Here is a 144,179-nt window from a genome sequence, read left to right on the forward strand (position 1 = left end):
TTGTAAAATATATATATATATATAATACAAGTTTGGAAAGCTTCATTTATCCTGTGATTAATTATTTAAAGTAGGGAGAAGATATTGTCACTGACACCAATGATCATCAAAGTTAAATAGGTGAGTAAGTGTTTAAGTTGGATGCTATCCTTTTATTCTTAGACCAATTAAATGTAAAGCAGAGCATAGGAAATATAAAAGTTTGCACAAACCATCTATAATAAAACCTTTTAACTTCCATTAAATCAGACCTTAAGAAAGGCAAAATGATTACAAGAGATGAAGGTCTCAGAAAAAAGAAAAAGAAAAAAAAAAGACTAGTGCTCTAAGAATTACTTAAGTTTAATTACAAGTTTATCTTTTACTGTGGTTTGTAAGGGCTGGTCAGAAGCTGTCATAGAAGAAGTAGGGCCTTTACCCTTGAGGTCCTCCTTGGTGGGCATAGGTAGGGTAGCAAGGACGAGTTCCATAGTCTGGGAGGCCTCTTTCTCCTTGGTAGGGTCCTTGGGGGTAGTTGGAGGCTGAGTGACGTCATGGGCCACCTTCTTAATTGTGATAGTTACTTTTCCAGTGGCCTTAAGCTGTTCGGCTTCCTTGGACGGACTGCCAGAAGAAGGGGGGACCTTGGCTGGGCTATCCTTACGAGCATCTGCTTCCTTGGAGGCAGTATCAGCTTTGGGGACAGATGAGCTAGAAGCTAAGATGGCAGGAGGGTAGTAAACACTCTCTACTCTTCTAAGGGCAGAGGAGGCCTTAACCCTAGCTTGGTTAAGGGTCTCATTTCACACCTGGAGGCAGTAGTGTCTACATACCTCTGAGACCTCAACCCTAAGGGCATCCTCGATCTCTGCCACCCCTACTTCATACCCATCTTGCTCTGCCTGGTCCTTAGCCTTCTCGGCCTCCTCCTTGGTCTTCTCAACCTCCTCTAATCTCTTTGTTAAGGCCTTTATTTAATCTTTGGCCGCTACAAGGTCATCCTTGGCCTGGTGGAGCTGCTTACGCTGAACCTCCGCCTGCCTCTCTACTCCTTCTAGAGCAGCCTTAACGCTCTTCTTATCTCTCTCAGCCTCGGTTAGCTTGGCATTAAGCTCTCGCAACCTTTTCTCTGCTACCTCAAAGGCCTTCACGGCAGCAATGCGCCTGAACTCCTCCTCTTTCATTGTTCTATGAAAGCTAATGACTATCTCCTTAGGTCTGTGGGCAGCTTGTACAACCTTTTTTAAGAAGAAGAAGAAGAAAAAAAAACAACACCCAGGTTGGCGAAGTCAAGTATAAAATATATAATAATAAATAAAATATAACAAGTACATATAATGTTAATAAAATGAAGATAGTAGTTAGTGGTCTTACCAGGGCAAGGTCCTTCTTTAGAGTGAGAAAGACCTTATGCTTCCTCATTTGCCTCAGATCGGCCATGTCCCTGGGCAGTAATAAAGCTTGCTCCACTGCATCGGCCACATAACCAGCTTTTACTTATTGGAAATCTCTGATGGAGGCGTCAACAGTTAGAGCAGCTCCATCCAACACCATGGCCGGAGACCACGCCGGAGTAGCTACTTGAGCCTTGGCCCTCTTCTCCACTGCTGTTTAGGTTGTCCTGGCCTGTTTGGCTCCCTTTTGGGGCTTGGCCTCTTTGGAGGAGTGCTTTTTTCCCCCCTCCACCACCTCCTTACCCTTGGGCTAATCCCTCTTCCTTTTGTGATTAACAGGGTCAGGATGTTGGGCTTGGGTGGATGGAAGGGAGGGACGTTTAGGTTGGATGGCCCTCTCGGACTCTTGGCCTCTTACCTAGGCTTCTATCAAGTCAGGAGACTTGATCTAGTCTTACGCTGGATTGGTACCACTTTCAGGATGGTAGGGTCTTCTTGTGTGTGGCTTACTTGGGCTGGGGGTAGGAGGCTAAGATCACCGGTCGGGCTCTTTGAGGGTGAGGGTAGGTTGAAAACCTCAAAATTGTCTTCGGAATCCGAGACATTGACTACTTCTTCTTCTTCTTTGATAATAGGTTGAGAAGAGGTGGCTTCCCCAATCATGTATTGGGATGGCAAGGTCACTTCGAACACGCCTTCTAGGATGGGACCAATGGTGAGAAAGCTCGGGGCAACAACACTTATTAGGAGCAAGCGAGGGTCTTTCGCTTTGATCACGTTCTTCGGTGATTGAAAGTTTGACGAAAGGGGTTTGTAGCCGAGGACGAGGTAGGCTGCCCTCAGTTGACCATCGCTGTGAACGAAGACCTCGTCTTTGAGTTCCTTGTCTAGGTTTAATTGGTTGACGAGATTTAGGTTGGGAATTGCGGCGTGCTTATCTACAAAGCCATTAAAAAAGAAGCTATCAAAAAAATGACATGATTCAAAAGATAAGTTCGAATTGCACACACAAGTAAAAAGAAACAAATGCAGAGAGTATCAAAGAGAAAGGGGGTGACATTAGAGTAATTAACTTAGACCTAAGAACCCCACCTGATATCCCATCTCTTGTCGGGCAGTGGAGGCCATCGTTCCACTCCCTTGAGATGATTAAAAAATCTTTGTTCATGCCTTTGTTAGAATCAGGGAGGCATGAGATTAACCTAACCTCAGAAACCCTAGTCTTTAAATAAAACCCCTGCCCTTTCAAGAGGTGGAGATTGTAAATCTAGTTGACGCTGTGGTGTGTGAGGTTCAAGCCCATCTTCTCATTGAGAGCATCTAACCTACCCAGGATCCTAAACATGTTTGAAGCGCACTAGGTGGGGGAGAGACGGTGAGCTATTAGGTAATTCCTAGTGACTCTACCCATGGGGATTCTCATCCCTCCCTCTATAAAGGCAATCATAGGGATTACCACTTCTCCCTCCTGCCTCATAGCGTGCCACTCCCCTTATTTACAGTACCTAATGGAAACTCCGGAGGGAATTTGGTATTGGGTTTTAAAATCTTCTATGCCTTCAGGGGTGTCCACTAGACAAGTGAATCTTCCCATTTATATAAAAGAATTAAGGGAATTAAGTGGGTGAGGTGAAATTATAAGGGCCGAGGAAAAGAACAAAGTTTAGCTATGAAGAATGACAGAAGGGGCTGGAAAAAGAAAGAAAGAAAAAAATTGCTAAAAACTACTTACAGAAACAAATAAAGGCTCCTTGGACTAGCTCTTGAGTTCGGAAGGTGCAAAAGTGAAGTGTGTGAAATTTCATAATGGTATATATATGAGAGAGAATAGCAGGCGGGAGAATTCCTGCCCAAGTTCCAATAAAATCCTTACCCGTTGGATCTTCATCTCGTCGTAGAACGTGGGGGACATGAAGCCACATAAACTTAATGCAGGCGCAACACGATTATCGAAGTGTCAGGGACATGTGTTGGACACTGGAAAAGGCGTTTGTGCCAGTAGAGGGTGACGTATGGCAAGAAGAGGATAATGATGGTAATATCAAAATCCCTTTCTTTTTCGAGGAGCAAAAGAAAGAAATTTTGAGGGGTTATTGTAGGGATAAAAGGCCCCTAAAAGTATAGTGGGCCATGCGCCTTTTTTGAGGACGTCTTGTAGTCCGAGGACAAGGATAAGATGGGGAAGACATGTGAATCTAAGCGTCGAGGACAAACCACGACTGAGAAAGTTTGGGAAGGTAGTTTGAGGAGATTGTCCGAGGACTATCTCCTCGGCTAAGTAAGACAGAGGTCAGAGGGTACAAACTGCCGTTGGAAGCAACTTTCCGGAAGATTCTACTAATAAGAATGATTATCATAGGAGCGTAGGACAAATGAGAGTTGGGAAATATCAAAGGAAAAGCTGCTTCCTCTGCATTGAATACTTTGCAGCTAACCCTCTGGCTGCATTAATGTGGAGGTGATGCCTGAATAGTAACCAGCAGCCTTACAGCTACACCCAACGACTTTAAGAAGGTGATGAGGGGATAAGAATAAAGGCCATCAGCTTGCCTTACACGTGGATGATGGAGATGAAGAAAGCAGGGTATATAATAAAGAAAGAAGTCCCTTATTTAGGGGAGGGGAGGAGAAATTAGAGAGAGAAAATCACTGTAGCTCCAAGAACTGGATTTGTAACCAAAATCTAAAGAAGCATATATATATATATATAAGATTTAGTCTCCTCGGACTGTGCCGAGGACGATTTACTTCGTGTAAAACAATTGTATTCTTGCTTTCTTTTCACTTGGCTCACTATAGTTATCTTCTGATCCATTAAAGCCTAGTTTTCTAACTCACTCTCTACAAATTCATTGTATTGGGTTCTTTAGGCCTAAATACTTTTCCCTTTAGGGCTGGGAATTAAATCCAGTCCTTACAATTATAATTAAATTAAATTTATTTTTAATCTCTAATTAAATTTGGATAGGTGGAGTGACCAGTTAATCATTTAAGTAAAACTTAAAGTTATTAAAAAAGTTTATGTCGGTCCTCAACTCACGACAATCACCCTCATTTGTCTTGATATAAATTATAGAACCAGTTGTATACTGTGTGCAAATATGATATATATATATATATATATATATATATATATATATATATATATATTGGTTGAAAGAAAAAATATGGAATCTTGGGAGTAAGTCACTTTCCACCCTTGCGCTGGATGGCTCTTCCAACCTCATTACTAATGCGTTCTGCATGAACCCAAACACTAAAGGCAAGATGAACGAGGTTCTTAACCACTAAAGTTCCACCTTGAGGTCAATACAAATATTAGACTTGCAATGACATGAACAAAAATGATTAAAATAAAAGAGTCCATAATGTTAATTTAAAATTCCTACCAACACATGTTGGATGGTAGAAATCCTATTTTAAGAAGTGATGTGATAATTTATTAGAAATTAATGGCTTGATCTAAGTATCTATGATAAATTCTGTTCTCTCCCTTCATTTGGTATAAAAAAAAAAATGGCTTAATCTAAGAAAGGTGATCAGTGGACTATTTTATAAACAATTTTTTTTTTTTTTACGCTCCGTTTATTTCAATGGAAAACCTTATGTAAAAATAGTTTTTCTTATTTTCCAATATTTGGTAGCATAAAAAAATATGAGTCAAAGAAAAACTATCTTTGGTCAATATAAAAAGTATGGCTTATTTTTAGAAATTGTTTTCCATTAAATTTTTTTGAAAAACAACTCTATCTCACAGCAAGCTAAATAAAGGAAGTTAAGAGGTTGTTTTTCAACTTATTTAAAGTTGCTACCAAATATTAAAAAATGAGATAGTTTTATAGAAAATACTTTTTAGAAAATGACTCATTTTTAAAAAAACATCATTATTAAAACAAATAGAGCGTTAATGTCCTTGGCTCTTGGCAATATTGCAGTACTTTGTTGGCGTATGTTGAAAGCATACATTTGAAGTAAGTTCAAAATATGTGCAGATTCTAGAGCATGACTCTGCTATATGATGCAAATGCTAACACCAAGTGTTGTTTTATAGCCATTCAATAATGCAATGCTGTCTTTGAAATATAAAATAAAAGACAAAATGACTTTGGTAACAAATCTGATTCATTTTTCTTTTGGGCCCAAATATATAGCTTTTATTCTTAAAGGACTACATTGGCCCCTTCAAATTAAATCCCGTATGTGTAGCTAATAGCCACAAATCAGGGTGGCAATGGTTTGTCTTAAAAAGGCTACGAGCCAAATTCTAGATATTTACCCCCTTCTGCACCGAGTGTACGAAATTGTTTCTTTTATTAATATGTTTTAAAAGTAAAAATAAATTTAAAACTATTTAAGAAAGCAAAATTAGCCATTCATTTTGTGGGTTCCGGTTTGATAAAGTCTTTTATTTTTTACTAAGAAATTTGACTAAATTACAGTTAAATATATATTATTTGAATTAATTAGAAAAAATAAAATTTCTTTATTAATTTATAAAATTAGATTTACCAACCTTATATTGTTAAATATTATATATAATTTTTTAATTCAAAGTTAAAATTATATATTTTTTTAGTTGGGGTGAATTGTCAATTTTTGTTCACAGCCCTTAAATTGTCAACATTTCTATCAACTTAGTTATTTTGTCAATTACTTTAGGTCCAATAAAACTATGTCATGTCACAGCACATCACATATGTAATAATGTATATGCTATCAATTTTATAAACAACAATGAAGTCCATTAAAAAAGTTTGATTTTCTAAACATACCTAACAAATCAGTTCTCCAATAATGAATTTTAGTCAACTTAACTGGTAAAATCTCTTATCGTTTACGAATAAATCACCAATAAACTAAAGTGCAGCGAAAAATAAATTGACACGGTGATTTGTTTACGAATGGGGAAAACCTCCAAAGCAAAAAATTCCACCGGGTGATTTTAAGGTCACCACTCTCGAGAATCCACTATTATCACAACAAACGGTTACAGGTAAAGGAATCACAGTACCTTATACCAACCTACAGTTGAACCCTTACCCCAATACCCAATTGGACTTGTTTTGTAGTGACAATCTCTCATTTTCAATGCACAGCTCCCAGTACGTGACTAACCAATTGCGTGGATCCCAGTACGCGACTTTAATCACCAACTTGAGAAAGATGTTGGCTGCAAAGTTCTTCAATTCATCCTCACAATGAAGAACAAGAAGATGCTTGGTTACAAAACCCTATGGTGCAAAGACACAACAGCTTCTTCACAAAGAGATGAACTAGGGCAAACTTTGTCTTCGTTCACATATTGCTTGAACAGACTTTGCTCAATACTTGTGCAACTTGTGCTTACTTTGACGGCCCTTAAAATAATCATTTTATATATCTAGGGTTGTGAGAAAAGAAGGCTCAAAGACATATCCACCGATTAAAATCAAAACAGTACTAAAAAATTGTTTTTCTTAAATCTCGATAGTTAGAGGTGTCGAGATGCTGTCGAGCAGCTGTCGGGCCACGGGCTAGAACAGCTTCTTAAAGCTTGATAGATGCAGCTATCGAGCCAACTGTCGAGCTTTAATGAAGAGCACTTCTTAGCTTGTTTCTTGGACAGACTTGCATGACTTTAACACTTGAGCTTGAAACCTTATTTCTTGAAGTATCAAAAACATCTTAGATCTACTCAATTACAAGTAAAGTGCGTTTTGTCAAAGGATTTACCAATTACATAAAATAATGACATATGTTCTTATCAAGTGAACGACATATGTCCTAACAACCACTTCTCCCTCCTGCCTCATAGCGTGCTACTCCCCTTGTTTACAGTACCTAATGGAAACTTCGGAGGAAATTTGGTTTGGGTTTTAAAGTCTTTTATGCCTTCAGGGGTGTCCACTAGACAAACGAATCTCCCTATTTATATAAAATAATTGAGGGAATTAGGTGGCCGAGGTGAAATTATAAGGGCCAAGGAAAAGAATAGGGTTTAACTATGAACAATGACAGAAGGGACTGGAAAAAGAAAGAAAGAAAAAAATTGCTAGAAACTACTTACGGAAACAAATAAAGGCTTCTTGGACTAGCTCTTGAGTTCGAAAGGTGCAAAAGTGAAGTGTGTGAAATTGCAAAATGGTATATATATGGGAGAGAATAGCAGGTGGTAGAATTCTCGCCCAAGTTCCAATGAAATCCTTAACCGTTGGATCTTCATCCCGTTGTAGAACGTGGGGGACATGAAGCCGCAAAAACTTAATGCGGGCACGCCTCGGATGTCGAAGCATCAGGGACATGTGTTGGACACTGGAAAAGGCGTTTGCTCTAGCAGATGGTGACATATGGCAAGAAGAGGATAATGATGGTAATATCAAAATCTCTTTCTTTTTCGAGGAGCAAAAGAAAGAAATTTTGAAGGGCTATTGTAGGAATAAAAGGCCCCTAAAAGTATAGTGGGCCGTGGGCCTTATTCGAGGACGTCTAGTAGTCCGAGGACAAGGATAAGATAGGGAAGACATGCGAATCCAAATGCCGAAGACAAACCACAACTAGGAAAGTTTGGGAAGGTAGTCCGAGGAGGATTATCTCCTCGGCTAAGAAAGGCAGAGATCAAAGGGTACGAACTGCCATTGGAAGCAACTTTCCGGAAGATTCTACTGATAAGGATGATTATCATAGGAGCATAGGACAAATGAGAGTTGGGAAATATTAAAGGAAAAGCTGGTTCCACCACATTGAATGCTTTGCAGCTAACCCTTTGGCCGCATTAATGTAGAGATGATGCTTGAGTAGTAACTAGCAGCCTTGCAGCTACACCCAAGGACTTCAAGAAGGTGCTGAGGGGATAAGAATAAAGGCCATCAGCTTGCCCTAAACGTGGAGGGTGGAGATGAAGAAAAACAGGATATATAATAGAGAAAGAAGTCCCTTATTTAGGGGAGGGGAGGGGAGGAGAAATTAGAGAGAGAAAACTACTGTAGCTCCAAGAATTGGATTTGTAACCAAAATCTACAGAAACATATATATATATATATATATATATATATATATATATATATATATATATAAGATTTAGTCTCCTCAGATTGTGTCAAGGACGATTTACTTCATGTAAAACAATTGTATTCTTGCTTTCTTTTCACTTGGGCTCACTATAGTTATCTTTTGATCCACTAAAGCCTAGTTTTCTAGTACACTCTACAAATTCATTGTATTGGGCTTTTGGGCCTAAATTCTTTTCCCTTTAGGTCTGCGAATCAAATCCAGTCATTACAATTATAATTAAATTAAATTTATTTTTAATCTCTAATTAAATTTGGATAGGCGCAGTGACCAGTTAATCATTTAAGTAAATAATCAAAACTTAAAGTTATTAAAAAAGTTTATGTTGGTCCTCAACTCATGACAATCACCCTCATTTGTCTTGATATAAATTATAGAACCAGTTGTGTATTGTGTGCAAATATTATATATATATTGGTTGAAAGAAAAAATATGGAATCTTGGGAGTAAGTCACTATCCACCCCTTGCGCTAGATGGCTCTTCCAACCTCATTACTAATGCGTTCTGCATGAACCCAAATGCAAAAGGCAAGATGAACGAGGTTCTTAACCACTAAAGTTCCACCTTGAGGTCAATACAGATATTAGACTTGCAATGACATGAACAAAAATGATTAAAATAAAAGAGTCCATAATGTTAATTTAAAATTCCTACCAACACATGTTGGATGGTAAAAATCCTATTTTAAGAAGTGATGTGATAATTTATTAGAAATTAATGGCTTAATCTAAGTATCTATGATAAATTCTGTTCTCTCCCTTCATTTGGTATAAAAAAAAAAGGCTTAATCTAAGAAAGGTGATCAGTGGACTATTTTATAAACAACTTTTTTTTTTTATAACGTCCTTGGCTCTTTGCACTATCGCAGTACTTTGTTGGCGTATGTTGAAAGCATACATTTGAAGTAAGTTCAAAATATGTGCAGATTCTAGAGCATGACTCTGCTATATAATGCAAATGCTAACACCAAGTGTTGTTTTATAAACCCAGTGGGGTTGGCCAAGTGGTTGAGCACTTGCTCAAAGTTTGCTTTGTGGCCAGCTTTAAGTCCGCAAGACTTTGAAAACAAACTCCCGCCGATTTACCGTTATGGCTCACCCGTCGCGAGCATGATTACTCATTGAAAACTTTGAGGATCACTGCGCAACCAAAAAAAAAAAAAAGTGTTGTTTTATAGCCATTCAATAATGCAATGCTGTCTTTGAAATATAAAATAAAAGACAAAATGACTTTGGTAACAAATCTGATTCATTTTTCTTTTGGGCCCAAATATATAGCTTTTATTCTTAAAGGACTACATTGGCCCCTTCAAATTAAATCCCGTATGTGTAGAGCTAATAGCCACAAATCAGGGAGGCAATGGTTTTTCCTAAAAAGGCTAAGAGCCAAATTCTAGATATTTCCCTCCGCCCCCCTCCCCTCTGCACCGAGTGTACGAAATTGTTTCTTTTAATAATATGTTTTAAAAGTAAAAATAAATTTAAAACTATTTAAGAAAGCAAAATTAGCCATTCATTTTGTGGGTTCCGGTTTGATAAAGTCTTTTATTTTTTACTAAGAAATTTGACTAAATTACAGTTAAATTTATATTATTTGAATTAATTAGATAAAACAAAATTTCTTTATTAATTTATAAAATTAGATTTACCAACCTTATATTGTTAAAAATTACATATAATTTTTTAATTCAAAGTTAAAATTATATATATTTTTAGTTGGGGGTGAATTGTCAATTTTTGTTCACAGCCCTTAAATTGTCAACATTTCTATCAACTTAGTTATTTTGTCAATTACATTAGGTCCAATAAAACTATGTCATATCACATCACATCACATATGTAATAATGTAAATGCTATCAATTTTATAAACAAAAATGAAGTCCATTAAAAAAATTAGATTTTCTAAACATACCTAACAAATCAGTTCTCCAATAATGAATTTTAGTTAACTTAACTAATAAAATCTCTTATCATTTAAATAAGAGATTTAAATTTCAACCTTTAACTAAAAAAAAAAAAATCAATTGGTATCTTGGCCCGCAGAAAAAAAAAATCAATCTCCTAATCCCTAATTCTTATTTTTAAAGCCACATCTCTTAATCTCTTATAGTTGAATAAGAAATCTAAAACACAATTTCTAATTATACCAAAAAAAATAATTAATATTTTAATTTAATGATAAAAAATAATTATTAAAAACTGAGCAGGAAAAAAAAAAATAGTCCCATAATCCCCTAATTCATAATTTTTTTAGCCACATCTCCACTAGTCAGATAATGGGCTTTGGACCCAGCCCACGAAAAGAAATAATTTCGTGCCATCGCCTTCCCAGTTCCCTCCCTCTCACTTTCTCGGGAAAGAAACAGCAAGAAAATTTGTAGTATTTTTTTTTGTTGTTGTTGAAATACTACTCAAATATTAAAGAAAGAAAAAACAAAGAAGCCCCAAAATTAATTAGTAACTAAAAACCTTGCCTGCAGTTAAATAAAAAAAAAAAAAAAATCCCTCGCAGTAAAATACAATATTGTATCCCGCGCAATCTCTCAAACCCAATTTTTCCTTTTCATTCTTAGTTTGTAGTATCTAGGGCTCAAAAACCCTTTTGTGCCCTATTACCTATTGCCTATTGCCATGTTCTCCAACCTTCGATCCCAATAATCTTCTACAATTCACTCGGCCATGGAGGAAGAGAAGAAGGCTTCTGCTTCTGTTGGTGGCGGCGATTCATCGGCGTCGAGGGCTTCGTCGTCGTTCGTGAAGGCCGGTGACCGGCAAATGTTCACGGTGGAGCTCCGACCCGGCGAGACCACCATAGTCTCCTGGAAGAAGCTCTTGAAAGACGCTAACAAGGTCAATGGATCCGCCTCCACCTCCGCTCCTGAACCTCCCGCCAACGCTCACCCTGCCCTCGAGTCCCGCCTCGCTCCGGTCAGTCTCTCTCTCCCTCTGTGAAAACATTGTGTGATACATAGCGTTGATTGTAAATTTTATCAATTTGATTGCTTTTTGTGTATGAGAATTGGGGGAGCTTTGTGTACTGGCTTACATCTTTTATGTAATTGTTTCGAAGAAATTTGTGGGCTTTTTTTTTTTTTGGAATTTAAATTGGGTTTGTGGTTGTTTGTGGATAGAGTGAGTTAGGGGATAAAATGAAAATGCTTGATTAGGAAAGGTGAGAGTTGACCATTGTGTTTTTCTTTTCATTCATTCGACTGAACTCAACTCGGGTTAACTCAACTAAACCTTAATCCGAACTTTGATTGGGTTGGTGTCGTGTCCTTCTTCGAGTAATGAATGCCAGTTAAATGGTTTCTATTGAGGAACTAGTATCGGCAATTTTATGGTATTGTTTGCACTGCTGTATATGGTTATTGGAAGAATTTACGCTTGTGTATTATTATGTCTCACAGAAAGTTCAATTCTTGATGATATTGTGTGGTCATGTGAGCTTTTGCATGTTTGGATTCTTGTTCTTAACCCTTACGTATTGCACGTGAATCGTGCTAACAGTATTCTCGGCTCTATGGTTTGTGAGAGGATTGGATATTTCTAGGATACTATTGTAGTTTTAACATATAGCTCAAATGGTGTATGCACTTGGAATGAATAATTCTATATGTATTTTTATATAATATCATAAAAGCTCTCTTATGATAATTAATTTTCATACGGCTAATTTGTATATGGTATGTTGTCATAGTTATGTTTTGCTTGGAAATACTTGGATTTATGTCAAGATGGCTGTATGCATATGTAGGACGATAAAGTCTTGTATCTAGGTCTTTGCACTATGTGTTAGTGTTAAGAGTGTGACCTTATCTCCATTTACATCAGTAGATAACATATAGGATCTTGGTTATGACAAGCATTTTTGTTCTAGTGATATATATTTTTTGTTAAATTTCAGTCATCTGCTTTTCTGCTCAATTTCCATGTGCCATTCGTTGCGCATGGAGTTGTGGTTTCTTTTTGCACTATTAATTCTTTCTTGCACTTCATCTTTAGGGACAACCGACTGAAAATGAAGTGACTGATGAACCTGGTCCGCATCGTTTTAGTGCCGTTATTGAGAAGATCGAACGTCTCTACATGGTATGTATTCCCCCCCCCCCCCCCAATTTTTTGGTTTTGTTTAGTGAGAATCTGTTGCAGAATCATTGATTCTGAGATACATTTCTTTTATTTAATATGCAAGAGAGTATGAGAATATTTGGAATGCATTATGCTAATATGACAATGAATAATTCTTAGGGTAAGGATAGTAGTGATGATGAAGATCTACGTGATCTTCCTGATGATGATCAGTATGATACGGAAGACTCTTTCATAGATGATGCTGAGCTGGTAAGTACTATTGTCATTTTCCATACCCACATTGAACTTTGTGGAGCTCTAAGTGGTAGTGTTCTTCTCATACTATGGGTGTCTTAAGGTGTATGCTGCTTTTGTAATGTTCCTCTTTACCTTTACTGCAGGATGAATATTTCGAAGTTGATAACTCAGCAATAAAACATGATGGTTTTTTTGTTAATAGGGGGAAGTTAGAACGCATGTGAGTTTTTTTTTGAACCTCTACTTGATTCTATTCCTGTCATTTGAATTGCATTTGTTAGCTGTATACTATTCTTTTTCCTGCCTCTTCATGTTAGTCTGGTCAAAGAGGTGACATTGCCAGAACCTAATTTTCTTTTTGATGGCCATTGGTATTTAGCCTTAAGTTTAAAATTTATTCCCTGAAAATTCTGGCTTTAGTCATATTTGAGTTCTGCCCTCTATTAATGGAATGAATCATTTATAAAAAAAATTGGAAATATTAATATATTACAAAACATTTGGATTTGACCACTCCTTTTCGATGGTTTCAAAATAGTGAAATGGTAGCAAGCAAGGAATTTCACAATTTTTGTTTTATTTTTTTATAAATTTTTTTAACAAGTTTATTTTTTTAATGTTAATTTTACATGCCTGCAGTTATTTGTAACGCATATAAAAGGTCGAGGTGTACTAGATTTGATGTAGTTTCGTGATTACTATTTCTAATATTTCAAGTTGACCTTTGGGGATTTACTCTTTCAAGTTGTTTTCATTGTCATAAAAATCATGTTTGTTATGATCATGACAAAACTGTTGTTAGTGGTTTGTTTTTTTCCATTGATTTGAAATATCTTAACACTTGAACATGAGAAAGTTTCTCTTCAGGTTCATTTCTTATCATGAGTTTACTTATGTGTTAGTATGTTAGTGGTAGAAGAGTGTTGCCTTGCCTAAGCCTTAGAATGTTACAGTTTTTAGCCATGAAGGCGCTCTCAGTTGGGGATGCTTTTCATAATGAACATAACTACCAATATGGAGAGAGTATTGGACCTAGTGGTTCGTTGAGACTTACAGGAAGTCTTTATTGGTCATCTCTATCTCCTTTTTCTTGAGTGTGTGTATATGTGCATGCTTTTGTGTATACACTTAGACTCATATGTTAATCTACAAATGTGTGTATCTGTATCTTATCTTTGGTTTTGTCTCTTCAGCAAGGCTTTGTCACTGATATCAAAACAAGGATATGGTTTAATTGTGCCCTTTTGTCTTCCTTACGCTTAGTTTGTTACCTGACTATAAATCTGCTTAGAAAAGGTTTTCCTTCACACAATACATATAAACACAGGAGTGGGGGTTTAGCTCTCAGGTACAGAAAGAGGTTGAGTGCAAGGATGAGGCAGACCAGATTCACCACTGAATTATTAGTTTTATTCTGATTTGTTGGTAGCTTTTTGTATGGTCAATTGTGGTCAACTGTCAATGTCTGTTTGAGCTGAACGCTGATATTTTTAAGATGCTCAAGATCCTAGCTGTGTGGTAGTAATGGTATAGAGATGGCTTGCTACTTGACCCCCCTCCAAATAAGTGACAATGGATGTCAATAAATCACCATTATGGGAACATATTAAAGGAATACATGCCAGGTGCAATAAATCAAAAGCCTTAACCATGGGGGTTCTGGAAAGTCGAAAGGCTTGATTTAATCTTTATGCACCCTGCACAACTCTACACTTGAAGCTTTCTCTAAAAACCACAACCAACACCTTGCCAAGAGCCTTGTAGTTCAGGTGGCACCTCTTGGCGTTTTCAACTGGGACATCCAAAGTTCAAATTCTCCCTCTCCTAATTATTGAATTATCAATAAATAAATAAAACAGCCAATGCCTTATTCATCAAACATTCTCCTATATCTCCTTCCAAACCCATCAAATGAGAGCCTGTGGAACTCCTTATCAGACATCAGTATTTCAACTTGCAGAAAACCTTTATGTCACCTACTATGTTATCATCATTCATCTTTTATGGTTCTTTTAATAGTAAGTGTTGGTGAACTCATTATTCTTAATTACTTTGATCTATCCCCTGGAGTTATTTGCTACTTACGTTAAGAATGTTATTATCTTAATGTTTTTTCTAGAACAATCTATGCCAAGATTCTAGTTGAAAATTTAGTGCATCAGATCTCTGAATAAGTTAAATTAAAGTATGTTTTGATCTGTTGAGTTTGGCATTTTTAAAAAAAAATCTTTTCGCTGATATTTCCCCCTTTTACTAGAAATGAACCTGCTGTATTACCTAATCAGCAACCAAAGAAAAGGCGCAGAAGAGATTTGGAAAAGGGTCATGTTGAACATGATGATCATCATGCACCATCTAAACACGTAAAGAAGGGCAAGACAGCAGCCACAAAGATAGCAGCAATGTTTATGAAGGACTCTACTAGTCCCTCACAAACTTTGGCTGTAACAAGTGAACAGTTTCAAGATGTGAAATTTCAGAATCAACTAAGTGCTCCTGGAATTCCTTCCAAAAAGAAATCTGTTGATACTAAAACAGCATTTGATCCATCCCCATCTTTAAAAGCATCTAATGGCGATGCTTCTGTATCCCTAGCAGAAGTCAGGGATATTGATAAGCAGAAGACTGGAGCAGTTCATTCTAAGAACCTTGGTGACAAATTGAAAGATGCAAGTGGACCCTTTGACACTTCACACCAAAAATACGTGGACAAAAGTGCTTATGCACAATTGAAATCTCTATCTGGAAAACCCTTGAACAATGTTGATCAGTTGGAATCATCAATTAGGCCAAAAGAAAAGAATGGCATTCGTGAACTGTCTGATAATAATTTCTCTGAGGACAAGTATGCAACCACGCAAACAACAGTAAGTTATTCATTTATTTATTTACTTACACTTATCAAAAAAAATTTACTTCATCAAAAAATTTAATTATTTACTTATCTATTCAAATTAAATAACCACTCTATTTCTTCATTCATGAGTTGATCATTTGTCTGCCGTGAATTACTTGATGTGGACACCTGGTGCCAAAGCCAAATTAGCCAATTCCTAAAAATTTACATATAAGGAAACATTTATACACCATGTATGTGTGTGTGTTAATATTAAACACATTAATATTTGATCCCGCTTGAGCTATATCCATTTCAAGATACAAGGTAGAGGAAGCAATAACTATCTAATTAGGGCAAATGAGTAAAAGCATATTTCAGTGTTTGCTTTTATAAAATTCTGGACTTGATGAAGGCTTTATGTTGACATAAGTGTAGTAGTGTTTGATAGTGAGGCCTTTGAGATTTATATATCTTTTTGAATGAGATGCAATAACTTTATCTTAATCCTGATGTGGACATGTACTTATCCCAAAAAAAAAAATCCTGATGTTTACATGTGCAAATTCTCACATTATCAATCTACTTGATATCTTTGCTGATTTGTGTTCTTTCTCAAAATCTGACATTTGTATTTTATTTTTTGGTACTATAATTCTGTTTTTAAGTCAGGTCAGTTAATTTAGTTTGGAAGCAATTTATTTTTAATTAAATCTGAAGCATTATGAAGACAGGTTTTCCAGACTAGTGCAGCCATTTGTCTAAAGAAAAAAATGATCTATGTTATTTATATCAACCTCTTTAATTTTCTGTGAGCTGTATTTATTTGTCAAAAAATTATTTCACTAGGTTTTGGAGAGATTTACCACGTCTGAAGAAATTTGACACAAAATGTATAATAATGCCTTAATTTTTGTAAAAGTTCAGAATTTGTGCCTGACAATGTAAAGACACTGCTAGATGCAGCTGTAAAAGTTACCCTTCTACCCCGTGTATTTCCTTTGTGCATTCTTAAAATTTTAGTTTGTTGCAGCCGTTGTTTTTTATTTAGTTGAGTTTGAGGAAAAATGGAAGATGCTACTAGCTGATGAGCTATAGCCTAACTAGCACTTCCTTCTCCAATAATAATGTGATGGAGGGTGAGGTTGTGGGTCCAAGACCCTTTGGATGTGTGTGTAGCTTATTAATAATAATAAAAGAAGCAGATGCTACTACCATGTTTTGGCTAAAGGGGACCTTTCTCACTAAGTGCCTCATCTCTCTCTCTCTCTCTCTCTCTCTCTCTCTCTCTCTCTTTTTATTTCTTGAGATAGCTGCATTATCTTCTTATTACAGAAGTGATGGTAATTGTTTTTCCTTGTATATCATGTCTGTTTTAGTTTTGATGTTGTTTCATAAATTCATGCAGAAGGTAACACACAGAAAGGATGGTTCTAATGTTAGGCCAAAAAGCTCACTCGAAAAGGCCATTAGGGAGTTAGAGAAGATGGTTGCTGAATGTAAGGCTATAAATTTCTTGTGACAATTCTATTTTTTATACATGGTAATTTGCAGAGTTTCTTGCAAATAATCAATTGCTTTTTGTGTAACATATTACAGCAAGGCCACCAGCTGTGGATAATCAAGAGGCAGATAATTCATCCCAGGGAGTCAAAAGGAGATTACCTAGAGAAATAAAGCTGAAGCTTGCTAAAGTTGCTAGATTAGCGGTATTAGAGAAGAGCTAACGTCACTTTGTGCTGTTTTGAAATTATATCATGACCTAAATGTATATGCATTTGTTTATATTACACAGCCTTTGAGGAAGTTCTATATAAGCCTTTTGTTTATTTTTTGGATGCAGCAGGCAAGCCAAGGGAGAATATCAAAGGAGTTACTTAACCGTCTAATGAGTATTCTTGGTCATCTAATTCAGCTCAGAACATTGAAGGTATCACCTTCTGTTTATTGTTACGTTATTATTATTGTTTGCCAGGTAAAAACTTGCACCCGAGGGGATACGAACCTCCACCGTCATTTACCACTCCATAATTATGGGGAGTGGAAGTGCCATTTGGCCCAAAGGCCATTGGCAGGGTCATCATCTTCTATGAAAACAATGTGACTTTCTGGTACTTGTTTCTCCATTTTCCAGTTGCTGCCTCAATTTTCCTTTAATTTACTTAGGGCAGGGGTGGATGAATATTGTGCTTATTAATGCCGTGGTCAGAGCTACAAGCTTTTGAATTTTGATATATAGTTGAGGCCTTCGATACCTTCTTGGCAGCTACTGGAATTTTGAATTTTACTTCGTGGAAATTTACTAGCTCTTTACGTTAGCATGATAAGAATGTGATAAACTTCATGGAATATTTATCAATGTGGTTAATAATAAAGTTTCTTTTTGTCTCTGTTGTTTCTGTGATGGATAAATAAAATTGGGTAATAGTTGTACATTCTTGTGAAAACTTAGTCAAGATATTGTTTTTAACTAGTGTTCTCTTTTACAATGTGACTTTCTGGTACTTGTTTCTCCATTTTCCAGTTGCTGCCTTAATTTTCCTTTAATTTACTTAGGGCAGGGGTGGATGAATATTGTACTTATTAATGCCGTGGTCAGAGCTACAAGCTTTTGAATTTTGATATATAGTTGAGGCCTTTGATACCTTCTTGGCAGCTACTGGAATTTTGAATTTTACTTCGTGGAAATTTACTAGCTCTTTACGTTAGCATGATAAGAATGTGATAAACTTCATGAAATTTTTATCAACGTGGTTAATAATAAAGTTTGTTTTTGTCACTGTTGTTTCTGTGATGGATAAATAAAATTGGGTAATAGCTGTACATTCTTGTGAAAACTTAGTCATCATATTGTTTTTAACTAGTGTTCTCTTTTTCATTTATTTCATTTTTGGTGTTAATTAATTTGAGGTTAATTAATTAATTTATATTAAACTTAATATACAACGATTAAATGATGGCAAGAACTTATCCATTGTATTTTGCTACAGAGAAACTTGAAAGTCATGATTAGTATGGGTCTTTCAGCAAAACAGGAGAAAGATGACAGGTTTCAACTGATAAAGAAGGAAGTAGTTGAGATGATTAAGACACAGCCACCCTCTTTGGAGTTGAAGGTATTTTTTTGTGTGTGTGTGTGTGTGTGTGGTAATGTTACTCTCTCTGTATCTCTCTCTCTCTCTCTCTCTCTCTCTCTCTCTCTCTGTGAATTTACCTATGAGTCTTGACCTGTGTTGTGTTTCAGTGCTATTTTTTTCATTCTCTTTTAGCTGGATAAAAGTGAAACTTAATAAATGATAGTGGACTGAGCTTCTTTGATGGGACACAACCAGATGGTTTGGTAAGATTTAGAAGAGACGGGAATCTGAATTCCAAAGCACGAATTTTAATATGGGACTACGATGATTCTACAAGCCCTACCTGGGATTTGTCTAGTTAGTGTGATTTCTGGTTGATAATTGCTTTGGGCTTTTCAGGTTGACTTCAAGTGGTTAACCGTCTTGAAAAAATCTATCTTCCTTTTTCTTTGTAGCCAATGAAATTTATTGTTTTTGAGTCTTAAGTTAAATCTTTAAGTGTTTTATTTGATTTAAAACTTGGGTATTTTTTTTTGATAGGTAAAAAAATAAAATAAAATAAAATAAATAAAAAAGAAAGTTTTTGGAATTTTTCTATGGCTGTTGTCTGAGTGCTTGAAGCATTCAAACCTTAGCTGTGAATCTAGTTCTTTTTCCCTCTTGTTCCCCTTCTTCCTTTTCTATTTTCTGATTAGAATCAGTCAAATAACCTAATACTTTCAACCTTCAGGCCCTTCACCAACCCCCCCCCCCCCATTTAGTTTCTTAGCCCTAACCCTAGTTCAAGATACAACCCTATCAGCGTATTTGTTCTACATCATTCTTATTTATTTTTAAATTTCACTTGATTCGCAATGCTTCTTCTATTACTACCATAGTCAGTCTTGTGATCCCCTTTTTCTTTTTGCTCTATGTAGGATCATTTCTTCCAGTAAATTAAAGCTATTTGTGTCTTTGACCTTCAGAATGTTATGTTCTGGCCTTAATCTTGTCTTAGAGGAGTGCCAAGCACTGTTTAACCGTGTGGCTGTGGTCAAACTCTTTGTTTCTCCTGACCAAGCCATCTTAAAATAGAAAAATACTTATGTTCATTTATCACTATTGAAATCAGATTTATTTTATTTTTCATAGAAAAGTGATTGTCTATTATAACAGCAATGCTTAATAGCTTTTTTTTCTTTTCTTGTGATACTTGGTACTGTGTCTCAGTCGCAATAGTTTCTAGTGAATTTACTGGAATTAATGTGAAATGCATGATATGTTTCCCAGGCATTTGGGCAGCAAGCAGGAGCATCGGATGATTTTCAAGAACTTTGTTCTGAAGAAAAAGGAGTCCTTAAAAAAAAATTTATTATGGATGTTGCTATGGAGGACAAGATTTGTGATCTTTATGACCTTTTTGTTGATGTATAGATTCTTGCTTTCTCTGAAAATTTTGTTTCTTCATGGTGGAGGATAATTTTCTTATTTTATCTTGTTCTCAATGGGTCTAGGGGCTGGATGAAGATGCGGGTCCACAAATTAGAAAGTTATATGCTGAGGTAATTCAAGTTTTATGAATTTGTTTAGGGTCCGTTTGGTTAGGCGTTATGGGAGCTAAAAGTGCTTTTAAAAAACCCAAAACTCTGTTTCGCAACAACAATTTCCTATAGTTTTTTTACAAACGCTCATTTTAAACACACCATTAGTTTCATTGTCAGCATTTCCAGAGCCATCATGCTGCTTCTGCCATTTTAGATATTAAAGATTTAAAGAAGCTGCATGAGATGGCCATAAAAGCATTGAAATCGGCTTCTCTAGTAGTTTCTCATGAGTTTGTTTAGGTTTTGTGTTTCAGTTTTGGTTGATTTTCTCAAAATATGTTTATTGCATGAGACGGGGCAAGTGCCTTCTATTTCTCTTCTCGTACATGTTGAGTCTGGTATTCTGAGGTTTATGTTGACTGACAATTTTTTTGACATGCTTTCTGATTATTCTCTCTGGGTTTATTTCTTTAAAGAGCCTTTCTATCACCAATTTTTTTTTAAGCTCTCTTGCTGGTTATGGTTTCTGTTCATTTAAACATGATATATTTATTATTATTATCATTATGATTGTCCAAACATTCCTCAGTAATTTCCTTGCTTTTCTGACGCAAAATTCCTGTCTGTGGTTCAGCTTGCGCAATTGTGGCCAAATGGTTTCATGGACAACCATGGGATAAAACGAGCAATTTGTAGGGCAAAGGATAGGAGGAGGGCATTGTACAACAAACATAAGGTATGTGTCAGGCATTTTGTCTTGGGTGTTGGTAAGGCTTCTTGTGCTTCTAAGCTTTTAATTCCTGTCTATACCATTCAATCTGTTGACTGGAAGATATTTCTTGTGTAGGCTGAATATATAGTTGTATACGTAAGGGTTATGTGGTGTTGAATTGAGTTTGTTCTTTTAAGTACATGGCATTATTAAAAACCTGGAAAATTGAACCTGTTCTATAATTTTAATCAATAAACAAGATATCCTACCCTTTGTGGTATGCTCATTGGCTTTGGACTGTGACCTCACAGTATATACTTTGACATATCTCTATACATGTATGCATGAAAATCATAGCGCTGTTTCTTCATGGTAAAAATGTGCCGTACCGATTCTGTATGAGATCTCTTATACCTACCCCCCAGTAGTTGTGGGACTGTTTTGAAGTTAATATAGTTTGGCTTAATGTAACTTGAGTATGAAGTCATCATAAGTTTGTATGATTTGAAATATTGAAAAAACAAGTGAGATTTTTTTCTTAGTTACCCCTGCCCTCCTCTTCATTCTCTTAGGAGAGTAGAGTAGAGTAGAGTTAGTTGAAAATAGGCTAATTTTAGGCCAACTCTGCCCTACTCTCCCTGACTTCCTCCTCAATCTGAACGGACCATTAGTGGCAATGTTGGCTACAATATCTATACTTTTTAAGGAGACTTTAACTGGTGAGTGGTGAAAACATTTGTCATAAACTGATGGTAATAATATGGTGCTCGTTACTTTGAAGGTGTTTTTCAAGTTGATTCATATCTGTTTTTATTTTTATTTTTATTTTTTATATATATTTAATGTTTGTGTAGGAACAGGAGAAAATCAAGAGGAAGAAGATGTTGGCACCTAAAATAGAGGAGACTGTTCGAGTTGAGACTAATTCAATAGCACAGCCGCAGCCTATGCGTGAGCGCTTATCTACTGAAACTGGCAGTCATGGGTTAACATCAGCAAACAGGCCTCTCTCTAGTACAATTGCAGCAGTCAGGGCTCACAGTCCCTCTACAAATGGTCCTCTTAACCTGGACAAGATAAAACAAGAAAAGTTGAAGGGGACATCAAACAGTTCGATGGATGATGCAAGGGTGTCTGATGGTGGAGTGACAAAGAAGAAGGTAAAGAGGAAGCCGGAAATCGAGTTGCACGAAACTAATTTCCGTCCAGATAAGTTACCTTCCCAACAGGGAGAAGAAAAACACAAGCCCCTCAAGCAGGCTGCGGCTCTTCCCCAAAAATCAAACATTCAGTCAACTGCGCTTCCAAGTGTTGAACAGTCCAGCTGACATGATATAGCTCAATTAGGAAGTTTACCCCGATAAATCTTTTGCATAACACAAGTATTTGTATTTCAATCTTCTTTTCTTTTTGGTGGGCTTCATTCATTCTGACCAACTGATTGTTACCATTTTTGTAATTATATGTTCTTTAATGGTGCCTCGTGGATTAAAGATTTATCTTCAATAGAGATTACAGCAGCAAGCTATGCTTTTCTTGTGCAAAGGTGTTCTTTATTGTTTTTTTACTCTCTTTTTTTCAAATCTTGGTTGTATGGATTATTCCACATGCGACCTAGTGCTCTAATAGAAACCAAATGTTTGAACTCAAAATGAGTACAAGAGGAGATGGATGAAATATGCACTTGGTGGGAAAATAAGAATAATTGGAAATGCATGTTACAAATAAAAGTTACAAATCAAGCAACAAAGGAAGCCATATAGTAAAAAAAACAAAGTAAAAATGCCCTGTTGGCTACTTGTCTTGTGAGGAGGAACATTTCATCTGTCCACGGGGAAAATTGTCAAGAAATACATCATGGAAATCTATCAGCCTGAGAGGTAGTAGGGTGACCCTGTGAGGCTGGGGCAGAGCAGTGCATTTCACAAGCTTGTTTATTAGGTTGCTGGGAAATTTCCTCTAATTGCTACACTGAATTTAATACACCAGCCTTCCCTAAACTCTAAAATTGGGTCTTGGTTCATGATTTTCTCTCATTCTTTGTCAACCCTCATTAAGTAAAAACAAAACTTGAGAATAACATGGTAAAAATACATTTCTAAAGCATTGCCTATAAAATAGAACTACTCTTTTATTGTTTTTGAAATTGAGTATTAAAAGTTTTTTATTTTAAGAAGACCGTAACTCCACGTTTACACTTTTCTCTTTCTTTTTCTTTTTTAAATTTTTAATTTTTTTCTAAACAATTATCTATTTCATTTAAAAATAAATAAATAAACCCACAGTAAAAGTGAAAGCGATGGGATCTAACCATTTTTTTGGGCAGCTACCTCAAATTTTATGATTATTTTACATTAAGAGTTTCAAGACTTTTGAATTTTTTTTGTTCATATCTTTTTGTTTTTTTTGGGGGGGGGGGTTGCTTCTTTCTATTTTACAATATTGATGCAATAAAAATTCATCTTCAAAGTATTTTTTTTCAGTTGTTATAGTACATTTTTTCAATTTACTTATTTGTGCGTTCAATTTGTATATATGTGATTATCTTACATGTTGAAAATGATTAATATTTAGAAAGCAAAAAAAAAAAAAAAAAATAGAAGAGTCTCTGAGTATGTGCCTGAGCGCACGCTCAGTAGCACTAAGTCTGTTGAGGCTTAATTCTTTGGTGTCTCTCTCTCTCTCTCTATATATATATATAATAGTGCAATTAGAAATCAATGAAATTTAGTCTACCTTTCCTATTTTAGAATTACTCTCAAATCTCTCTGACACTTTCTCACATTTTCCCTCTCTTGCTTGCCTTAATTTTAGTTTGCGTTTCTTCAAATTGTCCCTGTTTTCACAATTTAGCACTATGAGAGAAATTTATTATTAAAGTTTCATTTTTTTTTTTACAACAATTAAACTAACATAGACACTGGGCGTCTCTTTAGTGTAACACAATATCCATTTCTATCTAAGCAATGAAATTTCATGTGGCACATTTGCTAACTTAGAAGTATACATATTAGGGATGGCAATGGGGAAGGGCGGGACCGAAGGATGGAGTTTTTGTCCCTGCCCCGCATGGTTTTGTCTTGTCTTGTCCCATCCCCGCCCCGCCCTGCATGACGGGGAAAACTTTTTCATCTCATCCCCGCCTCGTAGGGCCCCTCGAAGCCCCGTTTCATCCCGTAAAACTCTACTTTTTGTTAATTTACCCCACAATTATTACAATCTCTTTAATGAAACATATTTCATTGATAAAAATATATTTGAAATTACAACTAAATTTATCCCATAAAATCAAATCAATTTTTAGAAAAAATTGAATAATATATCCAAGTGTTTAACAAGACATTCACAAAAAAAAAAACTCATAGTGTAACGCATAACAAAATAAAGACAGAGAACCATATTAGGTAGAATAAAATAAATTAATATTGATATGTTTGTTTAAATAGTAGGGTTTTAGGGTATGAAAAATTTACAATTATAATCCTTAACAACGTAGGCTGAGCAGGGACGGGGAGGGGTGGGGTGGGTCTAACAAGTCTAAACTCATCCCCGCCCCGTGGTGCGGGGCTAAAATCTTGCCTCATCCCCGCTTTACCATCTTCGTAGAGCGGGAAAAACTCACGTAGGACGAAGTAGGGAGGGATGGGTTAAGCGGGGCGGGCGTGGCGGGGCAGGGCAAAATTGTCATCCCTAAATTACATATAAACAAGGTTCTCTTTAATTAAGTCCATATTTACGTCAATTTTTTTAATAAAAAAAATCATATTTACTTTGGCAGAAGACTACAAAATATTATATTTGGCTTACCTCCCATACTTTTTAAAAATGAACTTTTATTTTTTTAACGAGAGATTATCACATCACCCATTAACTAAATAAAATGTGGGGATTAAAACCCACCACCATTTATTATTGTATATTTAAAACAAAATGACATGTTCAGTTAAAAACGTACTAGAGATAAGCCACACCCCAAAACATCAGCTTGAGTGATAGCTAGTTTGGCCCTCATTAATTATTCACGTGCACCTTAATATTGCTTTCACATTGGCCAAAAATGCTTTGACAGTGCTTGTGGAATTTAGAGCATCCACATTAGTATGTGCAAAAAATTTTCTATTTTGCACATTTAAAACCTACTTTTTCTATTTTACACACCTATTTTTACAAAAAATTCACATCAGTTTGTTTATTATACACATTTATTCAAATAAAATATTCATTTCTTTTAACATTGTCATCTCTCTCACAGACCCAACACAGCCTACACACAGTCATCTCTCATAGACCTAACACAACCCAAACAACCACACAGCCACCATCGGAACAATTGGAACCCACACAAGATCGACACCATCAACCAGTCGGAACCCACTGTGCAACAAGATTGACACCAGCAACCACTTGGAACCCACACAACCCAAAGAACAAGCCAACAGAAATAGCCCACCACAATAGAAAAATAATCAGCAACCAACAGATCGGCGATGGGGAAAAAACCAGAAAAAAAAAACCCGACAACCAACAGATCGGTGGCGTGGGTCAGTGAGAGAGTTGATTTGATAAAATGAGAGACTCTGATGAAATGAGAGAGAGTTGATCGGTGAGAGTGAGGTGAGAAAGGAAATGAGAAAAAGAGACTGAGGTGAGTCAGAGGTAGAGAGAGGAGAGAAAAAAAAGAATAAAAAATTATTTACACGGTGAACAGTAACCATGCATATATGCACGATTACTGTTCATTTGCAAGGCCATGGTATATATTTGCACTTTTTTACAAAGACTGATGTGCGGGTTGCTCTTACATGTTACAAGTGTAATCACTTCTCAGATTAGAAAGGCGCTTAATGCGTGCACATGTTTTGTTAGATAATTTTTTTAGAAAAAAGGGAGAAAGCAAATAATAAGGGGCAGTTAATATACTCATATGGATAAATAAATTGGTGAGTTCCATTGTTGTAATTAAACCAATGCCAATTCCAAATTTTGAAACATGTGTTACATAGGTCTGTGATACAACCATACAATTTAAAAAAAGAAAGAAAGAAGTGATACAATCAGACAATGTTGTACACAAATCACAATGTACTGCAGTACAGGTGAGCACAAGGCTTGGGCTACTCACGAACTAAACAGTGTGTGAAAGTAAAACATATATAGGTCCCTCAATCTTGAGTAATGGGTAATGACTAGCAGTAGCACTGAGTTGCTTATCCTTTTTGTGGTATTTTTTGCTGGCTTCATAGTTGTTACACTTATTAATTTTTAAGGCAAATTATAATTTAATTATTTACAGTTTGACTGAAATTTAAGATGTCTACTTGTAGTTTGAAATTTGACATTTTACTTACCTTAAAGCTCAGTTAAATTTCTATAACCCAACTTTGATAAAAATAGAGTTAAATATGTAGTTTGTTATGCTTTTATGTCTCTTTCATGCACCAAAAAAAAATAAAATATATATATATATATATATATAAAAGTATAATATCATATATAATATAAAACTATCCATCGGAGCACTTGCATTATGAAATTTCAAATCACAAGTAGACAACTTAAATTTTAATCAAATCTCAGGTGAGTAAAATGTCAAATTTTAAGTAAGTTGTAATTTGCTCTAATTTTATGTCATTATTAGCTAAGTTGATCAAATCTGCTTCATGAGAAGGTATATGGTATATACTTCTCTTTCTCTCACAATTAGTGGTCCTACTCTTCAATGAGTGGAATCCACTAGCTATAAGAGGAAAAAAACATATATATGATGCTGGGTATTTTTCCCAATGCATGACTATGTGTCCTCTTCTACAAGGAGTTAAAATGTACTACTTTCGAACAAAGCTGCAATTGAAAGCAAACAAATGTGGCCGAGTCCATAAGTTTAGCCAATTATTCATGATAGTTTGTTTTTGCCTCTAACAACCAAAGAATACTTGTCATAAAAAAAAAAAAAAAAAACCAAAGAATACTTATGAGTTATAGACTGCTATGAAGAAGAATTCCCTAAAAAAACCGTGAGACCGTAAAGAAATTGTCTCTTAGATGACCATACTTTTTCTTTTTCTTTTTTACTTAATGTTTTTTTTTTTTTGATGATATACTTAATGGTTTTTTTTATATTTTATTTTATTTTTTATAAAGAAAGTAGGAAGAATACATAATAAATTGTGATTAATGATGTATATAGTCAAATACAAAAAGTATGACAAAATTTATATTTTTGGCAATGTACAAAATAGCACATTATTTAAAATTTTATATAACATTAAATTGGATACTCATTTAGATTTAACTTTTAATTTGCATAGTGAAATATATCCATTTTAAATGAGAAATATCTTAAAACTGTAAAACATTTTGATTTGACATGAAAAATGCTAGAAACTCAATTTCCCCATTTTCTTTTCATCACAACTGAAATTAAAAATTATAATTAGAACAACATTAGTTTTGTCCATATAAATATACATGGGTAATTACCAATTTGTTTTTAGCACCAAATATTATATGTATGTAATTATAAAAAAAAGATCATAATTGTTAGGATTAGTACCCTTAAATCCTATTGTATGATGCTATGTATGATATTATGTATGACATTATGTGTGACATGATGTATGACTTAATATTGTATTTGATAAAGTTATTTTATTATTATCTAAAATAGTGGTTACGTGAATATGGGACATCATCATATAGTCCATGAGATGCATTGTATGTGATTTATGTGAAAAGTCACAGAAGATGTAAATCACAAGTTCTTTGTAAAATCAGAATTAATAGTTCGTAGTCGGTGATGAAATTGGGCATTTCATCTGCGAAGACTATAACGTGTCAACTAAGATGATTTGTCTTGATCATGGAAGTGGAAGCTTCTAGTTGATATGTTGATATATTTTAAGAGTTAAAACATATTGAACAGGACCGCTGTGAGATTTATTATTCTTCTAAAGACTGTCAAATGAATAATAAATTTCACGACTTCTATTTGCATGAACTCTTAATCCTAAGAGAATAATGGACCTGATCATGAAGTGTAGGTTGCTTTGATATATCAGGAGTGAGATCTGAAATAACGGTCAAAACCTCAGTATGTTGGGCAGCCACATTTAGTGTTGATGGAACATATATTCTCAAGATGGAATTCATAATCTCTTGATGGAGATATAAAATATTCTCTTGAGATAAGTTTAATGTTTTCAGTTATTCAGAGAGTTAGGCCTAACCACTTTAGTAAGAAATTACTAAAGTATATATTTATGAAATTGGATTTCATAAATATATAATGAATAACTTTAAAGAATTAAACCGGGTACTCAAGGATAAGATGTAGTAATTTACAAAGTGGCAGTCTACGTTTATGACTTTGTGTTACTACGAATATTTTATGAAGGGGTTACGTGTATAATAAAGTCTTGGGATATAATTTATTAATAAGGCCTAGAGTTCAATTATATTTATATAGTGGTATTAAATATAATTAATGGTAACTTTGGACTTGTCAAGAATTGACGGAAAAGCCCAAGGCCCATTGGAGCTAGTGTCTTATTGGTCCCTTTTGGTCCCACTCCAAGCCACACACTAAAGCCCAATTGGAAAGGCCCAATAGGCCAGCCCAATTAGATAATCAGTTAGTTATAAAGGGAGAAACATACAGAATTTTGATTAGAGGAGTTAAGAAAAGAAAAAGAAACGGTGTGTGAGAGAGTGTGAGACACACTTTCATTCTCCCTTTGAAAAACTGATTGAGAGACCACACATCTTGGGCGTAAAGTGGAATTGGAGTGAAGATTAAAAGTGTTCCCAAGTGCTTCTAATCTTTGTTTTGAATTTCTCTACACCAAGGTACGCTATCTTGTTCTTAAATTCTGAAATTTATGTAGTGCACGTTATCAATCATGAATGAAATAGACCCTAGTTCGTCGCTTCCGCTGTGGGTTTTGCATGAGATGCAAAACCAGAATTTTTCCTTCAATAATAGAGGTAGAAGAAAACAAAGAAGCCAAAAGAAGAGAAGTGCAGGCAACATATGTATCATCTGTCCATCAACTCAAAAGCAAATCCATCTATCCAATCAATGCATGTTTGATGGTATCTATATTCTTTAGTGCTTTCAAAAGTTCTCCTAATCTTCTTCTTGTTTTTTTGACATTTTAAAACAAACTTCTTCAACAAGGAGAAAAAGAAAGAAATGAGAAAAAGTCCTTGACATTCTCTTTTTGCCCAGTTGTTAGTAGGGGAGCAGGTAGTGAATAGTGATACTATTCTTCTCAATTTATCTCTCTTACCAATGTGACAGAGTTATGCCTTCCCTTCCCTTGTATACCCTTTGAGACAGACAGCACCGAAGAGTTCTCAAGAGCGACAGCACAATGCATGGAGAGATACATATATTAAAAAAAAAAAAAGTCTGTCTCAATTGCTCTGCCAGACGCTCACACATACAGCTTTCAGTTTCAGATTCACCAACCCCCATAAAAAAAAATGCACACTTTAACTTTTACCATGCTCTCTCTCACTCACTGCATGATATTAATAAGACCCCCACTAAAACTATATTCCTCCTGCGCTTTGGTTGCTTTTCTTGCATTTGTGCATTTGGTTCAAAGGGAGTGGTGAAAGGGAAAGAAAAAAATGTGTGTGATTGAGTTTTGCTTTGATCCAAATGTGGTGGTTCTGCGCGGGAAGAGGAAATTGAGAAGCTTGTTTTGGAGGGTTAGAGCTGAAGTTAGGAGACAAGTGAAGAGCCACCGGGCCAAGGAGCAGAAGAGGTTCAGCTTCAACTATGACCCCTTAAGTTATGCTCTCAACTTTGATAATGGCAATTTCGGGTTTTTCTGTTAATCATTCCTGTCTACTAGAAATTAGTACTACTAGATGAATGAACTAGCAGTAGCAAAATGAAAATTAAGAAGAAGAAAAAGGGGTTTTGCTCTTTTTTTTTTCTTTTTCTTTTTTTCATTTTGGTTCCCCTTCTGTTGAGATCTTAGACAATGTATGCAACTAGAGCTCAACTTTGAAGTGGGAAGAAATTCATAGGTTTTTCTTTCTTCAAACTAACATGGTATCGAAATCTGTTATTCTCTCCTTTGTACAAGGTGAGCTTCTAATATTCCTTAAAACTTTAGAGTTAATACTCTCAAGTCTCAATCTTTTCAAGTCTAAAGCAGAAAATTAACCATATGAAGAGTAAAGCTTGTAACTTGTTGGTTGAATTTGCACTTACAAAAAGAAGCAACATTTGTGATCGTTTTGCTCTTGTATGATGCTCCATGATTTGTAGTTTTTCTTCCATATATTGTGATCTTTCCATCATTGTTCAATACGCATTTCATGGAAGATGTTATTTTCTCTGCTAATTATAGTCAAGGAAGACAAGGTTGAGAACTCGGCCCATAATTTTGTGGTGCTATTATTTTCATAATTGCTGGAATTTTATTGTTTCCCCATTTTCTGTTTGATTTTGTTGTCTTTCACTCTCTCTGTTGCTTAGGGCAGTAAATGAACCAAGCCGATTATGAATAACTCAGGTTCGGCGTGGTAAAAAGCTTGTTTATATTTATTTATTTATAAATAAGTTAAGCTTGAACCTTAGTTTTAGGCTCCTTTAATAAATAAGTCGAGCCCAAGCAATACAAAACAATCCAATTATATGTTCACTTAAAGTTTATATGTGTTAGCTAAATATACTCATTACAAGTATCTTAATAATGACATAACCAACATAAGATCACTATCCATTACCTTAATTTTTTCTTTCCCTCTAAACTGACAAAGAACCACTTTTTTAGAAGAGAGATGCTACGTTTACAACATTTTTACAATATTTTTCTAACAAATCATATATGGTTAATTGTTATTGGTTCAAATTTGAAAATAACATGAAGATTACTTTTTTGCCCCAATAATAACAACTAGTAACAACCTTCCACTTAGGAATTGTTGTAAAAATATTATAAAAACGTTGTGGACATATCACTTCTCTTTTTAGACTATACTTACATTTAAAAATTAATTAATTAATTAAGTGGGTCACATATGATCCTTTTGAATCAATCAATTAAAGTAAAATTATGAAAAATGTTAATATTTTCTCATTTATAATAATTACAAACAAATATTTTTCTAGTTTTTCACCATCTAACGTGAATGTTGAACAATTGCTATAATTGTAGACAAGAAATAGTGAATGAATGAATTTAATTATGTAAGATTTTAATTTGAATAATAGCTAATTATAAGTAGAACTAGATGCATGATAAAATTTAAGTATTTGATAATGTAATTTTTTTAAAATCTTGAGCTCAAAGTTTGATCTGAGCTTGAATTTAAGCTTGATATTAAGTTTGTGCTTGGCTTCACTAATTAATTAAGCCAAGCTTAAGTTTTTCGGTTTTCTCACGAGTTCAAGCTCAAACATTATTTTTAAACTTGTCACGAGTTCGAGTCAAGTTTAAGTTTTTGACTTTTCCTGACAAACCAAACTTGTACATGCACTACTCAATAAAACTCAGTTCGTTTATAGCCCAAAATGCTGCTTCTTTCTCTTCAAGAATGGCAATGTGGTGTTGGTCTGCTCCAAATTGACTAACCTTTATATATGCTCGTGGGAATAATTTCAAGCAATCTCATAATAAAACAATATGGAAAAATTCATTATAATAAATTAGTTTGCAACTTTCTTCTCAAGATTATTTTCAATGCTTAGACATTTATACATCATGATTTTTTTTTTAATTTTTATTTTAAGAATTCCACCGTAACTTTTACAGTTCTCTCACCATACTAATTGCATTTTTAATTTTTAAAAATTATGCATTTTTAGTAGTTTCATAGTCTCGTGGGGTAGGCCAGACGCCCCAACATTCTGCCAAAAAATAAAAAATATTTGACCATATATTCGCAATTAATTATTTTTTGTTTTTTTTACCCAAATACTTGAACAGTGTTTAGCTTCCCTTCCGACCGCACGTGGCCGAAAGAACACCTTGAAGCTGAAACCTCTGTCCACACCATGTTCAAGACTCTGCCACTAGATTTTCTGCCAGATCCTATAATCGAACTATTTTAAGATACTGTTCGGCCAGCCTCTCCCGCCCGACTCTTTATTGAGCCCAGCCCAGAGACCCTTTTTCTTTTTGTTGACATTTTTCTATAAAATACGTAACCTTGAAAATGCAACCAAAGAATTCATTTTCTTTTGTTTGGCCGAATATATAAAGGCCAAAATAGTTTTTCAATGTTTTTGGATTGAACAAAATCTCATAACTCATATTTAATTCCCATAACTTATTTCTCTAACTTTATTTGTTCACTCACTTTAAAAATTTTATATCTTGGATTTATATCTTTTTTCTATAACTCAAACTTTTGCATAAAGTGGTGGGATCCATTTATTGTGCTAGGTCGGAATTATAATGATACACTCACGTGCTCATTCTCTCTCCTCCTCCTCTTTCATTTCAATTTTCATGCCGCTTACCAGTTGAAACATACTCATTTTCTTTGCTTTCTTGATCTCTCTCTTCTCTGACTCAAATACTCTTTTTCGGTGAGAGAGCACGAATCTCCAATTAGAATCATCGTAGCTGACATTGATTCAAACCAAGAAATAATAATTTTCTCAGTCGCCCCTCTCTATCTCTGTCTCTCTTGCTTTATACCTAATCTGTTTTTGAGGCAACCTACAAACTTCTTTGATGCATTGATGAAATTCTTTCAAGATTTTGGGTTTGTACGGTGTATTTGCCATTTTCAATTTGGAATTTATGAAATCAAAGGGTTTGGTTTTGTTTGGATTTTATGTGATTATGTTGTTTGGGTGAGAGGAGGAATGAAGAGGGGTAGAGGAAAATGAAAGAGTAAAGAGAAGAAGGTGGGTGTGTGATGGGTGTAAGAGTGAAAAAGAGGAATGCTGCTTGAAAAGAAAAAAGAAAATAAAACGAAGAGTTACACTAGTCTGAAAGTGCCCAATAGTCTCACACAAAGTGACTTGACTATACACGGTTGCGAGCCCCCATCAAGGCAGAGTATTTACAAGAGTGCCATTGAAACTCATAACTAAAAACTCAAAAATATCTTAATTGTGTTTTTGGTTTGCATGACTTAAACTCAAAATTTTGAGTTTTGAGTTATGAAAACTCAACAAAATAATTAAACAAGTTGAGTTTCGATGGGCCTCACATTTTTTGAGTTTTGGGTGATGAAAAACTCAAAGCACCCTCTAAAGTTTCTAAAATAAGCACTAGTTCTAAAGAAAAATTCACAAGCCGGTTGTGCAGATCTTATTCATTACTATTTTTTAGGCATTCAATATTTGATTTTTGGGTGGATTCCAGTTAGCTCTGCTAGTAAAATCTTTGATAGTTGAATAAGATATTTGAGATTCAATTCTCACTTATACCAAAAATTGATTGATATCTTAGTAGGTTATCATTAAAAGTGGATATTATAGGTTGAAACTCTCTAATTTTTTTTTTTTTTTTTTTTTGGGGATAATTAGAAACTTTATAGGTTTACATAAAGCCTCATCTCAAAAAAAAAAAAACAAAAAGAAAAAAGGTATTGGGCCAAGGTGGGGTTAGATCCATCAGCTTGTATGTTTGTCCGCCACATATCTGTGATCTTTCTCTTTCTACCTTTTTATTAAAAAAAAAAAAAAACAGTACGATCCATCAAAAGTCCAAAGTCCAAAGTCCAAACCCATCTAACCCTAGCTAGCAGCAAACACCGGTGAAAGTCCATGAGAAAAGGATGGACATGAGCAACACCCCTTCTTCACCCAAGCAACAAAAAAAAACCCGTTCCCGCGTTTTTAAAATTGACTTTCCTTTGTTCCCTTTCCCATATGATATCTCAACTCAACTCTCCATTTCAATTCAAAAACCTAACTTCCCAATCTCTCTCTCTCTCTCTCTCTCTCTCTCTCTCTCTCAGTGAGGTAGCGACTGAGTGAGAGTAGGAAGAGGAAGAAGAAGAAGATGATGATGAAGACGAAGACATTCAAGGGTGCCAACGTGTTCATGTCGCGGAACCTGGTGCCTCCTGAAATCTTCGACACGCTTCACGACGCCCTTAAGCATAACGGCGCCGACGTCTTCCTCTGCTGCGACCCTTCTCGCTCTGCCCCTAACGATTACCACATCATCTCTTCCCCCGATCACGTATTATTCTATTCCCTTTCTTTTCTCTCTTTTTCTTTTCTTTTTTCACTTCAATTTCTCATTTCCACTCTCGTTTGCAGGAGAAGTTTCTGGACCTTAGAGCCAAAGGTTGCAATTTACTTGGTATGGTTTTTCACTTTACATTGCTACCGTTTTGGGAAATTTTGTTTATGTTAATATAGGTTGTGGTTTCTGACCTCTTTTTGGTTAAGTTTCTCTATTTGCTTGAAATTTCAATTTTGACCACCCAATGGGCTGCTTATTAGAAAGCAGACATATAATGGGCTATGGCTAAAGTGCAAACAACAACCATAAAGTTTGGGCTTCTTTGGATTTTACGACCTTGAAATTTCAGAATTTGAATTTTACCCCCATAAAGTTACCTTTCATCTGCATTAGCAGCAGTTCCCTCTGTGCATATTTTCCGTAAGCTTGTTACGCTTGTTTAGTTTGTCCAATGAAATTATGACACATAATTTTCCTTATGTTACATCATTCTCATTATGCCATATGACATTATTTTATTGGACAAACAAAGCATGTGTGACACTTAGTAAAAAACATGGACAAAGGGGATGCTGACGCAAACCAAATATAACTTCAAGAGGTAAAATCTAAATTCTGAAATTTTAGGGTATAAGATCCAAAGAACCCCAAACATTAGGGGTGTAGTTTTCACTTTATCCATGGGTTATATTAATTAAGAAAGGAAGTAATATTGTTGTCAAGTCTTTTTTTTTTAATTTTTTTTTAACTTTATTTTGAGCCTGTACTATTTAGTGATTATTTAAACACTTTTCACTGTGAGCTTATTGGGATTTGGGTATTGGCTTGATTTTGGAATGTATTAGGGCATGCCAATGTGGGGCACTAACTTGGGGAATGTTTTTTTTTTGATTGTTTGGATTATGAACTATATGGTTACTCATGTAGAGGTTTACTTTTAATGGTTTTTATAGCTGGGTTGTTAGTTTAATTTCTTGATTGGAAAACAAAACGGTTGCTGACTTTGATGTTCATTTGTTTGTTGGGTAGGTCCTCAATGTGTTCTTTCCTGTGCGAAAGAGAATAGAGCTTTGCCTAAACAAGGGTACACTTGTTGCTTTGCAATGGATGGTGTCAAAGTACTCGCATCAGGTTTTGAGGCGGATGAAAAGGTACCATGCTTATGGTACGTGTATGTATTTCTAAACTTTATGCATGAACTGCTTAAAAACGTGGCACCTGTACTAAGACCTTTTTAGTCCTGAAAATTCTCTTAGTATATGTTTTTTTAATATAATTCAAGGCGGGGCATGCCTGGAAAGGCCTTTATCTCTGGAATTTTGCCACATTTTCACATCTCTTGGTGTTGCTCTTTGCTTCTCATGCACTTTTCTATTGTTCACAATTAAAAAGAACTAATTAAAGCAATCAAATGGCTTTGTCTTTTTGACAGCCTTGTATTAGTACTGGCACTGTTTTGATTGGTGTGCTATTTTTAGCCAAAACATATTGTGCATATACATGAAAGTTTTGAAAAAAATAAAAAGCAGTAAAGGAATGTGTGATTTTTCTCATCATTCTCTTTTATTATTGTTGATAATTTCTAATTAAGTGCGTTTGTATTTAGTATCCCATATGTGATTTTCCTCATTTTTCACTTGCACTTAAATCCCTCTCTCTCTCTCTCTCTCTCTCTCTCTCTCTCAGGTTAAAATAGAAACATTAGTAACAGCAATGGGAGGAGTGTTGCATCCTAAAGCATCTCTGGATGTTAGCTTTGTTATTGTGAAGAATGTTCTGGCTGCAAAATACAAGGTTTGGTATTTGTGTTGCTCCATAATTGAAATTACACAATGAAAATTTTCTGCAATTTACTTTTCAAAAGAAGAAAAAGAAGAAGGAAGTGTTGCAGTCACTTTGAGGTGTTTGGTGTGCTACATGGTACTGTTCGTCTATTGTTTATTAGAGTTGGGTGGGACGTATCAGTTGGAGTTCTTGTAGAAATTTGTATTTGTATAGGTGTTACGTGTTGTAGATTACATACATTGATGGGATGATATCACTGATTTTATTTAATAATCTTTACGTTTTCAGTGGGCTTTAAATATTCTGAAGAAACCAATTGTCACAATTGAGTGGTTGCATCAATGCTGGAATGAGCACCGTGTTGTTCCTCAGGAATCATTCAGAGTTCTTCCTTTTTCTGGAGTGACAATTTGTGTGACTCAAATTCCAGCAGGTTGTGATATTGGCTATTTGTTCTTCTGTTTATAATAAATTATTTGTTTGTGGTGCTAACCTGTTTGTTTATCTCAGATGAGCGAAAGGAGATTGAAAAGCTTATTACACAAAATGGTGGAAAATATTCTGCTGAACTGACCAAGAAGTGCACACATTTGATTTGCGATATATCCTTATCATGTTCCTTGAAAGAATTGCTTTGGTTTTGAATTGCTTGAACATTTGTTTCTATCAGTGTGACAGTAATAAAGTATACTTCTCAGTTTTATTAACAAAGCATTGTTGCAGCCTTATGGGTTGACAGCATAAATTTATTTTGTCATTCTGCTGTGTCTGCCACATCCTACATACAATATCATTGTGCCCTTTTGGTTTGAGTGTGTATAAAAATTTATACATTTGAGCATTCCCTGAACTAGCTAAAGTATCTCCAGATTATTTCCCTTTCTGGCTGCATAAGTGAATTTTTAACAAGACTATCAGTACTTTCATCAATGGTTGACTTTAAAAATATTAAATGTTATTTAACTTGGAATTTATTGTTGTTGCATCTTGCACTCCTCTAGGTGACAACTACAATCTCAGCTTTGCATGCTCTATCTGCTGGGGTGTTTGTTAGTCAGTTTGGAGGTGGAGTTTTCAACCAAACTGATCATGTCAGTTTGGTAGAAATGATAATTAGACGAAACCAAAAATACCTAATGAACATATTCTATTCAAACTGATTATGATCCATTTGGTCAGTTTGATTTCATACATGTGGGCCTATAGTTGGGCCACTCTGAAATGCAAGGCCCAAGTACTTTAAAAATCAAGGCCTGAATGGTATTTGCCTTTTTGTGGCTCCAAATTTAAGATCCTCTTACTTTTTAATTAGCTATGGTAATTAGACAGCTTTCGATACTAAAAAAATTAAAATGATCTTGAGCCTTGGCCCAAAACATAAAAATATATGGTATAGGCGGTTAAGTTAAGTTTGGTTATGTTTAATTGGTTGACCACTAAATGAACTGAAACTATTTGGATTCTTTATAAAACCAATCTGAATCAATCAACCTAAAAAACCAAACCAAGCTGCTCAATTTGGTTGGTTTGGTTTGGTTCACTCAATTGGTTTAATGGTTTCTTTTCACACTGCTACAACATGTGGTGTTTTTCTCTTAACTCATCTAGTGAGCATGCCATTGTCACCTAACTATATTTCAATATCTATTTATCTGCACCTCCAGTATACTCTATTGGCTTCCTTTGCATGATTTTTTTTTTGGCTTAATAAATTTTTTATTACTTATCAAGGTATCTCCTGATCCACACCTATCACTATTTTTGTTTTGGAATTCTTCAATATAGTTTACTGTATGTACCTTTGTGCTCTTGACTATTCTTAAGCTGCTGAAGGTGACAAATACAAGGTTGCCCGACGATGGGGTCATATTTATATTGTAACTCGGAAATGGTTCTATCAATCCATTGCTAGAAGAGGTGGTACTTTCTTTCGTAAGATGTTATATATCTTCTGCCGCCTTTAAATTCACAGCATATTGTATTTCTCTTTGTCAAGGTTTTTGCGCATTGTATCTGACCTTTGATTTCTTTCTTGGATGAATAGCTTGTTTAAATGAGGACTCCTATCCTGTTCAGGGTGGTTCTGTATCTTCAAATAAGAATGTAAGGAATTGCCTGACTCTGCAGCATAGCCTGGACAAGGGTATTGGAAATTCACAGTCTGTGCCATCCACATCGGAAGATTTAAACTCTCAAGCTGCTCCCAGCATTGGGTTTGTCGATTCAGATCTAGAAGCCACTGTGTCGCAGAATGTGTCTTCTGCTATTTTGGATCCTCCTGTCTTTGTTAAGGAGGGGGATTTTGAAAAACCTACCATGCAGCCCAAAAATGAAACAAGCCTTGATGGTTTTGTTGCCAATGACTCTCAATCTGAAGATGGTGATCTGTACTTGTCAGAGTGTAGAATATTACTTGTTGGCTTTGAAGTTTCTGAAATGCGTAAACTAGTCAGTATGGTGCGTAGAGGTGGAGGATCCCGGTATATGTCATTCAATGATAAATTGACACACATAGTAGTTGGATCTCCTTCAGAGATGTAAGTGCTGACTCTTTTTAGCAAAAAGATTATTGTAAATTATTTTTGACTCTTTCTTTATGCAATTCTTTAAGGTCCCTTGCTAGTATGGTGACTTATGACATTTATGTGATATTCCTTTTATTTGCATTGGCTCTCTATTATTCTTGCTGAGTTGGGGAAGTATCTTCCCTTATTTGTATTAGCTTTATCTCTCACTTGCTTTTGTAATTTTTTAGTGAGAAAAAGGAGGTAAGGAGCCTTGCAGCTTTGGGTGTCATTTATGTAGTTAAACCCACCTGGCTAGAGGATTGTGATTGCGAAAAGAAAGAGATCCCTGTTCTACAGAGATACATAGCCTATGATCTACTTCTTCCAAAAGGTTTGCCTTTTTTTATATAAGAAGTCCTGGTTTGTGTGTGTGTTTTAAATTTCACATCCTAATTCAAGCCGGACTTATGTCGTTATTTGGGCTGTTTTTATTTCTTTCATTTGTTTGATTGGTACTTGTCAACTATATGCTTTTGAGTATGTTATACATCTTCATATTAACTTGTAAATTGTGATCACGTAGATTCTGTCTTCTCCACAAAAGGAGCAGTGATTGGAGTAGCCAGCTTAAATCAAAGTAAAAACTACACAGCTCATCCTAGCATATCATCCGATCAGGTACTGGGGAATAGGAACTCTGGAATTGGATTGCCATCATTGGAGAAAAACAAAGAAGAGAGGTCAGAAATCAACATGAATGGAGACAGTTCTCTTAAAGCAACAGCAAAATTTTCTGAGCAAAGTCTACTTCCTGTTATAAATGGTAAAGGTAATGGTCAATTGACGGATAAAAAAAAAGGTCGGCAGAAGACACAACATGATTCCAGTGTTAAAAATGGGAAGCCATCAAGCGTGTTCAAGGGGAGAGTATTTTGCTTCTCAAATTCCTTTCCTGAGGATAGGGTAAGTTGTTAAAATTCATACTTCAATTTTGCACCACAGTGACCATGGCCTTGGCATAATTATCACCATTTAGAAGTTCACTGATGTGCCTCTGGTTGTAAATGTCAATGTTAATTTGTAAATGTAGGAGAAATGTACACTGGGTATTTTTAATAAATCTAGAAAATAGTATTCATGTCATGTTGCAAAAAGAAAATTTGTGCACTAAATAGGACTTGGAATATGAAACACGAACTTGCAGTCTTGCAAACTCGCCTGAAACTAAAGGTCTTTGGTTGATATGTTAAGAATTCTATATTTAATGGTAGAATACATATTTCTTTTATAGTAAACAATTTGGGTTTGGATTAGGCTTCTGAGTTCTGTCCATTAACTTGAAATCATCCTCTTAATATTTTCATGATAATGTTATGCACGCGCACACACATTGAATCCACCTAGACTGGGGCTTTAGTTTGTGTGTATCTTAATTCACATTGGCATTACAAAACATCAAATAAGATTCTACAGATTGGTTTGAACACTAGAAGCAGTTATGGATATGTTGTAAGATTTTAGAAGAAAGAGTATTTGCTGGTTAACCTCTGAGAACTTGATTGCTCGTTTTGCACCTACTAGCATTCATTTTTTGGGTTTTGCTAATTGTTTCTAATTCTCAAATTTTTTTTTGGGTTGAATATATATTAATTTTTTGTGTTATTTCTTTTTTTAGTATGTAGTAATGAATTTGAGACAGGTATAGAATATTTAAATATGTTTAACTGTTAACTGTGATCTCTTCTCCCAGAGGGTTGAGATTGTTCAATGGGTAGTTCAAGGAGGAGGAAAGGTAGTGGATGATCCTGTGAAACAAAATATGCACTATACTATTCAGTGTCATGGTGTAATAACCAGGTCTGTAGACGCTCCCCAAACCACATGTGTATCCAGTCACTGGATCCGGTCTTGTTTAGAGGTATGCGTAACTGATTCATTTATGCACATTTTTCTGTTAACATTGACCACTGGCTGTTGCTAGCTATTTTATGTCTTAGAATAATAAATTGACAAAGGTTTAAATCAGTAAACTCCAAAATGGAGTTCCTAGATATGCAATATAAGAAATGTATGTGCATCCATGATCCACCAGCTATTATGTTCGTTGCTTTATTTGGTCGGTAGGAAAGAATAAAAGAGGAACATGTACAATTTTTTGTTTGGTTTATCAACTACACAGAATACATGTGGTTGGCCCTAATCTTGCGTGGAACCAATTATGTGTCTTCCTCCCTTTTTTTGCAACTTTCTGTAAAAAAATAAAATGGAGAAATCTGTTGATGCTGTTCATCTTATGGTTGTGGTCTTTGGTAGGCAATTAGAGCAGGATTGGATTCTTTCTATAGATTTGTGGGTTTTGGTTTTGGTGGTAGACGGAATAGGGTTTGGCAGGATGCTTGGTGTGTTGATAGGAATGTAGCATCCTTATATGGCTATGGTGTTGGACTGCATTGAGATGCACAATGGAGGAATTCAATGGATCCCACATTTGTGAAATCTGCCCATGATTGGCTGCTAGAACTCTTTATATATGGGCCGAAACAGGTATGGAGGATAAGTTGTTTTGGAGATTTTGTAAGGATGGATGTTTTAGTGCTCGCTTTTTCTATGAGGTTTTGAGAGGTGCTGGCCGTTTGAATTTCCCTAGGAAGGCTATTTGGTGGGTTAAAGTACCTAACAAGGTCCTTAATGTGGTTTGTGATTTTGGTGGAAGTTCTTACCATAGGCAACTAGGTGAAGAGGGGTATGGTTTTGGCAAATTGGTGTGTTGTGTAAGAGCATTCATAGCAGGCTAGGTAAACTAACATTTTGCCAAAATAATAGCTAATCACACTAAAGCACTGTGCATCAGGATCAATATTTTGATGTGTAAAATAACAAATGAGCAGTACCTCAATACACTTATGGTGGTACTGTTCATCAACAAACCAAAAAAAAATTTAAATATGTATTTTAATTTCACTCTCTCTCTCTCTCTCATGCACCTATTGCAAAATTGGCGGTGGTGTGTAGATCTGCTGGTGGTTGTGTGGCGATTGGCGGTGGAGCATTGATCTGGTGGATGACATGGAAGAGAAAGTACAATTTGGAAGTGAAAAGTTCTATGGAGTAAATCACGGAGGTAGGTGCTACAGTGTAGCCAAGATTCAAGGAGCATGATATTGTGCAATGATCATGCTACTTGACACTTGGGAAGGTGCATGCAGTAGATCTATTAGGTGAGTTTAGATGCAAGAAGTAAAAGTACTTGGTGGTTTGAGACTCACAAAAGGAATCAATCTTGAAGGATAATAATGGGTTGGTGGTTAAGGGGGTATTATGTTACAAGGGTGTGGCTTGAGTTGATCTGTGCATCAATCTGGTGGCTGAGTTTGGAGAGAAAATGTGAAATTGGGGAGAGATGGGGTGAAAATAGTGAGGTTTTAGATCAAATTTGGCTAACAGTGCATTGAGGTTGATGTGAATGCTCCAAATGCTCCAAGAGTAATGAGGAACTGTGGATCACCTTTTTGTTGTTGTTGAATGAAGCTGTGGATTGCTTGCTACTTCTTATAAACTACCACTTGTCCCTAAACTTCAATTGTTAGCAAATAGCAAATTTAATCATTTAACCATTATTATAACTCTATCCCTTACTTGTAAGCTCAGACCAGCCCTTAATAAGTGGGGTCCAACATTGCGTTTTTTTGTTTTTGTTTTTTAAATTTTAAATAGAAGGTAGAGTGGAGATGGGATTTGAACTTAGGACCACCTGTTCTAATACCATGATACTTTATTAAGTTGTTAGAAAATGAGAGTTTAATCACGTAACCATTATTTTGCCTACTCTATTGTCCAGTGGCTATTAAATTATGGAACTTTATATTTCTAGTCTTTGGACTAAATTGGGTAATGCCTGAGACGTTGGAAGACTTACTTCAATGTTGGCGACATAGTAAAAGCTTTCAGAAATAAAGTATGGAATGTGGTTACTGGTTGCTTAATGTGGCCTATGTGGAAGGAGAGGAATAGGAGGACATATGTAGATGAAGAATTGTCTTTACAGGGATTAAGTCTCAACTCATAAGATCATTATTCTATCGGTTGTCATTGGATTATAGTAGACCACCTATGTTCTATGACTCAATCGATTCTGTTTTCACTTGGTTTTTGTAATGAAGTTTTGTGTCTTCAGCCTGTATACTTCATAAATTCCTCTTTTGTACATATGTTGCTTCTTTAATGAAAGTCTCATTACCTATAAAAAAATTCTGAAAAAAAAACCTTTAGAATCTATGAGTGTGTTTTATCTATATATCTGAAGGAAGATGAATATGGGTTAGAACATTGATTAGCATTCAGATATTTTCTATGATTACCCCTTTTGGTTAAGCAACAAGACTGCACTCATCTTATAACCTTCTGTAATTTTTTTTCTTCTGATTCATAAGATTCTGCCATCACCTTATTCTGCTGTCTTAAATAGTAAATAAGAATTATGAACTAATTTGATTAATCTTTACTGATTTAATAATTCTGTTTCTGCATGTGCTGTTGTTCTAGTTTTTTCCCTTTTACTTGATCAGCTTTATTTATTAGTAATTGGAGATGGCAGCTAGGGATGAACCATCATCTTATTTCTTTTGAAGTCTTATAAGACTGTCCCCTGGAAATTGCTGATGGGATTAAAATGTCTGTTTTTAAGGAGGATTATTTGCTGGATGTTGGCAGTCACATTCTCTATTCTCCACTTCCCTGCCGGATTCCCTTGCCTGGGTTTGAGAGATTCCGAGTCTGTGTTTCACAATATGAGGAGAAAGATAGACAACTATTAAGAAACTTGTGTTTTGTTCTCGGAGCTAAATTTGCGGAAAAACTTACTAAAAAGGTTACCCATTTATTATGTAAATTCACCAATGGACCAAAGTATGAGGCTGCTCGTAAATGGGGGATACACTCAATTACATCAGAGTGGATATATGAGTGTATCAGGCAGGTATGTTCAGATATTCTGTGTCTGTGTTATGTGTGTGTGTGTTGCAGGGGGCAGGGGGGGGGGGGGGTGTGATTTGTTTATGTTTACTTGTGTTTGAGCATGCTTTGTGCCTCTGTGTGTGTGCGTGTGCGTGCGTGCGTGCAAATTCATGCTTTTATACAGATGGGTAGCTATCGAATACCTAGGGGAGCCAGGCAATTCTTTCAGAGGGTTTTCGCAAAATAGTGCTGTAAATTTGGGAGAAGTCGCACAATGGGGTCATATTGTTACTGTGTATGTGTGTGGGTGGCTTTTTTAGAGAGGGGTGGAGTTGGGGGGGGGGGTAGACATGCTTTTTGGAACCGTAGACATAATAATATGTTTTGAGTTCTTTGTCTACTGACAGAATGAAGTTGTTGCTCTGGATTCATTTTGCCCGAAAGAGGTCACTGTTCAAGACCAAGAGGCAGGATTGTGTACCACGAGTCAGTTTCCTACACAAGCTGTGCGGATGGTATCTGGAGATAGTCCCTCTTGCTTTCCTAGTCAATCACAAGACTTAAGAAACACAGCAACTCAGTGTACCTTTAGCAGAAATGACAGCTTTAAGGAAGAATCTGAACAATCAAGTGTGTTCAACAAAAGGGCAAAGCTTTTGGATGATGATGACCAAAAGGATCTGCCTTCCTCTAAAGTACATTTAAGAGATCCCATCAACTTGAATGCCATTGGAGACAACATAACAAAAGATAATGGGGAAGTTTCTCATGCTGTTCCTGATGTTGCTGCTGCTATTGAGGACTTGTTGGAGCAGACAAGCAAGGTAAAAAATGGTGATGATTCTTTTATATCTTGGTTGGTAATCAACTTTGTTGGTTGACTTATTTTGCTGCCTGTTTTGTTTGTAAGATTCATGATCAGAATTCACCAGGAAGGACTGGGTGTGATAAAAATGTATCCTTATATTGTGATCATTCTTTACACATATTTCATGTACTGTAAATTCCAAATCAGTTTTAGTCCTTGATGATGGAACAGCTTTTCTCATCTGATTATTCAATCCTTGGTCGAGACCATTCAGATGCTCACTCTGTTGTAGGGTTGTCTAAACACTGGTTAAACAGGTACATCTCCGAGAATCCTATGCTTGTTGAAATTTATTGAAAATTTGCATTTTTTTTTTTATCATAAAGAATGAAAATGAGATGAATGACGTTTTCAGATTTAGTATGAAAATCCTTACTGTATATTTAGCACCCCCCCCCCCCCCCCACCCAACACACACACAAAAAGACAAAAAAAAAAAAAAAGAAAAAGAAATTGTAGCAGTGGAAGTGTGCTAGCAATTCACATCAGATAATTCTTTTTGAGTAATTGCAGTTCTTATATATATATATATATATTTTATTTATTTATTTTTAATTTAACTAATTCAGTGAAAAAATTAAGATATTATTAAAATAGAATTATTCACAGCATTTGTTTACTTTTCTAGTTCAATATAATTATTTCATTATATAGTTGAGCTTGGTACTTATCTGACTTAATTTCCCATCCTAGGTGCTATCTCGTGTAGTTTGTATAGAAGCATACTGTGATTTTACTAGTAGAATTCCTCACTTTGATTTGTGTTTTTGATAAACTGGGATTTTTGGAGTCATACAGAGAGCTGAGTACTTATTTTATCCTCTTCTCAGCTGAATTTTGGTTCTACCATTTTTAATGCAGAGAACTCTGAGTACTTATTTGATCTTCTTCTGATCTGAAGTTTGATTTTACCATTGATGCTACTGTGCATGCTTTTGTTGAATATCCGTCTCTTGGTATTCCAAGTAATGTTTTATAAAGATAAGTTTCATCTCACGTATGTGCATTAGAAAACTGGTTTGGTCCCCTACCCTCGGTGTTCCCATAGCCTAATCTGTGACTGCATGGTTTTGGTGTTTTGTTGGTTCTTTCTGTCGGTGCTTCTATATTTTCTTTAGGGCAGAAATTGAAGTTGTGCTGCTATGTAATAATTGATCTTTACAATACTGATGATCCGATTTTTGTCTGAAGTACTTGCTGCTGCCACTATGATTCTGTGACAGTTATAAACTTTATGATGTTTTTTTGAATCCCAGGACTTGTTTCTTGACATAACTGACCACTTCCAACTTCAAAAGCAAAACATTTCCTCAAATAAATGGTTACCCTAATGTCTACAAGACTGTGTCCTCAAATCTTAAAATTACTAGTCTAGAAACCAAAATTATTTATCAAAATAAAATAACCCTTCCCCAAACCATACTTGCTGGAGTCTGCAGTTTGTTTTACCTCTTCTTTTGACTCTGGCATTGATGTATTTTTCAGGACTGGGAAAAATGATGATGTTTGCAATCCTTCTGGAGATAGAAGTGCAGGAATATATGATGGTTTTAGTGAAACACAAACGGAGTCTCAGGTTTGAGCAATTCCTTATCTGGATATTATTGGTTGTTTGCAATTTGCATGATTGAAGTACAGTGATTATCTAATATGTTTGAAATAATGTGTTAGTAGTGTATTGGCTTTGAGAGGAAAGATAAAATTTTTCATTCTCTCTTAGCATTTGTAAACTTATCCTGTGCTAAGTGCATCTCCGATTGGCATCCTGTTTTGAAACTGTGTTTTTTCAAAATACAATTTTTATAAACCTCAATTTTTTCTATGCACAACAGCTGAAAATATAGCTGTACCAAGCGTGTATATGTGGTGTTTTAAGTTTTCCATTGTGAAGATAGTGTTCAAATTTTGCTCTTGCAGGTTGTTGGTTATGAAGAAGATTTGTCAGGCAGGCAAATGCTTATAGACAAAGTTCGAACACGAAGTAGCTTAACTTGAAACACTAGAAAAGCCTCCCTATAAACAGCCTGTGCTGTTTGGAGGTTTGATGGTAAATTGAGGTTGTTTTCAACTACTGCAAGAGAATTTCTTGTCTTGCACAAGTGCCGATTCCTAACCTTGCCGTGGTGCAGAAAGAGGATGAAGAGAAGCATACAACTCAAGATAAGGTTTAGATGGTAACCGTGTGCTTTGTATTGACTATTGATTTCTACAAAATTTAAGGAAAAGGAGCCAGTGGTGGAGGTTTATCGGTGTTAGTCTCAAGTCTCACCTTAATTTTTGTCAGTAAAACATTTATGTGATCTATGTAGCTTGTTAAGCAGCAGCTTGTAGAAATAGGTTGAAAAAACATTTGATGTATTATTGTCTATTAAATGTGTTTACGGATAAAGGTATGCTTACTCTTACTACCCGCATTTTATCCTGATGATGTCAAAATCATTTATTTTCAAAATTGATAGAATTTCATGGTGAAGATTTAATTTTTATAAAACAACTTTAAATGTTTATATGATGTTACGCAGTGGAATGAGACTTTTGTATGAGTGGATGACTCTTGGGATATATTCCTTGTTATTTCTTAGAACTCGTACACGTATTAATTTGACATTGTAATCTTCATCTTCGTTTTGCTTTCGTGAATAAAATCTGTATTATCTAGAAAAAAGAAAGATGTTTAATTATGTGATATATAAATGATGCAAATTTTTCGGTCTCTGTCTATCCAAATCCAAACAGAGAATCCTAATCCAAATGTCGGCATAGCATCTAAAAGCACGAGTTGCTGTCCGATTTGATGTTTAATTCTTACAAGTTACAATAAATATACTTTTCTTTGTTTAACCCTCTTGTCTTTTAGCTGTATACTTTTCATTGTTTATCTTTTCAAACGGTTGGGCTAGAACTGGTATTGTAAGTACAAATGGTCATTCATGTAATTTACTAGTGATATTTCCTTTATGATTTATTTGCAACGTCATGGGTTTTTTCTAATTTAAAACACATTTGGCTGAACTTTATAATTTCTTCAAGCAGAAAAGAAAAAGAAAAAAAAAAATCATAAGAATCAACACATCTCTTTAAAGGAAAAATCTCTCGATGTCAAGAGTTTTATTATTGATTCTTTTTACATTATTCTTGTGCATTTGTGTTGTAGTGGACTAGGTTAAACCATTTGATAAAATATTATTTTAGTTTCTAAATTTTATTAAAAATTTATTTTTTATCTTTAAATTTTAAAAGTTCTTTTTTCATTTTTAAATTTAGAAAATGGTTTTTTTAATAGTTTATAGACAAAAAGAAGGATGAAAATAAAAACATTTTCAATAAAAACAAACTTTTAGTAAAATTTAAGAACATTAAATAAAATATTTTCAATAATTTAGGGGCGAAAAATAAATGATTAAAATAGTATTCTACTCTAAACAATTTCTTAAATGTTATGGAGTAAGATACTAAGATGTCTACCTGTAGAGAGTTAATCTCTCGGCTGTTGAAATTAAACTTGATGCTAAAGTTGTATTTGGGTGGATTTTAGATCTTCATAACTGTAACTTACACTATGTGATTTTGATTTTGGACTGTAAGATCCTCATATGCTAGATTTCTTAGGTGAGGATGAACCATTGCTTTCATAAAGTGAATAGGTGCGTCCTATCAGGAGAGGCTTAGAACAAGACCAAGATTTTAGTATTTTTTATAGTTTGCATGCTGTATTATTATGATATTTTTAGTGTGTACTATGAGAGACTTTGCCCTCAAACTTCTATTCCCGTCGGTTAGTTTCTAATGCTATCTTCAGTATACCCCCAAAATAAAAAAGATACTAAGATGTGAAAAAAGTCACTTCTCTTTTTAACATATCTCTTTCTTTTTAGAGATTTTTTTTTCTTCTTGATTACTATAAATGGACTTCAACTATCGTAAATTATCCTAAAAAAAAAAAAAAGACTTTCGACTATCATAAATCATAATTCAACATTTTAATATTTAAGATAAAATGAGCAAAATTTCGACATAAAATGATTTTTGGACAAGTGGCACTGAGTCTATGAACATTTTAAAAGAAAGAAAAAGAAAAAGAAAAAAACCCAAAGAATTGTCCTGGCCACCTAGCCGAAGTGGATCAGCAAGCCACAGTTCACCCAAAATGACCATAGTAATAGGATATATATCTCCTGAATCCAAAAAAACATCACATCAAGAATCTTTCTCAATCTGAATGCCAAACTAACTCACATCACAAGAATGAGAGATTGAAACTGAAACAGAACAAAACTAAATGATTGTCCTACTCCTATCCAAATCCAACACTACTACAATTTCCAACCTCTAACCACATTATCCTCAAACACAGACACACTGCTATTTTCTCATCTCTCCAAAAAAAAAAAAAAAAAAAAAAACTCTTTTTTTTATTTTTTATATATTTTTTTGCTTTGATTCCACACATATGGTGGCATGTTGCTATTTGTGCCGAGTGGCCATCGCCGTCGTCGACAAGAACATCTCTGCTCCGGCCACCGGAATGTCATCATCGTCGTCAGCTATAGTTTCTTCTCAGTTTTGGGTCTCTAACTCTAAGCCATCTCAGTTCTGGGGTGGTGGTGGTAGTACCAAGCTTGAGTCGCAGAGTAAGAAGGATCGCTTGAAGAGAAAGCTTAAGTTAGTGGTCACTGCGGAGCTCTCCAAGTCTTCCTCCCTCAGTTTCGGGTTGGACTCTCAGGTCACGTGCTCTCACTGCAACTCTTTCAACTTATTTTTTTTTTTGCTTAATTGAGGTAATGGGTGTTTGATTAAATGACCGAGAGAGCTGAAGATAATGTTTCTTGGAGAGATTTAGTTGGTTGGAGATGCGGGTTGTGTGTGGATTTTGTGAAATCGTAATGGGTTTGATCATGTTTTTTGTTTTGGTTGTTGTGGGCGGAGAAACCGTAGGCTGATTGGTAACATATTACATTTTGATTGGGATTTGTTTGAATGAGAAAACCCATTTGTAATGGGGACTTAAATGCATTAAGGGTGCTTTGATTAATTGTCTTGCATCGTTTATTGTGGTTATATTTTAGCTAATGTTCTGAATTTAAATGTTTGAAAGCCTAAAATGAGTTATTCCACCCCTTTAGTTTGCTATGAATTATGTCCTCAAAACTATCGATAGTGGGCCTCTAAATCTGATATTAACACATTCTCCTCTATTTTTGCAAGATTGTTTGCTATGATGCATCTTTGTGTTATAATACTGTTGTTGGTCTTTTGCACTGATTTCCTTCCTTTTCTTAATAGTATACTTGAGCACCCACTTTCTTGGATGTATCTAGTGGAGATTCAATGAATTGATGGTCTGTAAAATAAGTTAGACTGACACTGCTTTATTTGGATGTGAAGACCTTGCAGTCTTATGACTCGTCACCGGTGCCTTGGGTTGGTCCAGTTCCTGGGGATATTGCAGAGGTTGAGGCATATTGTAGAATCTTTAGAACGGCTGAACGGCTTCATGCTGCACTAATGGACACATTATGCAATCCATTGACTGGTGAATGTAGTGTTTCATATGACTTCACATCCGACGAAAAACCACTATTGGAAGATAAACTAGTCTCTGTCCTTGGCTGCATGGTATCCCTCCTTAACAAAGGAAGAGCTGACGTCCTTTCTGGAAGATCCTCAATCCAAAATTCATTTCGGATTGGAGATGTAAGCTCGGAGGATAAGCTTCCTCCACTTGCCATTTACAGGAGTGAGATGAAAAGGTGTTGTGAGAGCTTCCATGTCGCTCTTGAAAACTATTTGATGCCTGATGATAATCGAAGCTTGGATGTATGGAGGAAACTTCAGAGACTGAAGAATGTATGCTATGATTCTGGTTTTTCTCGTCAGGAGGATTATCCATGCCATGCACTGTTTGCGAATTGGAAGCCCATTTATTTTTCGACTTCTAAAGAAGACTCAGAGCCCAAAGATTCTGAGGTAGCTTTTTGGATGGGTGGTCAGGTGACAGAAGAAGGTCTGAAGTGGTTGGTGAATAAAGGGTATAAGACTATTGTAGATCTTAGAGCAGAGACTGTAAAGGATAACTTTTACCAAGCAGCCATAGATGATGCTATTTTGTCTCAGAAAGTTGAACTGGTCAAAATTCCTGTTGAAGTTGGGACCGCACCTACGATGGAGCAGGTTGAGAAGTTTGCATCTTTAGTTTCAGATTGCAGCAAAAAGCCCATATATCTTCACAGTAGGGAAGGAGTGCAGAGAACTTCTGCCATGGTCTCCAGGTGGAGGCAGTACATGACTCGTTCTGCATCACATGTTGTCTCTAGTCGGTCAGTTGCTTCCAATGATATGTTATTACGTGATGCAAATGAAATGGGAAAACTTCAGGAGTCTTCCCTTTTTGAAGAAAACTCCCTTCTTAAAAGGGAGAACATGTCAATTCAAGAGTCTTTGGGTACATATCATGTTTCAAATGGAGTACCCTACGAAAAAGTCTCTCCCTTCAAAGTTAAGGAACCTGAAAGCAGTAATGGGGCCTACAATGGCCATATTTCTCCCCAAGGTCTGACATCAGTAGAATTAGCTGATAATGGAGTAGGATCTGATGCAAACTTCAGCAGGGAAACTGACCCTCTGAAGGCTCAGGTTCCTCCATGCAGTGTCTTCTCCAAAAAAGAAATGTCTAAATTTTTTAGGAGTAGAAAGATCTCCCCTCCTACTTATTTTAATTATCAATTGAAAAGGTTTGAAATGCTGCCAGTTTCAAGAGAGGTGTGTATTGGGACAATGTGGAAAGGTGCTACGGTTGCTACAAATACTGTACCAGTGACTCTGGAGTCAGGAAGTTCCAATGGTTCACTTAATGGAAAAAATTTATATCCAGAACCCCAAAAATCACCTGCTGACAATGGGAAGTATTTGATTGGTGATATTTTGGTTGCCACTGGTCCAGTTATGAATGGACTGGGCAAAGGGGAAAGGTCTTCTTTGATGAAAGAAAATATCTCTACGATTGTGACTAATAACTTTGATGAGCATGTAACATCCAAATCTGTACTGAAGGATCATAAGATCAATGGTGGAGCTGCCTTAGTTTCAGCCAGTGATGACCTGGCTACGATTGGAGGTGATATGTGCGCTTCTGCAACTGGTGTTGTAAGGGTGCAGTCAAGAAGGAAAGCAGAAATGTTTTTAGTTCGAACAGATGGATTTTCTTGTACCAGAGAAAAGGTGACAGAATCCTCCTTAGCCTTCACTCATCCTAGTACCCAGCAGCAGATGCTTATGTGGAAATCGATACCAAAGACTGTATTGTTGTTAAAGAAACTGGGGCAAGAGCTCATGGAACAAGCTAAAGAGGTACCATCAGAAATATCTTGTTAGTAAATTCCTAAAATTTAATATCTGGGAAATCAATTGGTTTACTAACAAAATATGGTTTCTGCTCCTTTTTTAATTTTTCTTTCCTTATCATGTTTGTAGCTTGTTGATAATTTGCCTTGAAAAAATATTTATTTTTGGTGTAATAAGTTTTTTTTTTTGGACTGTGACTTATAGCTTCCAGTCCCAAATAAAGATATATGATATATCTAAGACAACACAGACAATAGGGTTGTGGCTGCTTTATCATGTTATTGAAAATTGAGCAGTAAATATGTCTTTATTTGTGAACTTTAAAGAGATGAGTAATCAGAACATGTTCTTAGTAGAATTTGTCTCAGGTAAGGGATGTCTTGCCTAGCAGTCTTGTATTCAAGAGGATACCCTGTTATCCTATTCTGTGGTATAATGAAGGATCTCTGTCAATCAATAAAAAAGGTCATGCGTACTTTTAGAGTTACTTATTTAATTTTTGCATAGCTATTGTTAACTGCATTTATTGCATGGAATTTCAGGTTGCCTCTTTTCTGTATTATGAAGAGAAAATGAATGTTCTTGTGGAACCTGATGTGCATGACATATTTGCTAGAATCCCAGGGTTTGGATTTATTCAGACTTTTTATAGTCAAGACACCAGGTAGTGGAACTCCTTGGCTTAAGAGCAACAACATTGAAATAGTTGTTAATATTCCTATACTTCATTGAGAATTTTGTTGACCTGTTGGATGTCCTTGATGCAGTGATCTACATGAAAGGGTTGATTTTGTGGCTTGCTTGGGGGGAGATGGGGTTATACTACATGCGTCAAATTCATTTAGAGATGCTGTGCCCCCTGTTGTATCATTTAATCTTGGATCTCTTGGATTTCTGACTTCCCATACTGTAAGCTTCTTAACTCAGCCTTTGTCTTTTGTTATTGTCTTAATTATTTTTTCATGAATAGCCATTTGTTTGACTCCTTTTATATTTCTTTTGATGTAGTTTGATGACTATAAACAAGACTTAAGACAAGTCATCCATGGAAATAACACTGTGGATGGTGTCTATATAACTCTTAGAATGCGCCTTCGATGTGAAATTTTTCGAAATGGTAAAGCAATGCCTGGGAAAGTATTTGATGTCCTAAATGAGGTCGTTGTTGATCGGGGTTCTAATCCATACCTCTCTAAAATTGAATGCTATGAACATGACAGGCTCATAACCAAGGTGAGGTTAGTGAATTCATTTCGTTAATACAAGAAAAATGGGAAACCTATTTGAAAATTTCATGTTAACTATTATGTGGGCTGAGGAGTTGTTATTTGCCCTCTCCAATCACAAGAAGTCCAACATTTATATAATCTAAAGCAATAGCTACCATTTAAGCTACATCTCATGTCTAAACTTTGATGTAGTTAGAAAAGATAAGTTTATGACATTGCCATGCTTTTAGTAATGAGTACCATTTCTTTAGGTGCAAGGTGATGGAGTCATTGTAGCCACACCAACAGGAAGTACTGCTTACTCTACAGCTGCAGGAGGTTCCATGGTAAGCTTTTCTTTGTATTCAAGTAATGGTTATATAACTTTTGGTTCTAGGATATGTATTATTTGTAGGGCATGGTTTTTTTAGCTCAAATTAAATGTGAGCTTTCAGAAATGATTATTATTTAAAAAAAAAAAAAAAATTTAAAACAGCCTTTTTTTGGCATGAAGATAAGAGGATCAAAACAACCATTTTTGGTAAAAACAACTACCAACATTGTGTTGGAATGTTGTTGCCTAGGTTAAATACAAAGGACACCATTTTTCATCTGGGAGCCATCTATTTACTTTATTGGCAACTAGAAATGTGCTATAAATATGAAAATCTCACTCTCCTCTCTTTAAGGACTATGCTAGAATTGGGAGCTTTGTATTTGATAATGAGATTGATGCAGTGTAGGAATGACAGGCTTGGCTTAAGCTTGCTTTTAAATTTGGTGTCTATGAATTATAATGATCATATGTCTTGGATGCATCAAAGACATCTGACCATTATTGGAACTCTAATGAGTTAATCGTTACATGAAGAAAATCCCTTCATCTTTTTGTATTAGCTTAGTAGATAATATCTCTTCTTGGGGGATCACAGTGTTTTTGTGTACAAGGAAGCAGAAAAAGTCTAAAACTGAATTAAGCATAACAGACATCAGAATATTTGATATTTTAGAAACTAACGTTGTTCAACACAGTTGCTGTTATGTCCTCTGCTGGCACATAACGTGTTAAGTTTTCTGACTTTACATGTTGGATGTATAATCTGCTGCGCTTGTTTATTTATTAGTTTATTAAAATGAACTTTTCTTAAAATCCTTCATTTAATGGTCTCGAGTTCTCTTCAAAGTAGAAGGAAGAAAAGATCTCCCTACAGCAGATTACTCCATTAAATAGTCTAATTCTAATTATGACTTAGGTATTGCAATGCAAGAATCACAATATTCGTGTCTATCAAATCAGTGCTCTTATTTTCAAACTCATTGACCCAAAATATATAAATTCAATTCTGCAATCCAAAATATCATCATTTGTTGCTGTTTGCTGTTGCTCTTTATTACAACTATTAAGGCCATTATTGAAATCTAAATGCAGGTGCATCCAAATGTTCCTTGCATGCTGTTTACACCAATCTGCCCCCACTCCCTCTCATTTAGACCGGTTATACTTCCGGATTCGGCAAGGTTGGAGATGAAGGTGATGTTATTAATAATCTAGTGACCAGTTATTATTAAATCTGTAGCTTTAGCTCACATTCTGGTAGATATGCTATTATTTTTTCTTGGAAGAAATTTTGGTTTTAGCCTGTATATTGTCTTGATTTTGCCACCTATAGCTCTTATACTGTACAAAAAAGGATACTGCCAGGCCATCTACATCGTCAGATTCGTTAGCTTTTATTGATGATATTAATTTGAGATGACAATTCTGTATTTTTTTTTATAATATTCTTTTCCCCCTTTTGGGTGTTCCCTTGTGTACTTCCCATGCACTTGGGTTGCATCCCTTCGGCATTTTTGAATTATATTACCTATATTAAAAAAAAGGGTGCTGGTTTGGTTGGACTGACTTGTATCTGAGAGAGCATAGTGCACTTTAGGTGCCAAGTGACAAAGTCTCTTCTTTCATTTTGGTTTTTTCACTTTTTGGAATTAGAGGAAAAATTCTTCAGTCTTCATGTGAAGTGTACATACAAGGCTGACATTTGAATTGGAAATCAACATCGTATCATGGTGGTTCCCAACTCATAGAGGGAGCTGCTCTATATCTATTAACAGAGAATCACCATATGTAGAAGAAGCAGAAGGAATATATAATTTTTACTTTGTTCACTATTTAGTTATTGCTGTTCTTAAGGCATGTTGACAAAGCTATGCTAAATGGCTTTGAGTGTGGGTTTTAGGAATTGTCTTGGAGTCGCATTTTTCAAATGCGAATGCTCACTCAACATGCCAGCATGTATTTGAAGGGCCTGATATTGTGTAATCTCTGGAGCAATAGGATTCTAATGTCCTTTTATTTCCATATTCAACCACATATCAGGAATCAGTTGTGTTAGGAGTGCTGTGTTTCTTTGACTTGTAGACTTATATTATTTTGATTAGTGTGCGGTCAAAGCTCTACAATGTTCATATATGTTGATATATAAGGGTAAAACTTAGCTACAATTTCTTAGGTGCAGCACTGTTTGTGCTTTATTGGGGAATCTAATGTATTGCATCTGAAGAACTGTAATCAAGTATTGCCCTTGACATAATTATGAACACAATCATAAACATAATGATAAAGATAATTTAAAAACTCAACTTGGTGGGTGGAGTTTTCTAAGGTAGATATAAGGTTTTCTTTGATGGTCCTAGTCTGCCTGGCCTGCTGGCCAGCTCTGAATAATTAATGGGTGGGCTGCTGGGTGAGACAGAATATGCTGGCACTACTGATGAAACCAAGCCTAGTTCTCGCTGATAGACACTAGTAGCTTGCCTCCACTCTTGCAATTGGGTCATTGCGATTACGGGTTGGCAGCTACCATGATCATAGCTGTCCCAGCTAGAATTGAAATCCTTAATTGGATTACTACCATGTACTTTCCTAATATGCATCCCATCAACTATCGTGGGAATTCCTCTTTTAGGTGTGGCTACTAACAATAAAATCTATCCTACTGTTAGTCAATTAACAGATTTGGTTTTTTTTTTTTTTTTTTTAATTTTTATTTTTATATCTAAATCCTAGGAATTTCATGAAAATATGTTCTTATTAGTTATTTTCATTGTCTGTTGAGATATACATTAGCTAAATTGAAACAGATTACAGTGATTTGAGGCTTTTTTTGGCTGTGGATTGGTAAGAGTTTTGCATTGAGGGTGCAAAATGTGTTTGTGATTTGTTTGTCTCGTTTATCAAAAATGAACTAAACCTCGAGACGTGGCCTAATGAACTGTAAGAATTAAGAATTAAATAATTTTTTTCATAAGTAGGAACTCAAGTACATGGGAGAGTGGTCCAAAGCATTCTATGAGCTTTTGTTACCTGTATTCATATCAATGCAATGGTTGGATTTCATCTTTTATAAATCCCTATCATCTTTCTTCAATGGTATCCGGAAAAAAGTACCATTGCCGTGCCAAATTCTCTCGTTCTATGATATTTGTCATGTTTCAAGCATTTTGTGATCACATGAGAAGTAAAATGTTGTTTTGTATCTTGTCACTATGAAAGTCTGGCTTATTGATCATAGTTTTGGCCATTGTATTTTTGTTAGGAGTTTAACATTGTTGTATTTGACAGATTCCAGAAGATGCTAGAAGCAACGCATGGGTTTCTTTTGATGGGAAGAGAAGGCAGCAACTCTCACGAGGAGATTCTGTACGAATATCTATGAGCCAGCACCCACTTCCAACAGTTAACAAGTCTGACCAGACAGGTGATTGGTTTCACAGCTTGATTCGCTGCCTAAATTGGAATGAAAGGCTAGATCAAAAGGCCCTTTGAAGCCTCTTTCTGTCTCAGATTGAAGTTTGTGCAAAACTACTGTACATATTGTAAACTTAGATCAAAGAATATTTGACTTTACAAAGAGTAAATAATACGATTCATTCCCACATTGGCTTCCATGTGAATCCTATTTTTTTTTTTCTTCATTTCAATATGACAAAATGTACTTGTATAGTGTCATCTATTACACAGCAATAAAGATTTAATCTTGTAGATCCATCGATGAATCTGAAAGTTGATTGATGTTTGTTTGACTTCCTGTATTCTTTCTTATTTATTTTCTCTTTGTGATATATTAGTTGAATTTCTTGTGAAAACGTCTCATTGAAATAATACTAGAATATCTATGGAATAGGACACGTCATGAGAAATAATTTTCATACTGATATTTTCTTGGGAGTCAATTTAATGTTGATCACTACTGCCATTATTATTTCTAAGACATCTTATTCTAGTACTTGCTAACTGCTTAATTTATATGGTGATAGGTGTAGTTCTCTCTCTCTCTCTCTCTCTCTCTCTCCTATCATTGAGTGGAATTTCTTTTGCCCTTTAGATTTCCAATTCAAACAGATTTCATCAGATTATCAAATCCAATTTTTATGCAAACACAACAGTTGACTTATTTTGTATTCTTAACTTTACTATTTCACTAATGATTGTTATTTTTGTAAAATTTTGCTGAGGTCCAAGTTGAGCTATTGGAAGAAAATCGAGTGGTTGAATTTAACAATATCTTCCAAAAAAGACACCAATTGAGTCTACCAGTTTCAATAACTCAACAGCAAATTATGGAATGTTTCAACCATAAACATAATGAAAAGAACTGTACGTGGGACCACCTTTAACTTTATTATTAATAATGAACCCCACTTATTAAATTTCTTGTCGTCAAATAGAAGATTTATTTATACAAAATACCAATTGATGTCTTGAACCTAATAATAAATAACAATCATCAAGACCACTTTTTATTTTTATTATTAATGAAGAGCTCAACTTATTAAGTTTCTAGTCGTCAAATAAGAGATCTATTTATACAAAAAATCAATTAATGTCTTAGATTTAATAATAAATAACAATCATCAGGACCACTTTTTATTTTTATTATTAATGAAGAGCTCAGCTTATTAAGTTTCTTGTCAGTAGATAAGAGATATGTCAATAACAAAAACCAATTGAGGTCCTAAACTTGATAATGAAGAACAATCATTATAGAGTGGATGCCATATGTTAAAATTTTATTGTATTTATATATAAAAAAAAGAATGAAGAAAAAACGAAAAGTATCTTAAGATGATTATATAAGAATTCCATTGACACCTAGCAAGGAAATGAAAACCTTACAATTTGTGAACAATATTCAAAAAGTACCATTTATATAATCTATTGCACAAACCAAACCTTTAGTAGGTATATTAATTTTTTTTTGTTGAGAAAATTAGTAGGTGCATTAAAGAAACCCATAAGTGCATAACAAGATAGAAAAACAGCAATCTAAAACACACACACAAACACTAATACCCACTTCAACTTTCTTTCCTCCCCTACATGAAGTTAAGAGTAAGACAAGCCAGGGGTATCCTTTGCCATTAGGACAATCTTTATCACAGAAGGAAAAACCAAACTTGTAATCTCCTAAATATTTGAAGTTTAACCTTCTTACATGGCTCTCACAGCCTGGAACCTTGGTTCCTTTGGGAGGAACTTCTGCTCAGCATAAACAGACATGTAGTCTCCAAACACAAACTTGGGGTAAACTTGATCCACCTCTTCCTTAACATTCTCCACTAGCTGTGGTGCAGGGGATATCGTGGCCTTAAGTGAGGGATTGTAAAATGAAGCAATTGATCTCCTGTTCCCTTCTGGAGCAGCCAAAACCCGGTGCCAGACACTCTTATATCGGCCATTGCTTAAGACCTCAACCTGATCTCCAGTGTTGATGACGATGGAGTTTGGTAGTGGCTGGACATCGATCCATTTCCCATCTTTGAGGATTTGAAGACCACCCACCACATCGTCTTGGTAAAGTAAGATGACACCGCCGGCATCAGTGTGAGCTCGGAGACCATTCACCAGCTCCGGATGGGAACATGGGGGGTAGTGGCTCACCTTAGTACCAAAGAAGGCATCATCTCCTTCCCCATCAAATGCCTTCTTAATGTATCCCTTTGGTAAGCCCAAATTCTCATCCATCACTTCCATGACCTTTGCGGCCAATTTCTTCAATTCTGACCGGTATTCAGCCATGGTTTCCCTGTAACATCACAAGCCAAACGATATCAGAATCCACATATTCAAGGACTAGGAATTTCTAACTAGTTTAATGAACCTTGGTAAGTTTTTAGGTCATCTGCATGCTTTTGGCTAGAAGTTGAACTTATCAATAATGTTCCATCATTTTGAGTATTAATGTTATAAACGTACAAGTTTAAAAGAGAAAGCATAAAGCATGGACTGTATTTGTACCCAAAGGATCAGAAATCGATTTGAAAGTTGAGAACCACATGGTGACATGAGAGGATATCCAGAAATCCAAAAAAGAAATTACAAAGGAAGTTGGAAATCCTAGAATGAGTCTAGTGACAAAATGAAACATTTTGTTGCTTCAAATCCATTAATGTGTTCAGGTTGGTATATATTACTTATAGTTGTTTGTTTGTACATTATTGGATTCTCATTGTACTATATTCTTTGCTCTTTCCAATTTGCCAGCAACCAAAGTAGAGTTCTAGTAACTAGCACAGAACTCAGCCTCTTTAGTAAAGCCTGAACAAATTTCAGCATAGTGATCACTATAGGAAATTAATGTATATATGCAATGCTTACTTGAATCCTGGGGTTTGAGCTGGCCACTCGTTATCGTCTAAGAGAGTAACGACATCCTCCCAGTCCACATTCTCCAACTTGCCGCTCTTGGTTTCCGCCAATTCATTCAACTTCTTCACTAGTGTTGAGTTCTTGAAATTTTCTTCTCTTTCAAGCTTAAACCACTCGGAGCTGACCTTCTTCACCCTTTCAAGGAGCTCCTCCGAAATCCCATGGTTCACCAGCTGTAACATTAATGCAACCATAAATATTCTTGTGCGCATAATCATACATTAATTAACTAAAATAAAATATAGACAAGGGATAGAATGGTGATGGGAATTGGAAACTCATTTCCACCATTCTTAGACACCCTTTTGTATGTAATCGACTTTGGATATTGCTAAGGAAGTGAGAGAAGTACCTGGAAGAATCCCCATTCCTCACATCCATTAGCAATTTGAGCCAATGTCTCGGCCCTCTTCTTGCCATTGAGCTTTGAGAAATCAATCACAGGGATCGCCATTGAAACAAAACAAGAGGCAAAGATGGAGATATACAGAGAGAGAAAGAGAGCTGTTTGTTGAAGTGTTTGTGCTTAGCTTAGTTTGTTATGTTGTGGTTTGGAAGAGGGGATCCTCTAGCCTATTTATAGTAAAGCTTCCCGCCATCTCGGATGTCAAACTCTTAATATTTAATTTAGTCCGTTTTGTTTTGTTTCCTTTTCTATCAAGGAGCCGTTCGGGAAGGTATGGGACGGTGACATTAATAAATACTAACATAAATATATATACAAGGTCAATGCTTTTTTGAGGTACTACTGCTAATCCACAACACAAGCATACCCTTTTAGGTGATGCATCTCATAGTCCTTAATTATATTCATTAATTGCATAATCAAGCCACTTTGATTAACTGCCTCATGGAGAACATGGGTCATCAAAATTAATGAAAGATGGCTTCCCTTCTATAATAGGGTATTAATTATCTCATATATTTGTAGTATGCATAATCTATTTTATAATATGTAGTGAGTCTCATAACTGTGTGAATTTATATATTGTGAAAGAAATAATGTATATATCGATGATATGAGATACCTTATTTTAAAAATAGGATAGCTACATCCATTGGATTTGAGCCTTAGCATTAACACAAGTCAATATTTCTCTAGGTATACCTCTTCCACGTAGTAACATTGCCAACAATTAATAATCAATAAATATTTGCATAAAACAAATGGCTTGATGTAATCTGCCCGATAAAAGAGTCTAACTTTATGGCAGGTTACAAGATGCTGCACCATACATGTGAAATGTATCATTTCTCTTGCCCATTATTATCACCTTGTTTAAATTTTTTAAAATATAGTTTTACTTATAATTCAAATCTCTACCGACTAATGTTCAACATGTAATTCCCCCCTTTTGACTTTTACACATGGAAATGCTTCTGATGACAAGTACTTCAAACAATAAACTAATATTACTGATTTGTAGCCATAGTTTAAGGGCTAAGGAAGGCAGGTGAAGACTTTTATAAACAAAGCTATCATCAATCCCTAATTTAATACGTTGTCAACTTCATTGTATGAAATATATAAGAATATAATAGTTCTATTTTTTGTTTTAAAAAAATTGTGGAATAAAGTGAATTTTTTAGTGGAAAAATTATCTGTAACTTTCACCAGCTATGTTGTATATATGTACACGTGGTGTATCGTTGGCCATCTGATTTTATTCTGATTGTCCGAATGTTAGGGCACAATTCCAAGTTAACAGAGGAGATCATGAACTTGTTTAGAAAAATTAATGAATTCATTGCTGTACTTGTGGTACTTCAAAGTTTTAACTTCAAAACCCAAATGATTTTTTCAAACTCGATATTTTTTTTGGTCGGGGAAAACCATAGTTGAATATTGCATTAGTGGCTAGCTAGGTGTGACGTCCTCATTAATCCTATTGTATACTTCATTGGTGTAACTTGCGCCACGTTGCATGGTTGATGTCATAACAATGTTTCCTAAATTATGGCTCTAATATACTAATACTTAGGTTGGATTGATATAATTATCAGGTAGGGTTGTAAATGAGTTTAGATTAGTTCATATGATTTTGTTCGAATACGAGCCAAATTTGCATTCAAGGTCTTCTCAAAAGGAAGAAATTTTTTTTTTTTTTTGAATTCAAGGTTTTAAGCTAGGAAGCATGTACAGGTGTGGGTATGTGTTAACCCAACGACATAAGTAAATTTTTAAAAATTCTAACATGACATGACAGATACGACATCATTATAATACTCCAAATGAAATGTTCTTACTTTCTAAGTTTTAAGTAATATTTCGTTTGCATGGCTAATAAGGTAATTTTTTTTGGTCATAATGGAGGCAAAAATATAGGACTTTGGCTATCGTTAATATGAAGAAGGGTCTCTAGGTCATTTGCTACTAAAATAAGTCGTATGACACATTAATATTTTCCTTTTGGTCATGTCTTCGAGCAAATCTTTAACCAATCTAATTTGATCTGTAGTTGGCGCGTAATTGATTGGTATTTGAATATCAAACCTTTTGATTATCATTTGTTATCATAAACTTTTCAAAAGTTAATGCCATGATTTCTATTGTTTTATTAGAAAGATTAATTATGCTTTATGCCAAATAATTTGTTTCATGTTATAAGCTAATTCAAAGGAATTAATCATTTTGTCTTCAGAAGAAGATTTTTCATTTGTTTTTGTTATGAACCAAATATGATATGGTTGGAAGATTTTTTCCCCCCTAATTCTCCATCTTGTTGAACTTGTTAGAAGGTGAAATATTTTGATTATTAATTGAGATAAAATAATTTGGCTTGATGATGAACCAAATTATTCCATTAGCAAGATTAGACTGAATTCCTCTAATCATAATTTTCAAGGGAGTCACTAAAGTTTTTGTCTAAAACTTATATGTTCAAAATTGATTCATTTCTTGTCTGTGAGGCATTAAACAAATATATACTAATAAATTAATAATTAAATTATATTTGAAATTATTTTATTTTATTTTAATTAACTCATGAGTTAATTAAATAGAATGGTTTTTGTTTATAAACTTATAATATTAGATTGACCATTAATATTGCATTCTTAAAATTGTAAGTATATATTTTTACTGTTAAATGAGTTATTTATACTATCAAAAAATTATTAAAAATAATTTGATTTCTTACAAATTTAATCTCATGTCTATATAAGTATGCTTTTATATATACATGCAAATATATAAACATATAATACCATATAAACCCTTTTTAAAAAAAAAAGGTCATATGCACTTAAATTGAGTCTCATGTTTACCATATTGTTTACAAATACATTGTTGTATTTGAGCAATTGACTGTTTAATAGACGAGATAAATTAAACCTGAACTTGAGATTGATTAGTTTGCTAAATAAATAATAATTTTTCCAAACCAAACTTTTGACTATTCATAGATAATGCGGGTCATTTACAGCCTACATTGATCTAAGGCTTGAATTCATTATTTATACGTGAACTCTATCATATAGTGAAAGCAAGCTTTGGTTAATAAAATAAAATAGAAGTTTGAATAGCAGCTTTTGATTAGTAAAAGAATAATAATAATATATTAAAATGCAAACTTGATATAAAAAAAAATTGGCAGTTTGACAGTGAATGAAACACGTCAGTTGGATACAGAGAACCAAGGAAGCTTAAAAAAAAGAAAAAAGAAAATAGAAAAGAAAAAAAGGGAAAGGATGTGATATAAACTTAGGACATTTGTTAACTGTCATGCATGCGAGTGAAGCTATTTTTTTTTTTTTTTGTGTGCGGAGGATTTGACCTCTATTATCCGCGTCTCACAAGAACTTGTATTTGTAGAGTGACTATCACACTCAAGGTATGGTTGTATTTTAAAAAAATTTTAATATTATTTTTATAGAAAATATAAAAAATTATAAAAAAAACTTGTTACTATTAATTTTTTTTCCCCATAAAAAGTTTTAAAAAATACTTTCTAAACATCAATTAACTTCTCTCATTTTTAATAAACTTATGGTTGCAGAGAAGAAAGTGTAACTATCTCTCATTGGACTTATAGGTTCCAGTTAGCTTAACTGATAAAGTCTCTGATAATTAAATAAGAGATTTGAGGTTCAATCACTGCCTATACTAAAAACTGATTAATATTTTAATTTGATAATAAAAAGTTATCATTAAGAGTAGATGCTATAGATTGAAACTTAAAAAAAAAAAAAAAAAAACTCATTGGAACCATCTCCTCTATACATCTCCCCAAGCTCTTTCAATCCCTAGGCATTTTCATTTCCCAATATTAATTTGCCATCAATGATTGAGGCTCGATTTTTAAAGTAAGGTTTCTGTTTAAAATATTGACTAATTAATGACATTCAGAAAATAATAAAAAGAAAACAAAAGAGTACTAAATAATGACAATTAAGCAGAATCCAGCCAAATGTAAACGTTAGAGTAGAGTGGAAAGTCAAGAGAAGCAACCTTTTCTTTCTTACTCTTTTAATATATATTTTATTGAACTGTTAAATATAATGCCAAAGATTCTAACAAACTCCTTGACATGTTTCTCAAAAAAAGAAAAAGAAAAACTTTTTTTTGACATAACTAAATTAACACAGAGAACTAAATTGCTAAGACCCACATTCTGGAATATTTTTTCCCTTGGTGAAATAAATATTTTAACCATCAATTACATCTTCTCACTTTAATTTATTTATAAGTCAGTTTTCTAAAATTTTGTTAATCTCACTTATGTGCTTTAACTTTATCTGTTTTCAATCTTGTTCTTTTGTCTAGTTCTATACAATCTATTAGCTTAAATATTTTTCAATTTTCAAAACAATGTAGTTTTGGTGAATTTAATATTGCGAATTTGATGGAGGTGGACGGAAGGATTGTATTGGAAAAAATTGAATATTAAAAGATTGAAATGGAAAAAAAAAATCTTAAAGGATTAAATTGAAAACATGTCAAAAATTGAGGCTACAATTGGTAATTTAACCAAATATAATTTACATAAATTATGTTAATCTTCACCATTCTTGCATTATATAAATAAAAGTGAAATAAAAATACTTGAAATGAACGATTGTGAATTCTGATCAAAATGGGTACCATAGAAGAAGCTTCTTCTATATATTCCTATATATGATAAAAAAGAAGCTTCAATACACCAAAGTGTTTTGCTTTACTATGTGCCATTAAGTTGTTATGCCATGCAGTATATATATTTTATAAACCTTGCGAAAATGTTATCAAAGAGGGAAGTTATTATGTTATTAGCTGATGTAGTGATCAAGTGTAGAAGAGTGATTCAAAGTTTTTGATAAAAATGTTATGCGTCATGCCATATTGTAGAAAATCATCATCGTGGTTAGCTAGCCTAATATTGTCATATTCTATTGTAAACACTAAAGAGAAAGATTTGGTCTTCTAAAAAAAAAAAGAGAGAGAGAAAGATTTGCATGGGATTATTCTAATGGTTGATACAAGAAGAATATTTCAAATTTTAACGAATGGAACAAGTGCATAGTATAGTAAATCAACTTGGTGATTTTAAATCGTTTCAAAGGATGATTATCAAGGCCTTAATTAAAGGATCAAGAGTTGATACATGCATGCTATTAAACCCTAGGTTAAATAGCGTAAATTAACAATGTTCCACAGAAATGGTCAAAGATCAACTCAGCTTTTGTATTTGAGTTATTAAACATAACTTTGAGTTTTTCTTCAACATTAAAGCATAAATTAGTTTATACTTAATTTTATATTTTCATTTATAATTTTGTATGATAAGGCGAACTTATCCAGACACATGCCTCAACAACAAATGCGTGGTCTCATCATTAGTAAATTTTTGTTGCAAATGAAATGTAATCTCTTCTCCTAGTCTCCCACTTCCTTTCACCTTAATACCAATTTGCACTTCAAAGGAAAAAAAAAGAAAGAAAATCATGTATAGGGCAATCTTATCCTTTCAAATCTCTTTCATCATGTAAATTGAGCCCAATTTGTTACCATTTTTTACTAAACTAGTGTTATGGTCTACGTCTACCAAATGATGACAAGTCTAATAATTTAAAGGTCAAGCAATGATTTTGGCCTTTTATGTTAGTGTTCAATTTTGTTCGTAATATATGTATTGTTTCAATTTGGTTAAATGCTTCATTTATAGTACTTTTAAGTCTTATCCTATCTTACCATCACTATGCAAATTCCAATTGCTGATGTAACAACTATTTTCTATATAGGCATGTCTTTATCATGATGATGTTAATGACATTATAGTCTAACATGTTATATGTGTTTATGGTGATTATAATTTGTGAGAGGAACCCACTTTGAAAGTAGAAAAATGAAAGAAAGAATAAGAGATTTAGAATTGAAGAACACATGTTCCGAGAATTTCACTCAAGCGAAATTCATTCTGTGTTGGTGAATGACATTTGAAAGGGAGCTGGCGCACAATATAATTTTTGCTTAGGTCTAAGCCTAAAGTCAGCACTGCAAGCCATTCATATAGTAGTAATAATTAACAAACTAGGATAAGAGTAACATTGTGCCATTTTTGAAGTTGTAAGGACTTATTGACTGACTAAGCTATTTAAGAACTTTTCCAACCTGGTTGGACTACTTTTCTTAGCCCCTTCAATGTTCACGAATTTCCAATTTGTGACTGACTTTACCACAACAACTTGATTTCAGTAGTAGTTGGTGCAAAGTTCTTCTTAGTAATATGCTTCAACAATAATCTAGAAATAGCTCCGTAAAACAACCCAAAGCCTAAAGTGTCGCAGCAAATTTTCTCAATGTGTGTCTTCTCTCTTATGATGATAGCCACAAAATATAACTTTTATACCTTTGAAAACTTTAGTGTACGGATCCCAAGTGAGCTAGGTCATCATGGGCTGAAATTAAAAGTTACATAGTAGAATCCTGTCGCTCGTTCTGTTGAGAGGTATAGAGGCTAGAGTTGAGGTTCATCAAACCTCGATTGATTGAGTAGAGTCAAGCAGGAGTTGAGACCATTGGGCCTTCACTGTTTTGAGCAAAATCTTGAGTAGTTTAAGTTCTTGTGTTTTCAACATACTTTTTCAACCTTATTTTAGATACTAAAACTAAAACTCAAATATATCAAAGGTGTGTTTTGACTTGAATTTGCCAACTCAACAACATTTGAACTTAACAAACATTGTTAGGTTCTAAGATCTTTAGATTTAAATGTATTAGAATACTAATTTGTAATGTTGGCAAACCATGATCAAAACGTTTTAGTTTTGTTTAGACTGCTCAAAGTATGTGTCTTTTATGTAAAGTTAGAATTGAGTTGGTGCAGAATTTACTGTGCAATTCTGCCTGGCTCGATCAATTGATCGGAAATCAGACTCGACCGATCGAAAGTTGTGTAGATTATTTTTCTGCAGAATTTTCCAACTCAGCCCAAGTCCGTTTTACGTGTAGGGTTTTATGTTTTGCTCTAGGTATAAAAGGGAAAACCCTAACCACGTTTTCAGAGGTTGTTGATGCTGTGTGTGTGAATCTTCTGTGAGATATAAAGGTGTTTGCCTTCACTCATACTTAGGGTTATCAATGATCAAGATTATGTCAAGAACTTAATGATCATTCAGTTGCTGCATTAAGAGTTTAAAGATATACAAGCGGGAGTGCTTGTGCTTGCTGGGAATCCAAGAAAGAAGTAGTTCGTGGACTCGGAGCTATCACGTGGTCGTGGTAGTAAGTTTCCTATTTGAGGTAGTAATACGATGATAGTGGTCTAAGTCGCTATTGTGTAAACTTCAATTCTTTCATAGTGGATTCAGTTTTACCTTGAGGATAGCTAGGTTAAATCCTCCCCAAGTTTTTTACCGGTTTGGTTTTCCTGGATCGTCATATCATTGTGTTATTTATTTTTCCGCTGCTTTGCATGATATGATTTATATGTGTTAACCTAGATCTACGTAATTTATCTAAGTTAATCACTTGACTAAATAACTAGGTTAATTTGGTTATATTTAAGGGGTCTAAAAATGTACAAACATTATATTATAATATCGTTGAACCAAGGTTTGGGGGTTTTTTTTTTTAATTATAATTTGAAACTTAGATGGTGTCTCTTATTTTGACAGTTTTATTTCATTCAAAATTAGTAATATAGTTAGCCCAAAATATATGATAATGTAAGGTACCAACTTGGACGCCGTAATACGAGGTAACTTCTTTCAACTAACAACATAGAGTAATTTTTGCAAGCATGTTTCCTGTAAATTAAAAAGAAAAGCTTTGCCATGAAAGGGAACAAGAAAAATTGAATAGCCCAAGGCCTCAAAAATATAACTAGTCTTCTTTGGTGAAGGCAACGCGCTTCTCCATCGATAATGGTATACTTCCTAGGGAAGAGATGCACTATTCTTATTATTATTATAAGAGCCATATTAATGGGTTTTCCTTTCAAAGGATTTAGTGAGGTGCTTTAAGAGTATTGAATAGTCATCAATTGTTAGCAAATGAGTGCTCATCTTTAATCAATAATTTGGATTTGTTCAACAAAAAAGTACTACTTATAAAATTAATTAACTGAGATCCATATATAAGTTGTGCATGTTTGAAATTGATAATGAATGATGTATTTTTGTTTTAAAAATCAAGCATAGATTTGAGTTTTTCTTGGGAAAATAATAGGTAAAAAAAAGAACTTTATTTTATTTTATTTTTATAAAAAAAAACATTTATTACTTCTTAATAGGTGTCTTAAGGGACTTGCCAACAATTTTCTTATTATTTATGAGGCATCCATAATAGGACTTTTGATACATTCCCCCAAGACATTGTCCATAAAGGATAGCCTAGTGTTTCCTTTGGAAGAAGTGTTGCATGGTAGTTTATTATAGTGATTCCCTTCCTTTCATCCAAAGGAGTCTCTGTCTCTCTCTCTCTGTGTCACACACATGGTGCTGAGTAATAGTGACCCTCACACGTTACTCATAAGGGTGACATAAAGAAAAAATTGGTCTAGGGTGCCTGTACATAGATATGGTTTGTGGTCTTTGTCCTTCATTTTTTTTAAAACTAATCTCATCGAAATCATTGTTAATATTTTAATAATCACCTATAAAATAGTTAGCAAAAATAGTTTATTAGCTAGCAGAGTCATGGGCATGGTCGGCATAACCTATTTTCTAATTACTTTTTTTCTCAAATTTAGTGGGCATTCGGTTGATTAATTAATTAATTAATCACCGATTGGCTTTGGATTAATTAATTCATTCTTTAAGAGAAAATTTAATCATAAATGATTAAAATGGAAGCCCCTATGGGTCAATCGATGCAATGACCCAATCTTAGTAGTTTGACAATTTCAAAACTTGATTAAAAATTTAAAGCATCCTTGTTAGTTACATAACTACCTGCAACCGAATTTAACCATTCCGTAATGAGATTATTATATTCATATGCATGTCTTCCGACGGTGACCCTGTTCTTATTTTTATTGATAGCATAGAACACAATTAACTTTATATTTCTTTCTTCTCAAAAAATAAAAACTTAATATTTCTTTCTTCATGCAATGACGACTTTTCTAGAAGCTTTTTTTTTTTTTTTTTTTCCATTAGGAATTTTAGGAGAGCTTTTCATTAATATTCACAGGAGAAGGATTAACAAGGGCCTTAAGAGCAACAATTAAGGTGTGTTTAATGTTTCATTAAATGATATTTTTAAAAATTAAAGTCAAATTGTACCTATATATCAAGAAAAAGTAAGGAAGTCAATACCGTACTGGAAGCTGTACCGGATTAGCCACTGGTACGATATATTTTGGATACCGGTCACTACCGGCGTATTGTTTCGGGTTTACTGCTATTTTGTATATTTAATACACACACATACATAAAATCTCTATTTACACACACATACACACACAGACTCTCCAACTTTTAGTCTCATAATGACATTCCATTTCAACTATTGTATACTGATTGATACAGCAATCTAAAGATCAACTGAAGATTAAAATTAATGCATGTAAAACAGTTAAAAAAAGAAGAAAATGGAACTCCTAATTCAAATACCAAATCCAAATTAAGTAAAAGAATTGGAGAGATTAAAGGTTAGGTGAAATAATGAAATTATCTACAAAATACTTTCATTATTGATTATTTTAAAGACAAAAACTGCCACAATTACAAAAAAAAAAAAAAAAACATTTTGTGTTTCGGTTCGGTATGGCCAGTACGCAGTCAGTATGGCCAAAATTTGTCGGTATGGCCGATACGCGGCCGATGCAGCCGGTATTTTTTCCGGTATGAAATAGGAGGGTATCTGTACCGGTACACTAACCGGTACTGGCTGGTACGGTACAGTATCAATAACACTGAGAAAAAAGTGAAAAACACAAAAATGTAATAAATTTGTACATAAAAACAAATAAATCAATGACAAATGTATTTTTCTTTTTGAAAAGCATGTATTATAATTGTGAGAAAAGTTAACAGGTACAAAATACTTTCATTATTGATTATTTTAGAGACAAAAACTGCCACAATTACAAAAAAAAAAAAAAAACATTTTGTGTTTCGGTTCGGTATGGCCAGTACGCAGTCAGTATGGCCAAAATTTGTCGGTATGGCCGATACGCGGCCGATGCAGCCGGTATTTTTTCCGGTATGAAATAGGAGGGTATCTGTACCGGTACACTAACCGGTACTGGCTGGTACGGTACAGTACAATATCAATAACACTGAGAAAAAAGTGAAAAACACAAAAATGTAATAAATTTGTACATAAAAAATCAATGACAAATGTATTTTTCTTTTTGAAAAGCATGTATTATAATTGTGAGAAAAGTTAACAGGTACACTAAGAGTATTGACTTAGGATATATTTTTAGAAGCTTTTTATGAGAAAAGAAAAAACAATTAATTTTGTAAATCTTTGTTTTCTCTAATTTATATATTTTTTTATAGAATTTAATTTTAATCCTTAGTACACTCTTTAATAAGAAAAATAAATTTTTTTTTGTTGAGTTTTTACATTCTTGATGATAGTTTTTTATCATCAGACTAAGACACCAATCGGTTTTTGGTGTAGGTGGAGATTTATCTTAAATCTTTTATTTAACCATTAAAAGATTTTACCAGTTGAGCTAACTAGAACCTACCTAAATAAATAAATAAATAAACGTGTTTACAAAATGAAAGTTTTGGCCCTTCTTCATTATTATAAAATAATGGAGTTTTCATTACTTTTTTTGATCTCGACACTTTTTCCATGCACGTAGCGTTCATGAAGACCTAGTAAAACCTATAATGATTCAACAATGTTATCATAATATTAAAATCCAAAATAAACCTTTGATGGTGCGTAATTTTGTACTACCCAAAAAAGAAGAAGAGCGGAAATTGATACGTACGTACCATTATCATTAAGTTTTTTTAAATTTAAAATTTATTTTATAAGAAATGATAATAAACTTTATCTATTTGTTACTGATTCAATGTTAGATCTTATCAGAAAAATGAGCTATTATCTTAGGATTTATGTTGGGATTAAAGTAATACACCTTTACTATATATAACCCGTATTATAAATTATAAAGAGCTTATTAGAGCATATATAGAGAGTTTAATCTTAGGCTAATCATAGGCTAAACCTAGGATTTTCATTAATAGTGTAGAGATAAAGGGTCTAAAAAAAGATATTGGGCCGTGGGGCTGTGTTCGAGGACATTAAGTCGTCCGGAAACAGGTGGATATTAACAAGGACGTACAAATTAGTAAGCTATGGAAGAGGTCTGGTCATAAAGGATTGTGAGTGTAGTCCGAGAAGAAATACCTCCTCGGTTAAAGATTTGATCTTTCATAAAAAACAACACACCAGACAATCATACTGGTAAAGATAAGCATTAGAAGGGAATAAGACAAAGGAAATGTGGGAAGTATCTAGGAGAAATTTGCTACCATTGCATTAAATGCTCTGCAACTAACTCTCTGGTCGCATTAATGTGGAGATGATACTTGAGCGAAAACATGCAGCCTTACAGCTATCCACAAAGACTTCAGGAAGGTGCTAATGGGAGATGGATCAAGATCAGCAATTTGGTTTACACGTGGAGGGCTAAGATGAAGTAAAACAAGGGAATATAAAGAGGAGAAATCCCATTATAGGATGCATTGGATAATCTAGAGAGAAAAATCACTGTATACTCAAGAATTGTAATTATGTTTAAGATTGAGAGAAATATATAAGAACTACCATCCTCGGACTTTGCCGATGAGGATTTTCGTTGCATTACACTGTTTATTTATGCTTTCAAATATCATTTAGCCTACTGTGATTATTGTCTAATACCTTGAAGTTCAGTTTCTAGCTCACTTTCTACAAATTCATTATTTTGGGCTCTTTGGGTTTGAGTCCTTATCACTTTTGGACTTTTCAAGCAAAACGTGCCCTAACAAGTAGGATCAGTATTACTTTACTTGAACTAGACTAATTAAATGGGTTTAGGTTTTGCATAAATCTCTTATTTTTGAATATGGTGTAAGATATAAAAAAAACCTTAATATTCACTCTAGAACCACAATAATTTTTACAAAACATTTTACAATTGTTGATACGAGTGATAATTTGTGTTTGTATGTTGTATTTATGACATGTCGAGATATGGGTATTTGAAGACATGGCTCAACTCTAACCTATTTAATAATCGTGTTAAACCCCCCTCCTTCAATCATAACACAACCCATTAATTAAGCAGGTTGACATGACATAACTTATTTCAATCTATTTAATATACAAGTTAATAAGATTAAAGTAAGGAGAGAGTTTTTTTCTTTATTTTGAGTTAAAGTTTCAGAGACTTTAGAATTTCAATAAACACTTTATCAATATAACCATTAAATTATTTTAATTATGTAACTATATTTAGAATTCAAATTTATCTGAGAGAAAATGATATTTATTTATATTAATCGGTAATTTTGGGTTAAACATGTCAACACATAATTGACCAATTTCTTAGTTGTGTGAAGCATGCCAACTCATTTTTGACACTAACCTATTTATACTAAACACTAACATGTAAAAAATCGTGTCATATTCGTAGCATGTTTGCGTGTCATGTTAAATATTGCCACCTTTAACTATGAAGGTGGCAAGTTGTTAATAGTAAATGATAAAGTGATGTTAACGGTAGGTTGAAATAAAAACCAATAAAAACCTGTCATCTCAATTGTTATGTCTACAGTATTACTTAGAATATAATAGAAATGTAGTTACTTCTAATGATAAAGAGGAGCCAAACCGTGCAATGGATGTCGAAAGTTTTGCAACTTAGTGACATAATTGGTCTCCCTTATAAGCCAAGTTTGGAATCCCTCTTTCCCGCTTGTAACAATTAAAACAATCCTCATTTGTAAAAGTAAAAAATATAATAAAAAATATGGAGAGAAGAAGCAGAGAAACCAATAACGTTTCAAAATGAAAGAAAAACAAATTTCATTTACATTATTAACCAAAAAATATTAAAAGAAAAGAAAATCTGCATTCTCTAAATTTTACTTTCTTCGAATTCTACATGTAAAATCATGAGCTGATAACAAATATCTTTTGGGTAAGGACTAATGGTGGCTTTAGGAATTTTTTTGAGGGTGGTCATTTAGAAACTTAAAAGATACAAAATCTTATAAAAAGAGAACTTTATATATTGACGAAAAAAAAAAAAAAACCATACACAAAAATAAAGTTTTACAATTTCCTTCTACGAATTTTCTTATTTTGAAATCGTTACATGATAGTCTCATTATCAATATTACAAACAACATCTCTTTCAAAATTTTAGTTAAATAAAATTTTTCTTGGACTTTTTTTTTTATATTTGTAAGGACCTAATATATTGTTAAAAAGACCAAAGTTTGAGGACAAAGTTTGATTACAAACTTAACATTGCTACATAATTTGAAAATCTCACTAAAATATTAACATTGCTACATATTTTGAAATTTTAATAATTGAATTGCATGTTCTCTATATTCTTAAAACATATGTCGAATTTCATGACAATTAGATGTTATTTACTATTCAATTCATAAACTTATTTTTATATGTATAATTTTAGACTACAAAAACTCAAAGTTTAAATATTTAATTGATGACTATTGATCTTTGATTTTTTTTGAAATTTTGCAAGTAAGGAGGATATAAAAAGAAAATGTGATTAAATTGTAGATTTCTTAAAATTCATATTCAATAAAAAAAATATTAAATGGAGTTATAGCTTTACTCTACAACCAAGTTTATTGCTAAAATTTGTCCAAAATTTAATTACGCTGTGCCTAAAAAATATTTAGGGCGGTTACAAAGTTTTTACAAAAATCAAAAAATTTTAAAATTTATATATAATAACTATTTTGTTAGGTGAGGGTGATTCTGTAACCACCTAGACTCTATGGGAGCCGCCCCTGGTAAAGACTATCGTTTTCAGTTGGAAAAGAAAAAACAATCTTCTTCCATCATTCCCATACTTGTTAGCTTCTTCTAACAAGCAAAGTACATTATCATCTAATAGAAACAAAACATAAATAAATTAAGTCAACTAATCATTTTGTAAATTCATGATTAAAAATTTGAAGCATCCTTGTTAGTCGCGTAACTACCTACAACCGTAATAACCACTCCGTAATTGGAATAATATATGCATGACTACTGATGTTGACCGTGAGTGATCCGATGTCTATCCTTTTTTTTTTTTTTTTCCATTGGTAGCATAAAATATATTAAGTTTATTATTTCTTTCTCCGTGCTGCAACAAATACTTTTCTAGAAACCCTTCCATTCTCTCTTTATATATTCTAAGAAAAAAAAAAAAAAAACAGAAAATTGAGTACCGAAGCCAATGTTAGATCTCAATCATTTAGTCTTGACTTTTGCAGTCTCTTTTTTTTTTTTTTTTTTTTTTTAAATAGGGAAAATTAATGGACAATTATTTTTAAAATTTTTAATGAGAAAAGAAAAAAGTAATTAATTTATTTTTCTTCTTTTTTTTTATTATTTTTTTAAATATATTTCATACAAAAGTAGTATTAAAACTTTCTTGAAATGACCTATTAATTAACAAATACTCTAACATTACTTATTCACCTTTAGTTTGAGATTACTTATTCACCTTTAGTTTGAGGGTGGGAGGTGTTAGATATATTATGTTCCAATTCAATTGTAGGCTCATGTGCTTGTAGAACAAACAGATTGATCCAACTGTAAGTTCATGATCTTGTAGAATAAGCATATTAACCTTAAGTTAGTTTATGATTAGTTTAGGGTTAGTCATATATTCTTTAGTATATAAACTCTACATTGAGTTCATTGACTGTACGGACGTAGGCTATTAGGCCGAACCACGTAAACCTTTGTGTGTGCTCTCTCTTTTATGCGTCTGCTCGTAATTCAATCGTCACACACAATCACATAATAACTTTCACAATAATAATAATAACTACTATCTTATAGTCCATCTAATTAGGTTTGCTACTGTTGGTTTAGTCTTGTGTCACCATTTTAAACAACAAGACAAATGTTTCTTTAGACTTCCCATTTCTAGGGGATTGAAATATGGTGCAATAGCCCTAGTGCACCATGCAATACCACTTTTGATAGCCAAGATTAAAAGTTCAAAAGCTTACTTTTAATGCCAACTACCATTGAATTTTTACTTTTAACTTTTATTTTCACCACTTTACCTTCTCAAATGTTTTCTCTCAAAATTCCATTTTGAGCAAGGATGGAATCGGGATTTGAGCTTAGGGGGGCTGGAATTTTGCAAAGGTTTCAATTTCATACTGAGCTCATTTTAGTTTAGTTAAAGTCTGTTGAGGACCAAAATTTCACAAGAAAGCCCATTCCATGCATGAAAAGTAAGGAAAGACTATGGGCCTTAACAAAAGAAGACCCAATTCATGAAGCTAAGAAGGACCAAGAAGGCCCAAAATCCCAAAAAGAAGAAAAAAGAAAGAAAGAATAATAATACAAAAGAAAAAAAGAAGAGGATCTCGGACAAGGATCTTAGCCAGAGGATATGCAGCAAGGATCTCGGTCAGGCTAGAGGATATGCAGCAAGAGGAATCAACATCAAGGCCCTATGTATGTTTAGACTTTCAGCAAAAAACAAGCCATTAAAAATCCAGCAAAAAACCAGGTATTATCTTTGTAATCTATGATCCAAGCTCGTGGGATCCCGAGTGGATAGTAAGGGAGGAATAGTTTGGTCGGTAGGGGAGTGATTTCTAGTGAAAGGAGGATCCCAAAACTTTCTCTTGGTTCATATATTTGCTTGGAATGCATGAACCAATGGAAAACTCAATTCCCCTATGTGCATGACACCTCCTCACAATTTCCTCTCAATTGTCACTTTCAACCAAAGATGCCTTCCAGTACATTGAGCAGCCCACCCACTCATTTGACTTTCCAAGAAGAAATCGTTCATTTATAGCTAAAGCCAAATGCCCATTTTGAGTTATAATTGCCTAAATAAGCTAAACTTCTGTCCAATGCACCTTTTTAGGTCACAGAGGACATAGTTTTACCCAGCAGACCTGGGACGTCCTCGCTCGGGGTACCAGACTAGGTTTGCTATAAAAGGAACACTAAGGCATAGCAGAAAAGGGGATTTGGAGGGGAGAAAAGTGGGGATTCAGGGGAAGAGTTCAAAGGTTCAAAACATATATTCTTAAAGCTTTAAAAGCCTAGCAAGGAAGAGAAAGAAATAAAACAAAATAAGAGAGCCAAGGTGGAGGAATTCGTCCCATATCCTTGAGATCATTCAAAATATCACTTAGCCTCCAAAGAAACATATTCCAAAAACATGCACACATCAGATATCACTCTCTCTCACAAATAACCTCCTCACCTAATATCTTGGAAGGCAATGCTCAAGCAAAGCCACTTGGACTTGAGTTCCAAATCCCACAAGTATTGTACAAAAGCACTAAGTCTATGAGAATTGGGGCTAGAATCCTCGTGGCTGAATCATTCTCATGAAATTCATTTACATATATGTATATGTATTAAAATGTATATCCTAATCTAAGAAACTAACAATTATTTGAAGATATATGTATTGTATAGTGTGTTCTTATGCAGGACCTATAGAGGTAAAGGAAAATGACAAAACTCTATTGCATAATAAGCATGGAGAAAGATCGTATAGTTCAGAGAATCAGCATTCTAGGTTCTTACAGGCTTAGTACCCCTGGGAACCACGACATCACGTCTGGGGTACCACGATATTATGCTTGAAGTACCAAGTGAAGGAATTCTTTTAAATGTTCACACAGTAAAAGATAAGCCTCAAATTCTCATTGTGAATATTATGAATACTTATTTTACTTATTTTGTAAGGGTAAATGGTCATTTCATGACAATAAAACACTTATAATGGCATTTTATTGCTTAGGAGGAATTGCATTTTTTCCTTGAGGAGATTTATGTGACTTGCGCACAACTTGGTTCGTAATTAGCCCCCATTTAGCTGCGGTGAACTAAGCCCAGTCCACCAAACAACAAGTAAAGGGCCTAGGATCCTTGTTTCTACTTGGGCCTGGGTACTGTTCAAAAAAGGACTCTTACAAAGTTTTAAAGAAATGATATATTTTGGTACCAGTAATTCCCAGTACACCGTTTAAAATTATCGCTATATATATTATATTTAATTTTTTGATAAGAATATATTATATTTAATTTAATTATAAATTAGAATCCCACTTTTTTTATATATATATATATATATATATATATATAAACAAAAAATAAATAAAAGGTAGGAAAAAGAAATATGTGGATAAGTGAATCTCACGTGTTGAGTAGATGACTTTTGGACAAAAAATAAATAAAAGGTAGGAAAAAGAAGTATGTGGAGAAGTGAATCTCACATGTTGAGTAGATGACTTTTGGACAAAACTGTAAAGTTGTGATTTCCAATTATATTGTGTTGGCTTTAATTCCGTGCCATATTTGATTGTATTTTCTTCAATCATTTTCCCTGTATGTATGTGGGTTTAATTGTAAGGGATGAGTGTGAGAGATTAGTGAAGAATCAAGCTTCAAAAGTTGAACAAGTGGATTTCACGACTGGCTAGTGACTGTCTCGTGAGAAGCAATTCACGAAAAGAGCCATTGTAGAGCACATGATTGGAAGATGAAGAGTTGTGCTAGGCTGTCTTTTTCATGACTGTCTCACAAGTAAGGCCAACCTACGAAGGACCCACGAAAGTTTTCGTTTGGCAAGAAGTTGTGTTTTTCTTTACCAAGTTTTTACCCACACTATACATACCCTCATTATCCACAAATTGTAAGGAGTGTTTTTGAGAGAGAGAACCCTAAAAAATACACTTGAGAGTTAGAGATTGTTATACGCACAATTATCTACACATTTCCTTGTGGTTTTCCTCAACTCCTACCTCTCCATCTCTATATCTTTGAGAGGTTGCTAGCCCAAATACTTAACACACCTATATTGAGTGTAAAGTGAGTTTTTGGTGCTGCTAGAAGCATTGGAAAGTGCCATTAATTGGCAGATGAGATCGAGTTGAATTGCGAGATCTAGAAAGTTAGAGAAGACAAGGCTCCGAGAAGTCAGTTGATAACAGGAGCTTAGAGGGCTTTAGTAAATGGGTAGACTAGGGTTGGAGGGTCTTTTGTTATTCGTGTACTCCGACTTTATTCTCTAGTGGATTGATTTCGACTTGGAGAGTTGCGGAGAGGTTTTTTGCTGAGTTCTTCGATTTCCTCTTCGATAACACGTCTTGGTGTTATCTTGTGTTTGCATCTTTCTTCCATACTCTTTAAGCTTTCATTTTATTGTTGATAATGGATGAATATGGATTAGGGTGAAGTTATCGGTTTATTGCGCTTATTTACTCTTATTCCGCACTTAGTTTAAGCTAGAGTAAAAGCTATCTAGCCGTAGCTTTTATTTGGGAGTTTGAATAAGCTCTTGTGTTTTAAAACAAATCCGAGCTTTTAATTGATATCGGAGTGGGTACACTTATCAAATTTCATTAGCCTAGTGTGATCTTATATCTCGTGTGAGATGGATAGATCTCAATCTCTTAATGCTCCCCCCTACTTTGATGGGAGTAATTATGCTTTTTGGAAAGTACGTATGCGTACTTTTCTTTTTACTATTGACAAGACAATGTGGGATTCTGTTGAGAATGGATATGTAAGACCCACTATTGACAAATTTGAATGGGATAAGGTTGCTCTTGCTTTGGTAAGTGCCAATAGCAAAGCTATTAATGCTATTTTTTGTTAGGATATATGTGTTTCACTTGTTAGGAGCATATGTCATTATTTTGTGTAATTGGCAAACCCTTTGACAAAATGCACTTTACTTGTATTTGGGCAGATCTAGAATGTTTTTAATGCTTCAAGAAATCTTGTTTCAAGATCAAGTGTTAAAGCCATGCAAGTTTGTCCAAGAAACAAGTTGAAGAAGTGCCTGTCATTAAAGCTCGACAGCTTCATCTATCGAGCTTTAATAAGCTATTCTAGTTGTTGAGGTTTAAGAAAAACAGTTTTTCAGATCTGTTTTGATTTCAATCTGTGGATATGTCTTTGGACCTTCTCTTCTCATAACCTTAGGCATATAAAAGGATTATTTTTAGGGCTGTCAAAGTAGATACAAGTTGCACAAGCATTTGAGCAAAGTCTGCTCAAGCAATTTGTGACCGGAGACAAAGTTTACCCTAGTTCATCTCTTTGTGAAGAAACTGCTGTGTCTTTGCATCATAGGGTTTTGTAACCAAGCTTTTTCTTATTCTTCATTGTGAGGATGAACTGAGGAACTTTGCAGCCAACATCTTTCTCAAGTTGGTGATTGAAGTCGCGTACTGGGATCTGCGCAATTGGTTAGTCACGTACTAGGAACCGTGCATCGAAAAGGAGAGATTGTCACTACAGAACAAGTCCAATTGGGTATTGGGGTAAGGGTTCAACTGTAGGTTGGTATAAGGCACTGTGATTCCTTTACTTGTAACCGCTTATTGTGATAATAGTGGATTCTCGGGAGTGGTGACCTTAAAATCACCTGGTGGGGTTTTTGTCTTAGAGGTTTTCCCTATTCGTAAACAAATCACTGTGTGAATTTATTTTATGCTGAACTTTAGTTTATTGGTGATTTGTTTGTGTTACCACACGTTTACATGTTAAATTGGTTAATTAATTGAACTTGGCTAATTAATCAATTAATCCATCATAAGGGGTTAATACGTTTTTGGTCTATCAAGTGGTATCAGAGTAGACACACTTTGATTAGGGTTTAATCTCTGTGTGTGATCCATTGACCCCTGTTTGTCATGGATAGAGGACAATCTTTTATTATCTCTCCTTTATTTGATGGGACTAACTATGCATGCTGGAAAGTACGCATGAGAGCTTTTTTGCAGTCTCTAGATGAGAAGGTGTGGCAAGCTGTAGAGATTGGCTGGACCAAGCCAAAGGAAGTGCTGGCCGATTAGGATGAGGTTAAGATCAAGGCGGCAAACTTCAACAGCAGGGCATTGAATGCGTTGTTCAGTGTAGTCATAAATAAGGAATTCAAGAAGATATCCTCCACTGAAACTGCAAAGGAAGCATGGACCATCTTTCAGATAACCTATGAGGGAACAAAGGATGTCAAGGATTCGAAGCTACAGAGGCTCGCTACAAGCTTCGAAGAGATAAATATGGAGGAGAATGAGTCGTTTGATGAGTTCTATGCTAAACTCAAGGACATAATGAACTTTGCCTTTAATCTTGGAGAAACTATTCTAGAACCCAAGATTGTGAGAAAAGTGCTCAGATCTCTGCCCGAAAGATTCCATGCCAAGATCACTGTGATTGAGGAATCAAAGGATATTGATAAAATTCCTTTGACAGAGCTGGTTGAAAATCTACAGACCTATGAGTTGGGTTTGTCTAGAATCCGAAAGACGAGCAAGAGCAAGAGTATGGCACTGAAAGCCAAGAGTAGTGAGACGGAAGAGTCTTTAGACGATGAAGATTCTAAGATGAAGTCCTACATCACCAGGCAATTCAAGAAGTTTATGAAGAATGCCAATGGGAAAGGTTTCAACAAGGACTGTAAGCAATCTAGTTCTTCTCAATTCAAGGGTCAAGACAAAGAGAAGAAGGATGCTAGGGATGACGGTCAGTACACTGTTCCTACTAGACCTAAGTGTTTTGGGTGCCAAGGCTTCAGACATATGAAACAGGAGTGCCCAACATATCTCAAGACAATTGGGAAAAGTAAGGCACTTGTTGTTACGCTAAGCGACACCGAGCCTAAAGACGATTCCGACAATGAAGATGATGGAATCTTGAATGCCTTCACTGCCACAGTTAATCCTACTGAGGGGATTGTTAAAGATGTGGATGAAGAAGAGGAATTGGTGGAATCCAAGTTTGAGAAGATGGATAATTAAGATGACATTCACACAACCTATGCTAAGTTATACAAGGTCTCAGAAAAGCACGAGAAGCTGTATAGGTTGACCACCAAGAAGCTTAATGATCTGGAGCTGGAACGTAAAGAGCTTTTCACAAAGTTTGATGAAGAAAATCAAACTATTGGAGTACTAAGGTTTGAAAATAACTTCTTGGCTGAGAAGACTGAGAAGCGTGAGGCAGAACTATTCCAAGTCAGAGCTTAGCTGGAAAGGATTTCAAGTGCTAAGCTCGATGAGATGCTTAGTTTTCAAAAATCTGCTTCAGATCGAACAGGTTTAGGGTATGATTTCTCTTCCTTTAATATTACTTCTTTTAGTATAACTGTGTTTGTTCCTCCTAGCAATAATGTTGAAATTGAGAACACTAATGATAAAACTGAATTAGCTGGTAAGAATATAGACAAGGGTAAATCTATCTTAGGAGCACTCCCTAAGTAGGATAAGAAGGAAGTTAAAAACCCTAGGGCTAAGAAGGCTAACTCTCAAAGGCCTAAACAAAAGAAGTAGCATCTCTGTCATCACTGTGGAGTAGCTGGTCATACTCGACCAAATTGCTATAAGTGGTTAGCTACTCAAAATAGCAACAGCATGTTGGCGACGGAAAACCAAGATCAGTTTCCATCCTCGTTTGCTCCTCTTGGAGATCTTCTCAAAGCCCTCATGTTCCTTTCGAACTTGAACGTTATCAATTCTTCCCCCTCACCGCCGGTTCAAGGGTTTGCGAATAAGAAAGGTTCTTCCAAGGTGTGAAAGGAAAAGGGTTCCAAGTGATTTAATCACTTTTTTTTTTCTCTCTCTCTCTCTCTCTCCATCTGTTTTTGTTTTTGCATTACTTGTGTGTTTTGCATTTTTGTTTTGAGTTTGTCTAGTTTTATGCATTGCTTTGTTTTGTCTTGCATGTTTATGGTTATTAGTTTTTCAGTTTTAGTTATTTTTGTTTTATTTCAAAAATAAAAAAATTGAAAAATTCAGAAAAATACAAAAACAGTGTGTGTATGTGTACATCAGTTCTTGTGAACCTTAAAATGGCCATTGAAATAGAGTTTTCTAAACTTTGTATCGGTTGTAGCTTAGATGAGCATTCTTATGCACAACTAAGCAAGTGAGCTTTGTGGCTCTTTGTTTGTGATGAGTAAGGTTAAGTGATTTCTTGTACTTAACACTCGTATCACTCTTTTTGACGGGAAGGACTAGAAAATCCTAAGAGAAAGGCATAAATAACCATCTCATCACTGTTACCCGTCAATTATAATATGACATCTGTATGCTTCGGCATAGCAAAAGTGCAATGTCAAAAAGTTTAACATAATTGGGTATTTCTTTTCTCTCCTTTGTATACCCATGCATGATTTGCTTAATAAATAGAAACTATGCAAAGAAATAAAAGCAAAAAGAACAAAATACTTTAAACTATGATTGCAAGCATGTTTTCTAGGAGATGTGGGAGTTATAAGATGTACTTCAAAGGTAATAGTTCCCATCAAACAGTTATGATTGTGTGTGAGTTAAAGTGATTTTCTCATATCTCAAATCGTCATAACATTGAGACACTTGTGCAATCTTGCAATGTTTTTCACACACAACACGCAATATTCTTTGCTACTCTTGATACATGTGCAGGTATAATGTGATTTGACCATCACAAGGTTTACATGTGTTGATGTATGCTCACTAAACTATTTAACTTGTTTTTGAAATATAAAATTGGTTAGACTTGTTTAGTGTGTGTGTGAGTTTTTGGGAGCTAATTGTTTAACTCTTTGTTGTTTGAGAGGTTAAAATGTTGGTTGGATCATTGGCTGAGTTGCATGTTTGATTGCATTCATATCTGTGTTTTTCTTCTCTTTGAAAAACTGTTTTTAAGCCATCTCGACACCTCTTGATACTTGGCTTATCTGTCGAGCTCATCAGTTACATCTTATCACAATCTCGACACCTCTTGACAGCTGGGTGGATCGATCGAGAAACCTCCTAGTCTCTCGATAGCTGGTGGATCGATCGAGCGTCTTTTTCGTGTCTATGTTTTGTTCCTTGACACCTCCTCGATAGCTTCATCTGTCGACGCCTGTGTTCTCGACATCTACCTCGACACATGACTTGATACCTCTCGACACCTCTATTTGTTGAGATTTACTGAGGCTTTATATATTTTTTCAGCGCGATTCGGACCTCATTTTGTCGATCTCTCTCGATCTATCCACACTTGTTCTTCTCCCAAAGACTCTCTTCTCTCTCAAAACCTTCAACCCACGTGATTTTTCGACCTCTTTTGCTTTAAATCACTTGGTATGATCTCTTTTTTTCTATTTCTTCATGATCTTTTCATGCATTCATACCTAGGTTTTTGAGTTTTTGAAAAATTTTGGGGTTTTTCAAAATTGTTGAGTTTTGTGAAATTTTTGAGATGGGTTTTTACCAAACTGAATTTTAAATCTCATACATTGCATTCCATGAGCATTATAACTATATTATCATGCATTTAGATGTGTGCAATTTGAATGTGTGCTGGTAGGATTGGATTGGGCTGAGCTTATGATGTCTTTTAATTGCATGTCACATGATTCATGCATACGCTCATTTCCTTCAATATACTTGTTATATTTGAACTTTGTTGGGACTTTTCTGAGTGTTTCCTTCTTCCCTCTCTCTCTCTAGTTTATGTTAGAGCGTTAATGACACCAAAACGTAAGTCTGCTCCATCCCAGAACCCTTTTTTTTCTCGGGCCTCTTCGTCTTCTGATCCGACTCCTTCTTCTGTTTGGTTCCGTGATGAGAAAGCCCAAAAGGACTTCTTGGAGAACTTCTCTAAACGAGGTGTTCATTCGGAACACCAAGTTGTTTTGTCAGATTTTGTCGACATTGACCTTCCCAATGTCATTCACAGACGGGAATGGGAGTCACTGTGTGACGTCTCGGTCACATGTCCTTCCGTGCTAATCCAGGAGTTCTACTCTAACATGCATGAAACTAATACTTCAGTACCTCTCTTTCATACTCACGTTCAAGGTACGCGCATAGTAGTTACACCGAAGTTGGTATCCGATGTGCTTCGTGTTCTGAGGGTTGCGCATCCTAACTACCCCGGTTGTGAGCGTCTACGGACTGTGTCCAAAGACGAGATGATCTCTGATTTTTATGAGCACCCAGTTGATTGGGGTGAGCGTCGGTTTACATCATGTTGACCTTTTGCTAAAGGTCCTAGATTCTTGAACATGGTGATGACTTTTGTGTTGTATCCTCTCTCTCTCTCACTACAACTCCATTATAGAGTCTCGTTCTCATTTTCTGTTGTCCCTTTTTGAGGATCTTTCTATAGATTTTCCTTCACATTTCATTATTTCTATCATAGATGTGTATAGGGATACAACTACCCGTGATAAGCTCATTTTTCCTTCTGCTATCATGCAGATTTTATGCCATTTTTATGTTCTTTTTCTCTCATTCGATCACTTCTCCTTTATGTGTGCCATTAACTACGCTACCATTAAACGAAGCAAGACGTAGTTTTGTTTGAGGCAGCCTGGTTTAGCAGCTCTTCCCACTCCTTCAGCTCCTTCTACCTTCACTCCCTCTACTTCAGCGGAAGGTGTGACTTTGGATGCGATCATGGCACAGCTTCAGTGCATGGATGCTCGCCTTGATACACTTTCTATGGAGTTGTATCAGGTGAACACCCGTGTTGGCCGTATTGCCAGATGGCAGGCTCGCCTTGGTGGTTTTGTGGAGTCTCCCTCTCCTCTCCCCGAGGCATATGAGACATCTGATGATGGTTCCGACAACGATGATGATGATGAGGATGGAGATGCTAGCTCTTCCAATTCTGACGAAATGTCTACTTGACACTCTTACCCTTTGTCACTCGTGACAAAAAGGGGGGAGTAGTTTTGGATATGAGAGTAGTCTTTCTTAGAGGGAGAGTTAGGATATAGGAGATTTTTGTTAGGGGGAGTGTTTGTTTTGTTCTTGAGGGATGTAGTGAGGATTACATGTATCTTTTCTTTTCTTTTCTTTCTTTGTTGGGGATACATTGTTCTTGTACCTAGGTGTAGTGACCATTTTTGCATACATGATGCTTATCAAGTGATATATATGATGATGTATGTTTTATTCACCTATTTCTACATGTGTTGTTTCTTTTCTCTCTTTATACACATGTTTCTTATTTGTATGCAATTTATTATTTCTGCTTAAGAAAAAGATGCGTGATGTGTTTTGTTTAAAGTGTTTCAGAAATATAGGTTGTCAAAATCTACTTGCCATAAACTCTTCTCTTTGCAAATTCTTTCAAGAGTTTGTGTTAGGATAGATTTTATTGTACTTAACAAGTGAGTATGAGTTGAGTAATTTATGACTTCTCTCATATGTTCATTTGTTTCTTGTGGTTTTGTCACGAATTGCCAAAGGGGGAGATTGTTAGGACATATGTGCTTCATCTATCGAGGTTTAATAAGCTATTCTAGTTGTTGAGGTTTAAGAAAAACAGTTTTTCAGATCTGTTTTGATTTCAATCTGTGGATATGTCTTTGGGCCTCCTTTTCTCATAACCCTAGGCATATAAAATGATTATTTTTAGGGCTGTCAAAGGAGATACAAGTTGCACAAGAATTTGAGCAAAGTTTGTTCAAGCAATTTGTGACCGGGGACAAAGTTTACCCTAGTTTATCTTTTTGTGAAGAAGCTGCTGTGTCTTTGCACCATAGGGTTTTGTAACCAAGCATCTTCTTGTTATTTATTTTGAGGATGAATTGAGGAACTTTGCAGCCAACATCTTTCTCAAGTTGGTGATTGAAGTCGCGTACTAGGATTCGCGCAATTGGTTAGTCACGTACTAGGAACCGTGCATCTAAAAGGAGAGATTGTAACTACAGAACAAGTCTAATTGAGTATTGGGGTAAGGGTTTAATTGTAGGTTGGTATAAGGCACTGAGATTCCTTTACTTGTAATCGCTTGTTGTGATAATAGTCGATTCTCGGGAGTGGTGACCTTAAAATCATCTGGTGGGGTTTTTGCCTTGGAGGTTTTCCCCCATTCGTAAACAAATCACTGTGTCAATTTATTTTCTGCTGTACTTTAGTTTATTGGTGATTTGTTTGTGCTACCACGCATTTACATGTTAAATTGGTTAATTAATTGAACTTGGCTAATTAATCAATTAATCCATCATAAGGGGTCAATACATTTTTGGCCTATCATTTTTTGTGGTGTTTCTACTGATGAGTTTCACAGGATTTTGCATGTGAAGATTGCCAAAGAGCCGTGGACCATTCTTGAGACAACCTACGAAGGTGCTAAGAAGGTTAAGGACACTTAGTTTCAAATGCTCACTACCCGGTTCGAAGAAGTAAAGATGAGCGACGATGAGTCGTTCGACTCCTTTTATGGTAGACTCAACGAGATAGTGATTTCCAAGCTCAATCTTGGGGAGAAGATTGGAGATGCTAAGGTGGTGAGTAAGATCTTGAGATCTTTACCCGAAAGCTTCCAAGCTAAGGTCACCGTAAAAAAGGAGAGCAAAGATTTGGACGAGATAAAGATTCAAGAACTCATTGGATCTCTCCAAATCTGTGAGCTCAGACTGCCTTCTCACAAGTCCAGCAAATCACTTGCTCTTAAAACTATAATTGAAAGAATGAGTGATTTCTTCGATGAAGATGATGTAGAGAAGGAGTTGGCGTTTCTTGTAAAGAATTTTCGAAAATTTCTCAAGATGAAGAACAATGGGAAGTTGATTGGCAAAAGAAAGTTCTCATCCTCCAAAAATGACAAGAGGGAGTTCAAGAAGAAAGATGGGAAGGACTCTTCATCTACTCAAGGAATCGTGTGCTATCAATGCAACAGCCATGGACACCTAAAGAAAGAATGTCCAAACTATTTAAGAGGAAAGGGTAAAGTGCTTACTACCACCCTTAGGGGCTCAGAGAGGTTAAACTCCAATGCCAAAGGAGAATGTGATAGTAAGGGAAACTATTCAACCTTTATGGCAATTACCACGGTTGACTCTAGAGATGAGTTGAGCAATTTGGTTGATGAGCTAGGTGTACATTCTGAAGGTGAAGAAATTGATGATTCAAAAGATGAAGATGTGTATCTCAATGAAGGTGAGAAAAACCGTTAAGAAGTGTATGATGAATTACTTGAAGGTTGTGGCAAATATGCCAAAGTTGCAAAGAATGCAGTTAAAAAGATGAAGAAAATTGAAGAAGAGCACAAGTCCACACTTGTGCAACTCAAGGATGTAAAATGTGAAGTTGAAGGGCTGAAGGAAGAATTGTTGAATGCCTACTTGAAAATCAAGTTCCTTAAACTTGAAATCATTCAAGCAAATGTCAAAGTGAAGCACATTTCCACCAGAAACTTGACAGTGTGCTCTCTTCTCAAAAACCTTCAAATGACAAGACCGGTCTAGGTTATGCCGGTGAAGGAAGCTCAAGCAGTGAACCCAAGAAGGAAGTGAGGTTCGTGTTGACCAAAAATGTAGAGAAGTCCAAGGTTAAGACCCCTGTTGTTGCAAAGAGAACCGTTGGTGCAAAACCAAAGGAAAAAGGGAAGTCATAACCCAAAAGTCAAAGGAAACCTCAAGTGAAGCATTTTTGTCATCATTGTGGCATATGAGGGCACACAAGACCAAATTGCTTCAAGCTTCAAGCTCTTAAGAGGGTTGAGTCTTTACGTGGCCAAGATAACTCAAGAAAAACGCCGAAGGGAAACCAAGCTGAAGAAGAAAATGAGGGGCAACTCATTGGAGATGTTATGAAAATGTTGAAGAACATTTCATCATGCCTTACTAGCTTTACCCCAAGGTTTGAGAGTTATGTCAATCGTACCCCTTCTTCCAAGGATTTCACCAAAAACACTTGTACAGTATGGGTGAAGAAGGGTATTCATGCATGATCACTCACTTTGCCCATGCGTTAATACTTCCAACGTATTAGGGTTATAGTTTCATGCATCATGACATATGCAATCTTCTTGTGTCATTACTTCCGTTTTAAGCATGTTTCTTTTACAAGTCTTTGTTTGTTTACCTTGTTTTTGTTGATCTTACTTTATTTTTTTTGTTTTTGAGTGTGTTGAAAAATTCAAAAACTCATAAAAAGTGAAAAATTTCAAAAAGTTTGATTGCTTGTGTTGTGTATATCACATGTTAAGTTTGGCCTTGTATCTCCATAGTAATGACGTAGTGCATTTACAAGCTTAGCTTGTTATGTATGCACATTTTTTTCTAAGTGTGAGCGACATCTAGAAATCTACGTTTGATAGTTGTAAATAGATCTTCAAGATAATCATGAATGATTGGTCATTAGTCTTGTTTGATCTTGATACATACGTAGACTTGTGCCTATATATCTTCTCACAATTTTTTATCTTTTTCAAAGAGCTCTACAAATGTCAATCTCTAAAAAGAGGAAGAGTTGAAAAAGTCTTGCTTCAAAAATTAGTTTGACTAGGAAAAGGTGGAGCAAATATGGATTAAAATGTATGGTGCCAAAGCCAAAGGCTTATTCATCAAAGATATATCAAAAGGTTCATGGCATCGTTTCTTAAAAATTGAGTATGAAAAATGGAAGCCAAATGAAATCTTTCAATTAAATGTAAACATTTTGGTGAGGGGTTATATATGTTCATTTCTACAAGTGAGATAGGTCACTTGTCTTCGTACCAGTTGTGTATGACTTTTTGATTGAATTGATCATTGAAACATCATACTAGACTATGGACTAGTTCATACTTGATTCACATATACAACACACAAGTCTAATGTTCAAAGAATACCTATTTCATTTGTGTGATTGTACGTGTTCAAATGTAATATGTGTATACTCAATTGCTTGATGATCAAACCCAAAAAGATTTTTGAGTATGTATATGTTTTTTAAAGTGTTTTTATGTAGCACTGTTGTGTTAAGAGTTTTTTTTTTCTTTTTTCCCAAAAGTCCGATTTGTTTTTGTTGAAAAACTCTTTCAGTGGCATTTTCGTGAGTAAGTTGCGAGTAAGAACCTACTTGCGAAAATGAGGAAGCCAATTTCAGTTTTTTCAAAAATTTAAATAGAGAGTTTCGCAACTCCCTCACAACTCTTTAGTGAGAAGAAACTTCCCGCAAAATCTGTCCTGTGCTTCAGAGGCCATTCGAGCAACTTAGCGAGTAGCTTACCTGCGGAATGAGCGAATTTTTAGTTTTTAAAGGGCAAACAATGATAGTTTTTCAAATATCTCTTTTTTCCTCCTTCATGACTCTCTCAACCCAAAAAACACCTTTTCACTCAAAATCTCACCCAAAACTCAAGAACTTTCATCCCTAAGACTCATCTAAGGTATGTTTTAACACATTTTCTCTCTTGAATCCTTAGATTAAGTCTTGAATTCTAGTATTTCTAGGGTTGGTATATTTTTGAAAGGGGTTGGGGAAAACTTATTTTCATGTAAATTTTTTAAATTTTCTTCATTGGGTTGTGTCCTATTGTGTTTGTTTGTGTTTATGTTGGCCCCAAGTGGTATTTTAACATGTATTTAGGCAAGATTATAACATGTTCATGCATTGTTTTACGTGTTAGTGGTGTGTATGCACTTTAAATGTTTGATAAAATGCCCAAATGACATTTTCTTGTTGTTTTGGACTCCGATGAATACCAATTTTTGGGAATTACTATGTTTTTACGTGCTTAACATGTTTTGAACATTGGTTGTGTGTTTTACACACTTTTCCCCATGAGTGCCTTGTAACGTCCCAATCACACACAAAAAAAAAAAAAGTGGTCAGACTTTATTTGGACCACATGTGCCCACCTACCCCATTTAACCCCCACCACTCATCTCACAAATATCTCTACTCTCTTTGGCCGGCTCACTTCATTTCTTTTCTTTCTTTTTTCATTTTCTCTCAACACAACACAAACATTTCTTTCATATTCCCTCATCCTCTCCCGCAGTACCCATTCCAAATCCACATCTCCACCATCATTTTTCTGGCAAGATCACCAGAAAATTGTTGAGAACCCATAAGCACCTTCACATCTTTTATTTGAGGTAAAAAAATTTCTAATCTTTTTGGTGGGTTTTATACTTTTGCTTGAGGATAATTTTTATCTAAGCTTTGATAATGATACCCATGTGATTTATGAGCATTGGAAGTGATATTTATGTGTTTTTTTGTATGGGTTTTGTATTGGTGGAATTTTTGATGAGTGGGTATATATATTTTGTGCTGAAAATGGCTACTTGAGGTTTATGTATGGTGGAAAAATTTAGGGGTTTTAAGTTATAATGTGTGATGGTTAGTAAATTTAATTTTTCCATTGCTATTGGGTTTGTTTGGAGTTAGTTGAAGTTTTATTTTTCTTGTCTTGGAGGATATTGTGATTTTTACTTTCATGGGTCTCTTAATGATGTAGTATAATATTTATGGAAGCTAGTCATAATATTGAAGATGATATTAAATGGGTTAACTTTATAAATTGGAGTTAATGTCTTGTGAATCAATTTGTTGAGAAACTTTGGAAGTGGTATATAGTATTATTGATAAGGTTAAACACTAGGCTTTCCAAATTAAGTGTTTATTTGGCAATTCCTAAATTGTGGCTAGATACAATTTCAAGCTCTATACTTATTGTGATAGGTTTACTTGATATTGTTTAGGTTCTAGCTAATCTTCTTGGAGCTTGGAGAGTTAGGCTTTTGTGGTTGCGAGGTAAGTAGCTTCTTAATGGGATATTTTTAGAAAATTACCATATTTCACAAACGATGTTTTTGGGTCAAACACATTTTGAAAAATTATACATGGATATATGTTTTCTTAAAATTGTCGTGTTGTGACCCTATTACATATTATTATATATAAAAATGTACCATATTTGGTATTGCATTTGGGGAAATGCATGACTTATTGATATGGAAAAATGAGTATCTTTTATTTAATCTTTGATAAGGAAATTATGGATTCTATGGTATAATAGAAAATTTAAAGATGCTTATCTTGTCTTAGTACTTGAGAAATTGATAGAAAATCTTTTTGGCAAGAATGAAGTTAAAAGCCTTACAAACTTTGTGGAAGTAGATTATTTAAGGTCTTTCTGAAACTACTTGGATATAAACTATGTGTTTCAAAGTAATGTAACTTGTGGGCATCATGTAGTTTTAACACCATGTCATGTGTGATTTCCCGGTGATCACCCAATTTGTTTTTCGTAGTCTTTGTGACAACGAAATCAAATCTAGGTCAGTGCCCTTTCACTTTGGATGACACGTTCTTCCTTGCTGTCCATGGGGGGAAGAGGTTCCTTGATTGTGTGTGGGTGAGGTTGCTGTCCATGGGGCCAAAAGACCGCATGTAAAAGAGGTCCTATTTGACGCGCTCTCTCTGCTGCCCATAGGGAGAGAGAAAAACCTTGAGGGTATGGGTGAGGCTGCTGTCCATGAGGTCAAGAGTCTGCATACCAGAGAGGACAATATCATGCTAGTTGTGAATGGGTGGATCCCCTGGCCGATCTATGTGATAGTGTGGTATATTTGTGATAAACTGCCGTATGTTAGATTTTATGGTTGTGGAAATTATATTGTTAGCGCTCACAGATTATAGTATATAGTTTCAAGGTATTTACTTTGAGAAATTTTGTGTTTCATTATTTAATCATTCTGGTCATATTATTATTATTGAAGATGAAGCTTGCATTTTCCCCACCCCCATTAATTATGCTACTTACTGAGCTTTAGCTCATCCCACTCTCTAACAGTTTTTCAGAGTAATTAGCCATACCTTGGATATGAAGCTTACTTCATTGGTGATGATTGAAGTGGGATGTTAAATTTGGAGATTTTTACTGTAAATGGTTGGTGACTTGAATTTGCTATGTTCACCGAGACATTAATTAATTCTATTGAAGGTTGGTCACTTGAGGTTTGTTAGCCTTAGGCGTGGTAGGCCTAGACTCGATATTAAGAGTTCTTATTCTTGATAAGATTGTGACTTTGTGTAATCCAAGAGTTTTGTAATATATATTCATGTATTATGTGGAAGCACATGATTTTTAGTTATTGTTCATAAATGTGTTATAGAGCTCTGACTTGTAATGTGGAGATTTATGGTTATATATTTTTATCCTGTGGAAATGAAAGGAAAATAAAGATCTCCCATAGTTTGGTTTTCCAAAAAGGAAAAATTTACAGGTACTTGAGATGTCTTTCTCACGCTTTGGACCCTTTGGGGTTTGGGGCGTGACATGCCTTGTCATGCATTGTTCATTCATCTCTCATGCACACTACAAGCACACTTGATGCACACACTTGATCACTTGACATGTTTTGCATTTCATTCATGCTATATAAGTCTTGTTAGATCTTTAGCATTTAAAACATGATCTTGTGAATTTGTTTTATAGCTTTTATGTGATTGTAGGACTTTTTGTTCGTTTTATGGACTAGTATCTAATCAAGTTTGTTTCCTTGTTTGTGTTTGTGCGGTTGTTCTTTTTGCAAATGTATCATCGTTCCTCTCGCAGTAAAGAACAAGTGATTGACCTCACATCATCCCCTGTATCAAAGAGGACCTGTCATTCGTCCGATGATTTTGACATTGAGAGATTCAAGACTCTCTTAGATTTTCAATTTTTCTCCAACAACTTCGAGGATGCTCCTACTGTGGTGGAAAGGGTTGTAAGATTTGATACCCTGGGATCCACCTTTATCCCTAAGATATTTGTGGATAAGGATTGGGCAAACTTGTTTCGCAACTCTGAGGATCCCGTTGACGAATTGGTCAAAGAATTTTACTCGAACGCTTGGTTCACCGAAGTTGAACTGAAGTGTTGGGTTCGCGGGGAGGATTTTATGATCACTTTGGATTATCTAGCAAAGATTCTTCACATTAATCGTCCGGAGAATGTGGACATTTCACCGTATGATGACAGTCTACCTTTAGTGACAGAGATTCTTGACATTTTAGGAGCTGATCATGAAGTCTCCTCTAAAGACACTTCCATTGGAATTGCAAAATTTGGATTGGAGTTAAAGACTCTCACATTGATCATGTTTTTCAACCTATACCCTCTATCCAACATTGGTTTCATCAATCTTGGAAGAGCACAATTTTTGTGTGATTTGATCAAAGGAGCTCAAATTGATATTTGTGCTCACATATTTCAGACCATGGGGAAAACGACAAGACGATCAGCTGCAAGAATGTGTCTTCCTTTTTGCAGTCTTGTCATGAAGATCATGGTTCTTAAAGGTGTTCGTCCACCAAAAGAAGGAACTATCTTGCTTCATCAACGATCAATATCAATGATTTCACTTCAAATGAGCAAGAGTCACTCCTTTGCTGAAAGGGCAAAGCATAGTCCCTCCAAGACTCCGAAGAGCGAATCCTCCCAACATGCCACTCCTTCCGAACATCGATCAGCTGCTCCCACTATCCCCGGGCAACCCGAGACTACATTTCCTCACATTCCCGAGCCTCAGTCTACTAGCACTCAGCTGGGACCATCTAGCTCTCATCAGGATAAGTTAAGGACCTTGATTAAGGGACTACATGAACGCATTTTAGGACTTGCTAACGTCATTTACTCAACCACAACCAGGTTCAGATTCTTCTAACCACCATTGAGACACAGTTGGATGAGATTCAACACAAGCTAGAGGAGAGCCTTTAGCTATTTCATGCCAAAAAGGGGGAGAACACTTAATGTGAATATGTTTGACTATAACATATAGTAAGGGGGTGAGCATCACTTGAAAGGAGGTATGCATATTGAAAGGGGGAGATCAGTGGCTCAAAAGGAGGAAGCTAACCTACAGCCACACACACTTTTGGATAGTCTAACCATTGTTTGGCTAGTCAGTTTATTTTACGCTTTTATAATTTTTGGATGTTTACAATGCTTTTGTTTAAACCTTTCAAATACTTTAGATTATAACTTAGTTTTTTCTTTAGTATTGTTTTGTATCTTGGTTTATATAGCTGTTTTTTGATGCTTATTGTTTACTATTGCTTATAGCCTTAGTTTCTTTAATGCATCATGTGTTTGTTGGACATGTAATTGATTTTAGCATTGCTCTTAATTGCATTGCGTTTTTGGATGATCATTTACTTTATAAATGGACATTGTAGTCATTTCTCTAATGACTGTTTATGTTTGATCAAGTTATGCTTATTGTCATATATCCCTTTTGATATCTTGATCGCATTTTACTTGTTCCTTATACATACCTTGTGTTCTACTTGTTTTGAGCTTAATGAAATTTTGTTGTTATGTGCAAGTGTTTCAGGATACATTTGTATATGGTGCAAGTGCTTCACAACTTCTAGAGTTAGGTGTGAGTGAGTTTTGTCTATGTTCCGAAACTCACGTTTAAGTCTAGAGTCTGTTTAGGGGTTTTGTCATGGAATAGCCAAAGGGGGAGATTGTAAAGTTGTGATTTCCCTGTTTAGGGGTTTTGTCATGGGTTTAATTCTGTGCTAAATTTGATTGTATTTTCTTCAATCATTTTCCCTGTATGTATGTGAGTTTAATTGTAAGGGATGAGTGTGAGACATTAGTGAAGAATCAAGCTTTAAAAGTTGAAGAAGTGGATTTTGCGATTGGCTCGCGATTGTCTCGCGATAAGCAACTCACGAAAAAAGCCACGTGTTGAGCACATGACTAGAAGATGAAGAGTCGTGCCAGGTTGTCTTTTTCGCGACTATCTCGCTGGTAAGGCCAACGTGCGAAGGACCCATGAAAGTTTCTGTTTGGCAAAAAAGTTGTGTTCTGCTTTACCAAGTCTTTATCCATACTATATATACCCACACTATATATACCCTCATTACCCACAAATTGTAAGGTGTTCTTGTCAGGGAGAAAATTCTAGAAAATACACTTGAGAGTTAGAGATTGTTATACCCACAATCATCTACACATTTCTTTGTAATTTTTCTTAACTCCTACCTCTCCATCTCTATATCTTTGAAAGGTTGCTAGCCTAAACACTTAACACACTTATACTAAGTGTAAAGTGAGTTTTTGGTGCTGTTAGGAAGCATTAGAAGGTGCCATTCATTGGTGGATGCAATCAAGCTGGATTGTGGGATCCGGAAAGCTAGAGAAGACAAGGCTCCAAGAAGTCAGTTGATAGCAGGAGCTTGGAGGGCTCAGGTACATGGGGTAGACTAGGCTTTGAGGGTCTTTCGTTATTCGTGTACTTCAACTTTATTTTCTAGTGGATTGATTTCGACTTGGAGGGTCGCAGAGAGGTTTTTCACTGAGTTCTTCGATTTTTTCTTCGATAACATGTCTCGGTGCTATCTTGTGTTTGCATCTTTCTTCCCTACTCTTTAAGCTTTCATTTTATTGTTGATAATGGATGAATATGGCTTAGGGTAGAGTTATCGGTTTATTGTGCTTATTTACTCTTGTTTCGCACTTAGTTTAAGTTAAAGTAAAAGCAATCCAGCCGCTTTTGTGTTTTAATACAAATCCGAGCTTTCAAAAACAAAATAGTAAAATCCCATGTGTGTCTGACATTTTTGACCGAAAGCTCAAAAGTAGATATGTATAGGGAAGGTAAAAAATCTTTGGAGAAAACATGGGGACAGTGAGCTGAAGCCTGGAGGAGAAATTGAAGCAGAAGAAAGAAGAAAATACTAGAGAGGAATTTTGCAGTGAGCTAGTGGAGAAATCGAAGCCAAAGAAAAAGAAAAGGAAGAAGAAGAAGAAGAAAATAGAGGACGATTTCTGCCATTCAAACATCAAAATCAGACATCATCAACAATAACAGTATGACAGTGCAGAGTGCAGACAATAGAAGGAGCATAAGTATTCAAATAAACATTTTGGGCTGTTGCATGTCAGTGTCTAACTTGATACATAATTACATATACCTACTAAAATTGATTTTATTCCTTAAGGTCGAGCATCGCCATAAAATTCAAAACAGTTCATAAAGACATCATTGAGTCACAAATTACAAAACATGGGCTACCCAATTCTAAATTGGCCTTAATGCACTTAAAAGACTGATACGTAACACTGCCCTTAAATAGTGTACGTTGTCTTGTATGTGGCGTGAACTTGTCCTTGTTTCGAACACCTACAAGATAGCGTACCATCGTACCCTAATTCTAAACTTAGAAATAATGGAGAGGTGATATATATGGTGGTTTGGGGATGTTAATAAAGTTCACTCTCAATGTGGGAATGAACCCAGACATCCCCTAAACCTCAAATACCCTCTATAAAAGGGGATCAAACTCCACACTTGAAATCACCTTTGAGCAACCCCTTTATAACCCTATTTGACTTACAAAATCTACGCTAAAACATCCCCACTAGTTGCTCAATAGGCCTGAGGTTCAATTTCCCGTTTTTCTTTACTGATCAACTGATTTGAAATTAAGTGTAACAAGCAGGACAGAGACAGAACTTAAAGGTAAGGGGGAAGCTTTGTTGTTGGACATAATTATTTTGTTTAAATTTTTTTAAATGGTTAGGTTGTTTGTTTTGGATAAAATTGGTTGATTGAGTTTAATTGTTTTTAGCTTTACTATTGGTAATTTTTGTTGTTAAATAATTTTTTTGAGCTTGTTTATTTTGCTTTAGATTTTAGATCTAGCTTTTAAAAGGAGGAAAATGCTAGAAATATAATTTTTTTTTTTACATACTATTAATGTGGTGAGTGGTTATTAGTAAGTAAAAATGTGATGTAAGTAATGGGTCCAAATGCAAATTAATTTTACTACCTCAACAGTTTGTAAAAATGATATAGAAAAGTTTGTGGCTAGAATAGTATTTTTAAAAGAATCAATGATAATGTTAAGGGGGCAAAGTGTGATTTTTTACAGAACAAAATTGCTAAAATTAGTGCCTATGTATATATTAATGTACAAAAAAAAAAAATTTGGGGGGGGGGGGGGGGTGGGGTCATTGCCCCCCTAGTCCAGTCTCCCTCTGTGCTGGTAACAAGCATTTTTGAAGAAGAAAAAAAAAAAAAAAAAGCCTTAAGAAAGCAACTTATTCCAATTCTTGAGGGGACTGGTAAAAATTAAAGTTGATCCATTGCTGTATACTGGTGTTTTTCCTAATCCATAGACAAAGAACATAGTTCAAGAGAACTCAAATTCCTTTTGTTTGGTGAGTCCCTTTTCTCCTTTTCTTTGTTTCCTCTTTTTACTTTTGGATTCTAAAAAATGTGTGATTTCTAGGGTTTTAAAGTTAATTTTAGAGTTATTTACTTATTTATTATGCACATTTTATTCAATTGGTCTGGTTATTTGACAATAAGATTAGTTTTTGAATTATGGACAACATCCCATCAGGGACGAACAACGTACGTTAACGTTGCAATGGTGCAAGCATATATTATTCTCCTTCGATGAAACGATGTTCTTCTCAATCTTGTTTAGACCCTATATATGCAAAACAACATCTGGGTATGAAAGAACATGGTACGCTAGCTATAAGGTGAAGGGCATACATTGTTTTGCCTTTTATTTTATTTCAAGTAATTTATCCTTTTTATCACTAATTCATTTGTTTGTGATTCTTTAACAATTTTTGTCATTGTAATATATAGTGTTTTACTTTTCTAATGCATGTTTACATTATGGTTTACTCATTAGGTTTATCAGGTTTATAATTGAAATTGGGTAAGTGGCAATAGTAATGCTGATCTCCGGATTGGGCAAGAGTATGTAGGTGCCTAACATCCCATCATACCCTAATTCTAAACTTAGAAATAATTTTGATTAAGATTTTGCCTAAGGGATCAATAGCTGGTTCTTTGACCGTAAAAACAAGTAGCAATTCTAATTTCACTACAAGGCTTGTAGCATTCTCACAGACCCACACCTGCATTTAAGGTTGCTCTATACATGCGTACGCAAAAGCACCACTAGCGAAGTACGTAGCAAGCTCGATTGGAGTGTTAAGTTCTAAAGATTTAGGATTAAATGTTTAGAATTATATTTTGTGTGTGTTGGCAAATCGAGAACGAAACATGTCTAGTCTAAATGTTAAGCATTGCTCAATGGTGTAAGTTTCAAGCTTCAAGTTCGAACTGATTGCAGAAAAGAAGAGTTAGAATCTACCAAACTTGATTGATGGAGAATTAGGCCAGATCGATTGAGAATTGCAGAAATCAAATTTTGTAGATTTTCTAAACCAAGCCCAAGCTCGCGAAAATGTTTAGGGTTTCAATCTAACTTGTCCACATATAAAAGGAAAACCCTACCTATGTTTTGGAGACTTTTGGAAGACTTGTGTGTTACTTTTTGTGAGATATGAGAGATTTTGTACCTTCTAACTACACAAGTGTCTATCGGAGCAAGATCTACAATCAAGTGGTGATAGAACCTAGTTGCTGCTACAAAGATCAACAACTAAAAGTGATCTGAAATCTTTGAATGGGATCTCAAAGTCATAAGCGTGGGTGCTAGTGTTGTAGTAAATCCAAGAAAAGAAGGAGTTTATGGATTCGGAGCTTGCACATAGTCGTGTCAGTAAGTTATTACTTGAGGTAGCAATAAATTTAAGGTTAAATCTGATTGTAAAAACTTCAATTCTCTTATATAGTGGATTTGCTTTACTTTGAGAATTGCTAGGTCAAATCCTCCCCAAAATTTTACCTTAAAACGATTCGTTTCATCGATTTTTCTAGGTTATCATATCGTAGTGTTATTTACTTTTCTGCTGCTGTGCATGATATGATTCATTATTGTTTAACCTAGATTTGAATAATTAACTTAAGTAATTACTTGACTAATATATTAGGTTAAACAATATAGTTTAAAGAGTCTAAACAAACAAACATGAAGCAAATAGGATGGGAAGCTAGGAGACAATTGATAAACCCTAAATTGTAGAGAGTCAATTGACTAGCTTTCTTTCGAAATAAAAATGTGTCAATTTTTTTATTTTAAATTCTAATATTCGAAACGTTCTATCTTTTAAGAAATTAAATGTGATATCATAAATGAGAATAAAACTATAAGTATATGATAGATATAATATAAATTTATGATATTTTACTTATCAAAAAATGAAATGTATAATTTTCATTTTTTTTTGGTAAAAAATTTAATTCTTAAAAATTCTTAATTTTGTATAACCATTTTTTATTGAGTTTTATACCATATTTTTTGAAGAATGATATCTATCTAAACTTCAAAATGCAAAAAATTACTTTATATAGAAAAGAGAACATAAAAACTAATTCAAAAGATAAATTGAATCAATAAATTTGTGAAATAATAAATGGTTCAAATAAGTAATGAATGGTGCAGGTGGTTGTTGTTGACTTGATTTTATTGGTAAACTTATAGATATCATTTGGTGGTATTAAGGTTGTGATCATGTGGATTCCTATTAATGGTGGAGAGAGTATCTATTAATGTTGTTTGGTGGTTATACAAAAAATAAAGTTTTTGTCTTTTAAATGGTACTGATTTTTATATAATACTTATTTGTAAATTCTCGTGTGAGAACTAGACATTATTGATTAGATTATGATTTTCTGTTGCATTACATTTTTCTTTTTTTGTTTTCCGAGTAATTTTTTCATTTTATCTCATGTTTAATACTTTTATTCTAGAATGGTACTAGCAGAGTTAAAAATGAATAATATGGATGTTGAAAATAGCTTAGAGATTAACTCAAAAGAAGACGAATATAGTTTTTGTCACGATTCTAGTTGTTTAAATTTTATATCACATTGCCCACAATCATTTGTGAGGGCATAAAACCCTCACAAATAATTTAAACAATGCCATTATTTGTAGTTAAAAAATAATTCGTCATTTTGAAATTTACAAATTAGTAATTGTGAGGGCATAAAGGCCCGCTTACAAATTCTTTTTAGCAACGCAGGTACTTGCCTTTGAAATGTAAGTCATTAATTTGCTAATAACTAATTACTAATAATTGTTAATGACATTTGCATTCTCTCACTAAAAATAAGTCGTACACTTTTGCGAAGGTATGGTTGAATTGCCAAATTTATGTGTGAGGACAAATTTATCCAATAGCAATGGTGAATTGCCATTGTAAATTAACTATTTGCGAAGGTATGGTTGCAAAATTCCTTTTAACAACAAGAGCAAGTACAACCACTTGTTAGGGTCATGTTTAATTCCTTGCTAATAAACTTTTGTGACGATATTTGACATTTTGCAAAGGCATTTTACCCTCACAAATAGACTCTGTGGTGGGCCTTTTTGCACTGTTGGGCCTCAATCCCTTCTACTGCACTGCGGCCCGTTTGTCTAAGATAAGAGAGTTGGGATTGACCTTACTGGGGCCGGGCCGGGCAGAATTTGCCATCCCTAGGGGCTACGCTTCAGGCCAGCTTGTGCACAAGTCAAGCCAACCCAATGTAGATGTGCCTTGGCATGAGTGTTGTGAGCTAAGCGTATGGCGGGGCCTAGTAGAAACAACTGTTACAAATGTTATGGCAGAAATATAGTATAGTAGAATAACTACAATACTAAACGAAATAAGTAAAACTAATATTGAGAAGATAGTTAACAGAGTTATTGCAGAATAATACGGCAAATAAAAATAACACGACAACAGAAGAAAAGTAAAAAACTCAATAACTGAACAGTGGGCTAATCACCCAATAAATATGACCAGTAAAAGCTTTTTGCCAGATGGTAGGCTAAACTTTTCAATGGAAGCAGACCCAAGAAGGGAACTAATCTCCAACGTAAGTATCCTTAAGAAAGGCTCTTGTCATAAAAGTTACACACTTTGGAGAAATGGCCTAAATGGTCGATTCTCAATCTTCAAAGAGTGGGTCTGTCAAGAGGGAGAGAAAAGATGGTCTATTGATGCATGCCCACTGTTTTAAAAATCAGATCGGACCGGTCGGTTCAACCTGAAAAACCGGTTCTGTCCGGTCCGGTTAAAAGCCCTAAAACCGGTCAACAACTGGTCAAAAACTGAAAATTTTGAAAAAAACGGTTTGATTCCCAGTTCGGTTTTTAAAACCATGTGCATGCCTCTATTCCTACTATTCATTCTCTTTAGTCTTTCTGTGTATTCTTTTGTTTTCTATCGTTTCTTTTCTTTTTACCTCTCATTTGTCTCCCCTTTCATTGTTCTTGGCTACCCCTTTTATACCATCTGCCATTGTGGGATTTACCCTTTTTATTCCTTAAATGCTTTTGGCTTCTTATGGGTATCCTTCTAGGATTGTCTACTGGCGTGCCAACTGCCTAGCCACTATCTCTGCTCAAAGTGCGTTGGTTGCAACACTTTCCATTCACAGACAAAATTACTTGTCTTGTTTCTTACCTCTCTCTATTTTTGTTTTACCCATCTGGATAAAGATTAAGCTATCTAACCATCTACCTTTATGGCATGTATCAAGTGGTCTCAGCCTAAATTTATCTTTTTTGGGTGAGATGCCATTCCAACAGTACATTTTCCCTAAAGAAACTTAAGTGGGAACCCCAGAATAGACCCATTTTTCTTCCCATTGCCAAACCACACCCTTTGAATACATTGACCCGTGGCTCACCTCCCATGTATTGGCTAGGTACAAGTAGGTGGTGCCCTGACCCTTTGTGCATGCTCCACTCCATCTGAATTTGTTTCTTTCTGGCTTTCACACGATTTCTGCCGCCCTTGTGTTGTTTGATTCTACTATATGTATTGGTTGATGTTTATCCTATATGGCGTGAAGGGTTTGTGGGCTTTTGGGCTCATATTTTCTTCCTCTCATCCCTTCCTGAACTGGGCGTTGCTTGGGAAAAAGCCTTCATCTTCCTGCTGAGCCCATACTTCATTCTTTATGGCCATGGGCCTCTTTGGCCACTAATCCTGCCATATCACTTCATTGTGTCTGCTACAACTTTGCCTTTATTTTTATTTCTTATGAATTATCCTGTGGGCTTGCTAGTTGATGTTCCTGCCATATCAACCCACTTCTTCATCAATACTTTGCTTATGGCTTCCTTGGCCTAATTTCCACGTCTTTACCTCTTTTGGGCTTATTGGCCAATGTTCCTGCCATGCCAGCCCATTTTACCACTTTATTCCTTGGGTTTTCTCGGCCTATTTACTTCTTTTTTACCTCTTTTTACTCCTATGCGCTTGTTGCTAAATTTCTTGGCATTTTTACTACATCTTTACCTCTTATTATCCTTTTGGGCTTATTGGTGTTTAAGCCAGCTCATTGAGTTCACCAATTCATTTCATGGGCTTTCCTAGCCCACTTACTTTTTCTTTACCTCTTATTATTCCCATGGGTTTGTTACTTTATTCTTTGAGCTTCTTCAGCCCATTTACTCATTCTTTACCTCTTTTCACGGGCCTGTTGGCCATCAATCTTGCTAATTCAGTTTACTGGGCGGGCTTCCTTGTTTCTTTACCATTTTACCCCTCATTTCCTTCTCATCTTCTTTATTGTTGGGCTTCTTCTGCTCTTGGGCTCTTTGTCAAAAAATGGGCATCAACAGACTCTTTTGTTGTAGTGACTAGATATTTAAAACAATTAAACAAAGCTTACATATTCTATTATTCGGTACTAAATATATACAACTAGAAGTAAGAGAACTTGAAATTTGTTTTATTGAAGTGTTTTATGCTAGTGCATACACTTTAGTGTAAAATGATCATAATTTCCCCTAGAAAACTCCATATTGTACTCTGTAGACTGTAGTAATTAAAATGATGATTTGGCTCTTAAAAATCAAATTAAACATTATTTGATGCGTTAGAAATTAGAGAGATATCTTTCCAACGCTGCATCACTTGAACACTAATTCCCTTGGAATTATTCCAGAACTAATGTTAAAAGTGCCCAAAAGATGTTGATTGAGGTTCTGTAAAGACTTCACTTATTTGATGTTGAAGTTTGGCTAAACTTTATGAATTTCCATGAGACATCCTGGTGTGAGGAATGGGCTGAATAAGTAATGTAATATACTATCCTTAGTTTTGCGATCTGCAATGCCAAACCCATCTCCTTGCTGGTACGTGCAGTGTCCCATCCTTGCAAGATTCATAGAAAGTTCAATAAATATTTGACAAAAGGGAGAACTCACATCTTGTACGTTCTTCATTCATCTTCTTCTATACTGTACTAACCAAAGACTTTACGTATTCACGATTGTCTTTTTCAATAGTTCCAATTTCATTCATGTAACATTGGATTGATTTAGGAATATCACCTCTGCTTAACTCATCCCGATTTTCCCAAAAAAAAAAAAAAAAAAAAAGAAAGGAAAGAAGAAAAGAAAATGTTGTTAGGCTATGATTGTATGAAGTAGTTGAAAGCATTCTAAATGAAACTCTTAGGATAATGTGATTAGCATATTGTAGATGTTCCATAATCATTTGTAAGTCGTAAAATCATAGATGACCAATGGATTAGTTTAGGGTACTCTTCCAAGCATTCCAAGGCTTCCTTTGTTATTGGATTTGCAACAATAAAATAAGAATGCATTAGTATAACTGGTGATGATATTGTAATCCATACATTCTTAAGGTATTCTTCAAGGTTTGGCATATATTTGCTGTAGTACCACTTCGCCTCCAACAAATAAGATTTACATAAATCTGCCCACTGTAACAATTATAGTGGGGTGATGAATTAGATCATGTATTTAAGAAGAAAATGTAATTGATACACAATGATGGATTTACAAGTCGAATAAAGTCCATACAGCTTTTTTGAGGTAGCAAATGATGTGGAGTCCTTGTTCCTTAAGGGAATCAAAAGCCATTTCATGAACAGAATTGTAGAGAACAAGGAAACATATCTTCATATAATTTTGAAGTTGATCCATTGCATTGATATCCAATTTGTAATAATAATAATAATAATAATAATAATAATAATAATTAAGAGTACTCTTAAAGTCTTTATGAAAAAGATAGCTTTGAAGGGTTTATGGTGTTGTGCGATTTATACAAACCTCTCAACGGCATACGTGAATATCTCAAGTTCATCCAAAGTGCCATATATATCATAAACATCAGTGAACCGACCTTTGTTATTAATGTTCTGCTATATCCATATTGAGGCTGATATATTAGACCCACTGACCAGTAGAAATTCTCCATTAGCCTATTCCTTGCAAAGCTCAAATTTTCTCCTAGTCCAGTGCTCTTCCACCACCATTGAATGAACCAAACAAGAGAATATCGATTTTCTAACTTTAAATTTTAGGTTATAATAAACTTGATCATTTATTTTTGTTTCCATGAGATTTGATTTTAATTTTAGTATTCATCATTGTATACTTTGACAGAGAATCTATATAATCCTTTCTGATCTGTCAACAAATAAGTAATAAACGTATTAATTACATGTCAAATGAAACTCTACTTCATGTGAGAACTAATAAGAAGTTTTTTATTTTTATTTTTTTTACCTTGATACTTGTTTTAAATCTTCTTGGTGGACTGCTTGCACCATGTTGAAATCTAGTTCTGCAAACTCAAGTAAGATAGGGTTCATGTCTTCTCTACTCTATACATCAATGAACCACCTTGTTTCGAATCTCATTATCCTCCAATGCAATGGAAGCTCCAAGGCATGAGTCACTATCGCATAAACATTTTTATCTTTATTTTTCTTGAGATATTCTTCAAGGTGCTTGGTTGCAAAATCTCTTGCTTCTTCCAATATATTCTCACCTTCTATTAAAAGAAATGTGGCTTCATACAATGATAGCATACCTTTGGTATCCTCACAAAGGCATTCCTTGAAATTCCTTCTCTCATCCTTAAAATTATTGAAAACTTCTGCAATGACCAATGACCAATGCAACAATGATTAACTATATTATGGCAATTTGTGCACTCTCAGATATAGTGAAATGGAGAAAATCTTGTTCTATTTAAATATACAAACGTGATTTTTTTTATTTTACTTTTCTTAAAATACCTGGGGACAGTCTATATTCATGTTGTCTTAGGAGTCTAAATTTAAGTGCAGTAGCGTATAAATTCTCCTTCCACGTATCGCCATTGTGATCATCGTTGTATAGAGCTTCCAATATTCTCTTCATTTCACCCTCAAAGTGATAAGATATTCCAAGTCTTAGCAAGATATCTATCAGCTCGAGTTGCTCTAAAAGATCCACCACTTTTTAAACATCGTTGTCCTCACATGTTCCTTCAAATTATTACTTTGTTCAGCGCAAGCTTTCCCCTACATCACAGTTTTATTATAAACAAGGGGTTGGTCAATTTCCAGTAATATATATGGTTAAAAGCAATCGTAAAACTGGCAATTGAAAACAATAAAAAAAAGTACCACGTATCCATTTCCAAGTGTTTGGATGTAATCATAGTGCCAAATGGAAGGCTGGTAAATTTCTGATCGCGGAACAATAGTGGGACTATTTGAAATTTTGATGGCATGCCATGAGTTGCCCAGGACGAGAACTGGTTTTGAAGTGTATGTGCTTAGCTTAGTTTGCTCTGTTGTGGTTGTGAAGAGGGGGTCCTATGACCTATTTATAGTAAAGCTGCCCAATATCTTGCATGTCAAACTCTTAATTTTATTTTATTTTTTTATTATTTTTTTTTCAGAAATACTTGCTGCACTGAAATCGTCACTTGAGCCACAATTTTAAAGGTAAAAACTAAAAATCATACTTTTCAATGCATTTGCGTGTGTATCGTAATAAACACCACTCTAATATTTTAGTCTATTTTGTTTCCATTTTAAATAACATAGAAGAAGGTCAATGCTTTTTTAGGTACTACAATGCCGCGGCCGTGGCAGAGCGGGTGAGGGTGAGAGTGAGAGGAGCATTTGCTCGAGATGAAAGGGGAAAACTCTTTTACACACTGACATGTACCGTGATAACGTTAGCATAAGCAAATTTTTCACCAGGTCAACCTCATCTGCGTGGTAACATTGCCAATCAATAATCAATGAATACCATCAAGGAGAAAAAATATTAAGGTGAAATTACTGTAGTTTGGCCGGTTTTAACTAAGTCACCCGCGGTTTAAAAAATGTCACTTAATTTAACTGAGGTGCCTTTCGTTAGACATCCGTAACCCACTTCTCCCTTTTCACCGTTAAAAATAGGGGTAAATGTGTCTCTTTCATTATATTTTATGTCTCTCTCCTCTTTTCTCTCCTTCTTCTTCACATAAAACATAAAAGAAAAATATCAAAAAGCAAGTCAAGATAAAATTTGTTCCATCATTTTTCATATACATAATTAGCACAAAGTTTTACGAAAGAGGGTAGACAAAGCAATTTTTCAAACCATAAAGTAATTTTACAAATTTTAGTTAATAATCTCCATTACAAAATGGGGTGCTCATTTTTTGGGTTGAATGAGCTAAAATCAAAACCCAGAAATGTATATAGAATGATGCGTTTAACGTTCTTACCCAATGCCCATTGCAATTGCCAAACATACTTTTACAATGACAAGAAAACCAATACACCTACAGTCACAAACAAAGCCACAAATCCATGTGAACATACACCCACAGATTCGCTAGCCTTCCACTGCTAAATCCAAAAATTGACTAAATTCTTCATAGAACAATCACAAAATAAAATTAATTAAATACAAAAATTAAGGATAAATGGTATCCACTAGTTTGTTGGATTCTATCTTTACCCTAGGCTTTCTCTCTCTAAAACTCTAACCCTCTCTCTTTTGCTGGGTTCTCTAAAAAAAACCCAGATTTGCAAGTAAAAAAAAAAAAAAAACCTAGCAATCTAGCAAATCCAACACCACAGCCATCTCATTGAACCATCAAATCATAGCCTCACAAAACTACCACCTCCAACACCACCACCATTGTTAGCCACCACCCAAAACCCCAGACCGAGAAGCAAAAACAAAGAAACAAGAAAAACAAAATCGTGAGATCGGCTGAGCAGCAGAGCAACCTGATTGTCTAGATTGGCTGAGATCGAAGCAGTGGAGAGCGGTGGATTCAAATTTTTTGGGGTTAATGGATTTGTGGGTTCGAATTTTCTGGGTTGGTTTAAATTTCCTTATGGTTGGTGGGTTCAAATTTTTTGGGTTTAATGGAATTGTGGGTTAATGGATTTACGAGTGTAATGGATTTCTAGGTTGGTTTAGTTTTTCCTACTGAGTTTTTAGGATTTGGCAGATTTGTTTTATCTCTGGCTTCAAAAGAAGATGGAGAATCTTCTAGGTTCCTTCCAATAAAAAAAAAACCATGGGTTCCTTTTTGTTTTCCCTTGCTATCTGGGTTTGTAACCTAAACTGATTTTTTTTTGGCAAGATTTGATGTATATTGTTGGTAGTATATACATCAAGAGGGAACCAATTATTGTGTTGATTGAACAAGATTTGGGTCACAAAATGAGATTTGGGTTTGAAGATTTTATTTCTAAGATGGTGAGAGAGAAGTCATTCTTCAATATGTTGCTTCTAATTCTGTTTCTATTGTGGCTTATATAGTAAAGTAGATTTTTTAATGGATAGGGCAGAAGTGGGTAACGGGTGTCTAACGGAGGATACCTCAGGTGGGTTAATAAAGTGATAACTTTTAAATCAGGGGTGGACATTATTAAAATGGACCAAACTACAAGTGAGTAAAAGCAATTTTTTCAAAAATTAATGAATACCATAAAACGCTTTAATGTAATATGGCCGATGAAAGAGTCTAAGTTACAAGGCACACCATGCATGTGAAATGTATCCGTTCAGACGTTCTCTTGTCCATATTATCACCATGGTGAACTTTTAAAAATATCTTTTTTATAATTAAAATCTCTGACGACTAATATATGTTCAACGTGTAATTCCAACCTTTTGACTTTTACACATTTCAAATTTGCATACTTCTGATGACAATTACATGGGTTAATAAACTAACTACTGCTTTGCATCTTCAAAGACATGGCTGTTATAATCACTGTACACTCTTGGTGTTATGGTGTCTCCCAAGTACAATTTTTTTGTAAGATAGAAGAAATAGTCGGGTTTTAAATATTCAAGAGGGAGTTTTACATACACTTAGATTAAGTTAGAATAAAATTTTAATCTCAAATTAAAAAGGAAAAAAAAAAAAGACAAAAAAAGGGACATGGCTGTTACAGAAATGCTTATCCACCAGGGACGCCCACCATCCCTCTCATATTTATTCACTCACATGTATTACTCTCGCATGTATAAAGGCTTTGTTAACTGTCCTGGTAACATGAATGCACAACTTAAAGTGTGCTTAATAGTTGATAGTTGATACTCTGCGCTTAAAATACCATGCTCTTTTAAATAAAGGGTGTTATTGCGTACTCTTGGTGTGGTGGTCATTCTACAAGTATAAGTTTTTGTGGGGTGCGGAGGTAAGGGTTAGGGTTCAAGTCTCTAAGAGGAAGTTTTACACACATATACATTTAGATTAGGATAAAGTAGAAATTCTATTTTGTATAAAAAAAAGGGTGTGGTTAATACTCAATTAAATAATAAGAAAATCACACACAATCACCCTTTTGTTGTGAAACATTTATTAAGAAAATAACACACAACCCGAACCGTGTAATTTTTTGTATGTTTATTTATTTATAAATTTTATCTCTTGTGTTTTTCTTTTATGCTTCTTATTCTCTATAATATTTTCTATTTCATCTTTAATTTTGACAAAAACTTTGTCAACTTCAGTTGTATAAAATATATAAGAATTTAGTAGTTCTATTTTTTTTTTTTTGGTTACAATTTTTTGTTATTTGTTTTTAATTTTGAGGAACAGAGTATTTTTTTAGTAGAAAAATGATCTCTATTGTTGGCGTATGTGCGCGTGGTCTATTGTTGGCCATTTAATTTTATTTTTCTTGGTGTGGTCTTTGAAATATTCATAGATGAATGTTTCATTTCTTGCCTGGTGTGATTGGTGTAACTTGCGCCATGTTGCATGGCTGATGTGCCATAACAATAAATACATACATACATACATACATACATATATATATATATATATATATATATATATATATATATATAAAACTAAAGTTGAGAGAAAATATAATTAAATTCTAAATTGGAGTCTAACTTTGCACCTTGTGTCTCATCTAATTTCAAAATTTTTGTATCAAGTGAATTATTAGGTACAAAAATCAAAGAGTCTAAATGCAATTAGATTCTTAATTGGAATTTAATTTTGTGCCATGTGTCTCATCTAATTTTTTAATTTTTGTGACAAGTGAATTATTATGTGCAAAAATCAAAGAGTCTAGATTCAATTAGATTATATACACACACACACACACACACACATATATATATATATTGTGGGAGGAAGAAGTCTGAAAATAAGGAATCATTAAGCGGGATCCACCCGAGGTGCGACTGGCCGGGCTCAACTATTCATCAAATCAGGCCTAGCCCAGTCAGAAAAATCAAGTCAAGGAAACCGAGGAGGAAAATCTGTCCAAGGAGCCCAAGGAATAGATACTTCTCGAGAGATTGGAAACGAGCAGCCAAAGCCATAAGGTTGACGGCCGAAGAGGGTCGTAGTGACGTATGAGTGAGAGCAGGAGGAAACTTCCAGATAAAGTACCCATCACCTTCATATTCAATGCACTATACTAACTCAGTTTACCATGTTAATGGCAGAGTGACTCTTGAACAGTGCCCTCACAGCTTGCAGCATACTCTACCACCACTAGCAAGACAGTGATGGAACAAGCATCTAAAGAACGATATGCAGCCCTCTAGGTGGTAGGCTGGGATGCCATTCAGACGGCTATAAATAAGAAGAAAGGTCCTCCTTGAGGGGGGATCAGAAAAAGTCTGGAGAGAGAAATACGGAAATAGAGAGAGAAAGTGATCATTTTAATATTGAGAAGTGTATTCCTAAAGAACACCTGCTTTTTGGCCCGAGTGAGGAAGGACTTAAATAAGAATTTCTCTTTTCCTGATATAATTCCTTATTTGTATTGTCATCTTTACTAATGTAGTTTCTTTAATTACCAACCTGTGGCTATAAGAGATCCAAGTGTTGACCTTGACCATTAACCTCGACAAATTAGTTGTATTGGGCCTCCACCCTAGCCCAGTTTGTTAAGTTTTAGACCCCTTAACACAATATGTTTAACCTAATATTAAACCAAGTTGATTAACAAGTTTGTTAATTAAAACTAGGTTAAACAAATATGTGTAAAACAAAGGTTTCACAAGACTTAGACCACTATGAAAGAATTGAAGTTTGTACAATAAGACTTAGACCACTAACATCCTATTGCTACCTCATGTAGAAAGCTTACTACCATGACCACATGACAGCTCCAAGTCCACAGACTACTTCTTTCTTTGATCTGCAGTAACCACAAGTTCTCTTACTTATTGTGACTTTGAGACACTTCTCAAAAGTTTCAGATCTTCTTGAAAGTTCTTTATGCAGCAATTGAAGCAACTATCAAGTTCTTGATGTGAATCTTGATCTTGATAGTTCTATGTATGTGTATGAAGGTAAACACCTCTCAGATCTCATAAAAGATTCAACACACAACTCATCAAAGACCTCTAAAACGTAGCTAGGGTTTTTTCTTTTATACTTGGAGTGAAAGACTTAACCTTACACGTCATATGGGCTTAGGTTGGTTTGAAACTACTGCAGAAAATTCTTGTTCTGCGAGATTCGATCAATCGAGTCTAATTTTCGATTGATCAAGCCTTGCAAAATTTGACCAATAAATTCTTGCAATTACTCGATTCCAAACTTACACTTAACCAAACTTTGAGCAAGTCTAATTCTAGACTCATTGATTTGATCATTGTTTGCCAACATATACAAAGTGAAGTTTTAATACATTAGTTCCTAAAGTCTTAGAATCTAACACAGTCTCATCGGAGTTGGGCCTGGTTGATTGTTTTGGCCCCTATGTGTGTGTGTGTGTAATTGTAATTGCAATTGTTTTTAAATGTATCCATATATATGCACGAGGTTACACACTTGTGTTTCCTAAATTATGACTCCAATATACTAGTGCTTTTTTTTTTTAAAGCATTATAGTAGTAGGCTGCGTCAAATTTCTTAAAAATTGAAAATATATCAAAATTTGAGTGTGCAATTTGTAATTTAACCACTAGTGTACAAAGTAAATTAATTGACATAATCATCTAAGTTTCCATGGTATTCATATTTTAAATTAGGGAAAGCTCTGATATTTTTTGAGGATATTGTACCCATTATGATTATAATAATTTATTATTATACCAACACGTGTTAATCTTCACCATTGTTTCATTAATATAAATAAAAATTAAATTTAAATACTTGAAATCAATGATTCTGAATTCTGTTGATATTAATATAATTAATGGGTACGAGAAACCATAGAAAGAGCTTCAATACATTACTAAAATGGTTTGCTTCATGCCGGTTAGTGAGGTATGTATTCTTTTACCATATCATACTCTGAGTTGATTTTGACCATCGAAACCATGCCCTGTGGAACATGGATATTCAAACCTGGACCACATTAATCAGTCATATTTGACATTACGTTACTACTAGTAATGTCACAGGCTTGAAAAAAAAATCATTTTCAGGGTAATTTCAAAAAAGGATAAAATTGATAGACATGCAGAGATACAAACCCTAGATTTAGATGAGAGGAGAGGAAATAAGAGAAGAAGGGAACTAATTATGATTGGAATGTAAAAAAATTGAAAGTTAGAGGACTGAAGTGAATACAAGTGAATTTAGAAGATTGAATTTAATTTTACGCTACATTTGTTTCGCTATAAAATATTTTCAAATGTAAAATTTTTTATTGAAAGCATTTTAAATAAATTTTTTTTTTATAAAAATTTTATAGTGTTTGGGTGTTTTTTTGAAAACGCAACCTAGCAAATCCAACACCACAATCAGCCCACAACACCCTTAACCCATTAACACCCCAATGATGAGCTCACTGAACCATCAATACCACCAAACTACCTCCTCCAACACCACCAAAACTAGTGCTATTGTGTTAGATTCTAAATATTTAGTCAAAAATGTTTATGTTCTAAATATGTTGTATTTTGGCAAACCGAGAACAAAAATATGTCTACTATAAGATTTTAGGGTCTTTGAATTGTTTTAGACATTGCTCAAGTTGATACAAGTCAAGATTCAAGAACATACAAGTTGCATAAATAAGAATTGAAGAATTGTCAAGCTCGACCGAATTGAGAAAAGCCTTCAACCGATCGAACTGCAATCTGCCAAATTTTAATTGAAGCTCAACAGCTTGCGAAACGTTTAGGGTTTGAGTCTAACACTAATAGGTATAAAAGGAACCTAATACACGTTTTTCAAGTCTTGAGAGTTACTCCTATGAGATCTGCCAGGTTCTGTGGCCTTCTAACTCTACAAGCACCTACCAGAGATCAAATCCATATTACTAGTACTGGTGGAGTAAAGTTTCTGCCAAGCCTTTAGCTATCAAGCATATTGAAGATCAAAACATGAACAGGTGGTTCATGTGAGAATAGATCCAGATCAAGAAAGTCTGTGAAGTTCAGAGCCCAGTTTGGTAATTGTGTTAGATTTACTATGGATTGGTATTCTTGATTATAAATCTCAACTTGATATAGTGGATTGTTCTCTTGGGATGATTCCCGCAAGTTTTTTACCTTGAAACGAGTTGTTTAATTGGTTTTTTTGGGTCATCACATATTGTGTTATTTACTTTTCCCCCGTGTTTATTTCATGTGATGAATGTTTAACCTAGATCTAACCTAAGTAACAAGGTTAAACAAACTGTGCTTTCCAATGGTCTAAACTTAACATGCTGCAAACCACCACCACCCAAAAGCCAAATTGGAAAGCAAAAAAAATATATATATATATATATATGTATGTATGTATGTATGTATGTATAAAATAAAATACAACAACAAATAGACAAACAAACAAAATCATGAGAAGAAAAAGCCTTCAACTCATGGGATTGGTGAGATCGGAGCAATAGCAAGCAATGGCGACAACAACTCCAACGAATGACCATCGTTTGCAGTTTGAGAGAGGGAGAGACAAGAGGTAATGGTTCTGCGTTGGGGGGGTGGGGGGTCATGTTTTGAAAAACATTTTACTTGTTAAAAATAAAGTTTGATTGGACAATGAAAGGTTTTCTTAGAATACGTAAAGCTTGGAATGTGTAAAGATTGGAATATGTAAAGATGTATATTTATGGGAGATGTATATTGTGTTCATTGTTGTAGCCTTATCTCTTAAACTCAAAAGACATCCTAAGGTTATATATTTGTGGGATTGTTTTACTATAATTGTATAGATCTAAGTGATATTGACTAAAGATTGTGGATGATCACTTGAATACAAGATTTTATCTATATATACTCCTTGTTTTCTTCTCACTTAGTTTTATCTATTTATCTTATTTTACAACATGTTATCAGCACGAGACTCTACCTAATTTCGAAAGCATGTTATTCTTTATTTGTTCTTCAATCATTAAAAGCTATTTATGTAGTGATCTCAACTCACATTAAGTTTTTCTTCCCAAGAATTAATAATTTTATTATTCTATTTATTTGTCATCACATTTATTTATGCTTAAAAGTTTTAGTGTTTAGTTAATGGATTATAATCTTATGGGTTTCTCACTAAACATAAGATTACATGTATTTTATCTTAAACATATTAAATTTATATGTGACACTTGTCTATTAATTTTGGATACAAATTAATAAAGTAATTATGTATCAAGGATTCTTGATGAGATCCATGTTAATATATTAAATCATGGAGATACTATTATGGACGACAACAAAGTATCCTAAAAGGATCATGCAAAATCAATGATTTTTACTTGTCAACATCTCTATGAAAAATGAAAACTTTACAATAAAAGAACCCTTACATATGTGGAAGAAATACAAGTTCTAGAAGAACTTGTTCATCCTAAAAGCTTAGTATGATGTGTACATGAAGTTGCAATAATCTAAAGGTGCAAATGATTATAATTTGGCACTTTAAAATTAGCCCACAATTAAAATTATGTGATAGAGGACACCTATATCATGCTTTGAATGTGCTCCTATATCAGTACTATCGAGTGAATAAGTTTATGAAGTATTTTGAACTAATATCTTGTCTTCTAGTGGCAAAACAAAACAATGTGATATAAATACTAGAGCTAATTAAGACCCCCAAATTTTAAATTACGGCTTAATTATTTTTAAGTATTGTACCTAAGTTTCATCATCTCATAAATGTGATATTAAAATTTTTCTAAAATAGTCTATTAATTAACAAATTATTTAAGAGCACTTGCTATTTCTTTTAAATGTGGTGTAAGATTTTCTTTTGGATAGATAAGATAGGATTTGAACCTATGACATTGATTTCATGATGATCGTGTTGGATGGAGAGAGAGAGAGAGAGAGAGAGAGAGCAAAGGAGTTACATGGTTTATCCTAATAGCTTATGTCCTTGAAAAAAGTTTTTTGTGGTTATATCTTTATTTTATTTTCAAGTGTGTTACAGAGAACCCTAAAAAGGGTATTTGTAGGAGCTATATGAGTTAGTGTAACCGTAATTGGACTTTACAATATATTTTTGCCTATTGTATACCATTATATATATGCACATAACAAACTTAATATCTTTAACATAATGGATCCATATTCAATTTGAACTTTACAATATATTTTTGCCTATTGTATACCATTATATATATGCACATAACAAACTTAATATCTTTAACATAATGGATCCATATTCAATTTGAATTCAATAAAAGAAGTATTGAAACCATTTATTTTACGAGTTCTTTGTAACCCAAAGAATTTGAGACCTATAAGTGGATGGGATGCTGAGCTGGATTGGCCAGTAAATACGTTATAGGGTAATGGTTTATGACAAACTATATGCAAGTTTACATATGGCAAGTTACCATCTATAAAATTTGGAAGGGTGTGAATGAAAGAGTTCACAATAGTCAAATGAAGAGTGAAAAGGTGCTACAAAAAGATATCTGTGCTAATAATAATAATAACAATAACAATAACTATCCTACATACTGCTGGTTTAGACTTGGGCCACCATTTTAAACAAGAAGACAAATGTTTCTTTAGACTTCCTATTTCTAGGAAATTGAGATCTGGTGCAATAGTCTTATTACACCATACAATATCACTTTTGATAGCCAGGATTAAAGGTTCAAAAACTTACTTTTAATATCAATCATTGAATAAAAATTTTATTTTTTATAAATTTTCACCACTTTACCTTTTCAACACGTTTCTCTCACAATTCCATTTCGAGTAGGGACGGAACTAGAATTTGAGCTTAAGGGGCAGAACAAAGGTTTTAATTTAGTGCAGAGGTCATTTTAATTTAGTTAAAATCATAAAGAAATTAAATATTTCAGTACCATTTGAGATTATCGCTATATATTATATTTAATTTAATTATAAATTAGAATCCCACTTTTTTATTTTTTTTTATTTAAGAGCTTTTAAAAATGTAAATTCAAATATCTATTTTTTAAGCTATAATTCAAATATCTAACTTAATAATATATTGCACAAGACACATTTAGATTCCTATCACACCTCAATATATATAAAAAGAAAAATAAAATAGATAAAAGGTAGGAAAAAGAAATATGTGGAGAAGTGAATCTCACGTGTACGTTGAGTAGATTTCTTTTGGGCAAAACAAAATAGTAAAAATCCCATATGTGCGTCTGTCATTTTTTACCAAAAGTTTAAAAGTAGATATAGGAAAGGTAAAAAACCTCTGGAGAAAACAAGAAGGCAGTGAGCTGGAGGAGAAATTGAAGCAGAAGAAAGAAGAAAATAATAGAGAGGATGGCAGCGAGCTGGTGGAGAAATCGAAGCCAAAGAAGAAGAAGAAGAAGAAGAAGAAGAAGAAGAAGATGGATCCCTACTATTCAAACATCAGACATCATCACCCATAACAGTATGACAGTGCAGACAAAAAGGAGCACAAAGATTCAGATAAATATTTTGGGCTGATTTGCATGCAAGTGTCTAACTTGATTCATATAACTACTAAAAATTTTTTCGAGCATCGCCATAAAATTTAAAAATAGTTCCTAAAGTCAACCCTTGTGTTAAAAATTACAAAACATGGGCAACCCAATTCTAAATGGGCCTTAATGCAATTAAAATATTGGTACGCTACCCTTAAATAGTGTACGTTGTCTTGTATATGGCGTGCAATCGTCCTTGTTTCGAACACCCATATAAAAGATAATCAAATCCTACGCTTGAAATCACCCTTTGAGCTTCAGCAAAAAAAAGAAATCACCTTTGAGCAACCACTTTATAACCCTACTTAATTTACTAACAAAATTTATGTTAAAACATCCCCTATAGTTGCTCAATAGTTTTGAGGTTCAATTCCCTGTTTTGCTTTACTGACTAATTGATTTGAGAGTGTGTAACAAGCATTGTTTGAAGGGGGGAAAAAAGCCTTAACAAAGCAACTTCTTCCAATTCTTGAGGGGACTGATAAAAATTTGAACTTAATAAAGCATTGTTTGATAAAAATTTGTTTGGTGAGTCCCTTGCTCATTTTCTTTTTTTCCTCCTTTTCCTTTTGGATTCTAAAATATGTGTGATTTCTAGGGGTTTTTAAGTTAAGTTTAGAGTTTCTGTTTATACACATTTTATTCAATTGGTCTGGTAATTTGGCAATAAGATTAGTTTTTGAATTATGGATAACATCCCATCTAGGAATGACAAAGGGTCGGGTTCGGGCCGGGTTTTTACATACCCGTACCCGACCCGCGGGCCAAGACCCGAAACCCGGACCCGGCCCGAATAATAATCGGGTTTTTTTCTCGGGGCCCAGACCTGTCCCGCCGGGCCCCGTTTAACTTATTGGGCCCAAATTTAGCCCAACCAAAAAAAAAAAAAAATTTTGAAGCCCATTAAAATTTTTTCCCTAAATTCAAGCTCATTCAAGTCATTTAACATGGCCAAAATGCCAAAATTTGCCCTGTTATATGGTAGCCAAATCATTTACCTCCATTTATATCATTATATGGCACCCAAAATCATCTTATATGGCAATAAATTACTTAAAAGGCTACAAAATAAATCTCACAAGTCTAAGAAATTACAAAATGTCTTATCCTCCACAAATCAACAAATTAAAAAGACTAAGAAATTGCAAATGGTTTAGAATAATTACAAACCAACAAATTAATCTAACAAGTCTAAGAAATTAAAACGGCTACTAAATTATTACAAAATGTTTAATCGTCCACAACTGTGACACAACTCCCATCCTCTTCATTAGGCTCTCCATCATCAAGAATTGTTTGAAGATCACAATCACCAGACATAGTTGAAGAACCTACAACAACAATGAATTAAAAAATGGAATAAACTTCATCAATTTGTAAGAAGCAAATATAAAAATACAATTTTGATTTTATAAATAAAAATTAGACAATTACTAACCGTTGATTTCACTCCATAACCAATTCTGAGCACACATCATTGCCTCAAATTCAACAAGAATTACCAAAACCCAACATACCCCATATTTCAAATTCACCAAACTGTTTAACCACAAAATTCAAAATTACCAAAACCCAACATGGAAATTCCAAACCCAAAAATATTCACTCCAGCAAATATTAAGCACTATAATATCAATTTTCATTAGATTAAGCACTCCAGCAAGTATTCACTCCAACAAACGCAAATATTAAGCTCTCATTTTCTTGGGGTCTAGGCAGCCTTAGGGTGATTTCATTTCAAGTACTAGCTAAAGAAAATGACAAATTAATTTATGACTAGTCCAAAAATAAAAGTAACAAAGACAAATTCCAACCACATGAAATCAAATTATACACAAATAGGGTAAACGAAAAAGAAAAAAACACAACGCAGAATATTCACAGCAACATTTCGCCGACTTTGACTACTTCCAATCCAGCATTCAACAATTCAAATAACATCGAAAAATTAAATTAAATAAATAATAAAAATAATAATAATAATAACTCAATCTACCTCACAATTTTTGATTCTTCAGCCAAAAAAAATTTTAAAAATCAGCAAATCGTAGAGATGAGCGCACAAAAAACCTGTTTGTACAACAATGACCCTGGTTTGTTTTTGTGTGTACAACAGCAATGAAAATGAAATCAAAATTCCAACTATCAATTGTAAAGTTTGCTACAGAATCACCCAAGTCTATGGACTCACACACTCACCATACAGAACTCACACACTCTTGTTTTCACATATTACCCTCTTTTTCCCTTCCATTTAAAGGTCCCCAATATTCATTCTCAGAAACTCAGAAAAGCTATAGATTTTAAAGAGAGAGAGAAGGAGTAAAGAAATGAAGAGAAAGAGAGGAAGAGAAATCAGATCGAGATGGAAATGAAGGCACGTACCTAATCAGATCGAGATGGAAATGAACGGATCTGAGAGAGAGAGAGAGGCCGCGAGGCGAGATGGCTGCGGGCTGCGGGCTGAGGCGAGATGGCTGCGGGCTGAGGGCAGGGCTGGCTGAGGCAGGGCTGTGCTGAGGCAAGAGACGAGAGGGCTGAGGGTGGCTGGGTGAGAGAGGCGGCTGTGTGTGTGGAGTGAGTAGAGAGTAGAGAGTTAGGGTTACAACTTACAAAATCAGAAAAAAAAAAAATATATATATATATATAAGGGGTAATTTAGTAATTTAGTATACTGGGTATTTAACCGGGTATTTATCCGGGTCGGGTTTCGGGCCGGGTCTGGATTTTTTTGATAAAACCTGGATCCGACCCGGACCCGCTTCGGGGGTTTTTTTTTTAAAAACCCATACCCGACCCTATTCTTTATCGGACCGGGTAAAACCCGGCCCATTAGGGTCGAGCTAGATCGGGTATCCGCGGGTCGGATTTAAATTTCCATCCCTAATCCCATCAGGGACGAACAACGTATACGTTGCAATGGTGCAAGCTAACATACATTATTCTCTTCTTCGATGAAACAATGTATATAATATAGCAAGCTTAGTACGTATATAGCAAGCTTGATTTGAGCAATTTAATGTATATAATATAGCAAGCTTAGTACGTATAGATATAATTTTCATTCATTTTTTTTTACTAAAAAAATTTAAGTCTTTAAAATTCTTAATTTTGTATGACCATTTTTTATTGAGTTATATATATATATATATATATATATATATATATATATATATATATATATATATATATATATATATTGTTTTTGTTTTTGAAAGAATGATATCTACCTAAAATTCAAAGTGCTAAAAATTAATTTATATATAAAATAAAAGAACATAAAAATTTATTCAAAAGATAAATTGAATCAATAATCTACCTATGATGTTGGTTTATTCCTTTTTTTGGAAAGCACAATATCAAATCCTGGCTCTTCCCCTGATTAGACACCATCCCATCCCATATGGAGGCTTGCTGTATCAAATTATTCAATGAAACACACATCATTCACTCATCAAGTTTGTTTCTGGAATTTGGTCGTACTGACTAGGAGTACATAAAATTGCTTATGTTAGTTAACTTATTATCTCTCACAACGATAATAAAGTTTTAAGCCCAAAACAAAACATGCTAGTACGTACCTGTAGGAAATTATTAGAGTAACATATGCAATTATTAGGTTAATATTCCTAGCTATCACATGCAGGAAAATGGATCCTGTCTTCCCTTATTCGGAGAAATGGGTAGTTAAATTTGTGTACCCAACAATTGTATCCTGGGCCTGGCAGTATAGAAAGTTTTCTAACGTACGTACTTATTTAGGGGTGCATTAATCTTAAACCTGAAGACCAAGCCTGGGTTTGAGATAAAAAGGCGACCATTGGATACCAAATCGGCATCATCTTGAGCTAAAGCTTGCATTCCTAACTCTTTCGAGTGAAGCCATCACTACAGATCGATAAGGGTTCCGTGATAAGCTTTTCTCATGGTACTCATTGGGTGAGCTTCCTCTTCTTCACTTCCAGGTCTGCCTGATTCTGTTTGGGCATTAGCTGTGTATCGAGGCTGAGTCACATGAAGTTAAGTGAGTTTTAAGTCTATCATTGACTGCCAAGCCTATAGCCAAGTGGGTCAGAGTCTATGGCCTCAAGGTGATCGATTGCTGGTGAAATTCTAACACCAACTCGTTCTGCACCAATGGCTGCCACACTAGGACTACTGTCTGTTTGAACCACTTAGATTAAGAATTTGCACGGATTTCCAATTGAGCTACCATACTTGCTTGTTCCTTCATTGATCCCATCATTCAAAAATTGATAACTGTAATTGGGTTTTTCTCATGATTCTAGTTGTTTAATTTTTATATCACGTTGCCAATAGTTATTTGTGAGGGCCTTTTAACTTCAGTGATGCCATTATTTGTCCTTAAAAAATTATTTGTTATTTTGAAATTTGCAAATAATTAATCACGAGGGTATAAAGATTCTCCCACAAATTATTTTTAGCGAGGCCAATAGTTGCCTTTGAAATGTATGTCATCAATTTGAAATTTGTATATAACTGTTGCCTTTGAAATGTATGTCATCAATTTGAAACTTGTATATAACTAGTTTAATAATTGTTAATGGCATTTGCATCCCCTTTCTAAAAATAAGTTTTTGATACTACAAAAAACTCATCCTACACCAGCGTTTTTTCCCAATGGTTTTGAAAACTACTACTGTAGGAGAGGTACAGGCTTTTAGACATTGCCCCTATAGGTTAACCTATTATGGTAGTTTAATGCCAACACTTTTTTGCATAACATTCTACACTTGCAGAATGTATTTTTTTTGGTATATATATATTCACCGATATGGTGTAAGTAAATATATTTAGTTGGTTGGGCAGTTTAAAGTGTATCTGTTTTGGTATTTGGTAATGTATTTTGATTACCTATAATGAGGATGTTAAAGTAAAATGTAGGAAAACAATATAGGTGCTTGGAAAATATATATACACATACACACACCTATAACGACGGTTATAAAACCGTTGGTATAAGGTGTATCTCTATTTCTTTAAATACCTTGTAGTGGCAGTTCTGAAACCACAGGCATAGGCAGAGCCTATTACAGCATTTTAAAAACGCTGATATATGACATATTTTTATATCCTTAAATACCCTATAGTGGCGGCTTTTAAATAGCAGGCATAAGTGGGGCTCATTACAGCAGTTTTAGGAAGCAAAAAGCACTAGTATAGGGTAAAGAAAACTGCCATTAAATGTAAAAAAAAAAAAAAAAAGAGTCCTATAACGACAATTTTAAACCATTGTTATAGGTTCACCTACAACGGCGGTTTTCATTTTTAAAAAGCGCTAGTATAGGTCTTAAAACTGTTGATGAAGGTAATCACAAAACTTAAAAAAAAAAAAGCGCCGAGATAGGGCTTCAAAACTGCTGGGACCTATACCGATGGTTTTAAAATTCTTGGTGTACGTCTATCGGACCTATTGTCACATTCGTTGTGCAACACTACAAAGCGTTGGGAAAAAAAGCACCAAGATAGAGTATTTTGGTCTATAATAGCACTTTTTGGGGCTAATAGCCATGGTTTAAAAAGTCCGCAATAGCCCTAGTTTTTTTGTAGTGACATTTCTTGTTGCTTGGTAATATATTTGTGAGGATATATTTGTTTAGTAATGATGGTGAATTGCCCTTATAAATTAATTATTTGTGAAGGTGTGGTTGCAAAATCCCTTTTAGCAACAAGAGCAAAATCTCTTTTTGTTATATATATATTGAATTGTTTTATGCTAGTGCATACACTATAGAGTAAAATGACCATAATTTCCTCTAAAAAAAACTTCACAGTGTACTCTGTAGTAATTGAAATGATCATTCGGCTCTTAAAACATCAATTTAACACTATTTGATGCGTTACAAATTAGAGAGACATCATTTCTGTTAAGTTATGGTTTTTTACAAAACATTTGTGTTGGCTTTATTCTATGACAAAAAGTGTTGTAATTGCATTAATTTTTTTTTCTTGTATTTTGTGGGATTTAACTGTAATAGATAAGTGTGAGAGATTGGTGAATTATCAAGTATGCAATGAAGATCAGTGAAGTTTCGCAACTAGCTTGCAAGTAAAGAAACCTGTGAAAAGGCCACATGTGGAACACATAATTAGAAGCTGAAGAGTCATGCCAGCCTGTCATTTCACAAGTACTTCGCGAGAAAGGCTATCTTGTGAGGTACCCGCGAAACTCTTCGTTTGACAAAAATAAAGAGCGCTTTCCTAAATTCTTTACACACATACATTATATATACCCTTATTACCCACAAAATTGAAAGTAGGGTTATTTTAAAAGAAAACCTTAGAGAGGTTTCTACAACACACCCACCCTTGTTAGAGAGAGCTAATCATCCTCAATAGAGAAATCCTGTAGCCTCTTCTCTTTTCCCTCTCCCACTGTTATACCTTGAGAGAAGGTTTGTATCGAAACACAACCCACACATATTCAGAGTGTAGAGAGTGTTTTGGAGCTTGGGAAGCATTTTGAAATTTGTCAAAAGAAGTCGGTGAGGCTTGGCGGATGCAATCAGGTAGTATTGCGGGATTTGGATAACTAGTGAAGACAAAACTCCGAGAAGTTCGTTGGTAGTTGGAGCTTGGAGGGCTCATGTACATTGGGTAGATTAGGTTTGGAGGGTTTTTTATTTTTTTAATATTCATGTACTCCAACTTATTCACTAGTGGATTGATTTCGACTTAGAGGGTAGAGGAAGTTTTTCGCCGAGTTCTTCGGTTTTCTCTTTGATAACACGTCTTGGTGTTATCTTGTGTTTGTATCTCTTTTTCCTATTTTTTAAGCTTTACATTTATTGCTTATTGTACTTACTTATGGCTTAAAGTAGTGTTATTGATTTATTGTGCATGCTTTATTCTTGTTGCTCCAAGTTAGAGTGTAAACATTAAGCTGTAATTTAAAATTGAGGGTCTAAATAAGCATAGTATTTTCACACTAATTGAGCTTTCAATTTCAATTTATGGTTTGTCACTTGAACACTAATTCTCCATGAATTATTGTAGAATTAATTTCAAAAGTTTCCCAAAGATGTTGATTGAGGTTTCGTAAAGACTTCACTTATTTGAGGTTCAAGTTTGGTTTCTTTATCTAAATTTCCATGAGACTTTCCCGCTAGAGGAATGGGCTGAATAAGTAATGATAATACATTATCTTTAGTTTTGCGGTCCGCAACACCAAACCCATCTTCGTGCTGGTACATGCAGTGACCCATCCTTACAAGGTTCATTACAATTTCAATAAATGATTGACAGATTAGAGAATTCACAGCTTGCTCTTCATTCATTTTCTTCCATGCTGTACTAATCAAAGACTCTATGTACTCATGAGCATCTTTTTCACTAGCGCCAGTTTCATTCATGTAACGTTGGATTGACTTAGGAATGTCAATTTTTTATTGATTTTAGTTTTTCTAAGTACGTGTCATTAACCATGTGAAAGTGTTGAAATCCAATCAATAATTAACACATAAGTAGCGTGTAGATTTTGGTGTAGAAATGAGTGTATCCTTAGCATTTCTCTTTCCAAAGTTTTCAGATTGTCACTATTCATGTCACTAGAATTTTTATCTCAATTTTTATTTATTTATTTATTTTCCTGCATTTTAGGGTCACATATTTGACTATATATATATATATTTTTAAAAATACCTAATATCTTTGCAAGATACTAAAATCTTAAGACCACTACTTCTCAAACCCCCCCCCCCCCCCTCATTCTCTTGACTTTTTAGTTTCAAATCTTGGGTTTTTTCTATAAACCCAACTGTAAATATTTTGACTAGAGAAAAATAATGTTGATTTCTACATATTTTTTAAAAGCAATTAAGGCAATGAAATGTGTATACAACTAAATTTAAGACAGCTGAGTGTTTGAATTTAATTGTGGATCTTAGCTAATGTATTGAACTTACGGTATTGTACCTAACTTTTACCTTATTGCTATACTCTTAACACTTATTGATTTATTTTGATGTCTAAAGTTAATATATTAGATTAATCTTTTACTTTAGTTGTTAGTAACTATGCAATTGTTTCAATATATGAAAAAAGGTTAAGGGTGTTTAGTAAATTAAATTAAGTATGAAAAAATAAATTATAACTTACACTTTTATTATATTTATGAATGAAAATTAAGTTGTTAATCATTGTCTTTTTTTTGTATATTAATATTAATTAATATTTTTTAGTTTTTTTCTAAAAAAAAAAAATATTTTTAAATCTTACCCCTCAACTAAATTCTTGGCTTCGCCACTAGGCAATCCATAACACAAACATACTCTTTTAGATGATGCATCTCATACCTTTTCGATTCTAAGAAAAAAGGGTGATGCATCTCATGGAGAACATGGTGGCCACCAAAATTCTCATTAGTTGTTGTATTAAGTTGCTGCATCATGCTAGAGATTAAGGTCTGTTGCTGTTTTGTGTCAAGGCTGCAAGTGTAAGTAGCCATGTAGATGCTCTTTCATCCAACCTTCTTCATTTTCACCATCGGTTTGGGACTAGCTTTCCCCTTCTTTGGCTGCAATGTGTAACGATCTCCTTTCTTGTATAAGCTAGATGTGTTTCTTCTTCCACCAAAATGGTTTGATATGGACATAATCTTTCATACCCAAGTAAGAGATGGCAAACATCCATGGTTGTCACATCACAAAGAACATAATCTTGAAAGTCATTAATTAAGAACACAAATCACTTTCTAGAATCTCTAACTTCTCCTCTTTTCTTGAAGCAAGATAGCTTTTGTGATTAGGGCTGGTCTTGATTCTTCGATTCAAGATTGTTAAAAACTTCTTGTGACACCATATTCTCGTAACTACTTCTTCTAAGCCACTCATCATTCTCCATTTACGTTTGTCACTAATGATAAATCCTCTTCTTCCTCTATATGAGCATCTACTTCTTCTTCCACGTATTGATCATATACGGGTTCTTGAATGAATTCCCCTCCACTATTGTCTTCAATTATCAATACACTATCACACTTATCTTCTTCTTCTTCATATATTGGAAATTCTTCATCTTCTTGGTCTTCATAACCTTCACTCATCAAAGCTTTACCCTTGCTTTAAGCATTAACTCCCCCTTTCTTGCAATTTATGGCCTTGTGCCCAGCTTCTCCATACTTGTAGAATTTAAATGTTAAACTTTGTACTGCTTTAGGGACTAGTTTGGCTGCACTAGAAGTTGAAGGCAGATCTACACTGTCAATCTTGAAATGCTGTGCACTATTAGTAGTTGGCCTTCCTTGAGTACTAACTTAGGTACTTCTGCTACCACCATAAGTTTAGAACTGCACAAAAACTCTTCTTGCAAGTTGCTTCTCAAACATCAAGGCTTTATTGTAAGCTTCAGAAACAGTTCACAGTTGGTGCAAAGATAAGGCATCTTGAATTGGTGGTTTAAGACCACTTAAGAACCTTGCAACCATCTGCTTTTCACTCTCATTCAAGTCTACTCAAGCTATCAATTGATAAAATGCCTATGTATCTCTTCCACATTGTCATGTTGCTTCAAATCATGCAATTGTTTGTACAAGGACTGCATATAATTGAAAGGCAAAAACTAGTTTCTCATTTTCTGCTTCATCTTGCACCAATATTTGATATTTCTTTTACCCCTCCTAACTCTTTGAACTTGGATGCTCCCATCGGGCTGAAGCGCTCCCTCTCAACTTGATAGAGATGAATTTCACCTTCTTGGAATATGGTACCTCATGGAAATCAAATATTTTTTCCACTTGGTTAAGTCAATCTATGAATTCTTTATGATTCAAGCTACCATAGAACTCAGGTAACTCAATCTTGAAGTTTGATTCCCATTTTGGTTCTCCCCACGGAGGACTAGGCACTTGCCTTGAAAGACCTCCTCTAGGATGATAATGCCGAATGTGAGATCAAACATGAAAGTGCGATCAGCACTTAAGAGTGCCATTTGGCACTTTAAAAGTGCCAAATTGCAATCTTTTGGGCTATGACCCAACTCCCTTCGAGTGACGATAAGACACATCATTTTCGACCTTTTCGCAGAAGGATGCGTCTTGATTCGCATTTTAAGCGTTGTTACTTATTTTTTAAGCACTCCAGCCTCTATAAATAGGGATTGGGTCTCAAAATTCAGCACACTCTTTTATGCTCTCAAGGGACACACGTTTTTACACTTTTAAATCATTCATATTTCTGACTGCCCTTTTTGATATTCTCTCTCTTAAAGCTAGGGTTTTAAGGTTTCAAAGAGAATTGCATAAATTTCTTTGAACCCTAAAACATCCTCTCAAGATGAAGAGTGCTCCATACAAGAGGTTGTTTTCTATAACCCTTTCTTCTTATGTTTCTCTTTTTATGATGATGCATGTTTATATATGTTTTTAATTTATTAGTTTCAAATATTCATACTATGAATTGTAGATTTGTTTTGTTAAAGCATGCTTTTTTTTTTTATTATTATTACTGTTGTGATCACTTTCGTAGTTTCAAAAATCTGCATGTTATGAATTCTTTTCTCAAATAAAAACAGATCTACATCTTCAACAGATGTAGATCTAAATTTTTCTCAAAACAAAAATTGATCTACATCTTCATTAGATGTAGATCTGAATTTTTCTCAAAATAAAAATGATATGTATCTTTATTAGATATAGATCTGTTTTTTATTTTTTTTAACATAGTAGATTTTAGAAATAAAAAAAGAGTCATGACTAGTCTAGTTTGTTTTGTTTGATGCATGTTGCATGGGTTGATTTTATGAATATGATTCTCTTCTAAAATCCTTTTTCCACATAAAAAATAAATCTGATTTTTCTAATCCTCTAAAAAAAACCATTCTATTATTGCAAAAACAGATCTGGTTTTTTAGCAAGCCCAAAAACCAATTTTTATCGCTCCTAAAAAACAGATTTGATATTTTTTAACCAAAATATTTTGTTTTACTTTATCCCAAAAACAGATCTGATTTTTCTTTCACCAAAAACTAGTTTTTTTCAAATGCACAAAAACATATCTAATTCTTTCCAAAACCAAATCAATTTTTACCATAACACAGATCTGAATTTTTCTCAAAAGAAGAGGGTGTATTCATAAATAGATTTGTGTAATTATGTTTTTCATTTTGTTCAACATATCATTCATGTCATGCATAAAAATGGTACATTGGTCATAAGAGTCTAGAAGACCAGACTCTGTTTGGGCGGAATGGGTGCCTAACACCTTCCCATTCCGTAAGCTAGCCTCTGAATTTAGTGTCTTTGGATAGGTAGATCTATGTCTTATCTTTGCTTTTGATTTTGGGTAGATTGTAACTAGAACAAAAAACCATGTATTTTTGGTAGACTGTAACTAGGACCCAAAGCCATGTAATTTTTAAATTTTCAAATATGTATTCTTTTACTTAATCAATGAAATGAATCAATTCAATCATGTATTTGTATTTTAGTTTTTCTTATTTTTTTTGTATAAAAAATAAGTGACGACTCCACACCACTTACACAAAAAGAGAGGTGTCTTGAAAAAACACCAAAATCTCTTTTTGGAGAGCACCTAATTTCCCCCAGTCTCTCATAGTCATGTAAAGTTGTATTTAGTTTTTTCTTATTTTTTTGTATAAAATATAAGTGACAACTCCACACCATTTACCCAAAAAGAGAAGCGCCCTGAAAAAGCACCCACAAAATCTCTTTTTTGAGAGCACCCTTTCTCATAGAAATATTGCGGTCTCTCACAAGTATACTCTTTTTTTACTTGATTTTGGAGATTGAAGCATTTAATAATGTAATTTTCTTAGATCTCAAGCTTGAAATCATGACCTGAGCTCAAGTTGGAGCTTGATATAAAACACGAGCATAGCTTGACTAACTAATGAAGCCAAGCCAAGCCCAAGCTTTGGGTTTCTCACGAGCTCAAACTCAAATATTATCTTAGGCTTGTCACGAACTCAAGCCAAGCTTTAGCTTTTGACTTTTATTGACGAGCCAAGCTTGAACATGCATTACTCGAAAAAGTTTGGCTTGTTTACAACCCTATTTTTAATTCAAAACTAGAGTTTAGTCCAAATATAATAAAATTTCAAACTTTTCAACCCAAAAATTAAGAAAAAAAAAAAAAAGAAATCTTGAGCCAAACTTGAAAAGGAAACTTATAAAAAGAATCAATTTAAGGCCCAATTAGTCCAAAATGGAATGAAGGGGATCGAAATTGATCGAGTGGACCAAATTGGATTGAAGAATACCTAATTGGCTAGAATGTGACCGAAGTAGACCTAATTGGACTAAATAAGAATTTTTTAATTTTTAGGGAGAACAAATTATGTTGAACATATTTTAGAGAAAAAATTATACATTATATTACAATAAAAAAATAATTAATTATTTACCACTTGCCCAAAAAGAGAAGTGCCCTAAAAAGCATCCACAAAATCTCTTTTTGGAGAGCACCCTTTCTCATAGAAGTATTGCGGTCTCTCACAAGTAAACTCTTTTTTTACTTGATTTTGGAGATTTAAGCATTTAATAATGTAATTTTCTTAGATCTCAAGCTTAAAAGCTTGACCTGAGCTCAAGTTTGAGCTTGATATAAAGCTCGAGCTTAGCTTGACTAACGAATCAAGCCAAGCCAAGCTCAAGCATTGGGTTTCTCATGAGCTCAAGCTCAAACATTATCTTAGGCTTGTCACAAACTCAAGCCAAGCTTGAGCTTTTGACTTATATTGACGAGCCAAGCTTGAACATGCATTACTCGAAAAAATTTGGCTCGTTTACAACCTTATTTTTAATTCAAAACTAGGGTTTAGTTCAAATATAATAAAATTTCATACTTTTCAACTAAAAAATTAAGATAAAAAAAGAAAGAAATCTTGAGCCAAACTTGAAAAGGAAACTTACAAAAAGAATCAATTTAAGGCCTAATTAGTCCAAAATGGAATGAAGGGGACCGAAATTGACCGAGTGGACCAAATTGGATTGAAGAATACCTAATTGGAAAGAATGTGACCGAAGTAGACCTAATTGTACTAAATAAAAAAAAATTTAATTTTTAGGGAGAACAAATTATGTTGAACAAATTTTAGAGCAAAAATCATACATTATATTACAATCACAAAATAATTAATTATTTACCACTTACCCAAAAAGAGAAGTGCTCTAAAAAGCACCCACAAAATCTCTTTTTAAAGAGCACCCTTTCTCATAGAAGTATTGCAGTCTCTCACAGGTATACTCTTTTTTTACTTGATTTTGGAGATTTAAGCATTAATAATGTAATTTTCTTAGATCTCAAGCTTGAAAGCTTGACTTGAGCTCAAGTTTGAGCTTGATATAAAGCTCGAGCTAATTAGCTTGACCAACTAATCAAGCCAAGCCAAGCCAAGCCAAGCCCAAACTTTGGCTTTCTCACAAGCTCAAGCTCAAGCTCAAATATTATCTTAGGCTTGTCACGAACTCAAGCCAAGCTTGAGCTTTTGACTTTTATTGACGAGCCAAGCTTGAACATGCATTACTCGAAAAAGTTTGACTCATTTACAATCCTATTTTTAATTCAAAACTACAGTTTAGTCCAAATATAATAAAATTTCATACTTTTCAACCCAAAAATTAAAAAAACAAAAATGAAATCTTGAGCCAAACTTGAAAAGGAAACTTACAAACAGAATCAATTTAAGGCCCAATTAGTCCAAAATGGAATGAAGGGGACCGAAATTGACTGAGTGGACCAAATTGGATTGAAGAATACCTAATTGGATAGAATGTGACCGAAGTAGACCTAATTGGACTGAATAAGAATTTTTTAATTTTTAGGGAGAACAAATTATGTTGAACAGATTTTAAAGAAAAAATTATACATTATATTACAATCACAAAATAATTAATTATTTACCACTTACCCAAAAAGAGAAGTGGCCTAAAAAGCACCCACAAAATCTCTTTTTAGAGAGCACCCTTTCTCATAGAAGTATTGTGGCCTCTCACAAGTATACTATTTTTTTACGTGATTTTGGAGATTTAAGCATTTAATAATGTAATTTTCTTAGATCTCAAGCTTGGAAGCTTGACCTGAGCTCAAGTTTGAGCTTAGCTTGACTAACTAATCAAGCTAAGCCCAAGTTTTGACTTTCTCACGAGCTCAAACACAAACATTATTTTAAGCTTGTCATGAACTCAAGCCAAGCTTGAGCTTTTGACTTTTATTGATGAGCCAAGCTTGAACATGCATTACTCGAATAAGTTTGGCTCGTTTATAGCCCTATTTTTAACTCAAAACTAGAGTTTAGTCCAAATATAATAAAATTTCGTACTTTTCAACCCAAAAATTAAGAAAAAAATGAAATCTTGAGCCAAACTTGAAAAGGCAACTTACAAAAAGAATCAATTTAAGGCCCAATTAGTCCAAAATGGAATGAAGAGGACCGAAATTGACCGAGTGGACCAAATTGGATTGAAGAATACCTAATTGGACAGAATGTGACTGAAGTAGACCTAATTGGGCCGAATAAGAATTATTTAATTTTTAGGGAGAACAAATTATGTTGAATAGATTTTAGAGAAAAAATTATACATTATATTACAATCACAAAATAATTAATTATTCTCACGTATTGCATGGGTCTGCGACTAGTAATTGTAAAAACAACAGCCAAAAAACCTCCTCAGAAAGTTAGATAGTGTCAAAGAGGTATTTAGTGCACATCTCTTTCTTGAACAAAAATGCTAACTAGAACTCAAGTAAAATTCATGTAACGAACTCGAGTAAAATTTCATACTTTTCAACCAAAAAATTAAGAAAAAAGAGAGAAAGAAATCTTGAACTAAACTTGAAAAGATAACCTAAAAAGGGAATCAATTTAATGCCTAATTAGTCCAAAATGGAATGAAGGGGGGTTGAAATTGATCGAGTGTACCAAATTGGACTGAAGTAGACTTAATTGGACAGAATGTGATGGAAGAATTTTGTTTAAAAAAAAAGGAAAGAGTTTTGTAAAAGTGGGATGTGGAATACAAAAAAAATGAAGACAAGCAAATACAGTGGTAGTGGCAGTTTTGTAAAAAAGCTGAAATTTATGTATTAAATGCATACATCCCAACGGCTCTCTCACCCTCTATCTCCAAGAATCAAATTTGTTAAAACCCCAACAGCTCTCTCTCTCTCCAAAACCATCAACCCACTCTTCTCCACTTTCCCAATCTCCACCTCTTTTTCTTTGCTGTTTGATCATTCTCTTCGTGTCTCCGTCTCTTCATCCAACGGCCTTGATCTCACTCAACATTCTCTCTGCTCTCCCTTTTCCTCTCTTCGATTTGAGCCACACACCATTGATTTCTCGCTTTTGTTATTGGATTTGAGAAACTAAACTTTTCTGGGTTTGTGGTATTTAACTAAACTTTTCTCAATGTGTGATTTTGTAAGATCAATTTCTCTCTCTCTCTCTCTCTCTTAGTTGATTTGGGTTTTGTTTTGGGGATGGGTTTGAACGCTTTTTTGGTCATTTTTAGGTTTAGTGGGGGTATTTTGGTCATTTTTTAGGTTTTGGGGGTATTTCAGTCATTTTTTTTGGATTTTAGGGGTATTTTGGTAATTTTTAGGTTTTGGGGGTATTTTGGTCTTTTTTAGGTTTTTTGAGATTTTGGCCATTTTAAGGTTTAGGGGGTATTTTGATATTTTTTAGGTTTAGAGGGTATTTTGGTAATTGATTGGGCACAATGTAAAGTGAATATGTGAGAGAGTTGGCAAATTTCGTGTAGGATTTGGGAATAAATCAATGTGATTTAGCATTGGTTTGGGTTTGAATTGGGTGGGTAAACCAAATAAAATAGGTTTGGATCTATTCATGCTAGTTGGACTTTGCAATGTATTTGGGCATCTTGGACCATTAGACATAAGGACATAATAAGCTCAAAATTTTTAGCACTCCCCTCAAACTTAAAGTAGACGATTGATGATGCCTTGAGTTTAGATCATAAACTTGTGAAAATCCATTGAAGATGCCTTGAAAGTGACTGGATTAGAGGGGTGATGGACTCGGCACAATGTAGAGTGAATATGTGGGTGGGTTGGCAAATTTTGCGTAGGATTTTGGAATAAATCAATGTGATTTAAATTTAACATGGGTTTAGGTTTGAATTGGGTGGGTAAACCAAATAAAACAGGTTTGGATCTGTTCATGCTTATGTGCTAACCAAATAAAAAACTTAGTCTCTAACTTATGTAATGCACAGAAAAAAGTTCAATATTATATGACTTTTTAACTCTTTTATATTTTGTCTAAATATGAGATTTGATAATTATGGCATGTATTAATAAATATTTATTTATGATTGTGTGTATATAGATTATATGTATTCTAGCATTATGAATTTAATTATGATTGTATTATAGTGTATGGACCTAGTTGAGCTACAAGCCTCATGACAAAAAAAAAACAAAAAAAAAACTTTAATATCAATATTTTTATGAATGAAATAATTCAACATGAATTGAATGAAACACAAAACGAACTTTGTTAAATTAATTTGCTTAATTATATTAAATAATTGAGGGTTTCCAAAGAAGAAATAAGGTATTAATTAAAAAGTAAAAAATTGCATTGACCTCTAGATAATGACCACATAAATATATAACAAGTACACATTTTAAGGTGTTATCACCCCCCCCCTCCGCCAACTTAAATCTTGCTAGTCCCTAGCAATCCACAAAGCACCCATGTCTCCTCAAAGTGAAAAATTAAAACTAAAATACAAGCCACTTTCGTAGGCTACACGACTGCACTTCCCATGTGCAGCAAGTCTTTGAACCCTTAGGTCACCCTAGTGGACGAGTTTACTCTCATGACGGTTTGCAGTGACTTTACCCACAAAAGTCAAAGGTTTCCTGAAAATTCCTGCAGCAAATGTTAGTCTGCTTTATCATTATATCATACAAATGAACTTTCAATTTTGAGTTGAGATACTATTCATCATATTAAAGAGTTTTCACTAGCTTCACTTTTGGAGTGTGTGTGTGCATAGCCCATCCAATCAAACCGGCTTTTCCAAACATGCATAGACCAAGATTAATCTAGATTAGAGCCTCTACTCCAAAACCTCTCTTAAGTCATCAACACTCTAAAAGAACACACATAGAAGTAATGGTTTCTCTCTTCAAATCACATGTAAACAAAAAGGAAAGAAGAAGTTTTAAGAATATCATATGTGTATACAAAAGCAGCCACTAAAACAACGGAAAAAAGATCTCTTGAAAATGATGTTGAATTCCTGGAAACATGAGGTTAATACCATTCTCATTCCTAGTTTTTATCCCAAACACATACCAGCCATGCACCTTTAGGATTAAGTAGGACTTTAAGCTCAGTGGTAGTATAATCTTATGAAGGCAAACTGCTCTCTTTAAAATATGAGGTATATGAATCAAATGCAGAAAATTCAAGTCAAACCCAACTCATAGCGACGACGACAACCAACTTGAATCAAAATAACCTTTACTCAACCATATAACCCTTCTGAAATATATGAAAGATGTGTAAGACACCAATAATTTATTGATTGATTATGTATGTCTCCTTTTTATTTTTCCTTTTTATTTTTTATTTTTTATCTCTCTTTTCTCTTTTTTATTTTATTTTATTTTATTTTTAAGAAAAGAGAGACAATGGTGGTATCCAAATACATCAATTGCTCAAAACTTGAACCCCCATGAGAATACCCATAAATAAAAATGTTTTGTGGTATTGTAGAAGTATTTCCAATGGCTCAAATGATGGTGACAATGGTTAATGTAAAGGTAGACTGAATATTTGTTTAGCTGGTGACAAAAAATTGGTGGTCTTAGGCTCCCATCTCCTAAAATTTCACATAAATCAGCATGCCTAAGGACAAAAATAAGTAGGATCATGGTATATCTCCCCATAATGTTTCCAGTAGTCAACCAAAAAATATAGAGATCTTTTACAAAAATTGAAGCATATGAAAGAAATTTAAGAGTTTAAACAAAGATATTTTCTCACGAAGAAAAGTAAGGCTCAAGAACTCTCTATATGGGTTGAGTTTTAGCTCATATCTAGCTTGTTCATGATCCATGCATATCTAACATCCAACCGTCCGCTAACTTGGTTATTGTGCTCAAAAGCTTCCAATTGTGCTCTTCATGAAAGAGTCTTAATATAACAAATAGTATAATCAACTCAGCATTATTCATTCCATCACATGATATAAAAATAAGGCTTGTAACTCTTTTGCATTCAAATTCAAGGTTTTTTTATTTTTTATTTTAGAGAATTGAAAAGTTGCAACCAAAAAGAAAGAAAAAAAAATCATGCAAAGTGCAACAAAATGTGTAGACCAAGACCTCTCCCCCCAACTAAAATATTACATTGTCCTCAATGTATCAAAGCCAAAATAAATTCAAGTATAAAGGAAAGAAGTTACCTTAAGCATTTAAATGGTTTTTTTTTGAAATTTCTTTCACACCTGCAAATGTTAGCTCACCAAAAAAAACAAAAAAAAAAACAAAAAACAAAAACAAAAGGCAAAAAAAAAAAAAAAAAAAAGAAAGGAAAGAAAAATAAAACAAAAATAGTATAACTTCATAAGGCTCTTTCAGGGTTCACGTAACATCCCAATAGGCAGGGATCTCCATTGACATTACTCCTCCTTTGGTATAACTCCCCCTAAGTATGGTTTTAATCTTTGTCCATTTACTTTCAAAATCCTACCATCTTTAGGGCCCTTAACTACTACAGCTCCATGTTTAAACACTTCCCTTATAATGAAAGGGTCATCCCACCTAGGTTTTAACTTACCTGGGCCTAAATATGTATATTTAAGACCACCGGGCAGCAGCTTAAGCTCTAGTTGTGGTGCCTCTTCACTTGAATGCACGAGCTTTTTTTTCATTCTCTAGTAGCTCCTCAAAGTAAGGCTTCCATCCTTCATTAACTGCCATCATCTATTATTCTTCCAAAACCTGTGAGGAATCCAACAAAGAAAAATTTTCAGATACATCAATATCACATTCTAAATCATAAGAATCAAAATAAATATTAAGAAGAGCTTCAAGAGGATCAAAAAAACAATTCTTATTAAACTCTTCTTGAACCACTGCCTCAATGAGGTTCACATAGGCACAATCATCATCCTCATGTGGTTGTTTAGCCACATGAAATATGTTTAGCTCCAAAGTAGTGGAACCAAAAGTGAGTTGCATCATTCCATTCCTGCAATTAATTAAAGCATTAGCTGTGGCAAAAAAATGTCTATCCAAAATAATAGGGGTATGAACACTAGAATATAAAACAGGTTGGTAATCTATAACAATAAAATCAACTAGATAATAAAAGTGTTCAATTTTCACCAAAACATCCTTAACAATGCCTCTCAGCTCCCTTACAGAGCAATCGGCCAACTGTAAAGTTACTGAAGTAGGTTTTAAGTCACCAAGTCCAAGTTTTTGATATACACTGAATGGGATCAAATTAACACTTGCCCCAAGATCTAGCAATGCATGCTCCATGATGTAATCTCCAATAGTACAAGAGATCGTAGGACAACCTAGATCCTTATACTTTGGTGGGGTCTTATGTTGGATAACTGCACTTACCTGTTCTGTTAGAAATGCGGTCTTTTTCACATGATGCTTTCTCTTGATAGTGCATAGGTCCTTTATTACCTTGGCATATGCAGGCACTTGCTTTATAACATGCAATAATAGTAAATTTATCTTGACTTGATGCAAATGCTCTAATATCTCAGATGTAGTGTCCAATTTCTTAGGTAATTTTAAGGCTTGTGGAAATGGTGGAGGGATTGGGCATTGTTCAATGTCATCAAATCCAAGTGACTTAGTTTTATCCTTCTCTTTTTCAACTGGGATCTCCTTATATTTCTTAGTTACTAAAGGAGAACTTTTATCAATCTCTCTACCACTCCTCAAAATGGTCATAGCTTTTACTTCCTCATGTTTATCCTTAGAGCCAATTTTTAGATTTTGATTGATGGGATTGGGTTGAGTTTGGGAAGGAAGCTTCCCTTTCTCTATCCCACTCAAAGAATTTGTAAGCCTAGTTATATGACTCTTGGTCTCTCTTACCTCTTCATCCAGCCTAGTGAGCATGGATTCAAACTTTTGATTTTGCTCACTTTGCTTTTGAATGAAAGTACTAAGTGCATCCTCCAAGGAAGGTCTAGATGATGATGATGCATGTGGTGAATTAAAATTCCTTGGAGTAGGAGGATTCAACACATTGTCACTCTTATAACTCAAATACGGATGATTTCGCATATTTGGGTTATAATTGTTAGAATATGAAGAATAATTTGGCCTGTATGAATTAAATGCATATACTTGTTGTTCTGGCACATTTGAAAATGATGAAAGTGATGCACATTCATTTGTAGCATGGTTTATCTCAAAACAGGTTTTACACACCTCCATTGGGTCCTCTCTAAAGGTAGCACTAATACTCTTACTTTCTTTCATTTTGAGTACCTCTATTTCTTTAGTTAACATGCTGATTTTTTGCACTCATGTTATCATCTTCCCTCAACTTGAAAACGCTTCCACTAGAAGTGACAGTGTTAGTTGTAGTCCTATCAGTGGAGTCCATGGGTCTAGGTCCAGTCCATGTGTTAGAGTTTTCAGCTATCTCATTAAGATAATCCATTGCATCTTTGGGTTCTTTTTGTAAAAAGTCCCCTCCGCATGAGAGTTGAATAACTGTCGGTCCCTAGGTGTAAGTACTTCATAAAAATAGCTAACCAACCTCCAATCTTTATACCCATGAGTTGGGCAGAAATTGAAAAGATCTTTGTACCTTTCCCAAGCTTGGTATAAGGTCTCATTTTCTCCTTGGACAAAACTAGCTATCCTTCTTTTTACTTGCTGGACTTTGTGGGGAGGAAAATGTTTCTTAAAAAACTCATGGGCCATCTCCCCCCAACTACCTATGGACCTAGGTTTCAAGGTGTAAAGCCAACTTCTTGCCTTATCCTTAAGAGAAAAAGGAAAGAAACCTAACTTAGTAGTCTCAATAACATTTTGTGCATAGAAACTATTAACCACCTCTTCAAAAGCTCTAACATGGACATAAGGATTTTCATTTTCTTGTCCCCTAAAGTCAGGAAGTATTGCTAATAAACCTTGTTTTAATTCTACATGTGGTGCATTAGGTGGAAACATGATGCATGAAAGAACATAATTTTGTGTGGGATGCAACAATTCATACATAGTTCTTCTATTCTCCTTATGATTATTACGTGTTTCATCACCTATGATTGATGAAGAAGGTGAAAGTGAAGGTGTGTCAAAAAGATTATCAAAGTATGTTTCAAAAATTTCTAATCTGCCTCTCTCGTTTCTAACCTAAATGCTCATGCAACAATGAATACACAATCAAATAAAATAAAATTAAAAACAAACAAAAAATTAAAAACAAAATAAGGGAAAAAATGGAACGAAGTTACCAATAGAAGAATTTCCACCGGTTGTGCTTTGCTCCCAAAAATTGCCTCTGAACACGTAGCAGCTCCCTGGCAACAGCGCCAAAATTGCTTGTTCACTCCCAAGTGCAGGAGATTGTAGCAATATAATTCTCAGAGTACCGAGGTCGAACCATAAGGAGCAGGGTAAATTCTAAGACAATATAATTAAATAACAATTTGGGTGAAGAAAAAAAATACTTTTGCTTGGTGATTGTGAACAAGAATAATAATAAAAACTGATTTAAATCAATAATGTAAATACCAGGGCATCGGGGTGTTTTCCTATATCGATATGAGATTCTTTGTGATCTAAGAAAATATATATTTCATAATTGATTGTTCTTATAAAATTAAAAACTTATGATTCGGTTGAACTGAGACAATTCAAGAACGCATGATAACTTTGATTAATAATGCGGTTAGAAAAGTTTTCAGAAAAACCCATTCACTTCAAAACCTGATTTCTATTTGAAACTATTAGAAATTTATCTAAACAATAAGAAAAACATGATTGAACTTATTGAAAGTATGGAAGAACTAATACATCAAAAGAAATCTAATTGAATAATCAAATATGTTGTTGATAAAATTTTAGAAAGAATCACATTGAATATTTAGACCGTATAGAAGAAACATAACCCCTGGCCCTAGCAAAGAGTTTAGGCTGCCATTAGAGAAAGGAAAATACAAGGTTTTATCTACCCAAATTCGTTCTCACAGCCTCCTTTCAAAACCCTAATGTTTAAGTGTCTAAAGAAAATAAAACTTTTACTATTTTAATTTCCGTCCAGGTTTACAGTTGTAACTTGTGAGTTAATTTCGGTCTTCAAAAATTGAGAATTTCGAAAAATTCAAAACTGAAAAGTTGTAGATAATTAAGTCACAGTTCCAACCCATCTAGCCTTGTGTCAATTGAATTTTTGATGAGAGAGATACGCTAAAAATACTGATCAGTACTCAAATCAGATTTTTCCTTTTCAGATTTTGCCTCTTTGATTTCTTTCCTTATTTGAAGTTTCCAATCAGAATAGACGATTCAAGCACTCCAGCTGCACCTCCTTAGACATTTAAGCATGGTCCTTTTGGCTTTGATTTCTATAAACTAAATAACTACTCGTTTTATAAATTTTTTTTTTGATTAATTAATATATTTTTTAAATTAAATTAAGGATCTACTTGATTGAATTTTGATTCAGAGAAAAGAAAGCGTGGAGCTGAAATAACTCACTCAGAACGTCTTTTAAAAGATTACGTGGTACGATTAGGTCGAATTGGCCCTTATGGAATAAATATTCAGCCGTTTGTGAGCCCTCAGGTATTGTAGTATTCAATGTTTGTTCAATTACCCTTTTACCCGCAAATGCAATGTAGGCATTGGGTTCGGCAATAATGATATTGCCCAACATACCAAAACTGGCTATCACCCCACTAGTAGTAGGAGATGTAAGGATTGATACATAGAATAACTTTTTTAGCTCTACTTTAATTCTAGTTTGGCCTCCATTCTCTCACAAATTCCTGTAAACTCATCTTTCTCACATGATTTCCTGAAAGTAGAAAATTACACACAATGAATGGCATCTTATGCAAGAAATTATGTAAAGATAAATAATAGGGACTAATGCAAATCATGGCTTAATTATATATACAAATTAAGCATAGTAATAAGGAGATAATGACCACATAAATATATAATAAGTATACATTTTAAGGCGTTATCACCTCTCTTGAGTTCTCTCGTTAATACACTCAACTTCCTTCTAGTTTGGAATAAGACACTCGCCTTCATTAAAAAGAAAATTATTTACTTTGACTTCTCTTTAGATGATTGAAAAAAGGTTTTACAAAAATCTTGAATTTTGTATTTTACCCTCCACTTAAATTGCGATCCACACTTCTTTTAATAGGAGATCAAATATATATATATTTATATATATAATGTCACTATGTGTTGATTGTCAAAGAAAAGGGGCACAAATAGCCTTAAAGCCCTGTTACATGTCCTAAAAGTCTTTGATCCTTAGTATCTCAAGTGTTAATGGATGCCTTTAGTGGAGGTTAGTGTAAATAATTTGCATTTTATGAGAGGTGAGTGTCATATTCCAAACTAAAAGGGAAATGAGTGTAATAATAGAAAACCTCAGGGGAGGTTGGTAAATTTTTTTTCATTAAAAATATTTGAGAAAATGTGTGTGAGAGAGAAAGAGAGGAGATATTTTTCTTCTTTTTTTGTGTTGTGTCTATGCATGTACGCTCTAATTAAGTAATTACAATCCTTGTTTGGTAGCATAAGCATCCAATTCCCTCATTTTCTTCTCCTTTTAGTTTCTAAATTTTTATTTAGACAAAGTTTTTTTTTAATTGATTTTGAGAAATCTTATCAAATATTAGAATAAGGTTATCTTCTACTAGTTTTTGGTTTGTAATCATGTTTATAGGGAAGTTAATTCTTTGGTACATATTGCAAGTTGAGCCTCCCTATTAGGGCTAAACCACGTCACCTTTATATTCTTTTTTTTCTTTTTTTCTTCTTCTTCTTTTGCTCTCTCTCAACCTATAATTTACATCACTCTTATTTATTTTTTATATTTTAATATGGTATTAGAGTAAGGGTTCATACACTTTTTTTTTCTTGCCCCTCTCTTCTTCTTTTGGCGTTCCTCGTCCATACAGCCTTCTGTAGATACTGGTTCTATTTTTGTCGAAGCATTTCCCACCTTGGAATTGGGCCTTTTGGGTTTCGTTTTTAACCTCCTAGTATACCAATTGAAAAAGCCGAAGTCATTTACACAATGTCTTAAAAATTAGCCCAAACCAAGACTCCATGCGCCCAGCAAAGTCTAGCTTCACGCTCGCCACGTGCATCTCACACTTGCAAGCTCATCCCCTCTTAGTATGTGCCACATGTACGGCGATCATTAGAAATTCACGAATTAGGGATGCTGTAATATACTCTTTCCCATAACTTCTCATACCAGACCAACCCACTAAAATGCAAATAGGGATCAGATGGCTTCTTTTCTTTCCGGAGCAGAGCTGCCTTGCTCGTAGCTCCGTATTAATATAAAAGGGGATGCAGGGTGAAAGAAAAATAAGAAGCAAGTCTTGACGGAGTAAAGAGCCACCTAACGGTGGTTCTCTCTTTAATCGTGCCACATCACAAACTTGCTGCCTCACCTGCCTCATTACTCACCATGTCAAACTTAATAGGGTCCTGCCACATCAGCATCCAGTGCCACATCCACATCTAGTGCCACATCAGCATATATCGATTAAAATTGACTCAACTTGAGCCAATCGGTAAGTTAGATACTATGCTAAATTATTGATTGTCTCAAAAGTTTAACCTTTTGAGATATGATAAATTTAATAATTTAATCGTACAATTTTAACACTTCCCTTTATGTGTAGGCTGAAACAATCTTTATAATAAGCGAGACCCAACACGTGAGAATTTAAATAGGAGGTAAAGTAGAGGAGATATTAACCAAACTTATGACCAACTGCTTTGATATTACGTTAAATTACTGATTGTCCGAAAAATTTAAGCTTTTAAGAAATAGGATAAATTTAATCATTAAACTATACAATTCTAACATTGACCAAGGTTAACATTTTTCAATCATGTGTATCTAACTCTGTTTCTTGCGAAGATTCTAATTTTGGGGTATATTTTCTCATATAAGGCTCCCAAGTCGCACATATTGACCCATTTCTGATTCTTTTTGAGTTTAATCTATGCAAAATTTGCCAACTTGGATCACATACTTCATGATTATGTGAAGCTTACATTTGGTTATAAGCCGATTTTCCTCAGGCTATCAGTGTACCCGGTCTACGGCCATATTAGCCACTCTTTGGATCCATATTCAAACATTTGTCTTTCTACCAGAATAATTTAAACAAAAGAGAAGGGCTACTAAGAGAATTTAGAAACTTTGTGGCAGCCGCTGATACTTTTGTTTAGAGTGGGGGTCAGAGTTAACCTTAAAAAGTTATAGAGGCTTGTAGAAAATTAGTTTGACCACGTGAATTGTGAATTGTGAATTGACATAATAATATAATATAAATTTAAAGAACTTAAAATATTTATGACAGTTCTACTTCTCCCTTCATCTTTAGATGTTTTCGCAGTTATACAATTTATAGATACACATATGGCTTTTAGAGAGGAAGATGTTGGAGTGAATCCAAGAGCGATGGAAGTTGATTCTGGAGAGAAGCGTCTCAATGAGCTTGGATACAAGCAAGAACTCAGAAGAGAATTGGTATATGATACTTTGGTTATTCATAATGGTCCAGTGAATAGACAAGGTCCTAGGGATCCCTTGTTTATTACTCTCTGCAGGTTTTCAGAATTCAATCACCTTGTGGATTTAAGGGATCCCTCGTGAATTCAAGGTTTTCATTTAGAAGCTAACATGTTTAGTTTCTTTTTTCTATTAAAAAAGCAATGCATTTGTTTTCTTGTAGCTTTGGCAACATCACAAGGAAGCGGATAAAAATGACCAGATAACACTATTTAACGAAATATGTAGAAATATATCACTATTTACAAAATATTTTTGAGAATATCACTGTTTTGAAACTTGAGTTTGAGAAAATCGAATTCTACATGCAACTTGAGTTCACAAAAATCGAATTCTATAAAAACAAAGTACGGCACCCGATAATTTGGAATTTAGCACTAAAAATGCCATGTGAAACTTGAGTTTATAAAACTCGTGTTTTGTGTAATGTGAAACTGAAATCGAGTTTTGAATTAATGAATGGAATCACTTCCCTGTAGTACAAATTACAGTGACTTTTACCTACCAAGGAGGAACCACAATTATTGAATGGGATCACAATTATTGTGTTTTCAAATGCTAAGAAAACCATAAATAAAAAAATTTCATGTCACTGCACCCCCAAATCCAAAAATCCTTTTTTAAATCTTAACCTGCAGCAACAATTTTAATAAGGTGCACTCTTCACTAGTCCACATACCATTATTGATAGGATTAACCATGCTTGTTCTATTGTCTACCCGTAACGTCCTGCTCTTTAGAGATCTAAGTTTCAAAGGCCACTAAAAAAGAAAAAAAGGATGCGATATTTCATGAAATAGTATCTTGCATTAATTATATAGAAAATATTTGGAGGGTATGAAAAATGTAGGAGAGAATACCTACAATGATTCTGGTAGACATCATCAAGCTGATAGTACACATATATAGGCTACTTCATTCGCTTCGCTTCAATACCTTTCCAGATAGAGATAAACAATAAAATAGACGTCAAGTTTATCCACATTGTAAACTTAGGAACTAAGGATTTTTTTTTAACTTAAAACTTTCTATTGTGAAAATTGGTGAAATAATTTATTTACACAAGATTAAAGAAGAGAGAAGAAAATATGACGCAAGAAATTTACATGATTTGGCAATATGCCTACGTCCACGGGAGGCAACAGAATAAATTTTCACTATAACTTTAGAGATTACAACAATATCTTGAAGACACTCTCTTATAAACTCAAACTCCAAATACACTCTTAGTTCTCTCACAAATAAATAAGATTGTATTTAGACAAAAGTTGCAAGACACTAACTTTGTACACTCTAATGCGCGCGCACACAGAAGAAGTTCTAATTTCTATCTCCGTAGCTCACGTACATAGCTCTCATTTGCTCCACCTCTATTTATAGCTGAACTTCAGCCGAAATATCACCGACATGAAACTTATCAAGTCAGCAAAATTGGCCAGCATTTATTGCCAATGGAGTCATACATTTCGGCTAGCATGTATTTGGTTTGCTCAGGTGTAGTTCCTTGCCCTTCTTGACAATTCATGAATGCCAATGAAGTCATACATTTCAGCCAAAAGGTGAAGCATGTATGCATGTCAACTGTCAAGTGTTCTAGAACATGAGAATAATGCAAGACTTCTATCAACAAAGAAGTCAATAAATTCGGCCATGAGTCCATGCAACATTTAATGTAACTTCTTGCATTTCTTCATGCATGAGATCATGCAACTTTCTGGTTTGTTGGCTAATGTAATTTAATGATTTGTTGGCTAATGTCAAGCCACCAATTTGACAATTCAAGCCATTCCAACACTTTCTGTCACTCTAAAATCACAGTAGGTATCAGAGAATGATATTATCAGAGACGTATCACAGTGGGTATCACAGTGGCTTTGTGCTTTGACTACACTGCTGTAGCTACTACAACAATTGATTACTACTGTAGAAACAAGGAACTCGATTTCAGTAAAATCGACTTTCACGTTATATGAGTAACTTGAGTTCCCTGTGGCATTTTTAATTCTAAATAGTAGATTATGGGATGCCACAATGGTACAATTCTTATGAAATTCAATTTATGTAAACTTGAGTTATATATAGGATTTTGAGTTTTTTAAACTCAAGTTTCAAAACAGTGAAATTCTCCCAAATATATCGTGGACAATAGTATATTACTACATATTTTGGCAAATAGTGCTATTTGCCCAAGGAAGTGTACACTACAGGTGGATTTAGTTTTGGACGTTTTGGAATTTGGTCATTTGATTTATTTTGGATTGGATTGGATTGGAGGATTAGATGAGCTAGCTATTTGGTTTGTTTCCCCGAGTGATGCTTGAGATACCTTACTGCACGCCTTACTAATTGAACATTCATCAATCACCAAAAAACAATTCAAATATTCATTTATTATCATATTTAAGTAATACCAATTATATTATTACCACATTAATTTGTAATTTTTTAATGGTAAAATTTATAGTAGTTTTAACTTTTTTTTTTCTCCAAATAATTGGGAGAAATTATACTTTACTACTTAAGTTATACCTCAAATTACACTTTTTATTATAAACTTTTTGAATACATGTTTTATGTCCTCAAC

At 34.5% G+C, this 144,179-nt stretch overlaps 6 protein-coding genes and 1 pseudogene across 9 annotated transcripts; 4 read left to right on the top strand and 3 right to left on the bottom strand.

Moving 5' to 3' along the window:
- The first annotated feature begins 10,766 nt into the window (after window positions 1-10,766).
- Window positions 10,767-22,446, top strand: LOC142618321 (ubinuclein-1-like). 2 transcript variants are annotated; one of them, XM_075791234.1, is made up of 13 exons: window positions 10,767-11,349; window positions 12,427-12,513; window positions 12,673-12,765; window positions 12,897-12,973; window positions 15,011-15,620; window positions 16,998-17,088; window positions 17,189-17,298; window positions 17,433-17,519; window positions 18,580-18,705; window positions 19,936-20,073; window positions 20,160-20,207; window positions 20,824-20,925; window positions 21,756-22,446. In XM_075791234.1, the coding sequence occupies exons 1-13, from the start codon at window positions 11,101-11,103 to the stop codon at window positions 22,227-22,229; spliced, it is 2,292 nt and encodes a 763-aa protein (XP_075647349.1). In that variant the 5' UTR covers window positions 10,767-11,100; the 3' UTR covers window positions 22,230-22,446. The 2 variants fall into 2 exon arrangements, with proteins under 2 accessions (XP_075647349.1, XP_075647350.1); XM_075791235.1 differs by having other exon boundaries at window positions 10,805-11,349; window positions 17,436-17,519.
- Window positions 22,447-33,594: 11,148 nt separating this feature from the next.
- Window positions 33,595-46,734, top strand: LOC142618322 (uncharacterized). 2 transcript variants are annotated; one of them, XM_075791238.1, is made up of 17 exons: window positions 33,595-34,064; window positions 34,145-34,187; window positions 35,100-35,221; window positions 35,757-35,864; window positions 36,144-36,288; window positions 36,366-36,457; window positions 37,679-37,772; window positions 37,900-38,392; window positions 38,611-38,753; window positions 38,946-39,325; window positions 40,113-40,280; window positions 43,047-43,337; window positions 43,723-44,139; window positions 44,238-44,270; window positions 44,355-44,440; window positions 45,669-45,759; window positions 46,101-46,734. In XM_075791238.1, exons 1-17 carry the CDS (start codon window positions 33,882-33,884, stop codon window positions 46,176-46,178), a joined length of 2,967 nt encoding a protein of 988 aa, XP_075647353.1. In that variant the 5' UTR covers window positions 33,595-33,881; the 3' UTR covers window positions 46,179-46,734. The 2 variants fall into 2 exon arrangements, with proteins under 2 accessions (XP_075647353.1, XP_075647352.1); XM_075791237.1 differs by having other exon boundaries at window positions 33,596-34,064; window positions 44,226-44,270.
- A 1,794-nt stretch (window positions 46,735-48,528) lies between these two features.
- LOC142619528 (NAD kinase 2, chloroplastic) lies at window positions 48,529-56,778 on the top strand. 2 transcript variants are annotated; one of them, XM_075792658.1, is made up of 8 exons: window positions 48,529-48,906; window positions 49,569-51,530; window positions 52,067-52,188; window positions 52,292-52,433; window positions 52,533-52,757; window positions 53,005-53,079; window positions 54,162-54,263; window positions 56,355-56,778. In XM_075792658.1, exons 1-8 carry the CDS (start codon window positions 48,634-48,636, stop codon window positions 56,556-56,558), a joined length of 3,105 nt encoding a protein of 1,034 aa, XP_075648773.1. In that variant the 5' UTR covers window positions 48,529-48,633; the 3' UTR covers window positions 56,559-56,778. The 2 variants fall into 2 exon arrangements, 1 of the variants encoding a protein (XP_075648773.1); XR_012841505.1 differs by having other exon boundaries at window positions 48,557-48,906; window positions 52,533-52,762.
- Window positions 56,779-57,937: 1,159 nt separating this feature from the next.
- On the bottom strand, window positions 57,938-59,972 carry LOC142621220 (1-aminocyclopropane-1-carboxylate oxidase 5). The gene is made up of 3 exons (XM_075794538.1): window positions 59,794-59,972; window positions 59,391-59,614; window positions 57,938-58,818 (listed from the first exon to the last, which is right to left on the bottom strand). Exons 1-3 carry the CDS (start codon window positions 59,893-59,895, stop codon window positions 58,224-58,226), a joined length of 921 nt encoding a protein of 306 aa, XP_075650653.1. The 5' UTR covers window positions 59,896-59,972; the 3' UTR covers window positions 57,938-58,223.
- Window positions 59,973-89,775: 29,803 nt separating this feature from the next.
- On the top strand, window positions 89,776-93,898 carry LOC142621016 (uncharacterized). The gene is made up of 2 exons (XM_075794338.1): window positions 89,776-89,908; window positions 92,377-93,898. The coding sequence occupies exon 2, from the start codon at window positions 92,705-92,707 to the stop codon at window positions 93,467-93,469; it is 765 nt and encodes a 254-aa protein (XP_075650453.1). The 5' UTR covers window positions 89,776-89,908; window positions 92,377-92,704; the 3' UTR covers window positions 93,470-93,898.
- Window positions 93,899-102,710: 8,812 nt separating this feature from the next.
- Window positions 102,711-106,223, bottom strand: LOC142620464 (myrcene synthase, chloroplastic-like; annotated as a pseudogene).
- A 28,534-nt stretch (window positions 106,224-134,757) lies between these two features.
- Window positions 134,758-136,239, bottom strand: LOC142620465 (uncharacterized). The gene has a single exon (XM_075793829.1). The coding sequence runs from the start codon at window positions 136,237-136,239 to the stop codon at window positions 134,758-134,760; it is 1,482 nt and encodes a 493-aa protein (XP_075649944.1).
- Between the last annotated feature and the right edge of the window lie 7,940 nt (window positions 136,240-144,179).

The sequence above is a fragment of the Castanea sativa genome, chromosome 12 (assembly GCF_040712315.1).
Source record: "Castanea sativa cultivar Marrone di Chiusa Pesio chromosome 12, ASM4071231v1".
In the NCBI taxonomy this organism is placed as follows: Eukaryota; Viridiplantae; Streptophyta; class Magnoliopsida; order Fagales; family Fagaceae; genus Castanea; species Castanea sativa.

What these genes read in the sequence shown, in the direction of transcription:
- LOC142618321 (XM_075791234.1), top strand. Translation starts at nt 11,101, where the DNA reads ATGGAGGAAGAGAAGAAGGCTTCTGCTTCTGTTGGTGGCGGCGATTCA. An exon ending in AGATCGAACGTCTCTACATG is followed by an intron (nt 12,514 to 12,672) that starts GTATGTATTCCC and finishes AATAATTCTTAG; the next exon opens with GGTAAGGATAGTAGTGATGA. An exon ending in TTAGAAAGTTATATGCTGAG is followed by an intron (nt 20,208 to 20,823) that starts GTAATTCAAGTT and finishes TCTGTGGTTCAG; the next exon opens with CTTGCGCAATTGTGGCCAAA.
- LOC142618322 (XM_075791237.1), top strand. Translation starts at nt 33,882, where the DNA reads ATGATGATGAAGACGAAGACATTCAAGGGTGCCAACGTGTTCATGTCG. An exon ending in TGATCTACTTCTTCCAAAAG is followed by an intron (nt 38,754 to 38,945) that starts GTTTGCCTTTTT and finishes GTGATCACGTAG; the next exon opens with ATTCTGTCTTCTCCACAAAA. An exon ending in AAACACAAACGGAGTCTCAG is followed by an intron (nt 45,760 to 46,100) that starts GTTTGAGCAATT and finishes TTGCTCTTGCAG; the next exon opens with GTTGTTGGTTATGAAGAAGA.
- LOC142619528 (XM_075792658.1), top strand. Translation starts at nt 48,634, where the DNA reads ATGGTGGCATGTTGCTATTTGTGCCGAGTGGCCATCGCCGTCGTCGAC. An exon ending in ATGACAGGCTCATAACCAAG is followed by an intron (nt 52,758 to 53,004) that starts GTGAGGTTAGTG and finishes CCATTTCTTTAG; the next exon opens with GTGCAAGGTGATGGAGTCAT. An exon ending in CAGCTGCAGGAGGTTCCATG is followed by an intron (nt 53,080 to 54,161) that starts GTAAGCTTTTCT and finishes ATCTAAATGCAG; the next exon opens with GTGCATCCAAATGTTCCTTG.
- LOC142621220 (XM_075794538.1), bottom strand. Translation starts at nt 59,895, where the DNA reads ATGGCGATCCCTGTGATTGATTTCTCAAAGCTCAATGGCAAGAAGAGG. An exon ending in AGGAATGGGGATTCTTCCAG is followed by an intron (nt 59,615 to 59,793) that starts GTACTTCTCTCA and finishes TTAATGTTACAG; the next exon opens with CTGGTGAACCATGGGATTTC. An exon ending in GCTCAAACCCCAGGATTCAA is followed by an intron (nt 58,819 to 59,390) that starts GTAAGCATTGCA and finishes GTGATGTTACAG; the next exon opens with GGAAACCATGGCTGAATACC.
- LOC142621016 (XM_075794338.1), top strand. Translation starts at nt 92,705, where the DNA reads ATGATCACTTTGGATTATCTAGCAAAGATTCTTCACATTAATCGTCCG.
- LOC142620465 (XM_075793829.1), bottom strand. Translation starts at nt 136,239, where the DNA reads ATGGAGGTGTGTAAAACCTGTTTTGAGATAAACCATGCTACAAATGAA.